This window comes from Girardinichthys multiradiatus, chromosome Y (genome assembly GCF_021462225.1).
Source record: "Girardinichthys multiradiatus isolate DD_20200921_A chromosome Y, DD_fGirMul_XY1, whole genome shotgun sequence".
NCBI classification, from domain to species: Eukaryota; Metazoa; Chordata; class Actinopteri; order Cyprinodontiformes; family Goodeidae; genus Girardinichthys; species Girardinichthys multiradiatus.
This window is the reverse complement of record NC_061818.1, coordinates 6,195,194-6,338,097: the sequence shown is the minus strand read 5'-3', so window position 1 is coordinate 6,338,097 and position 142,904 is coordinate 6,195,194. Positions and strand designations below refer to the sequence as shown.

The 142,904-nt window shown below is 41.5% G+C and overlaps 7 protein-coding genes across 12 annotated transcripts; 4 read left to right on the top strand and 3 right to left on the bottom strand.

Annotated features, from left to right (window-relative positions):
* Positions 1–22,742: 22,742 nt before the first annotated feature.
* LOC124863740 (epidermal growth factor receptor kinase substrate 8-like protein 1) lies at positions 22,743–44,959 on the top strand. 3 transcript variants are annotated; one of them, XM_047358203.1, is made up of 14 exons: positions 22,743–22,965; positions 26,202–26,321; positions 26,469–26,527; positions 27,290–27,422; positions 28,532–28,620; positions 28,709–28,783; positions 28,877–29,025; positions 29,107–29,316; positions 30,155–30,263; positions 30,351–30,491; positions 30,592–30,715; positions 39,585–39,747; positions 41,614–41,746; positions 43,235–44,959. In XM_047358203.1, the coding sequence occupies exons 2-14, from the start codon at positions 26,204–26,206 to the stop codon at positions 43,277–43,279; spliced, it is 1,548 nt and encodes a 515-aa protein (XP_047214159.1). In that variant the 5' UTR covers positions 22,743–22,965; positions 26,202–26,203; the 3' UTR covers positions 43,280–44,959. The 3 variants fall into 3 exon arrangements, with proteins under 3 accessions (XP_047214159.1, XP_047214158.1, XP_047214160.1); XM_047358202.1 differs by having other exon boundaries at positions 30,571–30,715; XM_047358204.1 differs by lacking the exons at positions 26,469–26,527; positions 27,290–27,422 and having other exon boundaries at positions 30,571–30,715.
* Positions 43,572–50,004, bottom strand: LOC124863741 (nucleoside diphosphate kinase A-like). Of its 2 annotated transcripts, none has more exons than XM_047358206.1 (5): positions 49,807–50,004; positions 47,630–47,760; positions 47,446–47,547; positions 47,210–47,322; positions 43,572–45,894 (listed from the first exon to the last, which is right to left on the bottom strand). In XM_047358206.1, the coding sequence occupies exons 1-5, from the start codon at positions 49,943–49,945 to the stop codon at positions 45,774–45,776; spliced, it is 606 nt and encodes a 201-aa protein (XP_047214162.1). In that variant the 5' UTR covers positions 49,946–50,004; the 3' UTR covers positions 43,572–45,773. The 2 variants fall into 2 exon arrangements, with proteins under 2 accessions (XP_047214162.1, XP_047214161.1); XM_047358205.1 differs by having other exon boundaries at positions 47,630–47,763; positions 49,807–50,002.
* Positions 50,005–54,211: 4,207 nt separating this feature from the next.
* LOC124864491 (exportin-6-like) lies at positions 54,212–76,654 on the bottom strand. Its single transcript, XM_047359287.1, has 24 exons — positions 75,897–76,654; positions 75,016–75,106; positions 72,761–72,873; positions 72,317–72,514; positions 71,494–71,653; positions 68,308–68,385; positions 67,622–68,141; positions 66,394–66,520; positions 66,201–66,310; positions 65,975–66,083; positions 65,701–65,793; positions 63,880–63,949; positions 63,630–63,789; positions 63,336–63,428; positions 62,638–62,782; positions 60,880–61,029; positions 60,426–60,615; positions 60,165–60,320; positions 58,264–58,378; positions 57,979–58,150; positions 56,332–56,493; positions 56,110–56,208; positions 55,496–55,726; positions 54,212–54,841 (listed from the first exon to the last, which is right to left on the bottom strand). The coding sequence occupies exons 1-24, from the start codon at positions 75,897–75,899 to the stop codon at positions 54,740–54,742; spliced, it is 3,447 nt and encodes a 1,148-aa protein (XP_047215243.1). The 5' UTR covers positions 75,900–76,654; the 3' UTR covers positions 54,212–54,739.
* A 2,812-nt stretch (positions 76,655–79,466) lies between these two features.
* On the bottom strand, positions 79,467–100,056 carry LOC124863789 (adenine nucleotide translocase lysine N-methyltransferase-like). Its single transcript, XM_047358276.1, has 6 exons — positions 99,870–100,056; positions 82,751–82,914; positions 82,571–82,675; positions 82,353–82,493; positions 81,962–82,012; positions 79,467–81,578 (listed from the first exon to the last, which is right to left on the bottom strand). The coding sequence occupies exons 2-6, from the start codon at positions 82,910–82,912 to the stop codon at positions 81,351–81,353; spliced, it is 687 nt and encodes a 228-aa protein (XP_047214232.1). The 5' UTR covers positions 82,913–82,914; positions 99,870–100,056; the 3' UTR covers positions 79,467–81,350.
* A 1,042-nt stretch (positions 100,057–101,098) lies between these two features.
* Positions 101,099–105,137, top strand: LOC124864361 (RPA-interacting protein A-like). Its single transcript, XM_047359128.1, has 7 exons — positions 101,099–101,284; positions 101,389–101,580; positions 101,651–101,723; positions 102,883–102,994; positions 103,163–103,226; positions 104,715–104,855; positions 105,009–105,137. The coding sequence occupies exons 1-7, from the start codon at positions 101,222–101,224 to the stop codon at positions 105,036–105,038; spliced, it is 675 nt and encodes a 224-aa protein (XP_047215084.1). The 5' UTR covers positions 101,099–101,221; the 3' UTR covers positions 105,039–105,137.
* Positions 105,138–107,234: 2,097 nt separating this feature from the next.
* LOC124864360 (26S proteasome non-ATPase regulatory subunit 11A-like) lies at positions 107,235–117,741 on the top strand. 2 transcript variants are annotated; one of them, XR_007037294.1, is made up of 14 exons: positions 107,235–107,392; positions 108,078–108,179; positions 109,003–109,199; positions 110,975–111,032; positions 111,253–111,447; positions 111,540–111,684; positions 111,829–111,889; positions 112,885–112,947; positions 113,068–113,193; positions 113,301–113,336; positions 113,461–113,512; positions 113,653–113,796; positions 114,975–115,199; positions 116,639–117,741. XR_007037294.1 is itself a non-coding variant. In XM_047359127.1 (13 exons), exons 1-12 carry the CDS (start codon positions 107,302–107,304, stop codon positions 113,793–113,795), a joined length of 1,269 nt encoding a protein of 422 aa, XP_047215083.1. In that variant the 5' UTR covers positions 107,235–107,301; the 3' UTR covers position 113,796; positions 116,639–117,741. The 2 variants fall into 2 exon arrangements, 1 of the variants encoding a protein (XP_047215083.1); XM_047359127.1 differs by lacking the exon at positions 114,975–115,199.
* A 5,582-nt stretch (positions 117,742–123,323) lies between these two features.
* Positions 123,324–137,394, top strand: LOC124863777 (homeobox protein Dlx3b-like). Of its 2 annotated transcripts, none has more exons than XM_047358258.1 (3): positions 123,324–124,384; positions 130,885–131,069; positions 132,898–137,394. In XM_047358258.1, the coding sequence occupies exons 1-3, from the start codon at positions 124,036–124,038 to the stop codon at positions 133,324–133,326; spliced, it is 963 nt and encodes a 320-aa protein (XP_047214214.1). In that variant the 5' UTR covers positions 123,324–124,035; the 3' UTR covers positions 133,327–137,394. The 2 variants fall into 2 exon arrangements, with proteins under 2 accessions (XP_047214214.1, XP_047214213.1); XM_047358257.1 differs by having other exon boundaries at positions 123,327–124,387.
* Positions 137,395–142,904: the final 5,510 nt, after the last annotated feature.

Sequence of the window (142,904 nt, the reverse complement as noted above, 5' to 3'; positions counted from 1 at the left end):
TGCGCCGCACAAAGGCACGGTGGTTTAAACCAAAAATCTCAAACTTGGACTCATCAGACCAAAGCACAGATTTCCACTGGTCTAATGTCCATTCATTGTGTTCTTTAGCCCAAACAAGTCTCGTCTGCTTGTTGCCTGTCCTCAGCAGTGGTTTCCTAGCAGCTATTTTACCATGAAGGCCTGATTCACACAGTCTCCTCTTAATAGCCGTTCTCTAATCTGAGATGCTGTTAACCTGCGATTTCTGAGGCTGGTGACTCGGACGAATTTATTGTCCGCAGCAGAGGTGACTCTTGGTCTTCCTTTCCTAGGGCGGTCCTCATGTGAGCCAGTGTCTTTGTAGGCCTTGATGGTTTTTGCGACTGCACTTGGGGACACTTTCAAAGTTTTCCCAATGGTTCAGACTGACTCACCTTCATTTCTTAAAGTAATGGTGCCACTCGTTTTTCTTTACTTAGTTGCTTTTTTCTTGCCATAGTACAAATTCTAACAGTCTAATCTGTAGGACTATCAGCTGTGTACTGTATCCACCTCCTGCACAACTCAACTGATGGTCCCAACCCCATTTATAAGGCTTGAAATCCCACTTATTAAACCTGACAGGGCCTGTGAAGTGAAAACCATTTCAGGTGACTACCTCTTGAAGAATGCCATCAACAGAATGCCAAGAGTGTGCGGAGCAGTAATCAAAGCAAAAGGTGGCTACTTTGAAGAACCTAGAATATAAGACATATTTTCAGTTGTTTCACACGGTTTTGTTCAGTATATAATTCCACATGTGTTAATTCATAGTTTTGATGCCTTCAGTGTGAAGCTACAATATTCATAGTCATGAAAATAAAGACAACTCTTTGAATGAGAAGGTGTGTCCAAACTTTTGGTCTGTACTGTAATTCCAATTGAGAGCTCCATCACAGAACAAATGAAATTATAAAGTTGAGGTACCACCAGGGCGTTTTTAGGGTGCTGAAACATTGAGGACTTTAGTTCAGGCTGTAAAAAGTTTAATAAAGACAACTCTTTGAATGAGAAGGTGTGTCCAAACCTTTGGTCTGTACTGTATGTGGAACCATTTCCTCATTGAAATGAATTAAAATACAATTAATCTGTTCCAGACCCCTGAAACACCCCAATGAATGAATTTGAAGGTGCTCTAAAATGTACAAAGATTTGTCACTCTGTTAGAAAAAAAATTAAACAAAGTAAACTTTTATAAATTGTTAAACTGATGTGGGAAAAAGAGTAAACACAAAGAAAACAGGAAAGTTAATTAAATTACAGTAAAAGCTTGACCATGCATTTCTAATACAGGAACACCAAATTAGCCTGACTCTTTATACATGATTCAATACATGTAAATGATTCAATAAAAACATGAATAGGCAGAGAGCTTAACTCCCCCCAATGGTAGACCCAAAGTTATGCCCTTGGCCAGCGTTCTGTTTATTGCAAATGAACCATGAAAAAGAATTTAAATCTACCGAGACAAATACTAATTTAGTAAAACAATGAGTGGTGATAATTAATATTCTGTCTACAAAGACAGTCCTCGGAAGATTTAATCTATGCATGTGATTTCCTGTAGATTAAATACTTAGTTTTTAACTTGTAAAAATGTGCTGAAAACCTTTGATGGAAACATTTTTTATTTATTTCAGAATATTTTTCATTTTTTAAGAAATAATTTCTGGTAATTTCTATACACATAACATCATATGGCCCAATTGTTGCAATTTGACTTTGAGCATATCATTATTATGGTTGTTGTAAGTATTATTATTATTATTATTAGTAGCATTAGTATTAGTATTATTATTATTATAACCTTTTTTTAAGTTTTTTTTGCAGCACTAGTGGCCTTTATTTTTCCCAGTATTTTTTGACAGTAGATAGACAGGTAATGGGGACGGAGAGAGAGGGGAAGACATGCGGCAAATGTCGCTGGGGCCGGAACTCAAGCCCCGGACAGCCGCATCAAGGACTAAGGCCTATATGGGTTGTGCGCTTAACCCTCTACACCACCAGCGCTGTGCCCTTAATATAGCCTTTTAAGACAAAGTTTACACAGTGCTTCAGAAGATAAGAAAAAAAGAAACAGTATTATGATTAAAAACACCAAAAGCAAGGAGCTACTAAAAAACTACAATAAAAAAGAAATGTTGAAGAAAAAAACTGTGGTTGTACCTTTTTTTTCATTATTTTTGTGGCATTAGTGGTTTTTATTTTGTAAGTAGGTAGACAAGAAATAGAGAGAAGAGATGGAAAAGACATGATGCTGCACCACTGTGTCTGGGACTCGAACCAGGGGACAGATGTGTCAAGGGCTGAAGCCTCTATACATGGGTCGCGCGCTCCACCGCTGGTTGTACCTTCTTTAGCGCAACACAATCATTTTCCATTTCTGCACAAAAGTTTACATTTACAAGTTCCACATCACAAAATATAAACTGGAATGCCTCCTGAATTTACAATTCTAACAGTGAACGTCAGAGGCTCCAGAGCAGCTTCAAGCTCAAATTCAGTGTGGCTGCTGTGTGAATGGAACATAAGAAGAGTTGCACAAATAAACTTGTTTTCACTTTTGGTTGTCGGTATTTTATTAATCCATGCACTTGTGACTGTGCTCCTTTGGTGTTTGAATCCATAAATGCAAAGAAAACATTGTTGTGGTGTTGTGTTGCCCACATTGTTAGCCTGTTCATTTAGCAATATCAAATCCCTCTGGTTATTCAACCTGCAATGGAAACATGGTGAGGTTGGGTGTGACATCATCATCTGATCCAATTCAACTCGTATTGCAAATGGTACCCGGCTTTAAATCTAAAGGAAGTGGACATAACTTAAAGGTAAATCTCAGTAATGAGCCTTTTAGCTGTAAGGAAGGAATATTTATTATTACAGAATACAGTCAATGCTGTAACTATTTAAAAAAGCATCAAACTAGGATGGCCTTCTGATAATTAAGCAATGCTTGCCAAAATGATCTAAATTGGTTGTTAGTGTTGTGTTCTTTTGATCTCTGTAAATATTTCAACAAAAACAGTCAGTGGCTGTTTGTATTGTTGTTCTGCCAGAGTACTTAAGATTTTACCTCCAAACATGACTTAGTTGTGATACTGGATAACGTCTTTGCTTCTGTACTCTTTGTTTCAGCAAAGAGCCCTTATAGCATGATACAACCACCATTCCATCATCTTTCACTGCAGAAGGTTTTTTTTCCTTGCATGTTTTTTATGTTGCTGTGTGTTGGATGGGTGCAAAAACTTGTTATCACTCATGTAAAAACCTTGTGTTGCAAGGCACCTGCACTATGCCTTCCTCCCTGTGTGTGTGAGATCATTGTTATCTCTGTGTGAACCAGCCTCCTTTCCGTCTCACACACACACACCCTGTCTGAACTGTCTGTTGAACTGTGCATATAAATAAAGAGATAGGGTGTCGAAAACTTTGTAGTTTCACTGCAAAGTGGGCTACCCTTGTCACAAGTAACTCTGACTGTATCGTTCTTACCTCTGAGTTGACTAAATAATACCTAACATTTATTGGTCCTTCGAAGCCGGATTAATTCAATAACCTTATTTCTCTTTGCTTTAACAGTGACTCTGGGATCCGTGGGGGAAGCCTGACGTCGAGCGAAGCACCGCTGCACAGCCTCCTTTAGCCGGAGTGGCTGAAAGTCCCGGTGTGTGTGAATTCACACCTGGCCAGTGGGTTATTGCCTTCCTCTGCACGGGGTGACTCTCACAGGGTCCAAAGAGTCACCAAGAAGTCAACTCCGAGGTGAGACAGTTTTAAAATACAGTTCATAGGAAAAGTACTTAACAGTCGTTGGTAGTGCGTCGCCGGTAAGGACGCTGCATTCGAATGGTTTTATTCCACCGTGAAAGGAATAGTGACAAATTTGGTACAATCCCGCCGTGAAGGGGATTAAAGAAAACGACTGAGGATTATTCCCCTGTGAGGGAATAGAGTAAGCGCTATATAAATAAAAGAAGAAAAGTACTTAAAAGTCGTTGGTAGTGCGTCGCCGGTAAGGACGCTGCATTGGGATGGTTTTATTCCACCGTGAAAGGAATAGTGACAAATTAAGGTAGGGCCCCGCCAAGAAGGGGGCCAAATAAAACGACTAAGGGTTATTCCCCTGCGAGGGAATAGAATAAGCGCTATAAAAGTAAAAAAAACGGAGTAAATTGAGCTCATAAAATAACACCAAGTTAACTTAGAAAAATTACAAGGTACCTGAAACTAACTGTGTGACTGTGTTGTGTGTGTATGGAGGACTAAGCATTTTAATAGAATCATAGCAGGATTCTGCTAGTCCTGTGTTTTCTTTTGCCCAGATTAAAACTACGTACTGGTGACTTTGGAGATTCAGGTCGGATTTCATTCCAGAAAATTAACACCGCTGCGAATTAGTTGCAGTAGAAGGGCGTGTTAATGTCCTCTCCATAAGTCTCATGCCAGTGACCTTTTATCTGGGACATTTATACTATAATTAAACTAACATAAAACATAATGGGGAAGAAACAAAGTAAACTAATTGACTTAGAAGGGGAGGTAAAGTTTATGGAGAACTATGTAAAAGGAGCAGGTATGATCTGTCATAGATGGAATAAAAAATAAAAAACATGGGTTTTTGGGCAAATTAGATACAAAGGATGTCTTAAAATTACAAGGGGATCTAAAATTAGCAATAATGAAAACTAAAAGAGAAAAATAACAAAGAACAATGGGGGAAGAACAGAGAAAAAGCTCTGATTTAACAGAAATATGTGCACGATGGCATAAAAATACGGATTTTCAGGTAACTTAATTATCACTGAAATCCTAAAACTACACGGGGATCTTAAACTGGAGATTATGCATTCAAAAGATTCAAGAGACAATAAAAAACCTTGCCAGGTTATAATTTCAAAGGGGACTTTTCAGTCCCTGAGTGCACACAGTTGATAAACAGATTAAAACAAAAAGATGAATTAAAAAAACAACAATAAGAGCAGCTTTTAACTGACATAGCCATAATACTGATGCTTTAAGAAAAGCACAGAAAAAAAACTTTCAGCTTAACTGAAAACAAATAAAGGGGGGCGGACTGCCACCCATCCCAGGTTAGAATACCAAGGTAGCCCCAAATTATAAAGACTAAGAGGTGGTTTTAGAGGACGTGGTAAAAGAAGTTAAAAGAGGAGGTGACAATGTGGACAACATGGAAACTATCCAACTCGACAACCCAGTGAACAATGACTAGAGTTGTTAAAGAAGTAATCTGAGAGTAAAGGATTTTGTAGGCAAGCATTAGTGAGAAACAGGTGCTTTAAAAATCATTCTATGGTGTTATACTACTAACAATATCATGATAAAATGCAAAAGATTCATTTTACAGGGAAATAATTCCATATTTGGCTCAGATTGTGTGCATTCTTGATTTTTCCTCTTTGAGAGAAGTTAAATTTCAGCTCTGTGAAACGACCTTGACAAAGAGATGCAGCTGCCTGAAAACAAAGATAAAACTAAGCCTGTCTCTGCTGAAAGGTCTGAAAAAAAAAATTGTAACTCTACCCTGCATGTGTCAAACTCAAGGTCCGCGGGCCAAAACCGGACCTCAGAAGTTTAGTGATTCTCTAGAAGTAGAGCCTTTTAATATGGTGATTGTGTGCTTGAATGTTATTTTGTCAATCAATAAGCAGTTTTGTCTACATTCTGCCACAATCTGCCTTTTGAAAATGTTTTGAATCTTGCTCTTTATGTATAAAAAAAAAAAGAAAGAAAAGAAAAATTGGCTAAAGTCTGCAGACACAAAATGAACCTGGATTGACGCTCTAACTAAGTTTATTTAATCTGAGATCTTCTCCAAATGCAACAGTATATGTCAGTCTACATGAGATACTAACAACTTCACCTACTGGTATAATATAAAGATCTGATTGAATATGTGAAACAAACAATGATGAAAGTTTTTCAACAGGTGATGCTCATCCAGGAGGAAGACAGTGTTCCTAGGAAATGCAGCTCATTCATTAACAATCAATTTTTCTCCTATAGGTGGAAGTTTTGCTGACTAATCATAGGCTGGATCTATGAAACATTATGTGCACAGAACAAATGACCAAGGTTCTGACTGACTTATGAACCTCACTGACCTGACAATGATAACATGACACCCAACAGATAACACCTTTAAGGTGGACCCACTAAGACCACCTTATTGATTCTTGGTGAATAAAAAAAAAAAAAGAATTGAAGCGTTCAAAACAGACCTTGTGGAAACAAAAGGGGTTATGAGGAAACAATGTGCATTTTAAGAATAATAGAAGTCAAATTATGTTCAAATCTTTGCAAATAAAAATTACTCTGACAGAGAAATAAGTAAGTAGTGTGTGAATGTGTGTGAATGGGAATGACTGATTTCATTGTAATGCATCTTTGAGGGACCTTAAAAGCGCTAATAAAGGTCTGATGTTCTGATGATCTTTGCCAAATTTATATCTTAATAAGGTTTCCAGAATCTTTTTCGAAAAATCATATAAAGATGGCAAAGGTTCTACCTGTATTGAAAATACTGATAACCATAGGAAAGTTCATAGATCTGTCTTCAATTTTTCACAATTCTTGTACAAACAGGTTATTTAAACTTTCATGTGGCCAAATGTCTGTGTTTGACTTTCCGTTTTTGTGAAATAAATGTCTGTTTCATGTTATGTAAAAATTAGAGTCCTCAACATTACCATAATAATATTAGGTCAGTTCTCTATGGTAAAACAAAAAGATTTTAACAGATGTTTAGACTTTTTCCAGTCAGGTTCAAAATGATTGAATTAGACTCAAACTTAACATAAGATGAAATTAACCTTAACAGAATTATTGGACTGGACTGAAATAGATAAAACTTTAGTTAATTGAAACAAACTTTAGTTACTTGAACTAAATACAAAGCTGACTGAAACTGTATGTTGTATCTATAAAACTGTGTAAAACAAACTAAGATTATAAGATATAATATGCCCTTCATTTTTTGTGTTCATCAGTGAGTGAGTTTTTATTTTTATTCTTAATAAGAACTAAACCAAGCATTATTTATAATAATAGCAACTACCAAAAATAGTGATCTCATTTTGAAATGTAATAAGGACTTACTTTATAAAATATGATAAAAAAGAATAATAAGAATTTGGAAAAACAGAGGCTTTAAACCTCTGCAGGAACAGCACTGACACTGTCAAAAGTGGATCCTAATACAGGAATCTGGAAGCTCATTCTGGCGTGGATAGTCAAAGTCCATCCAAGGACACATTTAGATGAGGCAGAGGGACAAATACAGGGCTTAGCTGAGAGCAAAGAGAGCAACATGCATCCTGCCCTAGCTGCTGTCCCACCTGAACTGTGGTCCCAATCATCAACTGATGTAGGGCTTATAAAGGGGTTCCCACCATACAAGGTTAAACTAATATCTGAAAAAAGGCTATCAGTCCGCCAATACCCCTTAAAGCCAGAAGCTGAAGAAGGTACTAAGCCAGTAATACAAGATATGTTGAAGTCAGAAATATTAAGAGAAGCACCTGACGCTACATGCAAGGCATATCACACTGACATCGCTATTATTATCACAGCCAAACATAACTCTAAAAAGATGTGCTCTTTAAAGCCAAGTACTCTAATACCTACTGCAGAAGATGGAAAACCACATTCTTATAAAGCAAAAGTTGAAGAAGACACAAAACACAGACAAGACATTTCTCAAACCCTTATACCAGATTCATGTGTTGTGTTTGTAGATGGCTCAGCATCTAAAGATGAATATGGAAAGAATAGAGTTGGTTATGCAGTAACAACCATCGATAGGATAATAGAAGCTAAATCTCTACCCAATACATGCTCAGCCCAAACAGCAGAATTATATGCTGTAGTAAGAGCATGTGAATTACATGAGGGACAAATACTTACTATATACACAGACAGCCAATACGTTTTCGGATCAGTACATCACCATGCTAAGATTTGGCAAAATAGAGGTTTTAAAACATCATCAGGGACAGAACTAACTCATTTCAACCTATTAAAGAGAAAATGTCAGATCTGCTATTTATAGACACAGACGTACTGAAAGACGCCCAACAGTCAGCACCCAAGACAGAAATAAAGGCCTGGCTAAAGAGAGGAGCACAGAGAAAAGATGACATCTATCAGATAGAAGATAAACCAATCCTCCCAAAAAAGTTATACAACACAGCGGCTACAGTGACACATTGGGAAGACCCATGTGTCAAGGGGGGAATATGTCACATCTGGTAAAGCATTAATGCTACACTATAAATATTTCTGACTATGCAAATCATTTTTGCAGATCATGCATAATTTGTTTCAAACACGGGGGAATAAATATTGCCTAGTTGTAATAGATGAACCTAGTGACACATTTCTTCCCCACATATGGTATCCCACAGATTATAAGGTCAGATAATGGAACTCATTTTGTAAATAAATTAATAGAACTAAGTTCTAATGCATTAGAGTTTCAGTTAAAGATTAAGGAAAACAATGGAAGAAACAGGGAGGCCATGGCCCGAATGCCTATCCCTGGTTAAATTATGGATGAGAATAACTCCAAATCAAACTGGTCTTGCTCCATTTGCCACCTACTGTACATCATTGTATAACTCCACCCACTATATTCTGAGTCTGAGATCACGTGACACCAAGTTGCTGATGTAAATTTGTATTCTCAAAGAAATAGTACATGGCAGACCGTTTTCTCTGCCCTCTGACATGAATGAAATAGAGAAAGCACAACAGGAACCTTCATTAGCTGAGTGGATGAATAAAATGTTGCAGACAAAAGAAGAACAAATGTCCAGTGGTCTGCCGATAATCTCTGCTCCTATCCCACAGAATGAGGCCTGGAGACCTGGTCCTGATTAAGACACTCCACCGGAAGGATTGGAGCACTCCTTGGTGGAAAGGGCCGTTTCAAATACTCCTGACAACGCCCACAGTTCTGCTCTCTGTAACATGTGGACAGGACTGATAAGCCTGAGCTTAATTCTGGTAGCAGGACTCTTTCTCTATCTAAAGCAGGATCCACAGGAGGTGATACCGAACCAGAAGAGATGGACATCAGACGGGACCCATCTCAGAACACTGACGGAAGAACATGACGCATATCCATTCCTACAGAATTTCTGGTATTGTTCATGGTGGCATATGCAACACTGAACCAGGTAGAAATGCACGAAAATGAAGGGGACGATTATGATGACATGTTGTAAATAAATCACATCAAAAGCCTGAGTGTACTCATACATTGTATTTCATAAAATGACCTTACAGCAGAAAATCGAAAGAAGTTGTTGCTTAAGTGAAATGAGAAAAAGTACAATGATGACATAAACAGGGCAGATTTTTTAATTCTTTTATTTTTATGATTTCAAGTATTATTCTTTTATTTTTATGATTTCAAGTATTATTATTATTCTTTTATTTTTATGATTTCAAGTATTATTCTTTTATTTTTATGATTTCAAGTATTATTCTTTTATTTTTATGATTTCAAGTATTAATCAACATTTAACTTTTAATGGTCGCCGAGGGCGGCGGGGCCGTATGAGTATTTCCCACAAAATATAATCTGTTTACCGTCCGTGGGTTTTCGCTCATACAAAGTATTTTTCTTACTCGTTTTTATATTAAATGTTTTTACTTGTGATAAAAGGAGGGACTGTTGGATGGGTGCAAAAACTTGTTATCACTCATGTAAAAACCTTGGGTTGCAAGGCACCTGCACTATGCCTTCCTCCCTGTGTGTGTGAGATCATTGTTATCTCTGTGTGAACCAGCCTCCTTTCCGTCTCACACACACACACCCTGTCTGAACTGTCTGTTGAACTGTGCATATAAATAAAGAGATAGGGTGTTGAAAACTTTGTAGTTTCACTGCAAAGTGGGCTACCCTTGTCACAAGTAACTCTGACTGTATCGTTCTTACCTCTGAGTTGACTAAATAATACCTAACACTGTGTAAAAGCTGAATGCTTTGCATTTCCAAAAGTGTTTTACTTTCATTTCCTTCCATCTGAGGCTTCTCAGGTTGCAGAATCTGCTCTCATTTCATGGATGGACGTTGGTGAAGTCATGCACACTTTCAGGCTCATAGCAAATGCTTCTCAATAATATAAAGCAACAAGGATAGAGATGTAGGAGATATTAGAGATGGAGAGATCCTGTTTAAGTTTTAATGTAAGGGTTACAAAGTAATTCCTGACCAGATCCCAGAATCTGAAGCAAGGGTTTTGGAGAACTCCACTCCTCCCCTATGCCAAATACTGTAGTGTTAGGGCATATTTATCAAGATTGCAAGAGTCCTCCAAGAAGTATATTAGGGGCATAACCAAGTGCTCAGGCTTAAGTCTTAAAACAGGTGAACAAGCACAAATGTTCTCCCACAAACATCAGTGAGAATGAATTTTCAGCCCATTTCATGGTTAAAAAAGAAAATATCGCATATAATTAATCTCAATGTCTACATAGAAGTACTACTTCAGGTTCATTGTTGGTTCTTAAAGAGAATCTTAAAAGTCTTATCCTAATTTACACTAAAATGTTAAGCAGAGCTGTTGCCCAATTAGGGCAGTGTTTTAGAAGCAATATGTTTCTTTACCATTGTTTTCCGCTCCTTTTTAAAATGCTCTTCTTAATCTTGTAAACTAGTCAGAGAAACTGCACTGCTAAATATTTCAAAGGACCTTACATATATAGATCAGAACAAATGTTTATTATTGTTGGATCTTAATGCAGCTTTTGATACTCTTGACCACACCATCCTATCCATTGGGTGGCGTCATCAGCTGCCATGGTTTGGTTGTGAAGGACCTAAATGCTGAGATAGACTGAGGTAACAGAGTAACCCTAGCCCCCGTACTGGTGGAAGAAATTACATTTTTTTTCTACTTTCATTACTGAAGGTTCCCTTAGTTAAACATAAACATGTTTGGTATCCAAAAAAATGATTATTTTAACAGAGTTTGTAATTTCTGAGAAAAACTAAGAGGTTGATAAAAAAATAAGGAGAACCTACGGGAGACAAAATCACAGGGAAAACAGGCCATGTGACACAAGCAGTGTAATGGAAGAATCCAGCAATGAGTGGAAGAATGGAGAACAGCATTAAATATAGGTGAGTTAAGCAGGCAGTTAGGAACAGCTGTGTAAGAGAGCAAACAGGCATAGTAAGGGGGCTAATTAACACAGATAAAACTAAACTAGACTAAAAGGAAACTACAAACCACAGAGAAGAGCCTAGCCCTGAATACACAGAGGACAGAACACAAGAAATAAACTAAGAAAATAAAACACCAAGAAATTAACAAAGTAAGAGACCATAATGACAATAATAAAGAACTTAAAAGGGATCAGAAATACAGACAAGCCAAAACCCAAACACCAAAGAATCATGACATTAGGAGACTTACCATTAATTTTCATAGCTACGTTGACCACACACAGCTCTATATTGCAGTCTCCTTTATGCTCTTTCTAATTGTATTTTAGATATTAAGTCATAAATGGGACAGAATTGTTGAAGAAAAATTGTATTTTCTAAAGAAAGAGAACGAGGATAACCATTCAATCAGCTTTATTAATTTAGCCTTATAAGGGAGACAGGTCTTTCAGCATCATACGTGTTACTGAGCAGAGCCGAGACCAAATCTGATGAGACAACGACTGAGACCTCCTTATATCAGCTTAGCAAAAAACCCTTGTGGCCTGGCACCCCCTGTAGGAAGAGCAGAGGTGAGAATCAACCTAACTTTCACGAAGACATCTCGACTGCTCTGTGATAAACATTCCCCTTTAGCTTGTAAATGCAGTGGGGATGGCCAACAGGAGGGAGCAGAAAGGAAGGTGGAAGCCACTGTCAGTTCAGACTTGGTCCTCACCTCAGAAGGACAAAAGCAATTTAAATTATTTCATTACAGAATTTCATTCAGCTAAATCTGGACAAAACTGAAGTTTTAGTTATTGGCACAGACAAACAGAGAGAAACTCACAGCCCAACTTCTAACACTGTCAATAAATGTTATGATTTGTGGGTGTTTTGGGATTCTTATTATTGTTATTATTATTATTCTTGATAGGTTTTGAATCATGCTTCTGTTATTTTCCTGGTCATGCTATAGTTTTTGTCTTCTAGTTCATGTTTTGTCAAGTTAGGTTTTTTGGATCTGGTTATGCTTTAGTTTCATGGTTTACTAGTTGTGTTTAAGTTTGTATTCAAGAGTCTCTGTTTTGCTCCAGCCACGTTTTGTTCTCTCCTGTCTTCAATCATCTTCATTCGGTTCACCTGCACCTAGCATTCAGTCTCCTCGTTTCACCTGGTTCTTGCACCATATATACACATCTGTCCTGTTCATTCCTCATGGAAACATTTTGGTTCTGTTAGGTATTATTTAATCAACTCAGAGGTAAGGAACGACACAGAGTCAGATGTACTTGCAGCAAGGATAGCTCACACTTTGCAGTGCAAATCTACAAAGTGTTGGCACCCCTCTTTCTTTATTTATACATGCTGGTTCACACACAGTTCAACAAACATTCAGGGTGTGTGTGTATGTGGGCTCAGAAAGATTAGGGTTCATTTGTCTTGATTATAAACAAACAGAGGAAGTGGGAAGTGGAGACCTGGTGAATAGCCCCCAGATGCTGCTAATAAAAGCATAACTCATTCTTGTCCCCATCTCCCTTCCTGTGACTTGCAAAGAGGGAAAGGGACTTAGAGCAGACATGAGTGATAAACAATACCAAAGATTTCAAACCCTACCAGTCCCCCTTGTTTATCACGAATAAGTCATGATTAAATACATGTAAAAGAAAACACTCTGCGTGAGCACAAACCCACGGACGGAAAGCAGATTATATTGTGGGAAACACTCACACGGTTCCTTCGCCCTAGGCAACCACCAATCATGGCAGAGTGAAACAATATAATAAAACAAAGAAAACAAAATGTAATAAAAAATAAAAGAATTAAAACAAGCCTTGTTCATATCATTATTGCACTTTTTCTCATTTAACTTAAACAGCAACGTCTTTCAATTTTCTGCTATAAGGTCATTTTATGAAGTACAATTATGAATACACTCAGGCATTGAAGATATATTCATTTGCAACATGTCATCATAGTCATCTGTTTTGTTTTTTTTTGGGTCCAGTGTCCATCTTGTCCATCTCTTCTCGTGTGATGTTGCATCCTGTGGATCCTGCCTTAAACAGAGAAAGAGCCCTGCTACCAGGATTAAGCTCAGGCTTATCAGTCCTGTCCACACGTTACAAAAAGCCATGCTAAAATGGGCACAGGTCAGTTGTTTTCTTTGCCGGTTTGAGATGTTGGGCCATATGGGTTTCCAACCCCTCTGTACCCGGTCTTTCCCCTGTTACCCCGTCAGTTGGTTTGGCTCCTATAACGGCAATATTAGCTTACAGTGGCTCTTGTGGATCCAGGATGGTCTCTCTGCGATTTTCAGAGCTGTCGGTGTGGTCAGGAGAACACGATATGGCCCTTTCCAGCAGGGGGTGCTCCAGTCCTTTCTGTGGAATGTCTTTGCCATAGATTGCAAGGGTTGTACAATGGCTGCATAGTCTGGTAGCCATTCTCTGCAAAAGTTACACAGTCCCAGAAAGGACATCATTTGTTGTTTAGTTCATGGTTTTGGGGCTTCCTGTATGGCTGTTTTTCTACTACTTAGGAGGGAATGGCCATGCTGTGATAACATATGTCCCAAATAAATCACTTTCTCCTTGCAAAACTGCAGTTTATCCCTAGAGGCTTTGTGCCCCGTCTGGTGGAGATGTTTCAGAACTGTTATGGTAGCTTCCTCACAGTGTTGTTGAGTGTCTGAAGCTATAAGAATATCATCTACATACAACAGGACTTGGCTATGTTCAGGCACCTCACAGGTGCTCATAGAGTATCTTAAGGCTTGTGTATATACATGTGGGCTTTCACTGAAGCCTTGTGGTAGTCTGGTGTAAGTGTATTTTTTCCCTTTAAACTGAAAACCAAATAAATGCTGTGACTCTTCATGCAGTGGTACTGTAAAAAAAGCATTGCTAAGATCTACCACTGAGAAATATTTTTTATCTGGAGTTAATGAATGCAGTAATGTATGTGGATTCGGGACGTTTGGAGCCATATGTTCCACAATTTTATTTATTGGTCTAAGATCCTGGACCATCCTCCACGTTCCTGTGCTGGCTTTCTGTACTGGAAAGATAGGTGTGTTACATGTAGCATCAGGTGCTTCCCTTAATATTCCTGATTTCAGCATGTCCTGTATTACTGGCTTAATACCCTCTTCAGCTTCTGGCTTCAAGGGGTACTGGCGAACTACTGGCCGTTCTTCAGATATTAATTTAACCTTATATGGTGGAAACCCCTTTACAAGTCCTACATCAGTCGATGATTGGGACCACAGTTCAGGTGGGACAGCAGCTAGGGCAGGGTGCCTGTTGTTCTCTTTGCTTTCAGCTAGGCCCTGTATTTGTCACTTTGCCTCATCCAAATGTGTCTTTGGATGGACTTTGACTATCCACCCTAGAGCGAGTTTCCAGATTCCTGTGTTAGGATCTACTTTCCAGTCAGAGCTTGTTAATGCCTCATATCTCCCTCTTTCAGCACGCTGTATAAAGCTTTCTAATTCTTTCCACTGACCCCCCACGGGTTTAGTTAATGACAGATGAGGTGTACTGCCTTTAAACTGTTGAAGCTGTCTTCCTGACAGTATGATTGAGGTGGAGGATTTCCCTGTTTTGGGGTCAACATACAGGTGCTGTATGGTAACAGTCTGATTGTTTTCTCTGTGAAAAATAGTGTCATATTGATAATCTGGCCCTGCAGTATTTTTATATCTCATGGTTACATGGAGCTCGGTATCTGGCATGTACTGTGCCCCCTGGGAGGTTTGTTTTTCTCTGGTTCTCCTCAGCAGTTCTTGAGCTGTTGATGTGGGGCCTAGATTGAGGGACCAGTAATAATGCGGCTGTGAGAGTTCATTTAGGACTAGGGCTCCTTCTTCCACTACAGCTTTCATACCTGTTTCTGTTGATACTATATTTATATGCAACTTTTGCATAAGATCTCTTCCCAACAGATTTACTTATCAGAACGGGGCCCTGACAAGTAAGTTTTGTCTCAGGTTCTGTTATTGTTACTGGTGCACTTAGGTAATGTACCTCTGATGTGCCAGCTGCTGATCTAACATGCACTGCGGTGTTAGTATATTTTATTCCGGGTGGAGGTTTAGTTAGCACAGTTCTACATGCCCCTGTATCACACAAACAGCTATATGCTTTGCCATTTATTATTATGTTTTTATATGGCAAATCTTGCATCCTTCTTAGTGCTATGAGTTCCAGTGCTGCTTGTATGTCAACTTCCTCCATTTCACTACTGTTTTTCTCTGTTAGTGGGGGAGGAGGTGGGGGCTGTGGCTGTAATTGTCAATTCTGGGTAGGGTTGGGGTTATACACCCGCTTTTCATTACATTCTCTTGCAAAATGTCCTGGCTCATTGCAGATCCAGCAGTTTTCATCTCTTGCGCCAGGGTTTTGTAAAATTGTTCTACATTCTCTAGCATAATGCCCTATTTTTCCACACCGCAGACACGCATTGCTCTGTGTGTAGCTGTGTCGTGGCCCTCCTCCTCCTCCTCTGTGACCTCTAAATCCCCTCCGTCCTCTTTGCCCGCTTGCCCCTGAGCGATGCAAAGCCATTAAACTGTCTTGCATTCCAAACGTATCTGTCTTCCTATCTTGCTGTGTTTTATGGGCGTGCTGCGCATATTCTAAGGCTTGGGTAACAGTTCCTGTATTTTGATGAACCCAGTGTTTATCTATATACCGTCTGAGTTCAATTTTAAGGCCTTGCAAAAAGGCTCTCTTCAACTGTTGCTGATAGGCTCCTGCCTCTGCTTCATCATATGGTATAGCAGAGTTTGCTCTAAAAACACGTCTCATCCTATCCAAGAAATCTTGTGGGTCTTCTTCGTCCTTCTGTTTACATTGTGAGATTTTACCATAATCTGCTGTCTGTATATAAACTCTTTGAATTCTTTCAAAGAGTAAGCGTAAGGCGTCCCTTAAATCCGGTGAATTATGTGCTAATGTGTCACCATTGTCATCGCATCCAGTGAAACCTCCTGCTACTCTACACCAGCGGTGGCCAAACAGCTGGGTAAAACACTGGAGCATTTCTCTGCCATTAAGATGGAAGCTTCCTCTGAGTTCTGTAATAGCTGCTAAAAACTCCTCTACCCCTTCCTGTATCGGTGGGATACCTTTTAAAGCAGCAGTTCTGTCTTCCTGTGTCCATGGCCTATATACTAGAATAGTTGGCGGCTGTTGGTGATTAGCGTCACCTATGTTTGGATTGGCTACCTCAACTAAAGGAAATGTGTCTTCCTCTAAATTTATTTCAGATGGATGAAATTTCTGTTCGTGAGCCATTAAGGCTTCGCCTGGGTATATGCTGGGAATTGTTTTCTTATATTTACTCCTAGTTCGCGCTCCTGTGCACCCCCAGGAATTAGGAGACCAGGACTCACTAGAAGAGCTCTGTTCTTCTGTTTTAAAAGGATTGCTTAATTTTTCTTGCTTACTTTTAGGCGTTTTAGGAACGGCTACAGCTCCTTCTATCTCTCCTCCAATTTGTTGTGCTGCAGCCTCCTGGCCTGCTTCCTGCCCGGCAGGGGGCTGCACTCCTCGCTCTCTGGATGCGACCACTGTTTCCTCATGTGGGCGCACCAAAACCGCAGCTGTCAGCTTCTCCTTTCATTTCTCCTTCTTATCTCGCCTCTGAATGTTTCTTAATTTACTTTGTTCCAGCCATTTGTCTGAGAATTTATACTCGACCTTTCTCTTTTCCTTTTTAGTTGGTTTCTTGGTTTTCATTATTTCTAATTTTAAGTCCCCTTGTAATTATAAGATATCGTTAATATTTAATTTACCCAAGAAACCATGTTTTTCATTCCATCTATGACAGATCATACCTGCTCCTTCTACATAGTTCTCCATAAACTTTACATCCCCTTCTAAGTTAATTAGTTTACTTTGTTTCTTCCCCATGATGTTTAATTTTAATTCACAATACTATAAATGTCCCAGATAGAAGTTCACTGGCATGAGATTCAAGGAGAGGACATTAACACGCCCTTCTACTGCAACTAATCCGCAGCAGTGTTAATTTTCTGGGATTAAACCCGACCTTTATCTCCAAGAATCACCAATACGTCTTTCTATTCTGGGCAAAAGAAAACACAAGACCAGCAGAATCTTGCTAAGATTCTTCCAAAATGCTTAGTCTTCCAAACACACACAACAGCACTCACACAGTTAGTATTTTAACATATTTATGTCCCTTCAGCAATATGTATGGTCGACCTAGCTTAGTTTATGAGCTCCCTTATTTTTCAACATTTAATTTCATTTCCTTCCGGCGAAATGTTACCAACCAAATTATCCAGTTTCATTTATGGTGGAACCACTTAGTTGTTTCTAATCTCCTTACGGCGAAATCATTACCTAAATTTAGCGCTATTTCTTTGCGGTGAAACAAAACCTATCCAATGCAGTGTCCTTACGGCGACACACTACCAACGAGTTTTAAGTACTTTTCTTCTTTTATTTATATAGTGCTTACTCTTATCTCATGTACTGTATTTTAAAGCTATCTCACCTCGGAGTTGACTTCTAGGTGACTCTGTCGGACACCCCAGGGTCACCCGGCGTCGAGCAAGACAATAACCCACCGGCCAGATGCAAATGTCACACATCGGGACTTTCAGCCACCAGGCCTAGGTGCGGCTGTGCGGCAGCGCTTAACTCGACGTCAGGCTGTTCCCGGAGATCCGCCAGTCACTGCAAAGAAAAATAAGATCAGTTTAGTTCTTATAATATCCGGCTCGAAGGACCAAATTAATGTTAGGTATTATTTAGTCAACTCAGAGGTAAGGAACGACACAGAGTCAGATGTACTTGCAGCAAGGGTAGCTCACACTTTGCAGTGCAAATCTACAAAGTGTTGGCACCCCTCTTTCTTTATTTATACATGCTGGTTCACACACAGTTCAACAAACATTCAGGGTGTGTGTGTGTGTGGGCTCAGAAAGATTAGGGTTCATTTGTCTTGATTATAAACAAACAGAGGAAGTGGGAAGTGGAGACCTGGTGAATAGCCCCCAGATGCTGCTAATAAAAGCATAACTCATTCTTGTCCCCATCACCCTTCCTGTGACATGCAAAGAGGGAAAGGCACTTAGAGCAGACATGAGTGATAAACAATATAAAAGTTTTCAAACCCTAACAGGTTCACCGTCTCTGTTCGTGTCTTGTCCTTTGATCATGTCAAGCCTGTGTCGCCAGTCTGCCCATATCTGTTTTTGCCTTCACCGTCTGTAGTAAGTCTTGTTTCATTAAATCATATTACTCACCACCGATGCTTCCTGTCCGTCTGCATTCTGGGGTCCTCCGCCTTACCAAGCCTGACAGAATGTTTCCGCCAAAAATGGACCTAGCGGACAAACGTCAAGCAAGCTCCATGGACCTCTTTACATTCCTGTCTCGGGAGGCAGAGAAGACGCTGCGCCGTTCTGCAGGCCTGTCTGTGCTGCAGTCGGCTTATGATGGATCCAGGTTGGCGATTCCATGTCAGGGGGGAGGTCCCCTTAGTCGCCGTTCATCTTCTCCTCCTCTTCATTCGGCAGCAAAGCCGACATCTTCCTCCCGCCGCAGGAAACGCTGGCGCAGAGCAACTTCCTGTTGTTTGGCCGGTGAGGAGGTGGATCCCATGGCCGCTGACGTGAGGGCTGCAGCGAGTATTCCTGTGTCTTCGTCTGCCAGAGCACTGTCTGCCAGGCTCACTGCACCTCAGCCCAAGCCGTCTTCACACTCTCCAGCCCAAGATTCTGTGGTGACGCCAGATGAGCTGGAGGAGTGTTTAAGGTTTTATGCTCGCCAGATTAAGAGCTTCAGTAGGACCAGTCTCCTATATTCCTCTCCAGAGTATAGGGAGAAAATCAGGTAGATGGAGGAGGATTTTGAGATAGCAGTAAGGCAGTTTTACTGCCACCCACCTCCATTGTCCTCATTCTGGCCTCCGAGGGTCCCCCAGACTCTGCATCTGTCTCTGAGGGTCCCATCGGCTCTGCTTCAGCCTATGAAGGATCACCAGGCTCTGCTTCAGCCTATGAGGAATCGCCAGGCTCTGCTTCAGCCTATGAGGGATCGCTAGGCTCTGCTTCAGCCTATGAGTGATCGCCAGGGTCTGCTTCAGCCTCTGAGTGATCGCCAGGCACCGTGAAGGCCAAGCCTGACTCCAAGCTTGACTCCAAGCCTGACTACAAGCCTCTGGAGTTCCACCGAGTTTCTGGAGGGTCCTCTACGCTCCATGGTCGACCTCCTGATCTGCCGTCCTGAGGGTCCTCTACTCTGCTCGGCCAACCTCCAGACCGTCAGTTCCTTCGTCGCTGGCCGCCAAGGTCCCTGCATCCCTGCTGGCCTCCTTGTCTTTACCTTCCCCGCCGACGCCGGCCTACACAGTCTCTACGTATCAGATGGCCTCCTTGTCTTCGCCCTCCCCGCTGACGCCGGCCTACACGGTCTCTATGATCCTGCCGGCCTCCTTGTCTTTGCCTTCCCCGCCGACGCCGGCCTACACGGTCTCTACGTCCCTGCTGGCCTCCTTGTCTTTGCCTTCCCCGCCGATGCTGGCCTACACGGTCTCTACGTCTCTGGTGGCCTCCTTGTCTTCGCCCTCCCCGCTGACGCCGGCCTACATGGTCTCTACATCTCTGGTGGCCTCCTTGTCTTCGCCCTCCCCACTGACGCCAGCCTACACAGTCTCTACGTCTCTGGTGGCCTCCTTGTCTTTGCCTTTCCCGCTGACGCTGGCCTCCACGGTCACTACGTCTCTGTCAGCCTCCAAGTCTCTGACTTCGCCGCCATCGCCGGCCGCCACGGTCTCTACGTCTCTGCTGGCCTCCTTGTCTTCGCCGCTGCTGTTGGCCGCCACGGTCTCTATGCCTCTGCTGGCCTCCACGCCTTCGCCGCCGACCGTCCAGGACTCTGTGTTGCAGGTCCTGCCGCCCGCCTGAACTTTGTGCCTGCATGGGGCGACGTCCTGGGCGACCGCCTGAACTTTGTGCCTGCGTGGGGCGACGTCCTGGGCGCCCGCCTGAACTTTGTGCCTGCGCGGGGCGACGTCCTGCGGGCCTGCCTGAACTTTGTTTTGGTTTTTGTCTCTGGCCCTCCTGCCGAGACCCCCTCCTGTTCGGGTTGTTTTTGGTTTTGTCTCAACTCTTGTGGGCGTCTGGTATCCACCCTTGAGGGGGGGTTCTGTCATGATTTGTGGGTGTTTTGGGGTTCTTATTATTGTTATTATTATTATTCTTGATAGTTTTTGAATCATGCTTCTGTTATTTTCCTGGTCATGCTTTAGTTTTTGTCTTCCAGTTTATGTTTTGTCAAGTTAGGTTTTTTGGATCTGGTTATGCTTTAGTTTCATGGTTTACTAGTTGTGTTTAAGTTTATATTCAAGAGTCTCTATTTTGCTCCAGCCACGTTTTGTTCTCTCCTATCTTCATTCATCTTCATTCGGTTCACCTGCACCTAGCATTCAGTCTCCTCGTTTCACCTGGTTCTTGCTCCATATACAGGTCCTTCTCAAAATATTAGCATATTGTGATAAAATTCATTATTTTCCATAATGTTGTGATGAAAATGTAACGTTCATATATTTTAGATTCATTGCACACTAACTGAAATATTTCAGGTCTCTTATTGTCTTAATATGGATGATTTTGGCATACAACTCATGAAAACCCAAAATTCCTATCTCACAAAATTAGCATATCATTAAAAGGGTCTCTAAACGTGCTATGAACCTAATCATCTGAATCAACAAGTTAACTCTAAACACCTGCAAAAGATTCCTGAGGCCTTTAAAACTCCCAGCCAGGTTCATCACTCAAAACCCCAATCATGGGTAAGACTGCCGACCTGAGTGCTGTCCAAAAGGCCACTATTGACACCCTCAAGCAAGAGGGTAAGACACAGAAAGAAATTTCTGAACGAATAGGCTGTTCCCTAAAGTGAGCCCAGACACTTTAGGGAGGAAGCTCATTTCAGCAGCTTGTGTCTGGGATTTTATTCTTCCGGTCATGATCCTTGTCTCATCACAATAGGTGAGGGTTGGAATGTAGACAGACCAGAAAACCGATAACCATGGGCTCAGACTTAGATTATCCTGGCTGCTTTGCACTCAGCTGTGAACTGCTCCAGTAAATGCTGATGGCCTGAAGATGTCAGCAGAACATGACATCTATTAAAAAAACATGTGATCTTGAGGTTTCCAAACCAGACAACCTCTATATGGCTCTGTTTGAGATCCACATGTAGACTGCACAACCAAACTTCCCTGACCCTCCAAGCAGTACCAAAAGATCAAAGATCTGGTCTCCTACTAAACATTTTGTATCTCACATCAAATTGTCCACTCCAGGTGCCCTGCCACCATGGAGCTTTGCGACTACCTCCGCAACCACTACCTGTGTTTTACAATAGAAAGATTTATTTTCCTTTCTCATACTTCCTGTTGCTATTGTATAAACAAGCTGATGCTTTGCATTCTCAAGACATTTGACTTCCATTTCTTCTGTCAACAGAACATTACTATAATATGACTGTGACTTAGAGTTAAAAGTGTAAGGGGTGAAAGGTAGACTGAAACTCTTTAGATGTCTTCTGTGTTAATTTAGCACTTTACCAACCTTCACAAACATCCCTCAAATTCTTCTTAAAGTCATTCACCATATTGTCAAGTTACAAGTGCGAGAACAAGTTTTTTTTTTCCTTCGGATGAACTGTTTAGGTTTTTTTTAATTAGGACATTTTTAATTAACTTCGACACTGTGAAAAAGAACCAAAAACAAGCCTTGATTTGCAGGAGAAACATAATTGGTTGAAGAAATCATGTTATTATTTATGTCCATTTTATTCTGCTGTCTGTCTGTAAAATCGAGCAACCATGCAGGCAGTTTAAAGACCCAATCCTGTTATGTAGACACAGCGACCAGCTGGTGTCACTCCTCACCTACAAACCAGTTCACCTCAACATCTCACAAAGTCTGCTGTTCAGTTAAACACCAGGAGTCTGCTCTGTTTGGACTGCAATGATTATGCTTCTGTAATCTTATCACAAACCTTCAGCTTTATCCTGAAAGTCTATAAAGAAGCTTCCAGTCTAATTGTGATAATGCAGATCATATTTTTTATTTTAGAGAAAGAAATTCCTTGTAATCAGTACATACATTGTCAAACTGTATACTTACAGCAACTACTGAACTATGTCCTGCAAATTAACTGTGACAGCGAGACTTCCATATTTGAATTATTTGGATTAGATTGTTGGATGAAATTATTGTTCTTTTTACAGTAAATTGCAAAAATCCCCTTAATGAAGAGAATTCAGCTCTCTAATATTCAATCCTCTCATTTATTTTTTTGAACTTATAGTGACTGTTTTAGTTTTTGTTGTAATAGTTTCGAATGAAACTGCAGGTTGGCAGGGTTTTTAAGCAGAATGAAAACATTCCTGGAATAGCATCTGTTGCACATTTGGCTGACCTCATGGCACAAGCCACAGGCAGGTGACAGAAATACCTGTCAAAAGGAGGAAGAAGCTGACTATCATACAGAGAAAGACAGGGGGGGAGGAAGAATTCAATGCGTATGTAGATCACACAATCAGAGGAGAGCAAAAGCAACACAGAGAGACAGCAGAAGGAAAGCCAGACTTGTTTTTCTTGTTTCTCAGGAAGGTAGGACGTCTTCTTGTAAACACCCAACACTCGGTGCACATACAGTTAAACTGGAGGATTAGTGACTGTGGCTTGGACTTGAAAGCTCACATCTCAGCAAAAGGTACAGTAATTAATCTGGTTTTAATCTAATTTTTTATGAAGGGAATGAGAAATGAAGATGAAAATGCAACTGTCAAATGACCCACAGCTGTTTTGTTCCATTACAAGTATCTTTGGAAATCTGAAACCTTGTGGCATTAGAATAATTCATTTATTTGTATTGCATAGACATTGGTTTTTCTGTGTATTTCATGAAAAATAACAGCTTAAAAAAGTTCAGCAAAAGGAAGGAAGAAAGTTGGAGAAAGTCAAAGTCATACCTTTATACCACCCGTCATTTTTCATTCAACGAGTGAAGTTTCTCTGATGGTTGTGTCAGGACGGCATACGTCATCCTGGTCATGGTGGTTTTTCCTGAATTAACTTCTCCGTAATTTTTTTGTGGATGACGCCCAGGATTTTTCCAGGACAAAACCCTCAAAAAAAGAATTTCTTTGTTAACAACAAACTAAGATAGGGAGATCAACCAATTTTATAATTTAATATTTTGAACACAATGCAAGATGTTAAAATGTAAAAAAAAAAAAAAAAGTGTAATAAAAAAATCGAAAAGTAAATAATTTATGTTAAATTCTGCAGTCCCTGGGAATTAAACAAAACATGACTTGAAACTAATCATTTTCTGTGGGAAATGTGTTTTTAATGCACCTGAACCAAATTATTTCTTAGATGTTTGGAAAAAGTAAGGAATAAAACAAGTCTTCAATAACAAGTCTTTTGAGGAAACTAAAGCGACTTTTCCTGAAAACAGCTGGTGGGACAGGGTGGCTACTACTAACTACTAAAGTTGTTTTACAACTATTTTACACAGAACAAGATACCAGACACCAGATTTTTCTTAAATGTCGTGGTGTTTTAAAGAATTTATGGTGCCATGCACTCTAACAAGATGTCCAGAGCCTTTGGAAGACAAATAAGCCCACATCATCATAGATCCACCTCTGTACTTAAAAGTAGGCATGAGGCACTTTACCAGTTAATTGTTCTTTGCTTCACATCAGACCGATATGGTAATTTGTAGCAGAAAACCCTGATCTTTGTCTCAGTTAACCAAAGAGCACGATTTCAGTTAAACTCCAAAAGCTGTAGCACACTTTACATGTTTATGTTTGTGACGGTAGGACAGAAAACTGCTTGGCAAGTAGAGTGCATCAGATGATTGTTATAGAGACATAGTGACCCCAAGATGCCACCCCTTTTTCCTGTAATTCAACTGTGCACACTGTGTGGTGGTATTTATGAGTCATTATGCAGCCCGGTGGCAAGTGACTAAAAGAAATGGGCATCAGTTACAGTGGTGTGAAAAAATGTTTGCGCCCATCCTGATTTCTTATTTTGTTGCATGTTTGTCACATTTAACTGTTTCAGATCATCAAACAAATTATAATATTAGTCAAAGACAATATAAGTAAACACAAAATGCAGTTTTTAAATGAATGTTTTTATAAGTAAGGGTGAAAGAAAATCCAAACCTACATTGCCCTATGTGAAAAAGTAATAGCCCTCTAAATCTCTTATAACTGCTTGGGCCTCCCTTAGCAGTAACAACTGCAATCAAGCGTTTGTGATTCAATTCAATTCAATTCAATTCAAAGATACTTTATTGATAACTTGCAATGAGTCTTTTCCAGTGCTGAGGAGAAATTTTTGCCCACATATCTTTGCAGAATTGTTATAATTCAGCCACACTGGAGGGTTTTCGAGCATGAGGAGAACTTTGACCAGCCCACTCCAAAGTCTTTATTTTGTTTTTCTTCAGCCATTCAGAGGTGGGCTTTCTGGTATGTTGTGGATCCTGCTGCAGAACCGAAGTTCGTTTCAGCTTGAGGTCACAAACAGATGGCCGGCCATTCTCCTTCAAGATTTTTTGGTAGACAACAGAATTCATGGTCCCATTCATCACAGCAAGTCTTCCAGTTCCTGAAGCAACAAAAGAGCCCCAGACCATCACACTACCACTGCCAAATTTTACTATTGGTGTGATGTTCTTTTTCTCTAATGCAGTGTTACTTTTAGGCCAGATTTAATGGGACGCACACCATCCAAAAAGTTCAACTTTTGTCTCGTTAGTCCGAGTGTTTTCCGAAAAGTCTTGGAGATCAAGATGTCTGGAAAACTGAGACAAACCTAATGTTCTTTTGGCTCAGCAGTGGTTTTCATCTTGAAACTCTGTCATGCAGGCGATTTTGCCCAGTCTCTTTCTTATGGTGGAGACATGAACATGCTGTTCTTTTGATGTTGTTGGGGGGTCTTTTGTGACCTCTTGGATGAGCCATCCCATCTCTCTTAAGGTAATTTTGGTTGCCTGGTCAGTCCTGGGAAGGTTCACCACTGTCCCATGTTTTTGTCATTTGTGGATAATGTCACTCACTGTGGTTCACTGGAGGCCCAAAGCTTTAGAAATGGCTTTATAACCTTTTCCAGGTGGACAGATCTCAATTACTTTCTTTCTCATTTATTCCTGAATTTCTTTAAATCTTGGCATGATGTCTAGCTTTTGAGGATATTTTGGTCTACTTCACTTTGTCAGGCATGTCATATTTATGTGATTTCTTGACTTAGAACAGATGTGGCAGTAATCAGTCCTGTGTTTGGCTAGATAAAGTGAACTCAGGTGTGATAAACCCAAGTTATGTTATGTTTTACCAGAGGGGGCAATCACTTTTTCACACAGGGCTATGTAGGTTTGGATAATTTTTCGCCCTTAATAATAAAAACCTTCATTTAAAAACTGCATTTTGTGTTTATCTGTGTTGTCTTTGACTAATATTATAAATTGTTTGATGATCTGAAACAGTTAAATGTAACATGCAAAAAATAAGAAATCAGCAGAGTGCAAACACTTTTTCCCACCACAGTATGCCATGTTTGTATCCTCAAACTGCATAAATTTAGGGTTATTATTAATGAAAGTTCCTAGATACACTGATCAACCTAAATGTACCATAGTATAAAAGAAGACTTGCTCCATTTACAATTATTTTAGGGCCGCTAATAGTAAATGACAGAACAATCATTTTCCAAGTTGGGATCTTATTTTTTGCCACCACTGAATAAATGTACTAATAAACGTTCAGATTGCTTTACACCTTTTGGGATGTGATTGTGCTACTACAAAACAAAAAACCTTTAACACTAAGGCTTATTACACAGCTTTACCAGAGGAGCCAACTATTGTTGCCAGTCAGTCCTCCTAACTTGTGTTAGAAGATTACTTTTACTCTGCTCCCTTCAAAGAAATGTCGACATCACCTCCTCAAGTGATTCCAAGAAAGCCCTCAGGTATCAAAGTGCTGACTCCACTTCAAGAGCAGTATCGTCCAGGTGTGCTGCCCATCATCACAGATGCTGGCAAAGGTATTTATGGTCACAATGACAATTTATACATTTCTTCCTTCGCATGACCTGAGTTGCTGCATGCAGTAAGCCTGACACATGGGGCAGAGTGCATCTGCAAAGTGTATCACCTTTTGCTTAAATTAGTCTGTTTTTTTGTTTGCTCAGAGAATGGTATCAGTGGGAAGACACGCCACATACTGCTGATGACTGCAGACAGAGAAGTTGTAAGTTTTACTGAAACCTTGGATACTTGTCTCTATTAGGTTAATCTCAATAAACCACCTTTTATCCGCAGATTTAACCTTACAAATCATCAAGACTGTATGAATGAAGTTACAAATTTATTCGCTAATATTGATGAAAAATGGGGCTGCACTTTGGCGCAGTTGGTAGCACTGTTGCCTTGGAGTGAGAAGGCGCTGGGTTCGAATCCCAGCCTGGGGTCTTTCTGCAAGGAGTTTGCATGTTCTCCCTGTGCATGTGTGGGTGCTCTGACTTCTTCCTATCCAAAGACCACCCATCCGTCCAAAAACATGACTGTTAGATTAATTGATCTCTATATTAATTCCCCTTAGGTATGAATGGGTATGTGTGTGGTTTGTTTGTCCTGTGTGTCTCTGTGTTGCCCTGCAATGACTGGTGACCTGTCCAGGGTGTACCCTGCCTCTCGCCCAATTACCGCTGGAGTCAGGCACCAGCTCCACTGTGGCCCTGTACGGAAGAAGTGGATAGAGAAAATGGATGGAATGGAAAGTTCAAAAATGAAATACCAAAATACATGGAAGCAGAGATAAAGCTCAGTTGTAATTTAGAAGAATAGGAAATTTAGTTACAATGTACTTAGCGGACAGGGCAAACTATTATGTGGTAATAGAGCCACATCTAGTAAGAAACGTTTGACATTTAAGATATTATTTTACATGTCATAAGTAATGGTTGCTTATTCTCATGGCTACAACATCTAATACATGACTAATATTTCTCAGGAAATCATGAATCACTGCTTTGACGATATGGAGAGATTCATGACTCGCTTGCAGCAGACAGCAGAAGCCCAAAGCATTCTTAACCAAAGGACCAAAAAGAGTGGCAAAAAAAGCAACAAAAATGAGAAGGGAGGTGAGGTGGTACATGTTAATGAAATGCTGGTGGTCACAAAGCTGGAAAACCTTTTTGTAACATAATCTACTGTATTGAATTAAGACACCTTTGGTCATAACTTCAGGGCTTGATTTGTTAAGGCTGTAGATAAGTTAAGGCAGAGAAAAACTGTTTTAGCATTTTGTTACATACTAAAACAAGCCAGCAGGCAGATTGCTGAAAAACGCTTTAAGGTAATTCAGAAAACTCTTGCATTTGTTGTGATGCCCCTCCTTTTGTCTTGAAGGCAGGACGAACCAATCTTAGTGGACTACTTAATGACTTAATGGGATGGTCAACCTGTACCGTTGCTCACCTTACCCTATAATCATTCACTTATTTCTATTTTGCTTTTTGTTTCTATCTAATACAACTATGTGACACACCTACATTCAGTCCTTAAATCATTATCCATTTTTGCCGGTTTAATGAATCTAATTTCAGCACATAGCTTGCGTAGACGGCTTGTCGCAATCATTAATCCAGTTTGTGTGGCTGGGAAATAAAACAAAGAAGTTGTCTCAGTCATCACAGAAAGGTTAAAGACTCCCTTCATTCTTCTGTGATGACCGAGCAGCTGGAATTTGACACATGTATTGACACAGTACATACAGCAACTAGTAATGTTGGCAGCCCTGGTGTGCAAAACCCTTAAAATAAGTAGGTCAAATGGAGACTTAGTGTGACCAAGAGGCCAATCCTTGGTGTGGTTCACTAGCAGTATGCCTTGGTGATTTTCTTTTTTTTTAACTCCCTTTAATTATTTAATGTTAAACAGTGAGGGGAAAAAAGGGTTATGCATCTTTGTATACACTGTTTTAACCATAAATATATTTAGTGATTTTCTAAAATAGGATATAATAGGATATGGCTGTAAACCTTATGGTGTATAAAATTCTGTGAATAAAGGCTCAGCGTAATAAAATCCCATGTTTTTTTTTACATGCCAGAGGTGAAAAGGAGATTATTAAAATCTCTTAAAGGTGTTTAGTTTGTGGCCTCGCGTTTTTGCTTCGTGTCTGTTTTTAGCTGCATGCTCTGTTCTGCTGTTAGAGTTGTAATTATGATTGCTCTCTCTGGTTCTGCAGACAACCTGTTGACCAAAAAAGCAATCCCTCCATCAGAGCTGGAATTTGTGGACATCTTTCAGAAAATGAAGTACTCCTTCTGTTTACTGGTAATATATATGCATCCACAGACTAGTTCTGGGATGTTAAAAGAGCTGGCAAGTGACCATGTATAAAAGTAATTTCTGTCTGATTTAGGATCGCCTGAAGTCATCTATCTCGCAGCCAGATGCACCAGATCTGCTCCACTACATCTTTGTGCCTCTTAGATTAGTAGGTCCTACTGTTTGTGTGTATTTGATTAAGTGTTTCCCCTCTTGTTTCCTTTTTCTGTAACTGGAGTGGTATCCATTCTCTGTTTTATAGATGGTGAAAACAACTGGAGGGCCAACATTAGGTGCATCTGTGGAGAGTCCAGCTATGACCAGAGGTGCTGTTTCTCTGCTCCAAGCGCACCTGACTGAAGAGGAAAAGGAGCTGTGGAGATCACTAGGACCCAACTGGACCTCTCACAGGTCTGTGTGTTTCTCTTTGTACCAATCTCTGGTTCCATTTACAGCATCACTGTTGTAACAAGACCCTTCTCTTTTCCTAAGTTTGGAGCGGACTGTTTCTGCTCCTCCATATTCACCTGTCTTCCTGGATGGGTGGCAGCCACAGGCTTATGACTCAGCCTCCCAGCTAATAGAAGATCCCATCCAGTTACAGCACAAAGAGGATGATTTCAATGAAAGCAGACAAAAGCAAAGTCAACAGGAACATGCTCATCCTGCAGCCAAGAACCACGGAGAAGGGACAGAAAATGTGTAAGAGTTTAGTCTGGAAAAACATGGCTGATGGAACATGAGAAATTATGACATTTACGCCCAGTGACTCTACAGACCCATTCAATATTAGAATATTATTGAAAAGTTTTCATATTGATTAAGTACACACAGACTAATGTTTTAAAGCCTTGAAAACATTTCAGGCTAGAAAAGTACATCAAATCATAAAATAAATAATACACAAATGTGGGCTTAATAAAAAGTATATCTGATGCTATCTTAAAGGTTTTGACTTTTAAATGATACTTTTAATATGACAACAGAGTCTCATTGGAAAGCATATTCTAATTTATGGAATATGACTCTATGTAGTTATAATAAAAATTCAGTCAGACTATTATAAAAGTCCTCTTCACACCAGATTGGGATCTTCCCATGAACATTTATTGCGAGCTGCTTGATGAAATTCATTTTGCTGCAGCCAGATCAGTGGCAGAAGGAGATGTGCATGACAGCTGCATGGCTAAAGTGGCAAAAGAAAATTACCTGGAGCCCTGCTAGCCAGATGTAGGGTAGGCTGGCATGATGCCATTTTGGCTTATCTTTTCTGAAATTCTCTGATGACCAAGCAACGCAGGTGAGTATGAGTTACATTACAGTGCTGGCAGTGCATGCTCTGTGGACCCCAGAAAACCTCTCTACTACACCACACTGACCTTCCAAATTCAGGCTAATATTAATGACGTGGTTAAGACTCAGCTTGGTGTGAAGGGGGGTAAACAAAAGTAGGTAGTAGAACAAAAATTATTTAGACCTTACCATACTTTAACAAACATTGTCATTGTATGTGTTACATAACTTCTTAATGTAATTTCAGAAATGAAAATAGGCTTCCACCAAACGGCGAGAGAATGTATTACTGTAGTTATGACTTTGTGGCCAGAAACAGCCATGAACTCTCTGTGCTGCATGGAGAAACACTTGAGGTACTGTGCACACCTACACGTGGTCTCAAAGATGATGGACCGACCCGTAGAAGCAGAACTATACTGATTTAACTTAACTTTCTTTAGGTCCTTGACGCATCAAAGCAATGGTGGAAGTGTCAGAATACATATCACGAAATAGGATTTGTTCCCTCTACCATTCTGGAGCCTCTGTCCGCTGTGAATAACACAGAGAGAGACCATCCAGCGCTTCGAACAGAGTCAAAGGTACAAACATGCTTTGTTTGTGTTTCTGAAAGTGCTCTGCAACCTTCGTTTTGAATAACTATTGCTTAATTCTCAACAGAAGGTTGCTCTCATCCCCCAGACAAAGAGTTTCTCCTATGCCGCGTCGAGGACAGATGGGTTTAGCAGGACTGCTACCAGCCCAGCAGATCGAGCTAAGAGCATGATGCTACCATCTAACATTATGTCAAGAGAAAATGACCGAGGTAACCCGCCAGACCATGCAATACAGTAAAATTATAAAGAACAGTTAAACAAAAAAAACATGAGAACCCCCATGCTTCTTCACTGTTCCTTGATGCTAAACATGTAGTTAGGCCCAAAATGATTAGATTTTTATATATAACAACAATAATTAATAACTTTATTTGTAAAGCTAAAGATAAAAACACAATAAAACATCATTCATCATATCATTAGCAAAGCTTCAATATTTACAGTCATTGGTATGTAGAGCCCTATGATTTACTCGTACTCGTACTCGTCGTCTTCCGCTTATCTGGGACCGGGTCGCGGGGTCAGCAGACTCAGCAGAGACGCCCAGACGTCCCTCTCCCCAGACACCTCCTCCAGCTCCTCCGGGGGGAGCCCAAGGCGTTCCCAGGCCAGCCGAGAGACATAGTCCCTCCAGCGTGTCCTGGGCCGTCCCCTGGGCCTCCTCCCGGTGGGACGTGCCTGGAACACCTCCCGAGGGAGGCTTCCAGGAGGCATCGGGTATAGATACCTGAGCCACCTCAACTGGCTCCTCTCGATGTGGAGGAGCAGCAGCTCTACTCCGAGCCCCTCCCGGATGGCCGAGCTCCTCACCCTATCTCTAAGGGAGTGCCCGGCCACCCTATGGAGGAAGCTCATTTTCGCCGCTTGTATCCGGGATCTCCTTCTTTCGGTCATGACCCAAAGTTCGTGGCCATAGGTGAGGGTAGGAACGTAGACCAACCGGTAAATCGAGAGCTTCGCTTTTCGGCTCAGCTCTCTCTTCACCACAATGGACCGGCACAGCGCCCCCATTACTGTGGCAGCCGCACCGATCCGTCTGTCGATCTCCCGCTCCATTCTTCCCTCACTCGTGAACAAGACCCCGAGATACTTAAACTCCTCCACTTGAGGCAGGAACTCCCCTTCAACCGGAAGAGGACAGGCCCCCCTTTTCCGGTCGAGAACCATGGCCTCGGACTTGGAGGAGCTGATCTTCATCCCAGCCACTTCACACTTGGCTGCGAACCGCCACAGCGCATGCTGTAGGTCTTGGCTAGAGGGGGCCAGCAGGACCACGTCATCTGCAAAAAGAAGAGACGAAATCCACTGGTCCCCAAACCAGACCCCCTCCGGCCCTTGGCTGCGTCTAGAAATCCTGTCCATAAAAGTTATGAATCAGAATCAGAAAAGCTTTATTGCCAAGTACGTTTTTGGACATACAAGGAATTTGTTTTGGCGTAGTCAGTGCAATACAATACAAATTAAACAGTATAAACATATCTACAATATAATATAAATATATGTGCACAGTTTTAAGTGAGTGAGTAAGTATAGAGCAGTATACGATGCAAGAGCAATACAACAGTGCAGATGATCAGTGTGCAAGTATGGCAGTGCAAGTAAAGCAGGAGTCCAAGCTGAGCGTTAATGTAACGCATAGAGTTACAGTTTACAGGTGTCCTGTCAGCAAAAAAAAAGGTCAGTGTCAGTGTGGTTTCCAGGCTTTGTTAACAAGGCTGGTGGCAGATGGGAAAAAACTGTTCTTGTGGCGTGAGGTTTTGGTCCGGATGGACCGCAGCCTCCTGCCAGAGGGGAGAGTTTCAAAGAGTCTGTGACCGGGGTGGGAGGGATCAGCCAGAATCTTCCCTGCCTGCTTCAGGGTCCTGGAGGTGTACAGTTCCTGGAGCGACAGTAGACTGCAGCCAATCACCTTCTCAGCAGACCGAATGACATGCTGCAGCCTGCCCTTATCCTTGGCTGTAGCAGCGGCGTACCAGATGGTGATGGAGGAGGTGAGGATGGACTCAATGATGGCTGTGTAGAAGTGCACCATCATAGTCTTTGGCAGGTTGAATTTCTTCAGCTGCCACAGGAAGAACATCCTCTGCTGGGCTTTCTTGATGAGGGAGCTGATGTTTGGCTCCCACTTGAGATCCTGGGAGATGATGGTTCCCAGGAAGCGGAAAGATTCCACAGTGTCAATTGTGGAGTCACAGAGGGTGATGGGGGCAGGTGGGGCTGGGTTCTGCCTGAAGTCCACAACCATCTCCACTGTCTTTAGAGCGTTGAGCTCAAGGTGGTTCTGGCTGCACCAGTCCAACAGATGGTCCACCTCCCATCTTTACGCGGACTCGTCACCATCAGAGATGAGTCTGATCAGGGTGGTGTCGTCCGCAAACTTCAGAAGCTTGACAGACTGGTGACTGGAGGTGCAGCTGTTGGTGTACAGGGAGAAGAGCAGAGGAGAGAGAACACAGCCTTGGGGGGAACCGGTGCTGATGGTCAGGGAGTCAGAGACGTGCTTCCCTAGCCTCACGCGCTGCTTCCTGTCAGACAGGAAGTCAGTTATCCACCTACAGGTGGAGTCGGGCACACTCAGCTGGGAGAGCTTCTCCTGGAGCAGAGCTGGGACGATGGTGTTGAAGGCAGAGCTGAAATCCACAAACAGGATCCTGGCATAGGTTCCTGTGGAGTCCAGGTGCCGGAGGATGAAGTGAAGGGCTAGGTTGACTGCATCATCTACAGACCTGTTGGCTCTGTAGGCAAACTGCAGGGGGTCCAGGAGGGGGTCAGTGATGTCTTTTAGGTGTGAGAGCACAAGGCGCTCAAAGGACTTCATCACCACAGAGGTCAGGGCGACGGGTCTGAAGTTATTAAGCCCTGTGGTCCTTGGCTTCTTGGGAACAGGGACGATGGTGGAGGACTTGAAGCAGGCTGGCACATGACATGTCTCCAGTGAGGTGTTAAAAATGTCTGTGAAGACTGGAGACAGCTGATCAGCGCAGTGCTTCAGGCTGGCTGGTGAGACAGAATCCGGACCAGCAGCTTTCCGGGGGTTCTGTCTCCTGAAGAGTTTGTTTACATCCCTCTCCTGGATGGAAAGAGCCATCCTCGGCGTGGGTAGGGGGCTGGTGGGGGGGAACTTCAGGGTGGGGGTTGGAAGTGCCAAGGCCCCTCTTGAGGTTGGAGAGATGGGGGTGGTGGATTGTGGCTGCAGCTGTTGGGGGGCGTCGTGGGGGATGGTTGCAGGACTGTCCCTTTGTCTTTCAAAGCGGCAGTAGAACTCGTTCAGGTTGTTGGCGAGGCGTCGGTCGTTGATGGAGTGGGGGGCTTTCGGCTTGTAGTTGGTGATTTGCTTGAGCCCTTTCCAGACAGACGCAGAGTCGTTGGCTGAGAACTGGTTTTGGAGCTTCTCAGAGTACAGTCGTTTGGCCTCTTTCACTGCCTTGCCAAACTTGTACTTTGCCTCTCTGTATATGTATTTGTCCCCACTCCTGAAGGCCTTTTCCTTATCCAGTCTTAACCTTCTGAGTTTAGCTGTGAACCAGGGTTTGTCGTTGTTGTAACTCACCCTGGTGCATGATGGTACACAGCTGTCCTCACAGAAGCTGATGTAGGAAGTCACAGCCTCTGTGTACTCGTCCAGACTGTTGGTAGTAGTCCTGAACACATCCCAGTCTGTACAGCCTAAACACGCCTGGAGATTCTCCACAGCCTCACTGCTCCACTTCCTTGTCGTCCTCACAACAGGTTTGCAGAGCTTTAGTTTCTGCCTGTATGCAGGAATCAGGTGGACCATGATGTGGTCGGATTGGCCCAGTGCAGCACGTGGGATGGCGTGATAAGCGTCTCTGATGGTGGTGTAACAGTGATCCAGAATGTTGTCCTCTCTGGTTGGACATTTTATAAACTATCTATATTTGGGGAGTTCGTGGGTCAGATTACCTTTGTTAAAGTCACCAGCGACGATTACTAAGGAGTCCGGGTTGGTCCGCTCCACACTCAGTATCTGGTCGGCGAGCATGCGCTGTGCGACCTGCACGTTAGCTTGCGGCGGGATGTAAACACCGACCAGGATGAACGAAGCGAACTCACGAGGGGAATGGCAAGGCTTACAGTTTATGATGAAGGATTCCAGGTCTGGAGAACAGTGCTGCTGAATCACTGTCACGTCGTTGCACCAACCACTGTTGAGGTAAAAACAGATTCCTCCACCTTTCGCTTTGCCGGAGAGTTCCGTGTCTCTGTCCGCTCTGTAGAGCTGGAATCCTGCCAGCAGCAGCGCAGAGTCCGGTATTAATCCACACAGCCAGGTCTCCGTGAAGCACAAAACTGCCGATGAATAAAAGTCCCTGTTTTTCCCCAACAGCAGTTGTAGTTCCTCAATTTTGTTGGGAAGTGAGCGCACGTTAGAGAGAAATATTCCAGGTAACGGTGTTCGTAGTCCACGCTGGCGAAGTCGTACCAGCACCCCAGCCCGTTTCCCTCTCTTCCGGCGTTTCACCGCGTGAACAAAGGTGAGCGCACCTTTGACCAGAATGTCCAAAAATTCCAGAGCAGTAGGCAGAAAAGTTGGAAATAACTCCTCTGGTGTAGTAGCCCTGATGTTCATGAGTTCTTCTCTGGTGAGAGAGCTCCGGGTACCATCACAGAAGACCGTTTGAAAGCAAAAAACAAAACAAAACAATGCGCACCAACACGCCGAGGCGACCATCTGCGGCACCATCTTGGATAACTCCCAGGACCAGTGACAAAGGGCAGCCCTGCCGGAGTCCAACATGCACCGGGAACATGTCCGACTTAGTGCCGGCAATGCGGACCAAACTCCTGCTCCACTCGTACAGGGACCGGATGGCCCCTAATAAAGGGCCCCCGATTGCATAGTCCTGGAGCACCCCCCACAGGGCTTCACGAGGGACACAGTCGAATGCCTTTTCCAGGTCCACAAAACACATGTGAACCTGTTGGGCAAACTCCCATGAACCCTCGAGCACCTTGTAGAGGGTATAGAGCTGGTCCAGTGTTCCATGGCCAGGACGAAAACCACACTGCTCCTCCTGAAGCAGAGTTTCGACTATCGGCCGGACTCTCCTCTCCAATACCTTGGCATAGGCCTTACCAAGGAGGCTGAGGAGTGTGATCCCCCTGTAGTTGGAACACACCCTCTGGTCCCCCTTCCCATGAAGGGGGACCACCACCCCAGTCTGCCAGTCCAGAGGCACTGTCCCCGACCGCCACGCAATGTTGAAGAGGCGTGTCAACCATGACAGCCCAACAACATCCAGAGATTTGAGGTACTCAGGGCGGATCTCATCCACCCCCGAAGCCTTGCCACCTCGGTGAGTTCAGCCTGGGTGATGAAAGAGTCCAACCCTGAGTCCCCAGCCTCTGTTTCCACCACGGAATACGTGATGGCAGGATTGAGGAGATCCTCGAAGTACTCCTTCCACCGCCTGATAATGTCCTGAGTCGAGGTCAGCAGCATCCCACCCCCACTATAAACAGTGTTGGCGAAGCACTGCTTCCCCCTCCTGAGGCACCGGACGGTTTGCCAGAATCGCTTCGAGGCCAACCGGTAGTCCTTCTCCATGGCCTCACCGAACTCCTCCCAGGCCCGAGTTTTTGCCTCTGCCACAGCCCGGGCCGCAGCACGCTTGGCCTCACGGTACCCGTCAGCTGCCTCAGGAGTCCCACAAGTCAACCACAGCTGACAGGACTCCTTCTTCAGCTTGACAGCATCCCTTACTGCCGGTGTCTACCACCGGGTTCTGGGATTGTTGCCGCGACAGGCACCGCAGACCTTATGGCCGCAGCTACGGGCAGCAGCATCGACAATAGATGCGGAGAACATGGTCCACTCCGACTCTATGTCTCCAACATCCCCCGGGATCTGGTCAAAGCTCTCCCGGAGGTGGGAGTTGAATACATCCCTGGCCGAGGGCTCCGCCAGGCGTTCCCAGCAGACCCTCACTATGCGCTTGGGCCTGCCAAGTCTGTCCGGCTTTCTCCTCCTCCAGCGGATCCAACTCACCACCAGGTGGTGATCAGTGGACAGCTCAGCCCCTCTCTTCACCCTAGTGTGCATAACATGCAGCCGAAGGTCTGATGATACGACAACAAAGTCAATCATCGACCTCCTGCCTAGGGTGTCCTGGTGCCAAGTGCACTGATGGACACCCTTATGTTTGAACACGGTGTTCATTATGGACAATCCGTGACTAGCACAGAAGTCCAATAACAAAACACCGCTCGGATTCAGATTGGGGAGGCCTCTGTACTCTGCACTACCGCTCGGCTGGTAGGCCGAGACGACAGTCAGAGACCTCTCTCCAACCCGAAGGCGCAGGGATACGACCCTCTCATCCGCTGGGGTAAACCCCAACACGAGACGGCTGAGCTGGGGGGCAACAAGAAAACCCACACCAGCCCGCCGCCTCTCCCCGTGGGCCACTCCAGAGTAGAAGAGAGTCCAACCCCTCTCAAGGAGATGGGTTTCAGAGCCCACGCTGTGCGTGGAGGCGAGCCCGACTATTTCTAGGCGATATCTCTCGACCTCCCGCACAAGCTCAGGCTCCTTTCCCCCCAGCGAGGTGACATTCCACGTCCCTAGAGCCAGCCTAAGCATCCGGGGATCGGGCCGCTGAGGTCTCCACCTTCGTCCGCCACCTTCGTCCGCCACCCAAACCTCTTTGCACCGGTCCCTCACGGTTCCCCCTGCAGGTAGTGGGCCCACTGGGGGATTTAAATTAAATTAAATTTAATTGAAATATAACTGAAAACAGTGTAAAAAAAACATAAATGAGATATTTACATTTGGAAATGGGACTCACTGGCAGTTCGAGCCACAACAAGATTTCTTTTTGGGATTAATTAAATATTCCGAAATGAATTAACAAGTGGAGGTGGTAGAGGAGTATAAATACCTCTGTGTTCACCTGGACAACAGACTAGAGTGGAGATGCAACTGTGAAGCCATCTACAAGAAGGGACAGAGCAGACTGTACTTCTTGAAGAAGCTTAGGTCCTTTGGTGTTTGCAGCAAGATGCTGCATATCTTCTATAAGTTTGTTGTGGAGAGTGTGATCTCTTCTGCCATCATCTGCTGGGGAAGCAGCATCAGAGCCAGGGACTTAAAAACCTCAACAAGCTGATAAAAAAGGCTGGCTCTGTTCTGGGGACTCCTCTGGAACCTCTGGAGATCATTGTGCAAAGAAGGATTGTTCAAAAAATAAAGAACATTATGGAGAACCCTGAGCATCCTCTTCATGAGACTGTCCTACAACAACAGAGTGTCTTCAGTCAGAGGCTTCTTCAGATCGGAGCGCTACAGGAGATCCTTCCTGCCCTCAGCCATCAGCATCTACAACAGCTCTTTGAAGAAACCTTCATAATGAGCTACAACAACATTTAATTTCTCTTTGGGATTAATAAAGTATTTTTGAATTGAATTGAATTGAACATAAGGATTGCAGGACCCATAAATTGTTCCACCTGGGCAGTGGATTTCTGCAGCTCATTAAGTTACTATGAATCTCTTGACTGCACTAGACTGCCCAGCCTGTTAGTTTAGAAGAATGCCTTAGCAAGTTTTCTATTGTGCCATACTGTTTCCATTTTGTTTAATGGACTGTATAGTGTTCTCTGTGAAATGTTTAAAGCTTGAGGTATTGTTTCTTGACCCTTCTTTAAACTCCACAACCTTCTCCCTGATCTGTCTGCTATATCCCTTGGTCTTCATGTTCACTAATGTCCCCTAGTAAACCTCAGAGGCTTTCTAAAAAAAGCTCTACTTATGCCGAAGCTAAATTACACTCAGGCAAATTTATAGTGGTTGATTATGGAGGCACAGGATTTTATTTCATGAAATCGGAGTAAGGAGGGGTGAAAAGCACATCACACCTTTCAGATTTTTATTCGTAAAAAATACTGAAACCGTGAATAATTTTCCTCCCTTCCTTGGTTTATCATATAAAATCCAAATAAAATACATTGAAAATTGGGGTCTTCAAATGAAAATATGTGGAAAGGTTCAGGGGCTGTTGGTATTTTATGTGTCACTGTATCTAATGTATAACTAAATAGGACTCTGGGATAAATGGACTCATTTGTGATACTTTGTTGGAACTTTGCTGCAGCCATATTTAGTTGTTTATTTGTGGATCTTTTTTACATTACTTTTACTTCTTAAGCAAATATAATGCTGCCTAAATAACAATGCCTAAAAAAACAGACAGCTCATATCTTTTAATTCAACATCCTTCTTCCCATGATGTTGGAGCTCCTGTAAAGAAGATCTCAAGATATGAAAGAAAAAAGTTAACTTCCTGCAAATCTGGACATCAATATTATCAGGCTCTTGGCATTATGCCTACATTTAATTTATAATTTACTTAATTTTGTGTTGATATACACATATTCCCATACATACACGTAGCTCTTTGTTCTACATCTTCTCCACCAAACACAGCTACTTTAACATTTTCTTTATTTCTAAATCCCACTTTGAAAACAAATCTGCTGTCATTTAAAACAGTAAAACTGTGTTTTTTCCAGTGTATAGCTACCATACTTGTGAGAAGTTTATAACCACATTAAATTCTTTGTTTTTTGCTTACTAGCAGCCACACTTACTGGCACACTCCAGTTCGCCAGGTTTTTTGAAGGGCTTTCAAAGATTTTCTCATGACCTTGGCTGCTTTTTTACTCATTGTCTTTCCTGTTCTTATATCTAAAATGAAAAAATGTTTTATGGGTGAAGTGTCAGGCCTATGACACCAACAGCAATGGATGATAGGATCTTAAAGTACTAGAACAAAATCCAACAAAGACCTCTGAGAAACCTGAAAAATGCAGCATCCATCAGTTTCTTTGCTTTCAGTTGATAGCACTTGAGGAATCAACCTGTTGCAAAATCTTTATAAACCTTCCTTTTGATTTCATTTAAAGTCCGTTCTTTTTTAACAACACATTGTGTCATCACTTAGCTTGGGCCTAAATTATACTAGACAAAAAACAAGAGGAAAAAATCAGTGTACTGTACACCATGAAGACTGGTTCCCTTCCCCATCTGTATGACAATGTTTTTTGCCCTTCAAACAGTCCTGGTTATGAACGATGAGCTTCTGCAGCGGCTGGCTAAAAAAAGGAACTTGATTGATCAGATGGAGGTTCCCTCCACAGCTGGCAACTCGGTCCCCCTGAACTACCACTCCCCAAGTGCTGAGGTGAAGGCCTGGCTCATTGCGAAGGGCTTCAGTCAGAGGTGAGTGTTGAATACAACTTCAGCAAAATTATGCTGTTTTTATTACCCATAACAACATAAAATGTAGAGGATCAACTGGTTTGAAGAATCGTAATGTTTAACAAAGGTTATTTGTAGGGCTGAAACAATTAATCAGATTAATCGATTATTGAAATAATTGACAACTAATTTAGTAATTGAATCTTTAACTGGAGTATACAGACTCTGAAACATGCCTTTGCTGAAAGAACAACCCACTCAGAGCAGTAATTAAGCCATAATTGTAAAAAAAATATATAATATTTTAGATGAAAACCTTCATTGTCTTCGTTGTCTGTAATTATGCTCTATCCAGGACTTCTCAAGTGGCAAAGCTTTAGCTTCACCTAAGCCTAAGCATTGTTCATGTTTTTACAAATGGACTTTGCAAAATGCAATTAAATGCATTGTCACTATTTTTTTAATTTAAAGACTTTATTATTAAAATGTTATGTTCCGGGCATTGACTTGCATTTAAATGTCATTTACAATGCATTTACAACACTTTGAGTGTCTCGTTACTGAAAAGCGCTATATAAATAAACTTACCTTACCTTACCATTTAAAGTGCACAGTAAATGTTTGTTTTTTTAAGGTCAAAAAACTTGTTTATTGAACTATAATAATTTACTAAGAGTATCTCTTGTTAGATTAATTGATTAATCGAAAAAATAATTGCTAGATTAATGGATTACTACACTAATCAATAGCTGCAGCTCCAGTTATCTTTTAGAGCTGATGTGAAACCTTGTTGCTTACAGTATGTTTCAACTAAAATTAGCACAAAGTTGTTGTTGTAACAATGGTTTTTGGTAATAAACCTAATCCATTTGGAAACTCACTTATTTTCCCTTAAATGGTGAGCACAATTGTAAGGAAAATGCATTTGTGAGTTGAGCAGCATAGTTGAGTTCCTGGATTGTGTCAACTATCCAGATCTTCTCTGTCTAACAGTTTTCGGTGCAGGCAGTGTGATGGTGTGGGGTAGTATGTCCTTCAGGCAAAGAACAAGCTTGTAATCATTTCAACGCAGAGTGATGTTAAGGTGAAATTCTGCAAACAGTGGCAATCCCATTTTTCCACTATTAAGGACCGATCCTCATGCTCCAAGATGTCAACGCTCGCTCCCACAGTACGGGGTTTGTCAGAAATTCCTCCAGAATTTGGGAGAGGAGAAGATGGAATCGCTTCCCTGCACTTCTTGGGTCAGAGTGGCCAACACAACTGCATCGGCTGACTTGCTGCAGATGCTGGTTGAAAAATAGGATGCAATCCCACAGCAGTGGGTGACAAAGCTGGAAACAATGATGAGGAGGAGGTGGTGTGGTTGTGGACAGTTCTCCCACATTTTGCTGATTGTTTGGTAAAGGATTACACTTCTAAATTGGTAATATGTTTTGATATCTCAGACTTCAATCAGCCGTTCAAAAGTGACACCAAACACAGGTAAAAAGAAGAAAAAGATGCTTGACATTGCCAGAGACAATTTGGCGAGCTTTCATGGGGGCATACTCAACTTTACTGCTCAGTCCACAAATGCATTTTCTTACAAATGACACAATTTAAAGGATACAGGAAGGTTTTACAACGCTATAAGATTTATTGCCAAAAAGCATTGTTACAGCAAATAAATAATCAATCAAATGCACATTTCATTACTCTAAATACAGAGTTCTCCAAGGTGAATGTGAGAGGTAGATCTTGAATCAGCTTTAGATTCCTCCAGTTTAAACTACTGGCTGCTCTCTCTTAAGCCTCTCTCATTCTGTCTTATATTTTCATATTTAATTTAAATTTGACACAAAGCCAGCAACAAACTAAACCTTCTCTTCGCAATTCTTCTGTCAGGACAGTCCAGAGCCTGGGAGTTTTGAATGGAGCGCAGCTGTTCTCCCTTAAAAATGAGGAGCTCTGCCGTGTGTGCCCCTTAGAAGGAGAAAGTGTTTACATGCAGATCCTGGGACAGAAGTCCCTTCTCGAGGTTTGTACAGTGTTGTTCTGGATGTTCCCATGTGTTTGTCTCTGTGTTTGTACGGTTATGCTCGGGTTAAGGTGGCTCCAGCCGTTTGTTTGCTTGTCCCTGACTGATGCACAGACTTTCATCACTTTGCCAAATTGTTACTAAACTGACCTGCATTCAAAGTGAACAAGAACAACAAAGCAATCAATTCTTTTTGATTTTTCATTAACTAATAACCCACATATAATATGCTATAATTTCACTTATATTGAATATATCCTTAAAACCTTTAAATTTGTAATTTATTCAGCAAGGTAAGACTGATAATGATAGTGTTTGAGCCTCTTTGACCTATAAATAGTGGTATGTCCCTAAATATGCACATGTGAAAAAATGGTTCGGGGTACAAAACAGGACTTCACATCTGTAGTTTTAAAGACCATGATCCACACAAAGTTGAAAATCATTAAAAACCAGTACCACACTGACTAGACATTAACTCTCCGAAATGACAAAAGACATTGTTGGGGAAAGGACTTGTCTGATTTTATGACAAATATCTTTTAATGTAAATATAGTGGACAATAAAGTAAGAACGGTGCGTTTAATTCATATCAGGTTTTAGTTCTCTAAAACCTGATATGAATTAATGAAAGATATATATAATACACAAATAATACAATAATACATTGGACATAAAGAGATACATACCTTCTAGCCCATAGAATTATATCCCAAGTCTGTAGGATCATTTCTGCAAGTGTCAGGCAGCCTGGCGTTGGTATTATTAGTCAGCAGTGGTTTTTGAGTGGATCTCTCCAAGGATGCCACGTTTTTCCAGTCTCTTTTGTGTTGTTTAGTCATTAACCCCAGCCTTAACTAAGGCAACAGAGCTCCGCAGTGCTTTAGATTTTGTATTGGTTCCTTTTATGACTTCCTTGATTGGTCACCAAGGTGTTCCTGGAGTAATTTTGGTTAACCGGCGACTCCTGGAATGGTTCACCCCTGCTCCATGATTTCTTCATGTTTGGTTGATGGCTTCATAACCCTTTCCAGAATGATTGATGTCAATTTTTTTTAAGTTTAACTAGTTTTAGGTTCTCATCTTTTCTTTAATTTTTTTAGATCAGGGAATGGTGTGTTGCATTTTGAAATATTTTGCCTACTTCATGTTATCAGAAAAGTTATTATAAAGTGAGTTCTTGATTCTACAGCTCTAGCATTAATTAGACCAGTGGACCAAAAAAGGTGGCCAATTACAGTTAACTCATTTAATGAGGAGGGAAATTATGTTTTACCATAGGGCCATGTTGGTTTGGATACTTTTTTTTCCTATAATGAATTAAATCATAATTAAAAATGTATTTACATAGGGTATCTTTGTGTAATTTTTTAAAACGATGATCTGAAACATTTATGTGACAAACAAAAAAGCAAAAACAGAAGAACTCTGATAAAAACTCTTATAAAAAAGTGATTTTTTTTTTTGTTCAATATTCTTCTTGCCAGGATGTGCGCAAAGTTTCTGAACTCGAGACGGTGAGGGAGAAGTGAAATGTGATGACTGACCTGGATGAGAAAATAATAAAAGAAGCAGAAATCCACGATGACTTTAAGAGATAGGAGAAGAAATTACTGTACATGAAGGTTACATAAATGTATTAATTAAACAGAGTAATATCTGCACTGCCACGCAAAAGTTTCTTTAATTTTTTTGTGTTTTTCTTATTGTTATTACATGTTTTAAAAGAAATTTTGCTAACGTTGTTCTTACTGTTTTTTGTCCTTTTCTAATATGGTATTAACCAATATGTTTATTACGCCAAAACACATCCTGAAAACAGCAGAACAGAAGTAAGCCTTTATTCATATTGTACATGAAGGTTACATAAATGTTTTAATGAAACAGACTAATAATTGCACTGACATGAAAAAGAAAAAGTAATTTCATGTTTTTTTAAAATAAACTTTCACAATTACAGTTTTGATTCTGTTATAGTTAACGTCTTATTTCATATCCTTTAAGCTAATATGTGGACAATAACAATGCAAAATAAAAAATGAGACAAACAAATGTAAAATGTTTACATTTGTCCGTAAAACACAAAAAAAACGGATAAATCCTCTGGGTTTGCCACAGATTATCCACTTTTCTGTTTGTTTATTTCCCATTTATTTTTATTATGCCACTTTGTACAGCCACATGTTTCAGTCTAAATGTACAAACATATCACATTAAAAAAACATTAGTATTAATTTTCTCTTGTTTTCAAGACAGCAAAAATGATTATTTGCTCCATTTACTATTGTGTACAACATAGAAACATACATAAACTGAATATTTGTATCAGTACCCATCAACAGAGGTAATAAACATATTTGTAATGTTTATTTGAAGAATGGCAAATCTTCTAAATCATTACTTTCTCAAACTAAGTTCAACATGATCTTCCAAGTCATTGGTATAAGTTCTGACAAGGTCTTAAACATGTTTGATCTGAAATAACCGATTCGAGGCGACCCTGCAGATGTCAACACATGCAAAAACACACATTCAGTTACAGAAGAAGGTAAATCAACATGATGTGAACATACTGTTGCTTCACCTGAGTTTTACAAATAACATTCACTAGAGGTCAAATTTTACTGTGTACACAACAAATGACCTTTCAGATTACTCTATCCAGATTGTGTAACCTTGTCCTTATTTGGCGTCTTAATATCATCACAGGTGGAAAGATGCATCTACCTTAAGTATTTATTACTCATTTTAGATATTTTGATGCATAATGTTTACAAATGTGCCGCTGCAGTTATCTATATCAGAGAGGTCATAGAACGACAAGTAAACAAATGCATACAAGAAAAAATGAAGGGGGAGGGGATGTCTTAAGGAGGATTTAAGCTAGTAGGTGACATGGTGAAAAATGAAAATTGGGCCTATAATGGCCATGATTACGGAGAAATGTTCGGCTGACAGCTTGTAACTTTACATATCGCAGATTATTTCATCTAATTGCAACTTTTCAACCTCATCGACCCCTGCTATGCAAAAGTAATTTTTAAGGTTTTATTTGTTTTACTTGCCTTCAGCACTAAATACAACAATTTCTCCACGTCTTATTTTGCAGGGATCAGTATGTGAAAAAATGTCCTGACAACATTTTTGGCAGGAATAAAAAAAAAACACTAGCATGGTTATATTTTTGGATTAATGTGTCCTACCCCCTATAATGAACAAATATGTCACCTTCTAAATGAGAAGACAGAAATAACGAAAAATAAAGCAAAAGGTCAAATGCCTATGGCAGTAGCTTAGACATTCATTTTGTGTGGAAAAAAACTAAAGGAAGAAGATTCTGATCATTGCCGGTAGATATTACAACATACTTCTGGTTTAATTTCAATCCTTTTTTTTTCTCTGTTATTACTAAAGTTTAGTGCATGACATAATGATGGCTTCAAAACAAATCTTGCCAGATGTATAAAAAGTGGTTAAAATGCGACATTCTTGTGACATTAGTGGCATGCTCAAAAAACAAAGCAGTATTGGGCATTTTGTAAGTGGGCTGCAGTTCAATTGCTTTTTCCCAAATAACTTGCCAAATACACATCAACACACTAAATGGGACATAGGGACATAAAAGTTGTAACTTTAGAGTGTGAAAAGATTTGCTTTAACAAAGAGAATTTGTATGATAGAGTGTAGAGGAGAGGTTCAAATATCAACATTTTAAAAAAATATATAATAATATTAACAATAATCATGGTCTTTGTGGTTTACTATTTTACATATTAAACTTTTAAGTAACTCAACCATTAGTTAGAAACATGTTAATTACAAATGATTAAAACACGTGCTGTTCCACGTAAAAAATCTTACACAACATCAACAGTTTAGTTTGAGTGCATTTCTGAGGTAAATCACTGAGATAGATCATTGAATATGGCTCATGTTTTTCAGTCACCTTTGGTCACAATATCTGAAGTGACAGACCACTGAGCAGCAGGAAAAGAGGCAGTAAATCTAACTGTCACTTCCTTCGATTCACAGCTCGCCAGTGCTAATCTGGTCCCAGCAGTTCCAGTCCAAAAGGTCTTTGGCTTGAAACCACAGCTGGATCTCCTTCTCAGCACCCTCCACTGAATCGCTGGCATGGATCACGTTCCTTTAAATGAGCAATGCTTTTAATTACTTGATCTCAAAGACATAACTTGTCTTCTCATAGGCTTAATGTTTAATCATAAAGGGAATTTTCATTAAATTGCAAAAGTATTCATACCCCTTGAATTTTTCACTTTTTCTCCTTATAGTCACAAATTCTTTAGTGGGATATTACTTTTATTAAAAAAAAAAAAAAAAGAAAAGGAAACATATACATGTTGTCCCAAAATTGTACAACTAAAAATCTAAAAAGATTGGCATGTTTTTGTCAAGACGTTGTACAACTATTTTCTGTCGCAATTAAAGCTTCAGGTCATTTGGGTCATTTCTTTGACAGCTTTTCACATCAAGGGATGGAAACTTATACTTCCTCTAAAAAAAAAAGCTCAAGTTCAGTCAGCTTGGATGTAGAACATTTCAAAACATCAGTTTTCAAGCTCTGACACAGATCCTTTATTGTACTCAGGTGTGGACTTTGATTAGGGCATTATAACACGTGAATATGCTTTGATCTAAAAAATTCCATTCAATTACCTGTTTTTGCAGCTCCAAACAGAATTATCCTGTATTTTATTTCTTCCATCTTCCCATCAACTCCAAACAATGTATTCAGGATTACTGTATGTTCAGAGTAGTTTTCTCAAATGGTTTTTAACACTAGACTAAAAAGTTCAGCTTTGGTTACATCTGTGGTTTGTGGAAAACTGCAAATGGGATATTCTTTAATAAACAACTTTCTTCTTCACTCTCTCCCATAATAGCCAGATTCACAGAATGCATGATAAATATCTGTCATGTTGACCAATATTCCCACCTGAGCTGTGAAGCTTTGTGGCTCCTCCAGAGTTACCACAGGTAGAGAAGTGCTTGCACGGTCTTCTTCTTCCCTGGCCAGTCAATTTAGGTGGACAGACTTGTCTTGCTAGGTTTGCAGTTGGGCCAAACTCTTTCATATTCAGATGAGGGATTGAACAGTACTCTGTGAGATGATTAGAGCTTGGCTTTTCTTGGGTTTCAATGTGCTGCTTGTAAAATGCCTTCACAGGACAGCTGTACACTGCTACACTGATATTAAACAATCCACACTTGGACTGGATTTAATTTAGGGGTATCAGAGTAAAGGGGGCTGTGTATACACTGTACACTTTCTTCTTTGGAAAAAAGTTGAAAATCATTAATTTCCCTCCCATTTCCCCATTGCGAACTGCTTGGTGTTGATCTCTCATATAAATAGCCCAAAATCTTAAACAAATACAAATAAATGAAGCTGCAATAATTATTTTGCAAGGTGCTGTAAATATGAAATAACATGAGGCTACCTGCTGACATGAATGCTGAAATCCCCTCTGACAGTCCCTGCCTGGGCCTGAGCTGGATTAGTGTGTCCCACCATAGTCCGCGATGTCTGAACAACATTGTGCCCTTCCCATACCTAAACACAGATAAAGCAACACACATACATTGCAGCGAACTGATAAGCAAGGACGAGATAAAGCAAACGAAATGTAAAAACTGAAAGGAGCCCAAAACCAGCAGAAAAAAGGGAAGCCCTCACCATCACAACCAGAGGTCCTGAGGTCATGTAACGCACTAGACTGTTATAAAAAGGCTTCGTCCTCAGGTTACAGTAGTGCTCAGACAGGACATCCTGAGATGCCTTCACATCAAACAAAGCTACAGTTAGCAATTAAAAAGATGGCGTTCTCTTCACACAGTGTCAATGCACAGAGCTAATGTACCTGCAGCATCTTCAGGCCCACCAACTTGAAACCTCGCTGCTCGAACCGCTGGATTATCTGTCCAACAAGACGACGCTGAACTCCGTCTGGCTTTATGGCAACGAGAGTCCGCTCCCTTACATCTGGGAGACCTGCTGTGACAAGAGAGGGAACGCAGGAGTTAATATACAGCTCAAATGCATACATATTGGTGGAAGTATTGGTTATCCACAGGGAAGACTAATGATTATCGAAACTCAATATCTTGGAGCAAGGAAACACATCTCCTAGTGCAATCTTATAAGCAACCATGGTTGTCACCTTATAACAGTGCACAGCAAGCCATTTAAAATGCATTGCATGGCCTTGTCTTATTCTAGATTTTTTTGTTAAATGATCACTCTGAAGTGCACAAGTAACTTTAACTCCCTTACCTGTTTACAGTGCAGGCATACAATGCTCTAGGCAACAGATAGAGATTTTTGATAGTCTTGCTAAAATAACCAAAGCATCAACTGCCAGGTGGCCAGTGGGGCTACAGAAGCTATGTTGTTGAAAAGTAAGGGTGTCTTCACATATGAAACACTTTCTTCACAAATTAAAAATGTTAAACTATACTGAGAACAAGTAGAACAGTCCTCCTCAAATTCTGCATGTGATTTTTCATTTATTTTATACTGTGTATTTTCTGTAACTATGGTGCATTTCTTTGGCTTTTGTTCTTTGCCACACTTTGATTTTTAGGATTTTCAAAAAAGTTCAATACCAGACAGATAACCTGGGTAAATATAAAATGTGCTTGGAAAAAAAAAACTATCCAAACTGACCTGGCACTATGCGAAAATATAGGCCCCCTACTTGTTAAATCACAAATTAACTGTCATTAACCCATTTTTTTTGGACAGCTGAGTTAAAGTTTACAAGCCACACTCAGGCCTGATTCATGTCTTGCCTGTAGAATCAATATATTGCTTAAACAGAACCTGTATGACAACATGAAGGAGGTTACAAGAAACAGGTGAGAAAAAGTCACTAACATTTTTGTCTGAAAATGGTTACGAAGATATTTCTAAAGCTTTGGGGTTGCTGTGAACCCCAGTGAGACGCACTGTCCACAAATGGAGAAAGTATGGAAAATTGTGAACCTTCTCAGGCTGGCTTATTAATTTTTTTCCAGAGCACTGAAATTGGATTTAGATGCTTGGGGCATGTTCGAAAATCTTCCTCTAAATTCTGCAAAGAAGAGTGGGCCATAAATCCTTCACAGGGTTGCAAAAAATACTCTTTGTTACACAAACACCTGATAGCTGCTGTTTTGTTAAATGGTACTGCAGCCAGTAATTAGGTTCAGGAGGCAATTACTTTTTCAAACATGGTCAGGTTGGTTTGGATAACACTTCAGACATATCTTTGTCTAGTATTAGAATTCGTTTTATGATATGAAACATTTAAATGTGACAAAAAAGAAAACAAAAGAAGAAATCTGTAAGGGAGCAAAACATTTTACACAGTAGCCTATAGATGAAGTCCGATTTTTTCTTTTTTCAGTTAATAAACAATATAAACCGTTCATTCTCCATGCATGTTTACACGTTAGAACATGTTTTAAACCAGTTTAGTTGTACTCCACAACTACTGATAGGGGCCACAACACCAGGAGCGCATGAATGACTGCATGTGATCCATTAAAACACACGAGACCCGCCACGGGAGCAGCTGAGTGGTGGTAGGCCGGCGTCATGCAAGACGTGAACAATGACGTATTAGTGGACTGGTTGCAAGTTCGGGTCCATAAAAGTTCGGGTATAGGCGACGGTGCTCTACATTCGCCAAAAAAACGCAGACGACGTGCAGTTTCAGACGGAAACCGCGCACCTCCGAGCTTTTTGTTGCCACACACGTCCCAGCCATGAACCTTTACGACACTTATGACCCCATGCTTCTGGCGTGCGAGTTTGTTGTCAAATATTTTTCTTTGGGTTTGGGGGGAAACGTTGCGCTTCGGGGTTAAAGTCTCCGACTCCAGTGAACTCTGCCCAGAGATCAGCGTCTTTCATTCAAATGTAAAACCCGATTTCCAGAGCAGAGTTGTTCAGGTAAGCACTGAATGAAAGATTGACTCTAAGCACCACTAATGAGGAAAAAACACGCAGAATACACTTACGGAAATGGACGATTAGTTAAAACTCTTCACTTACTTGATTTGCTCCTGTGCCAGAAGAGCCCGGGTCCCCACCGAAACGCACAGAGGAGCCCGCATGGCAGACTTCTGCGGGTCTCTGGACCCCCTGTGAAAAAGTGTTTAAGAGCTGTGTGGAAAATGCTGCGCTGCAACATGACTGTGCGTTCCACGCGTGTTTTTGTCAGACTCTAGAGTGAAGTCAACCCTCCTCAATAAAAACTCACGAGTCCCCCCCCCCCCTCCGGCTCCACTCATTGACACTCACTCCTGAATATTTAACTCCACTCATGCCAGGTCCCTCTTCCTTCTCAGTTTTGAAGTATTTGCAGAAAATTCGGTATACAGGTCCTTCTCAAAATATTAGCATATTGTGATAAAGTTCATTATTTTCCATAATGTCATGATGAAAATTTAACATTCATATATTTTAGATTCATTGCACACTAACTGAAATATTTCAGGTCTTTCATTGTCTTAATACGGATGATTGTGGCATACAGCTCATGAAAACCCAAAATTCCTATCTCACAAAATTAGCAAATTTCATCCGACCAATAAAAGAAAAGTGTTTTTAATACAAAAGACGTCAACCTTCAAATAATCATGTACAGTTATGCACTCAATACTTGGTCGGGAATCATTTGGCAGAAATGACTGCTTCAATGCGGCGTGGCATGGAGGCAATCAGCCTGTGGCACTGCTGAGGTCTTATGGAGGCCCAGGATGCTTCGATAGCGGCCTTTAGCTCATCCAGAGTGTTGGGTCTTGAGTCTCTCAACATTCTCTTCACAATATCCCACAGATTCTCTATGGGGTTCAGGTCAGGAGAGTTGGCAGGCCAATTGAGCACAGTGATACCACGGTCAGTAAACCATTTACCAGTGGTTTTGGCTCTGTGAGCAGGTGCCAGGTCGTACTGAAAAATGAAATCTTCATCTCCATAAAGCTTTTCAGCAGATGGAAGCATGAAGTGCTCCAAAATCTCCTGATAGCTAGCTGCATTGACCCTGTCCTTGATAAAACACAGTGGACCAACACCAGCAGCTGACATGGCACCCCAGACCATCACTGACTGTGGGTACTTGACACTGGACTTCTGGCATTTTGGCATTTCCTTCTCCCCAGTCTTCCTCCAGACTCTGGCACCTTGATTTCCGAATGACATGCAGAATTTGCTTTCATCCGAAAAAAGTACTTTGGACCACTGAGCAACAGTCCAGTGCTGCTTCTCTGTAGCCCAGGTCAAGCGCTTCTGCCGCTGTTTCTGGTTCAAAAGTGGCTTGGCCTGGGGAATGCGGCACCTGTAGCCCATTTCCTGCACACGCCTGTGCACGGTGGCTCTGGATGTTTCTACTCCAGACTCAGTCCACTGCTTCCGCAGGTCCCCCAAGGTCTGGAATCGGCCCTTCTCCACAATCTTCCTCAGGGTCCGGTCACCTCTTCTCGTTGTGCAGCGTTTTCTGCCACACTTTTCCTTCCCACAGACTTCCCACTGAGGTGCCTTGATACAGCACTCTGGGAACAGCCTATTCGTTCAGAAATGTCTTTCTGTGTCTTACCCTCTTGCTTGAGGGTGTCAATAGTGGCCTTCTGGACAGCAGTCAGGTCGGCAGTCTTACCCATGATTGGGGTTTTGAGTGATGAACCAGGCTGGGAGTTTTAAAGGCCTCAGGAATCTTTTGCAGGTGTTTAGAGTTAACTCGTTGATTCAGATGATTAGGTTCATAGCTCGTTTAGAGACCCTTTTAATGATATGCTAATTTTGTGAGATAGGAATTTTGGGTTTTCATGAGCTGTATGCCAAAATCATCCGTATTAAGACAATAAAAGACCTGAAATATTTCAGTTAGTGTGCAATGAATCTAAAATATATGAATGTTAAATTTTCATCATGACATTATGGAAAATAATGAACTTTATCACAATATGCTAATATTTTGAGAAGGACCTGTATTTTATGAAGTTAAGCGAGAGAAACAGCTTTTTAAAGATTAAAAATCTATTTAAAGTCAATCCAATCTCCGATAACTTTGAATCAATCATTGATCTTGCACTTCAGGAGGCTCCATATGAAGGTCTAGAGCCCTTATGCAAATAAAATCTAATCTGAAAGGGTCCATTTAAAGTAGAATAACCAATCAAGTCACATCTGGAGTTGAGCCCAACATGTTTCACCGTTTTAATAAACCTTGGGTCAGTTAGAACCATAGTCTTTTATAAAGAGGTTGTCACCTGTAGAGACCAATAATCACCTAAAACACCCAGTAGGATTTTCCAGATAAGAGCAGTGGTTCTCTAAATAGGTGATGATATTCAGCAGTTGAATTGAACTACAACCTGATAATTGTTTGTAAAAGATACCTGTGTTATTTTGCCTTTATTTGTAACTAAATTAAGAATTTTAAATTACCCTCATCACACATAAAGCTATTATCTTCACTGCTTCTGCTTATCATGAAGATCCTATCCTCTAAAATTTCACAAGAAATCTTTGTTTTCAAGAGACAATTTTCTTCATTTTTCCAAGAACTTCCTGGTCCAGAACTAAAGGCAGAGTCCGTCCTGTGGAACCAGCTCGCTGCCATTATTCAAAATGTACATTCCTTTTTAATCCAAAACTTAAAACTCAGGTTTGTTTTAAAGACCATCTGTTTAACAATGGTTAATAGTAATCGTTTTTGTTTACATATCTTAACCTTTCTTAAATATACGGTTAATTCTTGTTTGTGTTCTTGTGTTTGTTTTGTATAGCACCTTTAAATGTATTCTTGATTGAAAGCTGCTATATAAATAGAGCTGAGCTGATGTCAGTTTCTCATCACGCACCAAATGTTGAGCAGATTTCCCTAAACAGCAAGTCCTGTCACCCCTAAAGTATGTGAATTGCTTCTCTTTAGTTTTTGTGGGTTGTTTCTGCTGTGCCCCTGTTTTGTATAGTGTGTGTTTGTATTGGGAACAAATTGTTCTACAGCGTCAGGATGGGGGGCGTTACTTTTCCCATTATATCACAGGTTTCCCCATGAAAACTGTCTAGGCTTTGTGTTCTTTGACAAACTGACTTATATGGCTTGCTTTTTGACAATGGGACTGCAGGGGCTTTTTGCTGATATTTAGGGTCGACAGAGGTATCTTTAATTGTTACATTATTCACAGGTAACTAGACCAGAGGTTCCCAACCTTATAGCTTGTGACCACCAAAATAACAGTGCCAAAGACCGGCGACCTTCTAAAAATACCCATTTTTTTTAACTCTATGTATTTACTAAATGTGGACTGAAATTGCTATTAAATTATCTTATGTAAAAAAATGACTTTTTAATTTCATCATATATTATTTAATGAGACATTTCAAAGTAAATTTATTTTTTTCATTTATTTAATTGTGTCCTTTTTGGCCCTCTATACATCTGTACAGCAGCCACATCATGATTTTGAAAATCATCTCGCGACCCCCCGGGGGTCCCAACACCCCCTGCTCTAGACCCTCTTTGATCACCCTGGAGCTGATCATAGTCTGAGTCCAAACCTTTCAGGCTATGTTTCAATACATTCAAATTGGGTTTTCTGTGGTGTTCCACATTTTTCTGGTTTTATTTTGCATTTCATAGTCTTTGAGATTATTTTAGTTCAGAAACCTGTATATTTCTGCACTTCCATGTTTTCCTTTCTCCGATCAACTTTTTAAATCAAGTCTTCTGAACAATATCTGGAACATCCCAGGCCACTGATTTCAAAGGACTGCAATGTAACCAGCCTTTCTCCTGTTTTACAGCAGTTTGTTCATTGAATCAGAGACCTCACAGATGGAAACTCACACAGCTATTAGTCTAAATATGCCCCCCTTTAAATCAGCGATTCAACAGCAAAGAATCAGCAGCATGCATGTCATGTCTGCTGATTTTACACTATCCTACTAGTAAATGATTAGCCATGTGGAAATATAATTTTTACCAAAACAGCCAATGATCTGGTTACTAAAGTTGGATTGCTATTGCTATTTTAAACACAGCTGTATGCTGTCTCACAGCTGAGGTAGAGATAGGGGATGCCAAGTCAGATGTTTGAGAAAGTGGTGCTGTTTTCGCACATCCCCGAGACAGACGGTAGATATGAAAAAGTGTCTCAGAAACTGGTTTTTTATTATTAGCTGAAAAAATGTAAATATTCTATAGTATTGCACTGCTTGAATTTCATCAGTAGTAACATTTCTTAAAAGACTGAGAATCAATTTCATCCAGGTGAGTGTGACAATTCTGCTCCTAATGAGGTTACGTTTTGAGTTCACCTTGGTTTAAAAGTTATCACCTGATAATAGTAATAGTGTATATAATATTGATACTTTGTAAGAAAACTACTATTATTCAGTTTCATAGTAACAGTGCCACTGAAATGTCAAATCACAGCCAAAAAAACCAAAAAAGTAAAAAAAAAGCAATTTATTAAATCAAGCAGTTTTCACGTTTTCAGAATGGAATGATATGAAAGATCTTAAGTTGAATTTTGATCTCCTTTGGAGATGAAAAAAAAAGGCAAAACGAATAAAAGCAGACATTAAAAATAACTCAAAATGAGTTGAAAGTGCTCAGTCCCAGCCCAGCTTTGTTGTGGGAGAACGGGAGAGAAGGCCTGGCTCAGACAGCTCCAGGTCTGGACAGATGCCAACTGCAGACCAGGTATACATTTCCTCACCAAATGTTCATTGGCAAGACACAAGGAGGACACTGCTCTAAAACAAAATACCAATGTGTCAACGTTTTACAGTAGAAACTAAAGAACGTTATCAGCAGCATGCTCACCCTCCCATTACTCTACTAAACTACGTGTGCTGCTCCGTGCCGTTGCTGTGAGTGGAGCGAAGCCGAAGTGAAGGAGTGTTGGGCAGAGTGGTCAGCACAGGCAGTCTTTGAAGATCACAGCTGACTTGTGGAGTGGTTCAAGCTGTCGATTTGCTATAGCTTGATGGTGCCAGTGGGCAAACTACTGTTACACAGTCTATAGTAGCGAAGGTCGTTCACCAGTCTCTGCACGCTTTGAGTGAATGACGGCAGGTCCTGGAATTAAGGTGGGAAACAATAAGTTAATTTATAGATAGAGTCATGTTGAAGTGTTATGGATAATGCTTCTGGGATACAAAGCACATTTATTAAATCAAGTGTTATGTGCTTTACCTTTCAAAAGTGCAATGCAATATTCAACATATCCTTGTGTAAACGAAGAATGAAAAACAATGGCTTTATGTAAATTAGTGTTTTCAATAAGAATCCTGCTGACTGTGAATAACACAGGAGGAGCTACAGACTCAAAAGTGTGAAAATATGATCCCCTGAGGTGACAAAGTGCTATTTAATTAGTGCCTTATTTACTTTGGCTTTATGCAAAGAAAAGCAGCAAAGGTATATAGGTGCAGTTCTCACCTGTACTGCGTTTTAATAACTGACCTTGCTAAACTAAAGCAAGAACAGCAGAAAAAGGTATGAAACAAGATAGAAATCCTAGAAAATGTTTTCTCACCATATGCATTTCATGAATTATTTTCCTGTACAAAATTAAACAAGGTATCCATTGGATGGATGGAGCTAAATTCAGAGCAATATGTTAAACAAGTGATTTTATCTTACACAGAAAGTGTAAAAACAATGTGGGGAAAAAAAAACAACCCAAAAAAAACATCACAGTTACTTGATGGGTCTGGGAAAAAACCTTACCTGCTCTAGCTTGAAGTTGCGCGCGAGAACGTCCCGCTGACTGGTGTCCACACCTTGACAGCCGTTCAGAAACTCTGGCATGAAAACCGAGTAGAAGGCATCGAAGTCAACAGACGCCATGTTGTAAATGGCAAGGGTTATTTCCTCCTGAAGGAGGTCGTGACTTTTGTGCAGAAGGACCTGCAGGAGCACGTTGATGAAGTGGAAGAGCATCGAGGTTCGGAAAAGCTTCTGAAGAATCAGAATAAAAGAAAAAACAAAATACAGTTGGAGGATGAGTTATAACAGACTGCAGCTCACACTGTGTGCATATTATTCCAGTTTTACTTATTTTAGTCAGATTCTAAATGTGCTGAGGCACATTCTTTCTTGTATTACTTAAAAATGCAAAACTTGCTAACCCTTTAATATTTATTGTAGTTGACTGAGAACAGAGGAACAGAGAGAGGGATGAAGGAAAGGAATAATTCAACTCTGAGATCTAATAGCATAGTCAACTCTAAATATTATTCACTCTTACACCCATAATCACTCAAAAGTTGTTTCACCCCTCAAAAAATGTATTAGTTAAAACCTCTAAAATTAAAAGATATTGGAAGAAAAGCTAAACGTACTCTGTGATACAACTTGTGCTTGCTGTTTAGTGACTCCAGATAGGACAGATTCTGCTTGAAGATGTGGAGATCAGTTTGCAGAAAGGACTGCCCAAATGCCTGAAAAAGATATTACAACAAAGAACAGGAAATGAAGCTGAACGAGTGCAAAACGCAAATAACTAAAATGGCATCTATTCTTTTAATCGTTATATTGATAAATATACATGTGAATAAACACACCTGCATGGCTGCTGTGAACTGGGCCTCGTTCTCTATGGTGTCGTCAACGCCTCCTCTTTGGACACTCGTTAAGACCGAGGTTTTGAAGAAGTACCTCCAGTTATGGTGAAGTATTTGGTATAGCAACTCGAACATTTCTGTCTTGACATCCGGTGAGGACCGCTGTTCAAGAGAAATCATTCATGAAATCTGATTATTATACATTTACTTTCATGTCAAGTAAACAACTTTGTACATTCGTCAGGATTTCAAAGAAAATCGACTACGGTGTTGTTGCATTACTTGGTGTAATACAATGTGGCATTTTTTTCTCTTACATTCTGAGTAATTTCAACTAACCAATTGCTTCAGGCTTTCAACCCTGCAACTCTCATTCTGAACCGTTGTGGTTGATATTTTAGGCGTTTTCTTAAAACCGCCCTCTTAAATCCCTTTAATATGGGGATATTTGCAGCATAACACATGGGTAACATAAAACCCAGCAGAGGGAGTCATTTGCAGCCCTAAGAACAACACAACAAAATGCTGCATGCTCAGTCGTACAGTTAACAGTTGTGAACTGCAATAGCAAACAGGTTGTAGCACATAGAATTGATGGATTGATTGATGGATAACAAAAACGCTGAATAATTGAATAATAGATAATTGGAATAAACAAGTTTATTATTTTGATCAATATTTTACAAATTTGATAGGATTAGTTCTAGTCACTTTTGTAGCCAAATCTGATAGAAACAGTAGGCTACCGTCACTAGCAACTTTATTAGATACACCTGTTCAACTGCTTGTTAACAAAAGAAGAGTTAGCCAATCACATGACAGCAAGTTTAAACTGAGCATCAAATGGGAAAGAAGGGGATGTAAGTAACTCTGGAGCTGTTTGATGGAAAAATCATTTCTCAAGATTACAGTGAATGATCCCAAAAAGAGAAAATATCTGGCATGCATGAACAGAAACTGCCTCTTAGATATCAGAGGTAAGAGGAGAATGGGTGGGATGGTCTGAGATGACAGAAAGAAAACAGTTGCCAACTACACCTTACAACCAAGGTGTGCATAACATCATCTCTGGACTCACAACAAATCGAAACATCAAGCAGATAGGTTATGAAAAAGAATTAAGGCAGTTCTAAAGGCAAAATGGGTCCAACCCAGTATTAGCAAGGTGTAGCTAATAAAGAGGCCACTGGGTGTATAATAAAAAATATATTTTACTAATTATTTTACTATTTTAGCTGCTCAAGCTTTATTCTAGTAAAACGTTATAAAACAATCGGAAAGAGGCAGAATTCAGCCTCATTAAGTGTCATGTTTGCCATTATTAAGCCTCCTCTAAAACAAGGTAAAAGTGACGCCCTCTTGTGGTCCTAGTCTTAATTTCGGTCTTAACTCTGCAATATCATGGCTTCACTTTTGGTTGCTAATCATTTAGCCTAGATAAAAGTTTGCTAGTTAACAGTAATGCAGTGTGAATGCATGCAAGCTGTGTGTCTGTGTCATGGCAACCAAACACATGATGTGACTGTTAACACCCTTCCTGCAACGTAAAATGAGACATAACTGTCCAACACTGTTCTATGCAACAAAAAGGAAGAGTAAAAATCAAGAAGGACGTTTTTCAACTATCCTGCATAAACACTAACTGACCTCAGCCACAACTGGGTAGACCTGCTCCATGCACAGTGAGAGGATGCTGGGCAGGAAGGGCTTGAAAGCTTGACCAGGTTCTTGCACCACCACCTGCAGAATTTTCAGGAACTTCTGCACCACCCTGCATCCGGCGCTGCCTTCTTGTAAAATACTGGCAGCCAGCTGCTCCCTGAAACATCACACATTACGCAAAATTTCCTATCAGGACAGGATTGCAGTAACACTCGCTGGCAAAACTGACAAGTGTTCAGAATAGGAAGTAATGTAAAGTTTAATTTTTACCTCGTGAACATGCTGAGGAAAGTGTGAATGATCTGCCCTGTGAAAGCAACACCCATTTGGACTCGCAGTGCTTGGAACAGTGTCAAGAAGAAGGCCAGCATCTCATCTGTCACATCTGCAGCAGAAAAGTAATGATCACAAAAACAGAAATCACAAAGCCTTAGAGGTAAGTACAATTTTTTTTGTAATAAACGTTAGCCAATGATTATTTATATAAGGACTAGTTCATATTTAAACTGAAATAGGTTCATAATCTTCAGGTGAACCATAAACATTAACTCCTTTAAACCTGAGTGAACTTAACGTTGAACCAGCTGTCTGTAAGGGTGATCTGGCACAACACTGCTTATACTTAGCAGACATTTACTTTACACAACGTTGCATGACAGCATTTTTCTGTGAATCTTAACTAAATGTTTACAAATGTCAAAATGTTTCAGCCTAAAAACAAGCCAGTTTAGGCACAGATTAAATAAATCACATAATAAACTGCATCCTGATGAGGAAGAAGCGAAGCATCCACCAGTTGTAAACATATATCACATAGGGTGAGTATGCAGGGGAATTAAAATCCTTGTCAGGCAGATTTTAGAGGTGTTCCTGCTGAAATACATCAGATTCAAATGACTAGGGTAGCATTTAATTTGCAGCTCTATAAACTGAGGTTTTAAATAGTAAACAAAATAACCTCTACTGTGGCCACATTTATAGCTTGAACTGTAAAGACTAGCTAAACTCCAAATCAATTTTTCTTTGCAGATAAACTGTATAAATTGGACCTTAATGGTGCTATCTTTATGTTGCTGTGCAAATTTGTTTCATTCTGCAATAGTTGTCCTAAAATTGTCTTAGTACTGCCCTCTTTGGGTTGAATGGTATGGAATGCCAAAGTGCTCAAAGTTAAATAAATAAATGAAACATTATAAAATAAGTATCTACATCAATAGATAATAAACATATAATGTGAAATAGTGAAATAATTGAATGCATATTAAATTCTCAGCTCATTATAATAAAATATATTTCATTTTCCTTTACTGCTGGAATTATATAAAAATAGCCTCAAAAATAATTTCAGTTATTAGGTAAAAAATTCTATATCTTAATTCTTTTATGTTATAAAGCTGATTTTTAATGGAAAATGAAATATATTTCATAATAATGAGCTGAGAATTTAAGATGCATTCAATGATTTAAAAATTTCATTGTCACATTATATGTTTCTCTATTATTTATTGATGTAGATACTTATTTTCATAATGTTTCATTTATTTATTTAATTTTGAGCACTTTGGGGTTCCGTAAAATGGTGGCTAATGTAGCTTTATTCTCCTATTGGTTCAAACAGTACATCTTGGTACATGTCTACGTCACAGCCTCATGTTTGGGTATAAAACCCTCTCGCTCAGACACACGGCCCCGTAGCAAATCGCGAGTTGGAATTGCGAGCATTGAATGAAAGCGTTTTTCAGGTTGGCATTTTATTTCCTATTAGCTACCATAGCATTTTAATTGATGTATTCAGAAGATTTAGACCCATCAGATTCCATAGTAATTAGCTTTAGTGTTAATGTTTTGTAAACTGATGAGGCTCAGGCCCACTGGGCTCTATAAAGCCTCCCACAACCTCTGGTGACGAAGGGGGTGAAAAGCCTCCACCTCAAAAAATGGATCACTCCTCATGTTTCAAAATGTAAAATTAAGCTAGCTGTTGCCTTCAATCATCCTGACCACACCCCCGCTTAACCCCCTCCACTCATCTCCACACTTGGCCGTGCCCCTCAGTGTCTCCTGTCACCGCCCACCTTGGTGGATTTTGTCAAAACGTGTCTCGGGGCGAGGTTATGCATTCACACCGGGTTTAGTTCTACTTTAAATGAAACTATGTTTAACCAACACACCTGGCTGCTGAATAAAAACAGGGAACAGGTTGAGAGTCACTTGGACAGACTCCTGAAGACTCTGGTAACAGATCTGACGTGATTTGGTGGATTCACTCGAGATGCTGTCGACTGTATCCCTGAGCACAGGCAGAGTCTGCTGTATCACTGCTTTCACTGGAGAGGAGACAAATGTTGGGAGAAAACAGCAAAAAGATGGTTAATTATTGATGATAAAAGCAGGTATCTTATCTAACAAAAGCAACAGAACGTTAAACCGACCATTATCCAGGCCCGGCTGCCGTGGACTGATGTTCACCGTTCCTCTTAAAGTACGATATTCCCGAGTGAGAGCAGCCACTAGGCTGGCATGACTGCTGGAGCGCGTTTGCCATTGCTGCTCACTCTCGGATAAATTTGGCCATGGAAGCAACAGCATGTTGGACAAAGCTCTGCACACAAGAATGTGAGCCTAGACAAAACACAAATAGACAAATTGATTATTTCAGTTACTGAGAAGATTTCTAAATGTTTTACCTTTAAAAGCCCAGAAAAAAAAAAAAAAAAGCAAAAACAATTATGATCTGGAGCCGAATGAGATGGTCAATTTAAAAATTTTCTAAACAATTGCTATAAATAAAAATGAACAGCAAAACCAAAACATCAAAGTAAAGATGTGTCATCAGTAAATGACATTAAAATTACATAAACGCTCTATAAAGCTAACTAGCTTTACCTCTTGGGGAAGTCTGTGGGTCTGATTCTCTGTAGTAATCCGGTTGAAGATGTTCTGGACAGCTGGCAAAGTGACCAAAAACACGGGCCTCACTGTAGCAGTGATGGAAACCAGCAGATGGCTTGCTGAGAGAAGCAGCTTTTCAGGTACCTAAAGTATAAAAAATGATTCAATATCGTGAAAGTTAGAAAAGGAGAAAACCAGCTTCTTTTGAAAACAAAAGCTCCCAGGAATCAGACACCCCAGAGGTTTTTCATAGGAAGTAAGATTATTTCTTTTAAACTGAGGTTGGAGATTAGACCTGCTGATGTGAGTTGCTCTTCCAGCTTCTCAGGCAGCAGTCTAAAAAGCTGGATGTCAAACATCGCTAAGTTTGACAATTTCACACATTCACCCGCAGCTGTGACTGGTTTCACATGTGCCCTGGAACATGATCTCTGCAATGCTGTTATTATCCACTGGGATTGTTTTAAGTCTGGAAATATGCTCTACCACTTCCACTCGTGATCAATAGAGTTACGAATGGCCAACTTTAGGTTATAAGGTTGCCAAAAACAACAACTGAACCTGATTTACAACCTTAAGTTTACAAAACGAATGAGCTAAAGAGGAGAATAAACATGAGATAAGAAGAGAGAAGGTGAATAAAAGACCTAAGAGAGAATTTTTTCAGTGAAGGTCAAAAGCTCAGGTTGCAGTTTTTACATATTACTTCATCGCATATTTTCATTGCAACATGAAACTGTAACTGCTTTTCTAAACAGGTGTCAGTCAGCTTCAGTTATGCATAAAAAAGAAAAGAGATTATCATTTAACTTATAAAATATATTTTTTTCAAATAGATCCAGAAACGTTAGGGCTGACGATGCACATTTTCAATTAAAATCATCTTTTGACTATAATCATGACTAATTAAAAACGTAAATTAAGTTACTAGCACCTGGCTGGCCAGCTGAATGTGTTTCAGTGATAACTAAACTCACCAGTTTCCTCTTCTTTGCTAGCTAAATGTTCACCGCCAGTTAGCTTGCCGATTAAACATCTTTTTATATAACTGGACATTTGAAAACATTTTTTTTGTCACCATTTGCTGTGCACTCTCGGTCAGCTGGCTAAAAGAAGGTTCCTACACTTTTCCCTCGGTTTCAGAACAGTCTGGCCGCTTCTATATTCTGCAGAGGTTTAAAGCTACTAAACTTGGCAGGTATTTATTCTATATTTTTGCTTGAGTCTATTGATCAAAATAACTATAAATTATATTTTACTATATATAATAACTATACAAATAGAGGCAATACTATAATTAAAAACAAAAAACGCTTTAATTTCAGAAAGTGACTGCATTATATACATGTTCCATCCAGCAGAGGAGCCACATAACTGCCCAAAGTTTAAGGTTATCACAAGACAAAAGCCAACAATCAAATGTCTGAAATGTGAATAAAACCCACATTATAGGTCCTTTTTGTTGAATAATTGTCAATTGTTGCAAGGAAAAATGCGAGAAATATTCTAAATAATTATTTTACCCCAGTAAAACTCATCTTTTTAAAACTAGAAAGACAATGAAAACTTGTATTTAAATTTTTATACCCAATTAAACATTTGTAAAACCTGGAGAAACATTTAGGGCATTCCTGACATAGCACTGATAAAGAAATATCTTTACACACTTATAAATCGGAAAGCACGATTAATGCCACGGCTGTCAACAGCATAGAAATACAAAGAAAGCAAGATTCAATTCGAGCCAAGTACCTTAGTTGTGATGAGTGGGCTACCAGCATTTACTGCAGAAGTGATGAGGTTGATGAACTGGCTCTGGTTTTGACTGTGGACTTCACTGTAGAACTGAGCTAGCCAGTGGGAATAGGCTTGCAAAGCAGCAAGAGCCTGCGCATGTCTGTAAATACACAATCCAAATAAAACATGACTCACTTTTGGAAGGGTCACCAATAGGGTCTGACATAATTGACCAACAGTAAATCTTATTGTTTGATCATTAAAGGGGACATATCATGCATAATGCATTTTGTTAGCCCTTAAATACATTTTATTGTGTACTTGGAGTCAATAGGAGTGCAGAAAAGTTGGATTTAGTCCCTCCAGGTGCTGCGTAGATATCTTTAAATTAGATAGACCACAACGCAATGATATATCCCCTTTAAGACAAGATAAAGCACGTGAAGTATGAGTGTGCTAAAGTCTAGGATTGAATGGGCTACATAAGGAACATTCAAGACATTTTAAAACTCAGAACCTGAAATATGATTGCATTATGTAGGAACAGGAACCAACTACTCTGCAAGTTACCGGGGTGGCTTTTCAGCATTTTTATATTCACAGTTTGCAACATTTCAATTTAAACCAGCATCTTTAACTATTTGCAGTCAGCTTCTCGCTGGTTGGAAACGCTGTGTTTTGTAACCCAGCAGCCCAGGACACGTGATACTCACACGTCAGTGAGGTCAGGTTTGAGAACAGAAGGCACAGCTGTCTCCAGGTCATAAAGGCCGGTCTGAGAGCCATAACAAGTTAATTCAACCAACCTAAAGAGGACACAAATGGGCCATTATATGCCACATGTTTCATAAAACCACCAAAAACATTTTTAAAAGAACACACAAACAGTCGCCTCTGTCGGCACAACTGTACCGTGACTTTGGTACATAAAGTAAAAAATGGAAGTTTTATTCGCAATAATAGCACTCTGAGCCCCCCGCCTTAAAAAGATGTAACAAAGCACGGACCTCTCCACCACAGCCAGAGCATCACTGAAACGTGCAGCAAAAACCTCTCCAATAAAGTGCTCAGCTAGGCGTCCTACTGCCTGTAGCAGTGAGCTGAGGTCCCTGAGAGAACAGTGGAGTCGGCGACAGTCATTCTCCGCTGTTATGTTCAGTCTTCGACCTAAAAGAAAAAAAATACACACCACATTTATTAAGTTATCGCTCTCAAGTTCAATCAATAAACATCAGAAAAGCTTCAACCTTTACATACTTGAGCCATTGGAGACGATAAACTGCCGCAGACCCAGGTATACATCCAAATTTTCTTGTAGGACTGGAAACTTGAAACACAGAGAAAGTATGAAAATATAAAATTACCAGTCATGCCAAAATAATTCTTGTTCTTTTAAATAAAATTTAGGGTCTCAACATCTTAGGGTAGATATGCATTGAAACCAGCACTTAACAGATAAGGGCATTTTACAATTGTGAGAAAAGAGCACAGAATAAAGACTCAACAAGTGATTACAAAATTAAGTGTCTCTCAAGAGGAAGTGGGTTAAAAAAGGAAGCATTTTACAGTAAACAATTCAAATTCAGTGTCCTGAGCCAAGTAAATAAACAATGATGATTGAGCAGCCGCACCACAGAACATGCAGCTTTTAAATATGGATTATATGCATACATAATAGCAAGGGACTGCTAAATGCAGCATTTGGTAGGATACATTTCATGTATTAAGCATGAAAATTAAGAAAAGTCTCTGGAAGAAAAATGTATTACAATTGAAATTGTTATTTCAATGTTCAAATAAATGCATTCCTAAAACAACGCAGAACATAGTTCTTGATATATTAGCAATAGCGTATTAGCAAAATGAAACAAAACATGATAAGAAAAATGGTTCAAAGAAAATCTGAAATAAAACTGACAGTCTAACTCACACTACTGCAGATTCACACATTCTAACATCAAGTTGATTTATAGTTAGAGAGCCCACACAATGTGCATTTGCATAAAGTATCAAAGATATCAAAGTTGTTCGCCACAGGACGAAGCAAATGGTCAGCATATTAATATTGTGTTCTTTTCATATTATTCACTTTAAGCAAATTCTCTAAGAGTCACTTACAAATGATAATGTGCCTGCTGGTAAAATTTAAAATTGCCTTAAAAAAAAAAAAGAAAAAAAAAAAAGCTGCAAAAGCTGAATTTGAAATCCAAAGGTTATGATTTACATTAAAAGTTCACTTTGGTCCTAACTGTATTACTACATCCCTTGGTTTGGGGGGGAAAAAAAAAAACAATACATCCTTTATGAGGAGAAATCCAAAAAAAAAATAAAAATGGTTTAAATAATGTAAACCCTAGACTGAAAATCAAAAATACAAAGGAGGAACATTAGAAGCATAGCGGGTAATCCTCTCAGAACAATTGTATCCTGTTTTTTCCTACAGCATCATTATCCATTTCCTCTTGGTCATTACTTCTTTCAGCAAATAGCCGAATGTACACGGGACAAAATGTTCCAGCTGCAGAAGCAACGCACCATTCTTACAGTGGTTTTTAAGAGTACAAATCAACAGTATGCATGCCTAAAGTATACTGAACATTATCATTTCGGAGAATCTCCAAAGTTCCTCAACTTATGCAGGTTCACACATGATTACGTGATTACGATTATTATGCAGATACTCAAGGGAAAAAGCACGGTTTTCCTTTCAAAGTAAAAGCTTATAAAAAAAAAAGCAGCACATTTGATTTTAAGAGCAGAATTAAGATATATTTAGGTGTAATTTAGGACTTTCTATTGACCGTCCCCATAAGACTAAAGATCTTTATTCAAATATAAATACAATGCACAACTCTGAACTGACCCACTGCATTACTAAAGAACATGAATTAATCAAGTGGGTTAGCACAAATGCTGACATGGAGTGAGACGTTTTCGGCTTCAAGATGTTATTAAACATTATTAATAGTGGATTCCTATATCTTAGGAACCTAGGTGCTGAAAGTAATTTAGTTAAATGGGATGCTAAAGTGATAACATGAAATCTAAACCCTGTATAAAGTCCAACTGCTATCTTACCAGGGTAGAAAATGCATGGGATGGGAGCAGTTCCATCACCTTGGCAACCACCTCCAGACTCTGACGCAGGTACCTTTGCCACTCCGTCTGTTGCTATAGTGATGGAATGAAGAAAACCATTTAAGCTTTGAACTAAGGGAGAAATATACTTTTATAACATGTCAAGGAGTTCAAAGATTACCAAGCTAATACTATAGTAATGATATAGTTATTCATTCTAAAGTATCTGTTTGTACAGAATGACAATTTATTTATATTTGTTAAATCTTCTTACATCATCATCCAGAGTCTCATCATCAAGCTCCTCCAACTGAGCCTGGTTGCATCTGAACTGAATGCGATCGAGAACTTCCCTTAGCAGAAGAACTAAGGCATCTTTGTACCTGTCAGATCCCACATGAATGTACTTAATCACATGCAATTAATAGTATTAAAAAGACATGAAAAGATCTGTACACATGGTTGACTCCAATGTACTGTAAGCAGTTAATCACACTTACCTATTAAGTACACTTTCTCTGTCAGCAAGTCTGCTTTTTATTTTGGTTGTCAGAAAATCCAAAAACACACTCCAAATGTCCAGACAAGCAAAGTATCCCTCTTGTGTATGCTGTCAATTTAAGGAGAAGCAGGCCTGTATAAACTCTGCACCAATTAATAAAACATGTAAATTACTGCTAAAACCATCATTACCTGGTTGAAGGTGTACTTGAAAAGCAGACCAAGAAACTCTACAATTGGAAACTGGGGACTTGACTCAATCCTTCTCAGGTGAACACTCACAAACAGGCGCAGAAAATCTGTAAACTTTTCCAAGTAACTGCAAGATTAGAGAGACATCATTAACACAAGACGAAGTCAATACATGAACAGTGCTTCGCAGAAGTAGTCATACCACTTGACGATATTTTGTCAAATCACAACCCTTAATCTTTTAAGTTACCATTTTGTGATAGGCAACACAGTGATAAAAATCTCCACAACTTTATCCCTGGCCTATCTGCTGTGCTCCTCCGAGGCCTTCGGAGAACAGCTGCTTCTATACGGAGATTAAATTACACAGTTAAACTCTATTTACTAATTTGGTAACGTCTGGACGCAATAGGTTGCACTGAATTTTATCTAAGGCAGCTGAAGAGATGTTCAGAATACTGAGAACCATGCTTAATTTTTCTTCCACTTGTTCGCTACTTCCTGCTGGTCTATCACATAAATCCCATTATAGTACAATGATGTTTGTGATGGTAATATGACCAAATGCTAAAAATATGAAGGGGTATGAATGTGTTTGCAAGGCACTTTAGTTTGTGGTTATAAGTTGCTTCACAGTATCATCTAGTTTATGCTAATATAAAGCAATACATTACTGAGAAACCACGTTAAAACCCATATAAATCGGTTTAATAAACAATGCTGAAGAAAAACAAAGATTGTTGATATAAGAGACAGCCAAGTAGGACTACTGAAAGACTGCAGGTAATTACAAGCATATGAAGGTTGCTGATCACATGTTTATTGGTTATTTGACTCAATGTTTGTTTTTACGTTGAACGTATGCATCTCTAATAAAAGGGATTAGGCAACATTAACATTAAATAATGAAATAAAACCAAAATGATCATATTAAAACATACTATGTCCCCAAATTATTCCCCCCAAACTCAGACAAGAAAAAACAAAATGGTGTAAATTAATTGTAATGTTAACGAAGGAAACAGGGCTGTAAAGAATCCACATAGAAAATGACAAGGATAAAGAAAGAAGGGTTTTCATAGATGGACTACCAAGAAATAGGAGTGAAACATAAGTCTTCCAAGTTGGTTTTAGAGTAAAACTAAATATAACCAACTTATCAGTAAAAACACACTAATCTTTTCACGCTTTATGCAAAGACATAAAATGCTTCTGGACTGAGCCATACCTCTCATCGAGCTCCTGTAAGCGGCTCTTGACCGTATGAGCGTTGTTCTCTCGTGTCAGCCTTTGCAGAAGAAAGAACGTCTGCTGGAACATTCGCAGCAGGTACTCCTCAAAGTCCATTGGCACGCAGTTCTTTGACACTAGTTCATTGACACAGGTCATGGCAAACACGCCAAGCCGAGCGCGATCCGCCTTGTTAACCTCACTCTGCTGCCCGTTTCGACCTTCTCCATTTGACGTTGGCACTGCCCCTGGGTTGAGCTGCCCGTTAGAAGTGGAGGAGATGAGAGGTCCCGTCTTGGCCTTTGTCCGTAGATCACAACCAAAACGTGCGAAGTGGAAAATGGATGCCAGCAGCGTGGGTGTAATACTTGTGGAAAGTGGGATCCAGCTGAACAGGTGAGCCAAGCACTCCAAAACAAGACAACAGAGCTGATGACTCTCATTGTCCAATGCAGCCATAGGCTGACAAAGCAGCTTTGAGTATTGGCTGCCCTGAAACAAACTGCCCAGCAATTCCACTGATACATTAAAGAAACAAAAATTGGTAATGTTAACTTACAAACTGCTTGATGAAAGACATGTTACAGCTCAGGTTAAAAGACAAGCAAAAAAAATAAAAAAAATACACTCATAATTGGTGCTAGGCTTTTATATAAAACTAACAAAAAAGGACAATTCACTTACCACCTTCCCTTGAAGTGGGCGATGGAGGTGGCGTAGAAGCAATGATGCTGTGTTTGTCCCAGTAAGTCTCCAAAATACCTGTTGAAATCAAGCAGGTCTTTCATCCAATAAAAGGTTTTTATCAAACATTTATCTGAAAGTACCAGTTGTGCTTTAATATTTGACCAATTTTATCTTTGGGCTATTTAGAGTGCCTCACACAAGTACTCATGAAACTTTAACCTGGTCACATTTTGTCACATCACAAACTTACAGTGGGCTTTTCTGGGATTTTATGTCACACATCAACAGAAAAATATTTGTCAGTGTGCCCCAGGGCAGCTGTGACTACAATGTAGTTTACCACTGTCAATGTGTGTATGACTGTTTCTAATGTAAAGCGCGTTGGGGTCCCTAGGGACTTGATAAAGCGCCTTACAAGTTCAGGCCACAGGTGCTCTTCATATTTTTGGTAAATGAACATTAATTTGCAATTCCTACCACAGATTCTCAGATGGTTTCAGATCTAGACTTTCACAGGGCCATTCCAACATCCCCATGTTTTGATCTTGACAAATCATTTCAACTCTAGCTCTATATTTTGGGTTGATGTCCTGTTAAAACGTGAATCTCTACGCTACAGTCTCTGCAGCATCTAATAAGTTTCCTTCACACTTTTCCTGTATTTACCTCCATCCAACTCCATATCTCTGTCTCCTACATGGTTTGTGGCAAACACAGTGTACGGTTTTCTTCTTGCTACTCTTACCAAAAAAGCCCTGACTTGTGAAGTGCATGACAAGTGAGGACAGATTCCCCCACCTGAGCTGTGGATCTCTGCAGCTCCTCCAGAGACACCATGGGTCTCTTGGCTGCTTCTCTGATTAAAGCTCTCATTGCTCAGCCTGTCAGTTTAGGCAGACAGTTGTGTCATGGTAGGTGTGCAGTTGTTCCATACTATACAGGTCCTTCTCAAAATATTAGCATATTGTGATAAAGTTCATTATTTTCCATAATGTCATGATGAAAATTTAACATTCATATATTTTAGATTCATTGCACACTAACTGAAATATTTCTGGTATTTTATTGTCTTAATACGGATGATTTTGGCATACAGCTCATGAAAACTCAAAATTCCTATCTCACAAAATTAGCATATTTCATCCGACCAATAAAAGAAAAGTGCTTTTAATACAAAAAACGTCAACCTTCAAATAATCATGTACAGTTATGCACTCAATACTTGGTCGGGAATCCTTTGGCAGAAATGACTGCTTCAATGCGGCGTGGCATGGAGGCAATCAGTCTGTGGCACTGCTGAGGTCTTATGGAGGCCCAGGATGCTTCGATAGCGGCCTTTAGCTCATCCAGAGTGTTGGGTCTTGAGTCTCTCAACGTTCTCTTCACAATATCCCACAGATTCTCTATGGGGTTCAGGTCAGGAGAGTTGGCAGGCCAATTGAGCACAGTGATACCATGGTCAGTAAACCATTTACCAGTGGTTTTGGCACTGTGAGCAGGTGCCAGGTCGTGCTGAAAAATGAAATCTTCATCTCCATAAAGCTTTTCAGCAGATGGAAGCATGAAGTGCTCCAAAATCTCCTGATAGCTAGCTGCATTGACCCTGCCCTTGATAAAACACAGTGGACCAACACCAGCAGCTGACACGGCACCCCAGACCATCACTGACTGTGGGTACTTGACACTGGACTTCTGGCATTTCCTTCTCCCCAGTCTTCCTCCAGATTCTGGCACCTTGATTTCTGAATGACATGCAGAATTTGCTTTCATCCGAAAAAAGTACTTTGGACCACTGAGCAACAGTCCAGTGCTGCTTCTCTGTAGCCCAGGTCTGGGGAATGCGGCACCTGTAGCCCATTTCCTGCACACACCTGTGCACGGTGGCTCTGGATGTTTCTACTCCAGACTCAGTCCACTGCTTCCGCAGGTCCCCCAAGGTCTGGAATCGGCCCTTCTCCACAATCTTCCTCAGGGTCCGGTCACCTCTTCTCGTTGTGCAGCGTTTTCTGCCACACTTTTTCCTTCCCACAGACTTCCCACTGAGGTGCCTTGATACAGCACTCTGGGAACAGCCTGTTCGTTCAGAAATTTCTTTCTGTGTCTTACCCTCTTGCTTGAGGGTGTCAATAGTGACCTTCTGGACAGCAGTCAGGTCGGCAGTCTTACCCATGATTGGGGTTTTGAGTGATGAACCAGGCTGGGAGTTTTAAAGGCCTCAGGAATCTTTTGCAGGTGTTCAGAGTTAACTCGTTGATTCAGATGATTAGGTTCATAGCTCGTTTAGAGACCCTTTTAATGATATGCTAATTTTGTGAGATAGGAATTTTGGGTTTTCATGAGCTGTATGCCAAAATCATCCGTATTAAGACAATAAAAGACCTGAAATATTTCAGTTAGTGTGCAATGAATCTAAAATATATGAATGTTACATTTTCATCATGACATTATGGAAAATAATGAACTTTATCACAATATGCTAATATTTTGAGAAGGACCAGTATTTTCAGATGATTGACTGGAGATATTGTTTTATAACCTAACCTGCTTTAAAAATCTCCACAACTTTATTTTCATTTGACCGAGCAGATTTATGGTCTATCACAAAAGAAAAAACACTGACGTTTGTGGTTGCAATGTGAAACAGAAGGTCAGTCAGTCATTTTCTACCGCTTATTCCATAGTGGGTCGCGGGGAGCTGGTGCCTATCTCCAGCAGTCTAAGGGCGAGAGGCAGGGTTCACCCTGGACAGATCGCCAGTCCATCGCAGGGCAACACACAAACAACCATGCACACACTCATTCATACACCTAAGGGCAATTTAGAGAAATTAATTAACCTAACAGGCATGTCTTTCGACTGTGGGAGGAAGCCGGAGTACCCGGTGAGAACCCACGCATGCACAGGGAGAACATGCAAACTCCATGCAGAAAGACCCCCGGCCGGGAGTCGAACCCAGGATCTTCTTGCTGCAAGGCAACAGGGCTACCAACTGTGCCTCTGTGCAGCCCACAGTTAAAAGGTATGAATACTTTTTGCAAGGCACCCTAACATTACCTTTTATAGTGAAACAGGACTCAGTTTATCAAAGAAACATCAAAGAATAATTCTGTGGTTCTTCAGGCCTAATAAGTGCCCGGTCCGTTCACAGCAGCAGCAGCACAAAGTCTCAAACGTAGTTCTTACCAGTCAGCAGTCCAAGCACTGTTGGTACCTGCTCAAGCAGCAGTTTACGCAACTCGTCCTTCCTGGCAACGCTGAGGTCTTCTCGAGGACAAGCGAGTTCCTCTGAGGTGGTTTTCAACATCACCAAACCCAATGGAGCAAGAGCTGGGGTCTGGATCAGCTGGAAGAGTTGAAAGAGATTACCAAATTCTGCTCACCAACTTAAGCGTTTATCACACTTGAACTGTACTTGAAATGTGTTTGGATAGGGTTTCGAAGTAGGTACAACATCTACTACATGTGACTCAGTATTTTAATAGTTTGTTTTTTTTAATCATTTTTTGCTTTGTGCATGCTCAAGTTGGATCCCAAACCACATTCCAATCCCTTTTCTAGCTTTGTGGGTGCATTTCCAACAGAACACCTTCTGTTATGGCTTCAAAAACAGTTCCTAAAGGATACAGCAAACATTTCTGATTCTTGCTATTTGCATTACAATAACATTTGTTGAAGCATTAGAATAAAAAAAAGTAATAAAGAACAAAACAAAGTAAAATAATGTGTTTTTTTAAATACAGGAGCACTGTACGCAGTTGTGCAGTTATGAAAATAATCAGAGAAAAAAAAACATGACACTCTGAACCGATTTTACAAATGCAACTGATAAACATTTCAGCTTTTTGTAACTGTTTATATTACCTGAGACAACATGTTTATTAAAAGAAAAGCTGTGGTTTTGCAGGGATTGTCACTGGACAGCTTGCATCCTTTAAGGGCCATTCAACACACGGTTGCTGACTCTTAAAGCCTTGCATTAGCAGAACAGCCATTGGCCAGGGCTCACCTGAAGTGTGCTTGTGAAGAAATCGTGGTAGAACATGGGCCAGTCTTGACGACCAATGTCCACAATGACTTTGCAGAGTTTGTTACGGATAAAATACGGCACAGACTTATGCTGAGCAAGTAGGAGTTTGGGAAGACAGCTGCGAATCTCCATCTTGTCTTGTGAAGCTAATCCAATCCACATTTTATTCACCAGATTCTGAAAAACAGATGGCAACATTTTTACAAAAACTATTGGAAATCTGTGCAAGAAGCTGAAGCTTCAAGTTGTCAAGTGGATGCAAAGAAACCTAAAGGATTAAAAGAGATCTGGTACAGAAAGGCTGGTCAAAATCCTTTCTGAGATATGTACAAACCGTTTCTTCTTTTTTCTGAAAACCATATCCTTTCCAAAACATTAAAAAGGCAAGTAGACTCTTAATAATCCACCACATGCAGGACTTACTTCAAACACTGTGAGACTGTACATCATCACATACTCATTCCGAGTATTGGAGAGAAAGAACAAGCAGTGGCGCCATGCTCCGGTCTGCTGTGCAAAGTTATTCAGCACCTCTTCTGCAGAAAAAGAAGGAAGTAAACGTGAGATCTTAGAGAGGTACATGACTTTGTAGTGCTTTACTGATAGACAAACTGAAAGTAACATGTTGCAACACAGGAAGCGTAAAATAACACACAGCAAACAGATTACTCAAAAAGTGGTATTTCCGAATCATATGGAGTTCATTTTCTGTATACAGCACATTGTATTTGGGGTTGCAGACTTTTTAATGATAGATTCATGCTGTAGGGAAGAGCATCAGCAATGGCTCTTTGAAGAAACCTGCATAATATGAGCTACAACAACATTTAATTTCCCGTTGGGGTGACTAAAGTATTTTTGAATTTGAATTTTGAATCACTTAGTAAAACCTGATCCATTTGACATTTATATAAACCGAGGATGCATGTTTTAAATAAAGCAATAAAATGACATTTTCAACAGTATTTTTTATATATTTTTTTCCTCAAAAGGGATTTTGGCTTCATTCAACGACAATGATGGAGTTGGCGACAGGAAATGAGTAGGAGGGACCTATAGGCACTAACGGTTCTGATGGCCTACATTTGAACTAGAAGCGACTGACGTTTTAACGTTACTGACGATCTAAACGGGATATACCCTATATACTGGCTTCTTTTATAAAGGCATGTTACTGACTTCATTTACTACACCTCAACTAAGCAAATGCATGACTCTTGATGACATTATGATAAAGCTTTATGGAGATACTAAACATCTTAATACAGTCAATTATTCATTTATTAAATTATTATCATAATGGATACAAGACTAGCATTAAGATTCATCAGATTAAACACTCAAACTTAACAGCGTTTTCAGTTTCTAAAACTAAACATTTTGGTGTCTCTACTATGTCATGTAAAAGCCTTCCAGCCAGTCAAAAACACATGGCAAAATCACGAGTTTTAACTGTAACTAAACGATTACGACCTTGTGTGACAGTAAGATGAAAGGCGGTTTTATGCGCTGTCCATCGATCTCCAATTTGAGCTACAGAGAACTTTATGATATAATTCATCGGTTGGTTTTAAGTTTCACATGCTTAAATCCATAGGACAAGAAGAGTATGAAACTGTTTATATCAAAATCCAGCCATTTTTGGTTTTATTTGCCTATTTTATAATATAAATACAAATGTTTCCAATTGGGAACAAAGAACAGACCTGAACCTGGTGGGCAATTAGCTAAATTAAAAGGTGGATGGAGGAATAGATGATGATTGGACAAACTGATGCATGGAGGAATAATTGGGAGCAATAAAGTATCTTTGAATTGAATTGAATTGATAGTCTGGTAAAAACAAACACTGACCTAAAATTATAACGTACCCATTAACAAATACACCAATGCAGCACATAAAGTTACATTTAGCGTCGAAGTTGGGATGCTAAACAGTACACAATTCAGATCAATTATATTTTAAAATGTCAACAATGGGTTGGCCTCTAATGCATAGTTTATTGGAAAATATGTCATAAGAATTTGGACTTTTCAAGAGAACGATAAATATCAATTAAAGATGTTTGAAAACTTCAATAATTGACGGTGTCAGAATTTTTATTTTTCCCATTTTCTCCAATGTTTGTTCCATCAGTGCATCAATAAATTCAAAAATATGATTGAATCAGTTACTGTGTGCAGTTTAGTGATATAAATTACACTTCTTTATGTAAGTGGTGTTCTTTAGAAGTATATTCAAAAATGTTTTTGTTTTTTTAACAGTAGTATTTGTGTTTGTGGGGCAATGAATGCTTTGACAGGCACAGCAACACAGTTACCTAAAAAAAAAAAGACTGCAAAGAAGTTAGTCTTTTATCATCACTTTTATCAGTATTGCAATAAATCCCATGAAATATCATGATAAAATTGTTATTCCATATTGCCCACCTCTAATGTCAACACAGCATTTGTTGATCAAACCAACAGTGAAAAAATTTTAACAGCAAAAATAACAATCCCAACAATAACAACAGTTTTGGGGGGTTTGAAAAACATCAATTGGTTATTTTTACAGGATTCAATATTCTTAGCACAACACTGATATGATAATTGCCTATCCCTAATAGGAACCCTTTTACTAGACCATGCCCTAATCACTACTTTGTAGATATATTTGTTTATAAATTTGAACTTACCTATTTCCCGTTTCCTCTCATTCGTTGTGCAGCTATGAAAGAACTCTGTCATCAGGTTCTCCAAGGCACGAAGCGATGATTCATCCGAAGCCTGAGTGATGATAAAAGCAAACAGTACATTCAGGCCATAGGGTAGGAATCTGATTAGATTAAGAATAAAGGTATGGCAATATTAAAAATCAAATCTGCCTGCATGCCCAAACCCAGATAAAGCTTCTTCATGGAAGAGTTTTCATGTCCAACAAAACTCCTCAGAGAAAAATGATCAAGATGCTCAACAATACTGAGCATGGCCATTTTGTCTGTTTCTTATTAGGTCATTTGGAGAAGACTCAAATAAAGCGCATATAGCTTAATGTAGCTCAGAGGAGTCATTTAGTAAGCTGGAAACCTCACTTCCTTGCATGTTCAGACTTGCAAACGCAATTGTCTGTCGACTTTATCAGTTTTCATGAATCGTGCGAGGATCCCCCCCCCCCCAACAGTCTTGTTTTTCCAAAATGTAATTTTGCGATCATGCTTTTTTGAAAAGAAGCTGGGCCCTGTCTTGCAAAACCGAGGAGCCTTTAAAGAGCAATTACCGTGGCAGGAAGGTTTGAATTCCTCAAATAAGCCACAACTTGCCGAGGCTAATCAGTAGTCAGAGCAAATATTTTGCTAGATGGGCGTCTTTCACCGTGAAATGGCACGAAAAGCTGTCAGATTTCACGGAAACGCCTGGCCTCAAACCGTTAGATGGCACAACAACAACCGGAGAATTTTGGGACATTCAATCAAGCTGTACGGAAATTATTGACCTACCTAAAGAGTGGTTTCGTTTCAGAGCGAAGACAACAAACAAGACAAAAACAGACAAACAACACGTACAGATCTGTGCTTACCATGTTAGTCTGCCTCAGATGCGTCCTTCAGTTTATTCAGTCGCCGATCAATTGACCGTAATAGGCCAACATTAGTACGTTGCTAGTAAATTCTAGGCTAACAGGCTAAGGTGTTGCTTGCTAACGTAACCGCACACCGTATTAATCATGGTGTACAACTGCTGAATTGGTGCTCTGCACACAGCAAGACCAATATAGTTGGCTTTTATTTAAAATACCTACAGTACGAAAATATATTTACCTCGCAGTAATAAAACCTTACGAGTTAGACAGGCTGGACGTTGAACCGTCTATCTCAAAACTAAAAGTTAGCTGCATTGTCGTATGTCGCCATTTACCGTTAGATTGACATTATCAACTAGCATTTGTCGAAAATAGAGCAAGCGTTGCCTCTTCTGATTCCACTGAAGTTACAAAACATTAATCAGCATTCAAAATCTGCCATTTCGTCGCCTGATCACCCAGTTGCTACCGCTGCAGCGGATGCGGCTAAAGCTAGCTTTTCTAGAAGGCTGAAGGCATAATTTTTGTTAGCTTAAATGTCAACCGCAGACATGCTTCCGTGGCCGCTGCTCACGACCGATGATCTTTACGGTTTATAATTTCGGCTCAAACTTATATTCATATCTGGAATTTGTCTTAAAGTTCTGCAATAATAACCCAAATAATTCTACACACGCCTGTTCCTGTTATTTCCCGTTTCAAAGCTTAGGGCGGCTAGCTTGAGGTCAGGGTCTGCTTCACAACTTCCTCTTTTGACATAACCAACCTACTTAGCTTGCGTCAAGCCAAAAACGGCTCGAAAAACACAATATCCGGTTTTATCTTTAAAACCGTAGTGTATAAACACTAAATGTCACGAGTGCAAAGTTAATTACCGCAAAATTATGAGATAAATTACTTCTTATTAATAATTAAAATAAAGCTATAAAATGTCCCCTCTCGGCTTCTGTAGAGAACAAATTAAGTGTATATATTTAAATTTAATCGATTGATTTAAATTTATAAACTGTTGACTTTTTAATGTTGCAAAGAAAGTAGCACATTTTGCCATTCCTATCCAAATAAGTGGTTCTCTTTGCTGTAATCCCCTACATTTTTATAAATTATAATCCTTACAATGAAACCTAAATTCGTACTTTGTAATTTTGATCAGAGAAATACAGGGGTTGGACAATGAAACTGAAACACCTGGTTTTAGACCACAATAATTTATTAGTATGGTGTAGGGCCTCCTTTTGAAGCCAATACAGCGTCAATTCGTCTTGGGAATGACATATACAAGTCCTACACAGTGGTCAGAGGGATTTTAAGCCATTCTTCTTGCAGGATAGTGGCCAGGTCACTATGTGATACTGGTGGAGGAAAACGTTTCCTGACTCGCTCCTCCAAAACACCCCAAAGTGGCTCAATAATATTTAGATCTCGTGACTGTGCAGGCCATGGGAGATGTTCAACTTCACTTTCATGTTCATCAAACCAATCTTTCACCAGTCTTGCTGTGTGTATTGGTGCATTGTCATCCTGATACACGGCACCGCCTTCAGGATACAATGTTTGAACCATTGGATGCACATGGTCCTCAAGAATGGTTCGGTAGTCCTTGGCAGTGACGCGCCCATCTAGGACAAGTATTGGGCCAATGCCATGATATGGCAGCCCAAACCATCACTGATCCACCCCCATTCACTCTGGGCATGCAACAGTCTGGGTGGTACGCTTCTTTGGGGCTTCTCCACACCGTAACTCTCCCGGATGTGGGGAAAACAGTAAAGGTGGACTCATCAGAGAACAATACATGTTTCACATTGTCCACAGCCCAAGATTTGAGCTCCTTGCACCATTGAAACCGACGTTTGGCATTGGCATGAGTGACCAAAGGTTTAGCTATAGCAGCCCGGCCGTGTATATTGACCCTGTGGAGCTCCTGACGGACAGTTCTGGTGGAAACAGGAGAGTTGAGGTGCACATTTAATTCTGCCGTGATTTGGGGAGACGTGGTTTTATGTTTTTTGGAGACAATCCGGGTTAGCACCAGAACATCCCTTTCAGACAGCTTCCTCTTGCGTCCACAGTTAATCCTGTTGGATGTGGTTCGTCCTTCTTGGTGGTATGCTGACATTACCCTGGATACCGTGGCTCTTGATACATCACAAAGACTTGCTGTCTTGGTCACAGATGCACCAGCAAGACATGCACCAACAATTTGTCCTCTTTTGAACTCTGGTATGTCACCCATAATGTTGTGTGCATTTCAATACTTTGAGCAAAACTGTGCTCTTACCCTGATAATTGAACCTTCACACTCTGCTCTTACTGGTGCAATGTGGAATCAATGAAGACTGGCTACCAGGCTGGTCCAATTTAGCCATGAAACCTCCCACACTAAAATGACAGGTGTTTCAGTTTTATTGTCCAACCCCTGTACATTTAATTTCAATACAATTTCATTCATTGCAATTCAGTTTGATTTGTAAATACTTTTCCAATCACATAGGCAGATTTAGATGCTATAGCATAGTCTAATTCAATCCCAGTTTTTATCCACAATACAATCAATTAGGTTCATTATACAATGCCAATTAGTAAAAAGTTATCTAAGGAAGCCCAGCTAATTGCATCCAGCAACTGACTGTGCAACATCCTGAGCAAGCATATGACAACAGTGGAAAGGAACCTCCAGCAGAAGCAGGGCCAGTATGCATCTGCAGCAGTCATCTGCTGCAACCGACTAGGGTTAGGGATGATAGGGAACACTCTTAAAAAAGTGTCTTTTTAAAAATCTCTTTAATGGATCTGTAATCTGTAAACGTTTGTCATTCTTGCTATTTACTTATCTGCAACAGTTATAGGTGTTTATAAACAAAAATAAAAACATCTTAAATATGGGGAAACTAACAATTTTAACACAAGATTTTAAAAAGCAAAATATTAGATGCTTTAATATAAATATCTTTCTGAATATCAAGTTACCTTATTACATTGACATATCATATATAGACAATTTATGATGGCCTGCACTTGTATAGCCCTTTATCAAGTCTGAGGACCCCAAAACACTTCACACTACAGTCAGTTATCCACCCATTCATACACACATTCACATACTGACAGCTGGGCAGATTGACAGACTCAGGGCTGCCATACAATCGGCGCCACCGGGCCCTCTGACCACCAGTCAGCAGGCAAGGCTGGTGAAGTGTCTTGCCCAAGGACACGACGGCTAAGATGGATGGAACTGGGGTTTGAACCGACAACAGGGTAACAGGTTGAACCCCTACCACCTGAACCACTGTCAGCCCTAACCAAAACATATTTCTTAAAAGTATATTCAAGTAAAAAATTTTGTTATATATATGTTACAGCTTGTTGAAGCTACAGTTCAAATTAAATGAAAAAAATCCACAAAAAACATAATCACTGACTTAAAAAATACCCATGCAGCTTGATGTAAAATGGCTATATTTACTTCAGAAACAAAGACAGTGGTTTAAATAATTTACCTAACCTGTGAATCAGACAAATATACCCATAGCTGATATCAAAATAGATTAAACACTGAGATTTTGCCTTAATGGGTCATTTATTAGCCACAGACAGATAAGAGCGACACTTTTTACTTACAGCTTAGGAAAAATAATTGCATGTAAATATGCCTCACAAATAAGGCTATTTCTGTCAGAAAACAATACATAAAAAACACAAACATACATTAAAACTAAAATGTACTTTTACACTCTGGATCTTATTTGTTCATGAATATGATACATATCCACATCATAAATGATCAGTATCTGGCATACAAGTTAAAAAGCAGAACAAGAACTTGTATAACACAAAGAGTTTGTTATCATGGTGCAGGAAAAAATAAACAAGAGCGAAGATACTATTTCATACCGACATCAGGTTCTTGTTTTAAACTCGTTAAAATATGAAATATGGTAATAAACAAATGAACAATATAAATCCAGGTCCACAGGACAATAAAAGTACTTAAGTTTGCCAGAAGGATCATATCATACAGTCATTCTAAAAAACGAGTACACCCTTTTTTTGGACATACTACAATTACTTACAATAATAAAAGTCAATTTAGCATTCTCTTTAATACACGTTACAATTCAGCAATTCAGATAAAAAAGTAACGCATGATATACGGGTATTGAATTGTGTTACTATTTAATCAACCAATACTAAGATGCAGAAACTGCGTGAACAGTTCCTGTCTGACTGACTGATTCCGTAAAAATCGAGTGGCTAAGTTCCAGCCATGTGCTGCTGATTAAATCCCCTTTTTTAATAGTGATCTCTGACTGCGAGGACCTCTGTGAAATTATGAACTGTTCGCTGGTTTGGAAAATTCAAGTGTCTGTCATCATGCCAAAGAGAACATGAGGTCGGAAAAGCTGTGGTTGCTGTCCATTATCAATCCATAACAAGGGTTATACAGAGAGATAAATCATTCACATGTAAAAAAGAAAATTCTGACAGCTAATTATTTAGAGAAGGTAGCCATGAAAACATCATGGGAAAAAGACATGACATAGTTTGGTTCTTCAACTGAGACAGCAATGATTAAAAAGTGTACAGGTAAATACAAAATATATATTTTTAATGTCAGGATAATATTTTTCTCATCAACATCTGTTTTATACCTTGAATAAGAGACGAATATTCTTTTAAACTGTTCAGAAATGATGGGATGTAGGTTTGTAATTTTCTAAAACAAATAGACTAACACCGATACACAGTTACATGGCAAAAAACCCACAAAACGTCTTAGGTGATGTCGTTTGGTGTCCTAAAATCACAATGAACAAAGCCAAAAAGCCAAAGTGTTTGGAAATAATCCCTAAAACCATATGTGGCAAAACAACAAACAAACACCCGAAACAAAATGTGAAAACTAGCTAGCATGGTGGTGGAGGCTTCATTACTAGAGTGTTTTTTACAACGACAGGAACTGGAAACAATTCCAAACAGTGCAACAACAGTCACCAAGTTACCTAAAGACACCCCGACTGACAGTTAAATCTAAGGCAAGTGTTTCTGAGCATAGCAGCAAATTTAGGTCAAAGCCAAAATACTTGCACAGTGATGCGATGCTATTTCTGCCCACAGTGGATGCACAAGCCATTTAATCACAAGTTTTACTCGGATCGGCCACTGAGTTTAGTTTCTTTTAAATAAACCATTACACAGTGAAATATTTAGTGTGTTGTTGTTCACCTGCAATTATGATTATGCTTAGATAACTTTGGCAACTTTGTAGTGATCAACTCACTTTATGTTTTAGTGACAGTTACCATTTCAGGATATAAAGAGGGTGTACTCACTTTTTTTAATTTAAAAGGAGGTCAAATTAAGTCTTAAAACTTTCCTACTTCAGAATGGTTAACCTTGAGTCTGTCTTTGCCATTCTGAATTGGAGCATCAATTTATCTTCAAAGTGGATCATTTTTCCTGAACCAGTTCATTTTCAGTGTCACTCACTGTTGCACCAAAGTTTTCATTTTTCTGACTGGTGTGCTGTCGTTGTGCTTGCATGCTGTACGCCCAGGCCCTGTCCACACCATGTCCCTCAATCCTGCAGGGGTTCCAGTCTGGGAAGGGGAAACGGCCAGCAACCACTAAGGCATCATCGGGAAGCTCGGCCTGCAACTTTTTCTTTAATAATGAAAGCTACAAACAAGAAAATATGGCATTACCGCTAAACCTACATGTACGTGAAAGTCTGTTTCAACAATGGGTTATGTGATTTCTAATGTCTTTATGTGGTTTCTAACACAGGAAAATGTGAAGGGTTAATCTTTCCAGCAATCCTGTTAAAATCTGTACCTAAATTGGCTAAATAGCTTTAGAAAATGCAGGTAAGAAGCTTCCTATTCATTAACAAAAAGTAGGCCATGGTTCACATATGATGCAACTTAAGTGTTTTAAAAGCATTTTTATAGGTCAACCTGCCTAAGGACTTTCAGTTTTAAGAAATTAGTTTCTGTAATGCCTGCAAGGGATGCACCACACCTTCTCCCAACTAAGAGCTATGTGTTCTGAACAATACATACCACACTGGGAGCCAGAAACACTGTGACATTCTTGCATTTTGACAAGTCAACCTGGGATTGAACACAAAGATTGTAAATAGACCAACAGGTTTAGCAGAAGCAATACAGCAAGAAACACACTCAACACTGAATTGGCTTTATTGTATTCAAAGCTTCTTAAGCTATATACTTACTTATGTGTCACAGATCATAGCAAAGACCTTCAGACTGGCGATGGGTTAAAAAGTTTGTACACATCTGCCCATGAATTCATTTAGTTTGATACTCACTAATATGCAAGTACCATCAACTTTTAGATTTTGTATGGGGGGTGGGGGAGCAAATTGCAAACTTTGTTTATACTTCCAGCTGGCTTCGGTAGAGTTATTAATATGAGTGAAAAGTGTCAAACCTTCCAGAGATCTTCTCGTCTGTATGACACCTTTCCGTGTTGACCTGCTCTCCAGGCATGAAAGCGTGCTAGCTGTACAAGCCAGGGGTTGAGCTCGTAGCCAACAGCAGGATTAAAGCCTTGCTGATAGGCTTCCAAAACCTGAACGGTTAAAGGAAACAACTGAAAACTAATAATCAGTGCGGTGAAATGATTTTTGTTCACATAGTTGTACTTACAATACGACCATCACCAGATCCCAAATCGACCAGACCTCCCGTTCGACCTCTCAACAAAGTCATCACATTTTTCACTTGACCTTTGCTGGCAGGGATGTAGGGGACCTGGAAGAATTTCATGCTCAGAGTCTATACAAACAAATGTCCTGCAGTTGTGAAGTTTAATGATGTACATCAAACCTGTAACTTCAATGGCACTTTTCGGAAGCCAGGCTGAAGGATTCCCACCCACATGGCATAGACAGCAAGCCCAGTGCCAGCAGCTATCTGTGCAACACCCCAACCTCCAATGTGCCTGGTCCTGAGGTCAGGAAACACCTCATCTGGCGTGTCGTCATCCATTTCTACAAGAAATTAGGAGAGACAGCAATTTAGCCACAGCCTGCCGCAGGGTGGCAGGGGATTCCTCGAGGATGCCAGAAAGTACCAGACTGGCCGTAAATGCTTGCCACGGCTGTTGCCGCTGTTTTTGTGGAAGCTGATGCTGATTATCGGCAAACGGGATGTCATTGTTGTTATAGCCTGTTACCTTTAAATAATGATGTCATTATTGATTATTATTTAATAAACAGCTTTAGACCCATAACATAAGGTGATTGTATTTACTTGACATGGAAAATAAATAGCACTATGTGTATGTGTGACGTGTTGAAAGGATGACGAAGATTTATTGCACAAACAGCCGGTTTATTATAGAGCACGAGCGGCTATTCTGAATTATCACTCACAGAAAATTGTAAATAAATGCTTAAAAACACGCTGGATGTCCCAGGCCATAAGGCTGCCATGAGGGCGCCAGAGGATGTCACGGGGGTCACTGTTGTATATTTACTTTGGCTATACTCTTTAGTGTCCACAAAGACTTATTAGTCTAATTAGTTTGTTCTTTACAAAGAATACTTTGTACAGAACAAAGTATTCAATGAGAATATTTCATTCATTCAGATCTAGGATGTGTTATGAGTGTTCCCTTTATTTTTCTGAGCATTGTATATTACATTTTGTGTGTATTACAACTATTTCTTACCTCCCTTGTGTAAACAAGCATCATACCGCATAGTAAGTTTTTACTGAAACTTTAAACAGGATTCAGCATTCAAACATATCTGGCAACCATTTCAAATTGATCCCACCAGCATATCCAGAAATAAAACCTTAACTCATTTGCCAAATAAATGTACTTTATTCTGTCAGTCAAAAAACATCTTTTATCTGTTTCTATGTTTTGCAGTTGCGCTCGCACACCCTAATTTACAGACACCCTACACACTGGCATGGGGGCCGTTGTCTAGGGTGCATCATGTGTTCTTAGTACATTATTAACTGCAGCAAGTTTTTGTAGCCTAGACCAAAAATGACATACAGAAAATGATACTATGATAAGTTTGTATCTTACTGTTAATTAATCCTTTCGTGAACTATGGGGTTATGTTGTATTTCGCGAACTGATCTAAAACTATCATAAAGCATGAATACAAGCAGAGAAGAAGTAATTCAAGTGCCAAAAACAAACTAAGCAGAATGAAACAGAGCTATGGACCATTGAGCAAAAGAGATCAAAAAAGTATGTCAATATTTTTCTATTAAAAATAGAAGTGACTTTCAATTTAGGTTAGAATGTTGGTTAAGAAACAACCAATAACTGCATCATTGTCTGCAGCTAACAACTGAGTAACAGGTTAGAGCTTCGAACAATACATGGAGAATGACCTATCAGTCTTGTCCCTCTGGCATCCTCTGGCACCCTGTGGCATCCCCTGGCACTCTGTGACATCCTCTGGCGCCCTGTGGCATCCTCCGGTACTCTGTGGCATCCCCTGGCACCCTGTGGCATCCCCTGGCACTCTGTGGCATCCTCTGGCACTCTGTGACATCCCCTGGCACTCTGTGACATCCCCTGGCACCCTGTGGCATCCCCTGGCACTCTGTGACATCCCCTGGCACTCTGTGACATCCTCTGGCACCCTGTGGCATCCCCTGGCACCCTGTGGCACCCTCTGGCACCCTGTGGCATCCTCTGGCACCCAGTGACATGCTCTGGCACCCTGTGGCATCCTCTGGCACCCTGTGGCATCCCCTGGCACCCTGTGACATCCTCTGGCACCCTGTGGCACCCTCTGGCACTCTGTGACATCCCCTGGCACTCTGTGGCATCCTCTGGCACCCTGTGACATGCTCTGGCACCCGGTGGCATCCCCTGGCACCCTGTGGCACCCTCTGGCACTCTGTGACATCCCCTGGCACTCTGTGACATCCCCTGGCACTCTGTGGCATCCCCTGGCACCCTGTGGCATCCCCTGGCACCCTGTGACATCCTCTGGCACCCTGTGGCATCCCCTGGCACTCTGTGGCATCCCCTGGCACTCTGTGACATCCCCTGGCACCCTGTGACATCCTCTGGCGCCCTGTGGCATGCTCTGTCACTCTGTGGCATCCATCCCCTGGCACTCTGTGACATCCCCTGGCACCCTGTGACATCCTCTGGCACTCTGTGGCATCCATCCCCTGGCAATCTGCGGCATCCCCTGGCACTCTGAGACATCCCCTGGCACTCTGTGGCATCCTCTGGCACCCTGTGACATGCTCTGTCACTCTGTGGCATCCATCCCCTGGCACCCTGTGACATCCCCTGGCACTCTGTGACATCCTCTGGCACCCTGTGGCATCCCCTGGCACTCTGTGGCATCCTCTGGCACCCGGTGACATGCTCTGGCACTCTGTGACATGCCCTGGCACTCTGTGGCATCCTCTGGCGCCCTGTGACATCCTCTGGCGCCCTGTGGCATCCCCTGGCGCCTTGTGACATCCTCTGGCGCCCTGTGACATCCCCTGGCACTCTGTGACATCCTCTGGCACCCTGTGGCATCCCCTGGCACTCTGTGGCATCCTCTGGCACCCTGTGGCATGCTCTGGCACCCTGTGACATCCTCTGGCGCCCTGTGGCATGCTCTGTCACCCTGTGGCATCCCCTGGCACTGTGTGTCATCCCCTGGCACTCTGTGGCATCCATCCCCTGGCACTCTGTGACATCCCCTGGCACTCTGTGACATCCCCTGGCACTCTGTGGCATCCCCTGGCACTCTGTGACATCCTCTGGCACCCTGTGACATGCTCTGGCACCCGGTGGCATCCTCTGGCACTCTGTGACATCCCCTGGCACTCTGTGGCATCCCCTGGCACTCTGTGACATCCTCTGGCACCCTGTGACTTGCTCTGGCACCCGGTGGCATCCTGTGGCACCCTGTGGCACCCTCTGGCACTCTGTGACATCCCCTGGCACTCTGTGACATCCCCTGGCACTCTGTGGCATCCCCTGGCACCCTGTGACATCCTCTGGCACCCTGTGGCATCCCCTGGCACTCTGTGGCATCCCCTGGCACCCTGTGACATCCTCTGGCACCCTGTGGCATCCTCTGGCACCCTGTGACATCCCCTGGCACTCTGTGACATCCCCTGGCACTCTGTGGCATCCCCTGGCACCCTGTGACATCCTCTGGCACCCTGTGACATCCCCTGGCACTCTGTGGCACCCTGTGGCATCCTCTGGCACCCTGTGACATGCTCTGGCACCCTGTGGCATCCCCTGGCACTCTGTGACATCCCCTGGCACTCTGTGACATCCTCTGGCACCCTGTGGCATCCTCTGGCACCCTGTGACATGCTCTGGCACCCGGTGGCATCCCCTGGCACCCTGTGGCACCCTCTGGCACTCTGTGACATCCTCTGGCACCCTGTGGCATCCTCTGGCACCCTGTGGCATCCCCTGGCACCCTGTGACATCCTCTGGCACCGTGTGGCATCCCCTGGCACTCTGTGGCATCCCCTGGCACTCTGTGACATCCCCTGGCACTCTGTGACATCCCCTGGCACTCTGTGGCATCCCCTGGCACCCTGTGACATCCTCTGGCGCCCTGTGGCATGCTCTGTCACTCTGTGGCATCCATCCCCTGGCACTCTGTGACATCCCCTGGCACCCTGTGACATCCTCTGGCACTCTGTGGCATCCATCCCCTGGCACTCTGCGGCATCCCCTGGCACTCTGAGACATCCCCTGGCACTCTGTGGCATCCTCTGGCACCCTGTGACATGCTCTGTCACTCTGTGGCATCAATCCCCTGGCACCCTGTGACATCCCCTGGCACTCTGTGACATCCTCTGGCACCCTGTGGCATCCCCTGGCACTCTGTGGCATCCTCTGGCACCCGGTGACATGCTCTGGCACTCTGTGACATGCCCTGGCACTCTGTGGCATCCTCTGGCGCCCTGTGACATCCTCTGGCGCCCTGTGGCATCCCCTGGCGCCCTGTGACATCCTCTGGCGCCCTGTGACATCCCCTGGCACCCTGTGGCATCCCCTGGCACTCTGTGGCATCCTCTGGCACCCTGTGGCATCCTCTGGCGCCCTGTGACATCCCCTGGCACTCTGTGACATCCTCTGGCACCCTGTGGCATCCCCTGGCACTCTGTGACATCCTCTGGAGCCCTGTGGCAGGCTCTGTCACCCTGTGGCATCCCCTGGCACCCTGTGGCATCCCCTGGCACTGTGTGTCATCCCCTGGCACTCTGTGGCATCCATCCCCTGGCACTCTGTGACATCCCCTGGCACTCTGTGACATCCCCTGGCACTCTGTGGCATCCCCTGGCACTCTGTGACATCCTCTGGCACCCTGTGACATGCTCTGGCACCCGGTGGCATCCTCTGGCACTCTGTGACATCCCCTGGCACTCTGTGACATCCTCTGGCACCCTGTGACATGCTCTGGCACCCGGTGGCATCCTCTGGCACCCTCTGGCACTCTGTGACATCCCCTGGCACTCTGTGACATCCCCTGGCACTCTGTGGCATCCCCTGGCACCCTGTGACATCCTCTGGCACCCTGTGGCATCCCCTGGCACTCTGTGGCATCCCCTGGCACCCTGTGACATCCTCTGGCACCCTGTGGCATCCTCTGGCACCCTGTGACATCCCCTGGCACTCTGTGACATCCCCTGGCACTCTGTGGCATCCCCTGGCACCCTGTGACATCCTCTGGCACCCTGTGACATCCCCTGGCACTCTGTGGCACCCTGTGGCATCCTCTGGCACCCTGTGACATGCTCTGGCACCCTGTGGCATCCCCTGGCACTCTGTGACATCCCCTGGCACTCTGTGGCATCCTCTGGCACCCTGTGACATCCTCTGGCACCCTGTGGCATCTTCTGGCACCCTGTGACATTCTCTGGCGCCCTGTGGCATGCTCTGGCACCCTGTGACATCCTCTGGCACCCTGTGGCATCCCCTGGCACTCTGTGGCATCCCCTGGCACCCGGTGGCATCCCCTGGCACCCTGTGGCATCCCCTGGCACCCTGTGACATCCTCTGGCACCCTGTGGCATGCTCTGGCACCCTGTGACATCCTCTGGCGCCCTGTGGCATGCTCTGTCACCCTGTGGCATCCCCTGGCACCCTGTGGCATCCCCTGGCACTCTGTGACATCCCCTGGCACCCTGTGACATCCCCTGGCACTCTGTGGCATCCCCTGGCACTCTGTGACATCCTCTGGCACCCTGTGACATGCTCTGGCACCCGGTGGCATCCTCTGGCACTCTGTGACATCCCCTGGCACTCTGTGGCATCCCCTGGCACCCTGTGACATCCTCTGGCACCCTGTGACATGCTCTGGCACCCGGTGGCATCCTCTGGCACCTTGTGGCACCCTCTGGCACTCTGTGACATCCCCTGGCACTCTGTGACATCCCCTGGCACTCTGTGGCATCCCCTGGCACCCTGTGACATCCTCTGGCACCCTGTGGCATCCCCTGGCACTCTGTGGCATCCCCTGGCACCCTGTGACATCCTCTGGCACCCTGTGGCATCCTCTGGCACCCTGTGACATCCCCTGGCACTCTGTGACATCCCCTGGCACTCTGTGGCATCCCCTGGCACCCTGTGACATCCTCTGGCACCCTGTGAAATCCCCTGGCACTCTGTGGCACCCTGTGGCATCCTCTGGCACCCTGTGACATGCTCTGGCACCCTGTGGCATCCCCTGGCACTCTGTGACATCCCCTGGCACTCTGTGGCATCCTCTGGCACCCTGTGACATCCTCTGGCACCCTGTGGCATCTTCTGGCACCCTGTGACATTCTCTGGCGCCCTGTGGCATGCTCTGGCACCCTGTGACATCCTCTGGCACCCTGTGGCATCCCCTGGCACTCTGTGGCAACCCCTGGCACCCGGTGGCATCCCCTGGCACCCTGTGGCATCCCCTGGCACCCTGTGACATCCCCTGGCACTCTGTGACATGCCCTGGAACTCTGTGGCATCCTCTGGCACCCTGTGACATCCTATGGCACCCTGTGGCATGCTCTGGCACCCTGTGACATCCTCTGGCGCCCTGTGGCATGCTCTGTCACCCTGTGGCATCCCCTGGCACCCTGTGGCATCCCCTGGCAACCTGTGGCATCCCCTGGCACTGTGTGACATCCCCTGGCACTCTGTGTCACCCTGTGGCATCCTCTGGCACTCTGTGACATCCCCTGGCATCCTCTGGCACTCTGTGGCATCCTCTGGCACCCTGTGGCATCCTCTGGCACCCTGTGACATGCTCTGGCACCCGGTGGCATCCCCTGGCACTCTGTGACATTCCCTGGCACTCTGTGGCATCCTCTGGCACCCTGTGACATGCTCTGACACCCTGTGGCATCCCCTTGCACTCTGTGACATCCCCTGGCACTCTGTGGCATCCCCTGGCGCCCTGTGACATCCTCTGGCGCCCTGTGACATCCCCTGGCACTCTGTGACATCCTCTGGCACCCTGTGGCATCCCCTGGCACTCTGTGGCATCCTCTGGCACCCTGTGGCATGCTCTGGCACCCTGTGACATCCTCTGGCGCCCTGTGGCATGCTCTGTCACCCTGTGGCATCCCCTGGCACCCTGTGGCATCCCCTGGCACTGTGTGTCATCCCCTGGCACTCTGTGGCATCCATCCCCTGGCACCCTGTGACATCCTCTGGCACCCTGTGGCATCCTCTGGCACCCTGTGGCATCCCCTGGCACTCTGTGGCATCCCCTGGCACCCTGTGACATCCTCTGGCACCCTGTGGCATCCTCTGGCACCCTGTGACATCCCCTGGCACTCTGTGACATCCCCTGGCACTCTGTGGCATCCCCTGGCACCCTGTGACATCCTCTGGCACCCTGTGACATCCCCTGGCACTCTGTGGCACCCTGTGGCATCCTCTGGCACTCTGTGGCATCCTCTGGCACCCTGTGACATCCTCTGGCACCCTGTGACATCCACTGGCACTCTGTGGCACCCTGTGGCATCCTCTGGCACTCTGTGACATGCTCTGGCACCCTGTGGCATCCCCTGGCACTCTGTGACATCCCCTGGCACTCTGTGGCATCCTCTGGCACCCTGTGACATCCTCTGGCACCCTGTGGCATCTTCTGGCACCCTGTGACATTCTCTGGCGCCCTGTGGCATGCTCTGGCACCCTGTGACATCCTCTGGCACCCTGTGGCATCCCCTGGCACTCTGTGGCATCCCCTGGCACCCGGTGGCATCCCCTGGCACCCTGTGGCATCCCCTGGCACCCTGTGACATCCCCTGGCACTCTGTGACATGCCCTGGAACTCTGTGGCATCCTCTGGCACCCTGTGACATCCTATGGCACCCTGTGGCATGCTCTGGCACCCTGTGATATCCTCTGGCGCCCTGTGGCATGCTCTGTCACCCTGTGGCATCCCCTGGCACCCTGTGGCATCCCCTGGCAACCTGTGGCATCCCCTGGCACTGTGTGACATCCCCTGGCACTCTGTGTCACCCTGTGGCATCCTCTGGCACTCTGTGACATCCCCTGGCATCCTCTGGCACTCTGTGGCATCCTCTGGCACCCTGTGGCATCCCCTGGCACTCTGTGACATGCTCTGGCACTCTGTGGCATCCTCTGGCACCCTGTGACATGCTCTGGCACCCGGTGGCATCCCCTGGCACTCTGTGACATTCCCTGGCACTCTGTGGCATCCTCTGGCACCCTGTGGCATCCTCTGGCACCCTGTGGCATCCTCTGGCACTCTGTGGCATCCTCTGGCACCCTGTGACATGCTCTGGCACCCTGTGGCATCCCCTGGCACTCTGTGACATGCCCTGGAACTCTGTGGCATCCTCTGGCACCCTGTGGCATGCTCTGGCACCCTGTGACATCCTCTGGCGCCCTGTGGCATGCTCTGTCACCCTGTGGCATCCCCTGGCACCCTGTGGCATCCCCTGGCAACCTGTGGCATCCCCTGGCACTGTGTGACATCCCCTGGCACTCTGTGTCACCCTGTGGCATCCTCTGGCACTCTGTGACATCCCCTGGCATCCTCTGGCACTCTGTGGCATCCTCTGGCACCCTGTGGCATCCCCTGGCACTCTGTGACATGCTCTGGCACTCTGTGGCATCCTCTGGCACCCTGTGACATGCTCTGGCACCCGGTGGCATCCCCTGGCCCTCTGTGACATTCCCTGGCACTCTGTGGCATCCTCTGGCACCCTGTGACATGCTCTGACACCCTGTGGCATCCCCTTGCACTCTGTGACATCCCCTGGCACTCTGTGGCATCCTCTGGCACCCTGTGGCATCCTCTGGCACCCTGTGACATCCTCTAGCGCCCTGTGGCATGCTCTGGCACCCTGTGACATCCTCTGGCACCCTGTGACATCCTCTGGCACCCTGTGGCATGCTCTGGCACCCTGTGGCATTCTCTGGCACCCTGTGGCATCCCCTGGCACCCTGTGACATCCTCTGGCACCCTGTGGTATGATCTGGCACCCTGTGACATCCTCTGGCGCCCTGTGGCATGCTCTGTCACCCTGTGGCATCCCCTGGCACTCTGTGACATCCCCTGGCACTCTGTGGCATCCATGCCCTGGCACCCTGTGGCATCTTCTGGCACCCTGTGGCATCCTCTGGCACTCTGTAGCAAAAACTTGCTGCAGTTAATAATGTACTAAGAACACATGATGCACCCTAGACAACGGCCCCCATGCCAGTGTGTAGGGTGTCTAGTAAGTCTTTGTGGACACTAAAGAGTATAGCCAAAGTAAATATACAACAGTGACCCGCGTGACATCCTCTGGCACCCTGTGGCAGCCCCTGGCACCCTGTGGCAGCCCCTGGCACCCTGTGGCATCCCCTGGCAACCTGTGGCATCCCCTGGCACTGTGTGACATCCCCTGGCACTCTGTGTCACCCTGTGGCATCCTCTGGCACTCTGTGACATCCCCTGGCATCCTCTGGCACTCTGTGGCATCCTCTGGCACCCTGTGGCATCCCCTGGCACTCTGTGACATGCTCTGGCACTCTGTGGCATCCTCTGGCACCCTGTGACATGCTCTGGCACCCGGTGGCATCCCCTGGCCCTCTGTGACATTCCCTGGCACTCTGTGGCATCCTCTGGCACCCTGTGACATGCTCTGACACCCTGTGGCATCCCCTTGCACTCTGTGACATCCCCTGGCACCCTGTGGCATCCTCTGGCACCCTGTGACATCCTCTAGCGCCCTGTGGCATGCTCTGGCGCCCTGTGGCATGCTCTGTCACCCTGTGGCATCCCCTGGCACCCTGTGGCATCCCCTGGCACTCTGTGACATCCCCTGGCACTCTGTGACATCCCCTGGCACTCTGTGGCATCCCCTGGCACTCTGTGACATCCTCTGGCACCCTGTGACATGCTCTGGCACCCGGTGGCATCCTCTGGCACTCTGTGACATCCCCTGGCACTCTGTGGCATCCCCTGGCACTCTGTGACATCCTCTGGCACCCTGTGACATGCTCTGGCACCCGGTGGCATCCTCTGGCACCTTGTGGCACCCTCTGGCACTCTGTGACATCCCCTGGCACTCTGTGACATCCCCTGGCACTCTGTGACATCCCCTGGCACCCTGTGACATCCTCTGGCACCCTGTGGCATCCCCTGGCACTCTGTGGCATCCCCTGGCACCCTGTGACATCCTCTGGCACCCTGTGGCATCCTCTGGCACCCTGTGGCATCCCCTGGCACTCTGTGACATCCCCTGGCACTCTGTGGCATCCCCTGGCACCCTGTGACATCCTCTGGCACCCTGTGAAATCCCCTGGCACTCTGTGGCACCCTGTGGCATCCTCTGGCACCCTGTGACATGCTCTGGCACCCTGTGGCATCCCCTGGCACTCTGTGACATCCCCTGGCACTCTGTGGCATCCTCTGGCACCCTGTGACATCCTCTGGCACCCTGTGGCATCTTCTGGCACCCTGTGACATTCTCTGGCTCCCTGTGGCATGCTCTGGCACCCTGTGACATCCTCTGGCACCCTGTGGCATCCCCTGGCACTCTGTGGCAACCCCTGGCACCCGGTGGCATCCCCTGGCACCCTGTGGCATCCCCTGGCACCCTGTGACATCCCCTGGCACTCTGTGACATGCCCTGGAACTCTGTGGCATCCTCTGGCACCCTGTGACATCCTATGGCACCCTGTGGCATGCTCTGGCACCCTGTGACATCCTCTGGCGCCCTGTGGCATGCTCTGTCACCCTGTGGCATCCCCTGGCACCCTGTGGCATCCCCTGGCAACCTGTGGCATCCCCTGGCACTGTGTGACATCCCCTGGCACTCTGTGTCACCCTGTGGCATCCTCTGGCACTCTGTGACATCCCCTGGCATCCTCTGGCACTCTGTGGCATCCTCTGGCACCCTGTGGCATCCTCTGGCACCCTGTGACATGCTCTGGCACCCGGTGGCATCCCCTGGCACTCTGTGACATTCCCTGGCACTCTGTGGCATCCTCTGGCACCCTGTGACATGCTCTGACACCCTGTGGCATCCCCTTGCACTCTGTGACATCCCCTGGCACTCTGTGGCATCCCCTGGCGCCCTGTGACATCCTCTGGCGCCCTGTGACATCCCCTGGCACTCTGTGACATCCTCTGGCACCCTGTGGCATCCCCTGGCACTCTGTGGCATCCTCTGGCACCCTGTGGCATGCTCTGGCACCCTGTGACATCCTCTGGCGCCCTGTGGCATGCTCTGTCACCCTGTGGCATCCCCTGGCACCCTGTGGCATCCCCTGGCACTGTGTGTCATCCCCTGGCACTCTGTGGCATCCATCCCCTGGCACCCTGTGACATCCTCTGGCACCCTGTGGCATCCTCTGGCACCCTGTGGCATCCCCTGGCACTCTGTGGCATCCCCTGGCACCCTGTGACATCCTCTGGCACCCTGTGGCATCCTCTGGCACCCTGTGACATCCCCTGGCACTCTGTGACATCCCCTGGCACTCTGTGGCATCCCCTGGCACCCTGTGACATCCTCTGGCACCCTGTGACATCCCCTGGCACTCTGTGGCACCCTGTGGCATCCTCTGGCACTCTGTGGCATCCTCTGGCACCCTGTGACATCCTCTGGCACCCTGTGACATCCCCTGGCACTCTGTGGCACCCTGTGGCATCCTCTGGCACTCTGTGACATGCTCTGGCACCCTGTGGCATCCCCTGGCACTCTGTGACATCCCCTGGCACTCTGTGGCATCCTCTGGCACCCTGTGACATCCTCTGGCACCCTGTGGCATCTTCTGGCACCCTGTGACATTCTCTGGCGCCCTGTGGCATGCTCTGGCACCCTGTGACATCCTCTGGCACCCTGTGGCATCCCCTGGCACTCTGTGGCATCCCCTGGCACCCGGTGGCATCCCCTGGCACCCTGTGGCATCCCCTGGCACCCTGTGACATCCCCTGGCACTCTGTGACATGCCCTGGAACTCTGTGGCATCCTCTGGCACCCTGTGACATCCTATGGCACCCTGTGGCATGCTCTGGCACCCTGTGATATCCTCTGGCGCCCTGTGGCATGCTCTGTCACCCTGTGGCATCCCCTGGCACCCTGTGGCATCCCCTGGCAACCTGTGGCATCCCCTGGCACTGTGTGACATCCCCTGGCACTCTGTGTCACCCTGTGGCATCCTCTGGCACTCTGTGACATCCCCTGGCATCCTCTGGCACTCTGTGGCATCCTCTGGCACCCTGTGGCATCCCCTGGCACTCTGTGACATGCTCTGGCACTCTGTGGCATCCTCTGGCACCCTGTGACATGCTCTGGCACCCGGTGGCATCCCCTGGCACTCTGTGACATTCCCTGGCACTCTGTGGCATCCTCTGGCACCCTGTGGCATCCTCTGGCACCCTGTGGCATCCTCTGGCACTCTGTGGCATCCTCTGGCACCCTGTGACATGCTCTGGCACCCTGTGGCATCCCCTGGCACTCTGTGACATGCCCTGGAACTCTGTGGCATCCTCTGGCACCCTGTGGCATGCTCTGGCACCCTGTGACATCCTCTGGCGCCCTGTGGCATGCTCTGTCACCCTGTGGCATCCCCTGGCACCCTGTGGCATCCCCTGGCAACCTGTGGCATCCCCTGGCACTGTGTGACATCCCCTGGCACTCTGTGTCACCCTGTGGCATCCTCTGGCACTCTGTGACATCCCCTGGCATCCTCTGGCACTCTGTGGCATCCTCTGGCACCCTGTGGCATCCCCTGGCACTCTGTGACATGCTCTGGCACTCTGTGGCATCCTCTGGCACCCTGTGACATGCTCTGGCACCCGGTGGCATCCCCTGGCCCTCTGTGACATTCCCTGGCACTCTGTGGCATCCTCTGGCACCCTGTGACATGCTCTGACACCCTGTGGCATCCCTTGCACTCTGTGACATCCCCTGGCACTCTGTGGCATCCTCTGGCACCCTGTGGCATCCTCTGGCACCCTGTGACATCCTCTGGCACCCTGTGGCATGCTCTGGCACCCTGTGGCATTCTCTGGCACCCTGTGGCATCCCCTGGCACCCTGTGACATCCTCTGGCACCCTGTGGTATGATCTGGCACCCTGTGACATCCTCTGGCGCCCTGTGGCATGCTCTGTCACCCTGTGGCATCCCCTGGCACTCTGTGACATCCCCTGGCACTCTGTGGCATCCATGCCCTGGCACCCTGTGGCATCTTCTGGCACCCTGTGGCATCCTCTGGCACTCTGTAGCAAAAACTTGCTGCAGTTAATAATGTACTAAGAACACATGATGCACCCTAGACAACGGCCCCCATGCCAGTGTGTAGGGTGTCTAGTAAGTCTTTGTGGACACTAAAGAGTATAGCCAAAGTAAATATACAACAGTGACCCGCGTGACATCCTCTGGCACCCTGTGGCAGCCCCTGGCACCCTGTGGCAGCCCCTGGCACCCTGTGGCATCCTCTGGCGCCCTCATGGCATCCTCTGGCGCCCTCATAGCAGCCTTATGGCCTGGGACATCCAGCGTGTTTTTAAGCATTTATTTATAATTTTCTGTGAGTGATAATTCAGAATAGCCGCTCGTGCTCTATAATAAACCGGCTGTTTGTGCAATAAATCTTCGTCATCCTTTCAACACGTCACACATACACATAGTGTATTTATTTTCCATGTCAAGTAAATACAATCACCTTATGTTATGGGTCTAAAGCTGTTTATTAAATAATAATCAATAATGACATCATTATTTAAAGGTAACAGGCTATAACAACAATGACATCCCGTTTGCCGATAATCAGCATTCTCCACTGACGGGCATTTCCAACCCGGCTTATTGTTTTTAGACCATTCTTTGTCAACATGGGAGATGGTGTGAAAATCCCAGTAGATTAGCAGTTTATGAAATACTCAAGACAACAACCGTACTACGTTCAAAGTCAATTAAGTCGTCTGTTTTCTCTCCAACAAAGCTCAATTCTTCTTCTTCTGGTGTTTAATGGCGGTTGGCAAGAAACTGTAGGTGTGCATTACCGCCACCACTAGTATGGAGTGTGCTTCATCATGGATTTGTATATGTTTGCTCCCTATTGTCTTTTGTAATGAAACTATTATACTACACTTTCTTTAATCCTTTCAAATTCTCTCTTCATACCTCTTCTTTCCAGCTCATATTTCTGACACTCTATAAAATTCATCCTTCCCACAGTAGTCACCTTGTCCTGTATTATGTTTATGTATTTTAAAAAGTGTATAATTAAGTCCTGTATGTCCTAATCTTAGTCTTGTCATTACCCTTTCCTCCTTTCTGCTCCTTCTTCCAGATCTTTTTTCACCAACTGCCTTTTTGATCCTATAAAACCATCTTCCTTTTCTTTCTCCATCCCACCTTTTCTGCCATTCTTCCTTCAATTTTTTGTTTGATGCTTTTACTACCTTGTGGCGTTCCATTGTCTACAGCATATTTTGTTGATATTTCTTGACCTATTTTAACTTGAAGAGTTCTATTTGTTAAAAATTTTTGAATCCAGTTAAACACTTTCCCATTGATTTTCATTTTATTTAATTTAATCATTAATCCTTCAACCCACATCATGTCATAAGCCTTCTCTATGTCAAAAAATACAGCAACTACATTTTCTTTATTAACTTGCGCTCTTCTGATTTCATGTTCTAAACACAACGTTGGATCATTAATATTTCTCCCTTTTCTAAAACCACTTTGCACTTTAGTAATGTACCTGTTGCTATTCAAATAATATGTTAATCTATTATGAATCATTTTTTCCATTATTTTGCATATATTTAAAGTTAATGCAGTGGGTCTATAATTTTCTGGTTTTGTATTATCTTTTCTTGGTTTAGTTATTGGTTTGATGATTGACTCCTTCCAGCTCTGAGGCAGCTCCCCTTCCTCCCAGACTTTATTATAAAGCTCTAATATGACGTCTTTGGAGGATTCACTGAGATGTTGTATCATTGTGTAATTAATGTGATCTTTACCAGGTGCCGTATTCTTAATTTTTCTAAGCACAGAGTTCAGTTCTGCTTTTGTAAATGGTTTATTCATCAAGTTATTTGTTCCTTCAGTGTTCTGTAGTAAATATTTGTATTTCAGTTTTGTGGCTTCCCTCCCTTTCCTTCCCTCATCACTAATGTTACTTGAGCTATGAATTTTATTAAATGTTTTAGCTAGTATTTCAGCTTTTTCTTCATCTTTTATTATAGTTGTGTTTTTTACATTTAATATTGGATATCCATATTCTTTCTTAATACCATTCATTCTTTTAATTGTTTTCCATATTTTATCAATTTGTGTTTCTCTCCCTATCGTGCTACAAAAATTCCTCTAATATTCTCTTTTTGCATTCCTAATAATTTTCCTCACCATTGCTTGTTTTCTTTTATATTCAATGAGATTCTGAAATACTGGATTTTTTTTAAGTGCTTTAAATGATTTATTTCTTAATTTTATTACTTCTCTACATTCACTTGTCCACCATGGTACCATTCTCTTATGGTATCTTTCTCCTTTTTTTTATTGAATTTTCTGCAGCTTCTATAATTATCTTACAAACACATTCATTTATATTATTTACATCCATTTTCATATCTATTTTTCCTAGCTTCTTTTCACTGAGATATTGAAATTTAATCCAGTCTGTCTTATTAAAATTCCATTTATTTATTTTTATATTCTTAATGTTTAATGTTAGTTCTGTTCTGATCTTAATGGGATAATGATCACTACCTATTGTTGTATTTTTATCTATATCCCACTCACATACACCAGCTAACGAATTTGATACCAAAGTTAAATCAATTGCTGACTCTGTTCCTGTTCTTACATTAATTCTTGTACCCCTTCCATCATTAAGACATACTCAATTTTTTGTTTCTATTATTTCTTCTATAACTTGTCCGTTTTTATCATTACATTTTCCCCATATTGTGCTATTAGCATTAAAGTCCCCGCAGCATATTACTTTCTCCTCCAGATATTCTAACATCTCCTCCATCCACTCCATTGATAATGTTTTACATGGATTATAAAATTAATTATCTTACATTTTCCTTCTTTTTCCCAAATTTCAACAACTATATACTCTAAATCTTTACTTTTTCCTACTATTTGATATTGTACTCTGTCCTTTATAAATATCGCACACCCTCCTCCATTTCCTTCTGGTTGATCCCTTCTTATACTACCATACCCTTTAATAACAAAATCTAATGTTGGTTTTAACCATGTCTCCTGTACACAAATCACCTCTGGTTTCTCTTCAAGTTTATTAATATATCCTTTCAGTCCCTGTCCATTAGCTATCAGACTTCTTGCATTGTAGTATTATCATATATTATCAGCTGAGGTTCCTGGTCTCCCCTCTGTTTCCAACCTCTTATTGATGTCCTTCCTAAGATCCCTCCTTGAAACCCAGAAATTTTTCTGCTCCTCTCACAATTATTTTAATTTTTTCAGTTTTATGTTTGGCCCTGACAGTGCAATTGATATGTAAGCAATGAATAGTATTAATTTTTCTACCAATAAATTCTCCTCTGTTTGCAGTTTTTGAGGAATTTCTCTCTCTTTTTGTTCCACCTCTCTTGCCCTTTCACACTTTTGACGGCTTCTGCATAACTTGTCTTTTTGCTCACCTTAACTTGTTGGATTTCCTTTGCTGTTTTCCTCACCACACATCCTCCACATGTAACCCTATGTTGACCTCCACAGTTACAACCTTTTTCTTGCACTTCTTTACAGTCTTCTATCTTGTGATCTTCTCCACACCTCTGCTTTCCTTTGCAAACTGCTAGTATGTGTCCATATCTCTGCCATTTATAACGTCTAAATGGTGGAGGGATATATGGTCTTACTTGGAAGCTCAAGAATCCTATTTTTAGGTTTTCTGGCAAGATTGTTTCTGCAAATTCAATCATCACTGACAGACTTCCTACTCTTTCTCCGTTGACAGTTTTTGATCATCTCTTCAGCGAGTTCACATTTGCACCAGTAATGCTTCTTTTTATTTTGTCTAAATCTTCATCCTGAGGGATACCATAAATCACCCCCCGGATTGATTTATTTTCTCCTAAAATCTTTCTCTCTACAACCATTTTCTTTCCAATGCTTTCTACATGTAGAGCCTTCATTTTTTGTTCTTCATATTAACACGTCACTAATAAGTTTCCGTCTCTTAATACTTTCACCATTTCTAAATCTCCTATTTTCTTTTTTATTTCTCTAGAAATCACTATCGGGCTCAGGTTATTGTGTTCCTCCTCATTCCTTAATTTTATTATTATTTTAAATTCTTCCTTCAGTATTTTACTTCTAACTATTCTCTCTTCATCCGAGCTGCTTCCTTCCATCTCTCGCTTGTTACCCTGACTTTCAAACATCCCTCCTTCCTCCTATTCCCACTTCCTCTTCCTCTCCCCCTACCTACCGGTGTCCATCCCTCAAAATCCATATCTTCCCCTTCTCCTGCCTGTACTTCCATCCGAACCATTCACATACCAGTTTATGCCTTATTCCGCCGTTTCCAATATGAAAGCAAGTTTATCCAGTAAGCCAAAAAAAAATTGGTCCCGAGATCAAACTTCTGTCCTAAGAGAGAGCGAAATCCCTCCAAAAACCGATTCCAAAGCTCAGTTAGGACATAGGCTTGTCGTGTTCTTCTTCTTCTTCTTGTATTATTTTTGGCGGTTGGCAAATAACTTTATGGGTGCATTACCGCCACCGACTGATATGTAGTGTGGTTCTTCGTGGTTTTAAATCTTATTTACTTTTACAACAATCAAATTCTATTTATTAATTTGGTTTTTTTGAAAAATGTAACTATGATTTGAATATGTCTGCTACCTAAACTTTTTTGCAAAGTATCTATCAAATTAAAATTTTCTTTAATACCTACAAATTCTCTCCTCAAAATTGTTCTTTCTTTCTTGTTCATATTTCTGACACTTCAATATTACATGTTCTATTGTTTCCTCCTCTCCACAATGATCACATTTTCCTGTATTATGTTTCTTTATTTTAAACAATGTAGAATTAAGTCCTGTATGTCCAAGTCTTAATCTTGTAATTAACCTTTCCTCTGTTCTGCTCCTTCTTCCAGTTCTTACTTCTCCTACTATCTTGTTGATTCTGTAAAACCATCTTCCTTTCCTTTCTTCATCCCACCTTTTTTGCCACTCTTTCCTGATTCTCTGTTTAATTATATTTCTTGCCTCTGAACTACTAATATTAATTATAAAACTAATGTTGTTTTGTGTTGCCTTCTTTGCTATCCTGTCCGCCATCTCATTCCCTCCAACTCCTACATGTGCTGATACCCATAAAAACACTAATATTAATCCCATCCTTTGTATTATAAATAAAGTATGTTTTATTTCCAACAAAATGTCTGGTCTACCCTCTGAATGATTATGTTTTAAACTTAATAATGCTGAACTTGAGTCTGAACAAATTATTGTTTTCAGTGGTTTTATATCCTCCACCTACTGCACTGCTGGCAATATGGCTAATAATTCTCCTGAATATATCGATAATCCATCTGTAAGTTTTTTTCCTACTTTTAATTTAAATTCTGGAATTATAAATGCTGCTCCTATTTTTTCATCTGTTTTTAGGCTTGTTTAGAGCTTTAATTGAGATGCTGCCATGTGATTGGCTGAATAGCGCCGCTGGGAGCGCACACTTCCTTTACGTCTTCCGGCTGGCAGTTTGTGTAAAGAACTACATAACCAATCATGTCTTTAGCGGTAGTGCACATTTACTTCCGGGAAAGGTGGTTAACAAGCTGAAATGTTTGTTTTTTAAGTCAGCGTACTTAAAATGTAGACGTGTGATCTCTAATAAAGCTGTTCATGGACAGACACCGTTCGCTCTACAAAGGAACCACTCCGCCATGGAAGGAAACTTACCGAAAGGTTTGCAGCAAATTCTTAACATTAGCTTCAGTTAGCATAGCTCGTTAGCATGTTGACATGCTGTTTGGGTGAATGTTTTGTAATTTTTTGACTGTTTTTAAAAGCGGTGTGTGGACAGGCTGAAGAACAGCCGCTCCAAGCTGCTGGACAGATACCGGCAGATGGGAGAAGATCAGCCGTGGAGGAGTTCAGGGGCCTCTATCATCGTCCAGGAGGTGATGGAGGAGGAGTGGAGCGTCTTGCAGTCAGAGGATCAGAGTATGCCCTCACTGTGGGGCCCTGACGGCATGGCAGAGGTCGGGCACCGTAACATACTGCTGAACTATCTCTGTAAGAACATCTTCTGATTTCTGTTCTTTCAACCAGATGTTCAGTGTTATGAAGGAGTGTGATGAACTGGCGATGCTGGAGGAAATCCATCAGGAGCTCATGTCTCAAGGTGATCTATCTATGATACACTGTTGAACAATAAGTGTATTAACCTTTTTAATACAGTGTCTAAGAGCAGTATTCAAACCCTTTAAACATTTGCACATTTTGTAACATTACAACCATAGACTATAATGTATTTCATTGGAATTGTATGCAATAGACTAACATGAAGTAGTTCATAATTATGAGATGGAAAAGGATAATAAATGGTTCTGCTGCAGTTGAAGCTGACAGTCTTTTGGGGTGTGTATTTATCAGCTTTGCTGATCTAGAGACTAATAATTTTGCCCTTTCTCTGCAAAGTACCTCAGACTCAAGTCATATTGAATGGAGAGCCTCTGTAAACAAGGATTTTGAAATTTTGCCACAAATTCTTGGTTGGATTTGGATCTGGACTTTAATTGGCCCATTCTACCACATGAATATGCTTTTGATATAGACCATTTCTGCATAATTTTGGCTGTATGTTTAGGGTTGTACTCCAGCTGGAAGGTGAATCTCCGCCTCAGTCTTTAGTAGCTTCTAATAGGTTTTTGACTCCATCCATCTCCCCATCAGCTCAGACCAGCTTCCCTGTCCTTGCTGAAAAGGAAGCATCCCTACAGCATGACGCCATGTTTCAGGGTGGGGGTGATGTGCAGCATTCGTTTTCTGGCCACACAAACAAGACTTTTTAAGGCTATGTTTTAACTAGAACAGTCTGAGCTGTGGAACTCTGCAGCCCATCTAGAGTTACCATGGGCTTCTTGGATGCTTCTCTGATTAATGCCCCCCTTGCCTGTGTTGTCAGGTTTAGCTGACAGCCATGTCTTAGTAGGCTGGCAGTTGTGCCTTACTCTTCCAATATTTGATGGACTGAACAGTGCACTGAATTTCATTATTGGGGTATTGGAGTAAATCGGGTTGAATAGAAACGCAAATCGCACCTTAGATTTTAATCTGAAAAAGATGTTAAACCATGCACCTTTTTTCTTTCCCTCAGAGTTATGAACTACTTTGTGCTGGCCTTAAAATCATCATAAAATACTTGAACGTTTGTAGCTGTAGCAGGACAAAATGTTGTAACGTTCTAGGGGAATGCACACTTTAACAAGTCATCAGAGAGATTGGTAGTTTGGGCCGTCAAAGCCTGATCAAAGCTGTGTGTGCTTTTCTTTCTGCTGCAGAAATGTCTATAATCGAGGAGTATGAGAGGAACCTGCAGTTTGAGCAGCAGTACATATCATCTGTTGTGGAGGGAATGGATGAGATGCATATTATTTGCCCCATATGTCACATGTAGGTCTGAGAGCTTTAAAGGTAGAAAACTGGCAGCACAAGATAGGTGCCTATTTTTGAATGATCCCGTTTTAATGCCAGGCAGTTGGTGTGTGGATTTCAGATATTTTGTTGTTTTTTTCATTGCAGCAAAGGCCTTGGCTCATTTTTAGCTTGTTAATCTTACAGGAACAACTTGACCATCAACAGCTATTTTATCTCCTGCCCTTGTGGACTTTACATCAACACTAAGGTTTGTGCCGCTCACTTTTATGTGTGTATCAACTTATTGCAAAGGAACGTCTGTTTTCTCTTTTTACTAAAATATTTAACAGATTTTATTTATTTTTATTACTTTGCACGGCAACATATCCCCAGCCCACACACCTGATACCAGAGATCTGCAGATAAAAAAGAAAGATAAACGACTATGGGGTTCCAACCACATAAAATAATTCACTGACAGACCCACTCATGTATGACCTGATACCTGATGGAAGGTTACATTTAAGAAACCTCAGATATTTTTGTTCGGCTGATGGCAAGCACCATTTAGCTGGATGTCACTCTATGATCCTGTGGCGACGCCAAGCTCATAACCAAACCTGAGCATGGTTTCAGTGTTCAGAAATGTTATAAAAGGAGGGGAATTGAAAGGAAAACTAAAAAGTCACTTTCTGTTGGAGCTTTATCACCTTAAAAAGGTTTCAAGACTTTTTTGGACAAAAGCATTGATAGAAAAGGTGCAGGAATGGAAAGCATTGGAGCAAAGTTATCACTGATGGGTCCTCCTCCTCATGATTTGGCTCATTTGGAAAATATCATTTGTCTGCAGAACCAAAGGTGAGAGCTACCATTAGTCCTCTCAATCAAATAGTGACCCATCCACATGTGCCCTGTTGCTTCTCAATCAAAGGAGTGAGCTTACTCCAAATTCTGTTAATGAATACTGCTCCGATCAGAGAGTGACATCAAAACATCCTTGAGAACAAGTTCTTCCAACAATCCAGGCACAGTTTGGTAAGGATCTGTGGATTTTTCAACATGATGGAGCAACGTGTCGGAGGGCAAAAATGATGTCCAGAGTTCCTACAGTCTGGGATTTGATCTGAGTATTTTCTAGCAGTGGAAAAGCACGAACAAATGTCAGTCCATTACCAGACTTTATTCCCTGTTCCTTCTGTCCACAAGATGCATCCATGAATCCACCCACTAATTCATCCTTCAGCCTGTCTATTCATCTACCCATCCATCAATTGTCCATTTATTCCTTTATTTTCATATCAATCCTAAAAGTTTGCTAAACATCAGAGTCTCAAAGTATGGAAGTGTGACATGAGAAATGTGCTGAAACCTGGAATAAACTGATTTATAGATATAGGAAATGCCCAAGACTAGGGTTGGTCAGCAACAGTCAAGGTCTGGCCTAGAAGATGATGTCCAGCTTCTCGGAGAGAATAAGCAAAGTTTTGAAGAAGGATTTTTATAGAATGACTCTTGGCAAAAGTTGCCTAAGTTGCCTAAACTTGTGAAATTTATTTCTATGTTTTTTTTTCTTATATCCAGACACACTTAAAAATAAAGCCATTTCTCTCACTGCACAAACCTTCATCTATGACTGTTTATTAAAGCTTCGTGGAATCTGTAGTTTTAAACACTGTTTAGCATGTGATATTGTGACTCCAATGTGGCTAAAGAAATGAACTGTGGATTTTTACTGTCATTTTTCTCTGCTGGTTAGAAGCAGAACATCACTCCAGATGTCCTGCAGGACCTCCTGGAGTCCAGGGTGTCGGAGCACATGGAAGACTGTCTGCACAACCCTGTTTTCTCTGTAGCTCCCAGCACAGAGAGCTCTCCCACCCTGCTGATAAGCTGCGAGGTACGCCACATTCTCCATAAACCTATTTTGACTAAACTGCTGAGAGCTCAAACGATTGTAGTATTTCTGTTTTAAAAAAAGATTGCATAATTTAGATGCGTATAGTTTGTGTTCAAATGTTATTAAAATAATTTCCTTCTGTTCTTCTTTCAGGCTTGTGACTACTTGTCTGTTGTCTTGTAGTTGCAATCTGCTGTCAGGAAAACATTTGTCTAACATATAATTTTTAGCTTATTTTTGTTCTCTGAATTTTTTTTGTGGAATAAAGTCATTTTATATTAAGTGTTGCTGTCCTCTGAAGCTTTGACTAATTTAGTTACCCACACTGCCTTGCAAGTATTCCTTCCCCTTGAACCGTTGCACATTTTGTCACCTTGTAAGAACTTAATGTGAAGTGGAGCGAAAAACTGCAAATTACATAATCAGTGAAGGTTTTTTTTAAATTGATTTATTATAAATTAATCAACTACAAGAAGTCCCTGAACTGCTATAACATGCAGTGAGAGTGGTTATTTCAAATGTCCTATTAGAGATTGTAATTTGGTGGTTATACAGTAAGCAACCTAACACTAACTCCCTGCTGGAATGCTATAGCAGTGTTTTAAAACAATGCCAGCGTCTCTGAGCTGTCAGGGTTAGGAATCTAGAAATATCTGAAGGTTCAACCTGGGACTCCAAGGAGACAAACTGAAAATCTGCTCAGGATGTGTTCCATTTCTAGCTTGACCTGCAGCCATAACAGGAGTAGGTAAATTGGATGATTTCTGCAGCCTTGCTGGTGAGTTTATGGGGTCTGCTGGCCTCTCTGAAAATGTTATTCATCATCCACCACAATTTTTACTGAATACAATGAAGGATTTTAACCTCAGAAAGAAACTGTAGACTGCTTATCCCGTTCTACACAGTATTAGCAAGGGTCTTTCGGTCTAAGCTGATGTTCAGGTGCACACCTGAATATCAGCTCCGCTTCCTCTTCCAAGATTTTAATGGCTGTGGTTGAGATTTATTTTCCCTCCTATAGTATATCCCTCACCTCATTGAGCTTGGTTACATTCAGAAGCTTCCAGAAACTTCAGCACCAGCTGCCTGTACTGTGACCTATGTCCATCTCATATATACCACTGCAGATCCATTAGAGAACCTCTGTAAGTAGCATAACTGAGCGATATTCAAAGGCACAGAAGAAGGAACAGTTCCTTGTGGTGCTGCTGTGTTATGGGTCACATCAGATATGTTGCTCTCCAGCTTCACATTCCACAGTCAAGCTAATCCGCAGTTCAGAAGGCAAACAGAAGCCTGCTCTTTATGTCTGTTTCTTAGAAAAGAAGACTTAATTAGTTGAAAGCCCAGAATTTCTTTTCAAAGCCATTCAATCTGTACCAGTTATCCTGATGCCACAACCATTCCACGTTGAAAGGAACATTAACCATCCTGCACGAAGTATTTACTAAGTCAATCTGGGCAAGTTAGTTTTTTTAGAGAACTAAACTTATTGAGAGCCAGGAATTGCTCTCACCAATGGGATGGCCAGGCCTCTTGTCCCAAGCAGTGAAGAGGGCCGGGTTGTGCCAGTCACTCCCACCATGAGGTAGCAAAGGTCATGTCGTGCCTTCGCAGATAGTCTAGATTTTTATCCCCAGGATTTGTGACCATAATAAAAGGAAGTAGTTTCACAACTAAAGTCAAAGTTTTGAAGCAAACTATCTTTTTACCTTGAGCATAAGATTCTCAGGCTATAAATGCACATCACTGGAATCTAAACTTTCTGACTGTGTTGAAGGTCCACTGCTACAAGGTTAGTCTGTACTGGAAAGATAAAAGTTTGTGTGCTCAGTCCATTGTAAATGTTATCATTCAATTTGCAGATGGAACCACAGTGGTGGGAACAATACCTTTTCCTACCAGCATCCTAATAGTGATAGCAGAGATAACCTCTGCAGAAGTAGAGCACTTAAATAGTTGACATTATTGCTGGTGTTTTAATCCCTGTGTGTGTGTGTTTAAATCATTTCCAAATTCCAGTCCAATCGGTTATTTTTGTCCCCACACTAAGATGTTATATATCCCAGAAAATCATTTTCTTGTTTTATTGTTTGCTATTTAGCATAAAATGAAAAAACAATAAATTGATTTGCTTTGATTAATTCATTTAGACAAATGCTGAATATAAAGTTATGATAAAAAGAAAGTACCCCTCTCCCCCTTACGTTTTATAGTATTTAACAGCTTTCTAGTGTTGACTTTGATTTTTACAAACCTTTATATTTGAATGTATTTTTTAATAAACAATGGCATGTTAAAGTAGCTCGTTTCCTTTCTACCATGACAAGCATCCATGGTTACAATATTCGAAACCACCTCTAGGGGGTAGCATCGTACCGAACATGTGACCGACCGAACCGGAAGATAACCGTGCAGAGAAAGAACAGAGGCTGGTAACGGAGAGATGGCAGCCGCGGCTGTGGCTGAGTTTCAAAGAGCTCGGTCTCTTATTGGAACTGACCGGAACGCTTCCATCGATATTTTACACTCTATAGGTAAATGGAACGGACACTCCCGGGCAGTAGGGATAGATCCATTTGATGTTTCGAAGTTGAATCTATACTTTTGTCCATCTGCCGTAAGCTGTTTGGTTAGCAGCTAAGCTAAACGAGTTACCTCAGTGCAGACCGTCATCCTTTCTGCACCGTTTGGACAGTGAGTCAGCAGCAGCTGGCTACCCGGTTAGCAGCATACCGGCTAGCTTTGTGCAGAAGCTAACGCTAGCTAGCCGGTCTCGTTGAATTGGCTGGAAATTAGCTGGCACCTGGCTAGTTAGGTTAGCTGACAGCTAATGTTGTTTAGCAGCTGGTTCTCCCGTTTCTATCAGATGGCAGGGCCGTCAAGGAAATTACAAACATTCCTCGTCAGCCTTCTAGGATCACATTAACAAGTGACTTTCAAGTTTTGTTTGTGTATAATAGTGTAATGTGTGTGGCTTATTATCTCGTTTCTGGTTACAGTTTTCTTGCCTAATTTGGCTCCTGTGGTACTTCGCAGTTTTGTTAGCCGTCTGGCTCTTTGCCATATATCCCAGTCAGTCCAGAATAGAATGCTTTCATTTTACACTGGTGTATTACAAATCTAACCCGGCGTTGGGACACATTGGTGTTTTATGTTGAAACAGAACACATTATGCCATTGCTGTGTTCATGTATGTTTATGTGTGTGTGTGTGTTTTAGTGAAACGGGACATCCAGGACAGCGATGAGGAAGCGGTTCGTGTTAAGGAGCAGAGCATCTTGGAGCTGGGCGGGCTGCTGGCGAAGACCGGGCAAGCAGCAGGTAACCGGAGCATGCTGGTCATATTCCAAAACACTTTCCTATATAGTCACGCCGAGGAAGTAAGATCAGCATAACGGCTTTGTTAAATACCTGGCTTATTCTGTTTGGCTGTTTTGATTACAGTTCAACCAGAACACCAGGTGTTTAGTTTCAGTTTGCCCAAAACGATTAGAATTCAGCGTTTTAGTTTAGTTACGTCAACACAAATAAACACAATGAGACGAACTCTCAGAATGGTGTAAAAATAGGCGTACATGATTCCAAGAATTTGGCTTTTCAGAGGCATTCTCTGGACGATGTGCCCGTAATGTTACACACTACATAACAGTCGCATTCATTAACTCATCCTTCCACAAAGCAGCCTGGGAAAGTATAGAATTTGTATTCATCCAGTAAGGAAATAGAGAATAGTTTTAAAACATATTTGGATTTGCAGGTGTTGTCCTGTCCCATTATCTACAATTTGTAGTCATTTTTCAGTCAGTTCATCCATCCATGTATCTGTTCATCTTCCATCCATCTGTCAGCCTGTTTGAAATCTATCTGTCAATCTGATCATACACCCATCTGTCCATCTATTTACCAAGTCACCCATTCATCTGTCCGTCTGTCCATTTGTTTGTCATCCATCTGCCCGCCCTTCTGTCTGTCTATCAATTAATTTGTCCATTTGCTTGTTATCCATCCATCCTGACAAGACTTCTGTAAGATTTGCCTAAAAAGAACATAGAACCTGCAAAATATGTGTAGGAACCCATGTAGACATGTAACTCACTAATTACACCATTGTGACAGAGTTTTTCGTTGCTAATTGTCTTTCCAGAGCTCGGAGGCCTCCTGAAGTATGTGCGCCCTTTCCTCAACTCCATCTCCAAGGCAAAAGCAGCCCGGCTGGTCCGCTCCCTGTTGGACTTGTTCCTGGATATGGAAGCAGCCACAGGTCAGGAGGTAGAGCTTTGTCTGGAGTGCATTGAGTGGGCCAAGGCTGAGAAGAGGACCTTCCTCCGACAGGCACTCGAGGTGAGGCTTGGTGCTCTCCTACTCCAGCTGATTTGTTTAGATACATAATTATAGGTCTTTTTATTATGTTCTTGGTCCCTTATTTTACGTGTTGGAATTATGCAAAACCAAAATGTTACAATTGAGCAAACTTCAGGAATGAAATCATCACACAGGTTGCATGTTTTTATTGCTGTTTCAAACATTAATTCTAAAATGTTAGCTCAAAATTTGGAGAAGGCTGTTCTCTAATTTGATTTACTTAGAAAAGGCTCAACTCTGAAAAGTCTTATGCCTACCAGTCTACTTAGTCAAACATTAATCATAAAACTGACATAACAATCACAGCAGCCAGTGACAACCATTTTTAACACTCTGAGGTTGTTTTTATGCCAAACACCTGACATAAAGTGCAACTACCAATAAGATTTCTTTTAAACTCAAATTATGTAGCTTTGGATGAGAATGCTCCCACTGAAACTATAACCAAAAAGGCACCACAGGAAAAACAGCGTTTCTTCAGTCACAGTTTTTTTTATCCACAAACCGAAGAGATCAAAGCATTCAAGTTTACAAAATTACGTTCTCTTCTCACTACCTTTCACTAGATAAATAGTAAAAAGCTTAAGCAGCACTTTGCATTTAACACCGACATCACAAACCTGAATTTGCAGGAATTAACGGGAGATCTGTGCGTGTTTTTTTTCTCCTAATAGGAGCCTCAAAGTCTGGGGTCATAATAGATTAAGCAACCGTTTGATCTATTATATTAAGTTTCTTAGTAGAAAAGGAAGGATTCTCGCTCATCACAGTGCACCTCTAGAACATAAAGAAGTTTACTGTGAATTTTAGCGTACGATTACATGATTGGGCCCACCAGTGATGCTCTTCGTTGCTTGGCAATGAGGATTTCTGTGTTGATTCTGAGCTGGTCACACTTTGTTGCTCAGGGAAATGGTATCTTCTACAGCCTGCGTTTTGTGATGCTTGGTTAGCTTATGCAAACAAACTTTGTGTCCTCTTTTATGGTGTAAAACGATGGGTCCCTGTTCGCATCACGGGGCATCATCGTCACTTACTTTAAGGATTGTTCATAGACAGGACTCCCATGGCTTTTTCTCCTCTATCTTGGATTTTTTTTTTTTTCACAGAGTCCCATAACCCACTATAAAGGGATCTGTGAACCACTTTAGGGTTCACAGATCTACTACTTCAGAAAGATTGCCTTAGGCAACATGATCCTTACCATAACTATGATATTTTAAAAAGGCTGCCAGCATTTCCAAATCCAGCATGTTCCATAACAAACAGATGTCAAATGCTGAAAAGGATAAAACAGAGCAATTATGCTGTAATGTGTTCATCCTTTCTGTTTTCTGGTGAAAGTCCTGATTTTTCTGGGTCTTAATAAACTGCAAACATGTGTCAACAAAATAGTTTCCTTTTAAAATATCTTTGTACATTTCTGAGTTTTAAGCGTCCACTCTGAGGAGTGTTGTTGCTGGTGTGATGTGGTAGCGCTGGTGTGATGCATTCTGGGATCCCAAAGAAAATATGGTTTTTGAGGGCCAGGTTAATGCCAGAATGTACAGTAGTTGTGCATTAATAACTAAAGCGAGTACGTTGTAGCAACAGCATGGTGGTACTACTGTTTACATCTGTGAATTACTCTTTCTACTGTCAGTTTTATTTAAACAGAAGGCATTGAACTGAATTTTCTGAAGACATCACCAAGTTTTAAGGTGACCTCTCAACAAAACACAGATAAAAATTAATTTCATCTCCTCACTCCTCAGGCTCGACTTATCTCTCTCTATTTCGACACAAAGTGCTACCAGGAAGCTCTACAACTTGGTGAGTACCACATCAGTCTGTGTTGTTTGACACCTTTAGTATATATTTAGAGGACAAAGGAAAACCTGTGTATAAAGTTTAAGGCACAAACTTGCTCCTAAGCTTTGAGTCTGAAATTCCGAATCCCTTTTCTGTCAGGTCCTTATTTCAGGAAAGAGTCACTTTAGAAAAGACAAATCTGACCTCCGTGTTTTGCTTCTGGTTCTCTCATGGTCTACAGGCTCCCAGTTGCTACAGGAGCTCAAGAAGATGGATGACAAGGCCCTGCTGGTGGAGGTTCAGCTGCTGGAGAGCAAGACGTACCACGCGCTCAGTAACCTGCCAAAGGCCCGTGCTGCCCTCACCTCTGCCAGGACAACTGCCAATGCCATCTACTGCCCACCCAAACTCCAAGCAGCTTTAGACATGCAGTCAGGTACTCTGTGAAACACCTACAAAGTTTCTAATGGAACAGGCATTTGCTGTCAATTAAATAGCCTAATATGTATATTTTTGTCTTGATTCCAGGGATCATTCATGCAGCAGAGGAGAAAGACTGGAAGACGGCGTATTCGTACTTTTATGAGGCCTTTGAGGGCTACGACTCGATTGACAGCCCCCGAGCCATCACAGCACTCAAATACATGCTGCTCTGCAAAATCATGCTCAATGCGTGAGTGCTACTCCTCATAGCAGAGGGAATATAACTTCCTCAAATATAATGACTTTTCATCTGTTATATAACTCTAATGAAAGCCTGAGACTAGGTTTTACTGGAAAAGAAAATGTATTCTAAATAATGTGTCTTTTCTTTTAGCCCAGAGGACGTCCAGGCCCTTGTCAGTGGCAAGCTGGCTCTGAGGTACGCTGGCAGACAGGTAGGACTCATTTCAAAGAGTTTATTTAACAATTTAAACATTCATAAAAACCTTTTCCCAACTGTTTTTACAGTGTTTGAAGGGGTTTTATGTATGTACACCCTTCCCTTGTAGCACTGGGTGTATCATTATGGTGGTTGTCCTGCTGGAAGGTGAATGCCACCCCAGTTTTAACTCTTTTTCAGCCTCTAAATGGTTTTCTTCCAGCTTTGCCCTGAATTTAGCTCCATTCATTTTCCCCAACATCCTCGACCAGGTTCCGTGTCACTGCTGCAGGAAAAGCATCCCAACAGCATGATGCTGCCACCACCAAGACTGAGAGTGATGTGCAGTGATTAATGTTACACAGTGTGTTGAATGTACGCCAAAAAGCTTAATTCTGGTGTGATCTGACCAGAGCATATTTTTCCAGGACTTTAACAGTGTATTTATTCTCACCGCGCTTCCATGAAGACCAGGTTCATGGCGTGCCTAGCTCATACTTGTCCTGTCAGCAAAGCGGCTCTCTGAGATGTCCATAGTTGATGAATGTTCTCTAGCAAACCTGTTGAGGCTTGACAGACCAGCTTGATTTATACGTAAATGAAACAAGTGAACTCTGCCTTCTGATTAAGTGATTTCTGAAGGGAATCAACTGCGTTGGATTTTATTTCAGGATGTAAGGGTAAAAGATGCTCAGTGCAAATTCATATGGCTTTCAGATTAAAAATGAATATGAATTTCCTTTCACTTCCTAATTTTTACCCAGGTGTGTGTTGGTCTGTCACAAACTCAACAAAACACATTGGAATTAGTGTTTGTTCTGTGACAAAATATGAATATGTTTGGAGAACGATGTAACATGCCTTGATTAAAAGATATTTCACTCATACGTCTTTCTTTCATGGTTTGTTTTGTGAATTCTATCTAGAAGTTGGACTTGCTTTGCTGCGGTGTGTGCTGCTGTTTGTTTTGTTCCAGCTTTGTGTGTAAATTGCTTTCCTTTTTCCCAACAGACAGACTCCCTGAAATGTGTGGCACAAGCCAGTAAGAACCGGTCGCTTGCAGACTTTGAACAGGTTCGTTTTTAGAAGCTTTTCTCAGACTTTCCTGTTTTTTTAACAGTGGAAAAATGGAATCTGAATTGATTATTGCTGTTATGATTCCCCTTGTTTCTGACAATGTTTTTCTCCTTTAAGGCACTAACAGAGTACAAAGCAGAGTTAAGGGATGACCCCATCATCAGCACCCACCTGACAAAGCTGTATGACAACCTGCTCGAGCAGAACCTCATCAGGGTCATTGAGCCTTTCTCCAGGGTGCAGGTACTCATTTCCACCTAAACCAGACGGCACAGTTAAAACATGTATATTTACACCTTCTAATATATTTATTATTGCCAAGCTTCTGAGTTTTGTCTTCTCTCTAACAGATTACACATGTCTCCTCACTTATCAAACTCCCTAAGGTAACCTTTGGTCCTGCTGGCCAGTACTAGTGTTTAGGTTTCCATCTCCAGATATCTGTCTGGTTTATGTAGTTCTTGTGGTTTTGGCTGAGATGTGACTACAATAAGATGGTTTGCCTTGCAGGGAGACGTAGAGAGGAAATTATCTCAGATGATTCTGGATCAGAAGTTTCATGGTATGATTTTCTTCTTCTAATTGAATTATACTCCATGCTCCAAGAAGTTTCAGGCTTTTTCTGTTGCAGAAATTTCTCTCAGGTTTAATGAACCTCCTCTCACTGTTTCCAATCACGCTGTGTTCCCTCCTGCCTGGCAGGTATTTTGGACCAAGGTGAAGGTGTGCTGATCGTCTTCGATGAGCCAGTGGTGGACAAGACATATGAGGCAGCTCTGGAGACCATTCAGAATATGAGCAAAGTGGTCGACTCACTTTACAACAAAGCAAAGAAACTTACATAAGGTCAGCCCCTGGACTCATTGTATCTTTGTGCATGGCAAAAGTATTTACACCCTTTGGACTTCTTTACATTTTGTCATGTTGCAACCCCTACCTATTAAAACGGTTACAGTTAGGAAACTGAAAAGTTTGGCCTTGATAGTATTTAGGCCCCTTTACTTCCTAAAGAAAATCCATCATAACAAATAACCTTCAATTGGTAATTTATGAAAATAATCTTAGTATGAATCCAGTTGTTCTGTGAAGGCATCAGAGGGTTTGTTAGAGACATTAGTGAACAAACAGCATCACGAAGATGACAAAGGAACAAAGCAGACAGGTCAGAAACCTGTAAGAAGTCCTGCTTACAGTTGGCCCTGAGCCATGTAGGAGAGAGACACAGCATGCAGGAGAAGGTGCTCTGGTCAGACGAGACTGAAATTAGATTTTTTTTTCATCTTAATGCAACAAATTGTGACTGAACAAACACTGCCATTCCCAGGGTGAAACATGGTTTTGGCAGCATTATGTTACGGGGAGGCCTTTTTTAAGCAGGGACAGGAAAGCTTTTTAGAGGTAATGGGATCATGGACAGAACGTAATACAGGACAGAAAACATAGAAGAGAGTATGTGGCTATACTTCGAAATATATGTTGCGATATTCAAAGCTCAGCTTCCTAATCTCTGTATTAATGTGCAACCCTATTGTGGTGAACCATGACTCAGACCCTGATCCTTCTTAAAAACAAACCTTAGAGCTGTCCTCCCACGTAATCCAACCAAAGAAGGGACTTTTAGCCTGTCTAGCTCTAAAAGAAAGCTTATGCACTTTGGCTCCTCACTCTGAAAGCCATAGATTAGCCTGGCAAGCAGACCACCGATAAGAAATATTTTGGGAACGATGCCTAGCCATGTGACCTATGATCTGACCACACAGAGAGATACCTATGATAACTGACCAGACCACAGAATTATCAGCTGCTAAACTGCAAAAAACAACTAAACTCACATATGAACTTAAAACGAGACATCAGACCAGTGTTCTCTGAGCAGAGCTTAGAAGAGCTGGTCTTTAAACTGACTTTACGTTACGTTAGTGCAAGAATTATTTACAGACTGGTGTCAACAAATAAATACAGCACAATGTTTCCAGGGAAACAAATCAACAGATATTTATAGCAAATGTATATTCCATTTTCAGGATGATGTCGGCCAAAGCCTAGAAGACAGCCACAAAGAGATCTGAATAGAAGCCATTTATACAAATCAACCAAATTACCGTAAATTCCGGACTAAGGAGCGCACCTGATTAAAGGCCGCATGCTCTAATTTTAGAAAGAAAACCAATTTTGTACTTGTACAGGCCGCACCGATGTTAAGCCGTGGGTGTCCCACGTATTATGATTTGCACAGAAAGATATTACAGGTGAGGATTTTTTTACTTTTAATTTAATCCATATGGTATATAAACAAATGCATATTGCAAATGCTTTTTTTTGAACAGTGGCTGTAACTCGGCCTTTAAATATACGTACGTTATCAGTAACACACAGATTTCGTTGCTAATGCTTTTTTACTGAACAGTGCACGAACAACATTCCAGTATCTCCTAACTGATATACACTGCAGCCTGCCAGGTCAAAAGTCATTGATCGCCTTCTTCATCTTCTTCCTGCGCACTGAAACCATCAAAGTCCTGTTCTTCAGTGTCCGAATTGAAAGAAAGACTTGAACAGCCTCAGGATCTCGTCACTCACTTCAGCCTCTTCGTTGTCGTTCTCACTTGAGCGCACCCGGTTCCCTTAATCACGCAGCAGTCCAGCCTTTCGAAACCCGTTAGTGATTTTCCATGTTGATGAGGGTGAATATAAATTTACAATACCGGTAATTGAATTGTGAAAGTACTCGTGATTTATCGCACAAGTTCATTGGACCTCTTTGAACTACTCATCAATTTGATTGGTCTACTGTTACCAGGCAGACTGTTTTGGGCGGCATGAAAAAAAAACATGCATTAGCCGCACCGTTGTAGAGGCCACAGTGTTCAAAGTGTGTGAAAAAGGTAGCGGCTTATAATCCAGAATTTACGGTACTCCTCCTCTATTGACAGGAGCAGCCATGACAAAGTTCCTTATTGCACCGGTTGTCCGTTATTGATAAAGACCAAAGTAAATATTTTAGAATGCCATGTATCATTTCCTTCAGCTTTTACAGTTACAACCTAATTCATGTTGGTCCGTTGCATATAATTCCAGTAAAATACATTGAACTTTGTGAAATGGTTCAAAATGTGTGTGAACATTTCAAGGTGTATGAATAGTTTTGGAAGACACTTTAAAGAAACACCTACCCGTATGTTGTTGGGAAGAAAGGGTGTTTACTTAGCTAAATATCCTGCCTTTTATTGTCGTTCGGCTCTTAGTAAAGTGACATTAGGAGCCTGCTAGCTTGTTAAGTGCCCTGGTTAAGCAAGTCTGCAGCTGCTTATTCTGCCAACAGACACACCAAGTCTTTCTTTGAAAACATCATGTATCACTTGGTGGATCACATCTGGTATCCATGCTATGTCTGACTGTTTTTTTACTTCGAAATTGTTGGAACGGACAACTTGGTCATCCTACACAGCTGACTGACGGCTCACAACAGCAGCTCCAATGACTTGTTGGAACTAAAGGAAAAAAGTTGATACATTTAAAATATTTTTATCAAGTTTTAATGCTTTAGCTTTTAACACTAGACAGATATATTTAGAAAGCAACTAAAGGTATTGTCACCTTTTAATAAATAAGGATCTTGTTTCATGTACACAATTGGAAGAGTTTTACCAACAATAAATCAATAAATTGCATGTCTTTGTCTCCTCAGTGAGAAGATCTGTCTGTCCTGTCAGGAGTGATTTGGGCCAGTCAGTTCTTCGTTCTCCCACCTCAATCTGGGAGGGACGGCAGGGGGGAGGAGGATGAGAAAATTACTAACATTCAACCTAGCAACCAAACCAACCAGTTGTCCAGATAAAGATAACACCCCCCACACACAGAAGAAGAATCAGACAGGGTGGACTCGGCAACCCTTACTCTTCTATCAGCCCTCTTTTGTCCCTGCTTCTTCTCACTCTCTTCCTTCTTTATCTGATTGGAGTTGATCAGGCACACAGTGCTCCTCCTAGTGGACCACTCGCAGCACTGCATTTTTCTCCTCTCCCACGGCTGGTTTCTACTGTATGTAAAAATTGGACAAGCCTGACTTTTTTCTTTCTACCCCAGTTTATGTCTGTGCTGGCCATCAGGGAATCTTGTAAAATAACAATAGAGGATAAATATACAGTACCTATAAATACATGTATGATAAACAATGAGGAAAAAAAATCAATCTCAGAGTGGGGGAAATGGCACTTGGTTTGTCTGTATCTGTTTTTCTTTGCCGACCGGCGCTGAAACTGAATGTTTGCATTTTTCTATAGTTGTGGAACACCAACTACAGGCCAGCCGATAAGTTTCTGAATCTGCAGGGCATCAGAGCAAACCCCTACCTTTTATTTCAAGAGTCTGACCCCCCCTTCCCTGTACTTATCTGACTGGTGTCGCTCATAATGGGACTGTGGATAACACAGGGAACCGCTCTTCTGTCAACTCAGCACCACAGAACTTCTTCCCCTCCCTTGTAATACCACTACCTGTTTGTATATAAAATTTCCAATTTCCAAGCCCCTCTGTTCACTCTGCCCATCCTTACTTTTTTTGTTTTTTATAATGTGTAAGAACAAAGTGAACCTTGCCGCTTAAAGCTTGGATGCTCCTTCTAAGAATTTGTCTGGTTCTGAGGGAGTCCATTGGGCAGAAAAGGGCAGGCTTTGCTGGTGAAAATTGAGCTGTAAATTTTTTGGGAACTGAATTTTGCAAAGATTTATGGGTTCACCATGTATGACTTAGAAAGAGACAAATGCTAATAAAAAAAAAGGAAACCCGCAAGTTGTGTCAATTTAAGATACTCCAAGGATACTATGTTTTTAACTTGATCTCTAGTTTTAACTACTATTGTTTTGCATCTCGTGTTCTGAGGCGCTAAGAGCCCCGCAGGTACTCATCTTGTTTTCATTTACTAAAGGTGTCTGAATCAGTGATAACTGTAGCTCAACTAATTAAAAAAACTGATTCCAAAGTTAGATGTGGCAAAATGTGTCGGAAAATCCTGAATGTGTTCTACTCTCCATAAATTGATTAAAAAGCACCTGATTCTGGGGATTTTAACTCTTTAACATTTAACTAAAGTTTAACACCTGCAGAGGTGCAGATGGCGTGGCAACCATGGTAACGCTATGTTTACTGTAAGCATCTGTGAGAGGTAGACACTGGAGATGTAAAAACAGAATAAGTAGAATGAAGAAAATCTATATAATATATTACCTACAAAAATCTTGAATTGGTAAAAATGTTCCAGACCAATAAGGGGAAAATTAGACAAAAAAAGCGGTATCATCGGAAGGAAAAAATCCTAAAATTCTATAATAAATAAAAACTCAAGTTTGTTAAACCTTGAACTTAAAAGCATCCAGTTGTTAATCTCCTTAAGCTGCTCACATTTTTGATATTGAAACATAACTAGTACTCTGAACTCGGGACATTTCACCAACAAATAAACCGCCTTTCTTCACACACGACTATAAATCATTTAAACTGCAACAAAACACTAACATTGAAACAACTATGGTAAAACGTAAACACCCAGTGACGGAATATACAGTGGCCCACTTCCATTAACGCAGCCAAATGAAATTTATTTTTAACACATTTCTTTCTGGTTTTTAGTTTTCTAAAGACATTTTTTAAAGCACATTTAACCTTAAACCTAATCTAATCATCATGTTTGGTGTATGAAATTTTAAACGTTCACTGTAGTTTACATGTATGATGAAACTCTTTGGACCCAAAGAGTCTATTATAGTCAGTAATAATGTGACATTAAACCACATTGGCTTAATAAGTTACCAGAATCAACTGAAGCCGACAGTTTAAAAAAAAAGTTCAAATCCTTATTAACCTTTACTTCCATAGACAGAAATGCAGTGAGAACACTGCCTGTTCTATTCCAGATGAAACCATGAAGGACAATGTATCACATTTGTTTTCACTATAGAAGCGAGGAGAAAGGAATATTTTTGCCTGCATTTTACAAATTGTAATGATTGCTGTATATAGTAAAAAAATGCTTGATTCTGCTTTCCTGTGAATAACTAAAGTAGTTGAATAACCACTGCTTCTGAGAACTGCTTTCCATCTGTATTACATGGAGTTGACCAGCTTCTGCCACCTATGAACCGGTGTTCCAGCCCAGGATGGTTCCACAGGCGCAGCTCTTTGTCGTTTCTCAGGAATGGCATGTTTGATGTCAACCCCACAGGTTTTTGGTCCGGGGATTGGTCTGGCCTCTCATTGACGTTAGTCTTGCTGGCCTGGAACCAAGATGTTGCTCTCTTTTGTTTATGCCGTTGTTGTTAGTAACACCCATTTCAGGGGCGTTTCCTCCTTCGTCATAAGATAGCATGACCTCTTCAAGTATTTTGAGGTATTTGAACTGATCCCATGATACCCGATATGTGATAAGTAGGCCTAACACTATATTATAAGAACCCCCCTGTGTCACCAGGTTTTACAGTGTACAGTGGCTGTAGTCGGTGTTTGGATGGAGGAATAACTTCTCCTTTGGCCAGTCACTGTTCTTTGGCACATTCTATGTTCCTCATTGCATATTTCCAACAGCGGGTCTTAGTGGGGTCTTCGTCCTGTAGCTTGCCTGCATATAGACATGTTCTAGTTGTTCCAGCACCCACAGGTAATACTAGACAATCTTACATCACCCTCTTTGCTGTTTTAGCTGCTCTTTGGTTTATTTAAATAGTAAATTTCCATTTTCTGCAACATCTTTCAGGTTTAGATTTCCATTTAAAAGCATTTCATGTTTCAGCTGATCATGTTCTGCACATTATTTTTCCCATTTCTAAACTTTAATCACAGCACGCTGTTCTTCTGAACGTCGGGAACGACTCGGATCTTCGGAGAGGAATGGACTTGTACCATCATGTAGAGCCTTTGCTGCCTTATTCTTTAAATAAAACCACCTGTTTGACACGTTTGTCCACCTCACAGACTCATCACTATGATTTTGAAGACGTCCCCTTCAATTAATGATTCGGTTCCACAGAATGGGCAGCAGATATGTCACGGCTTTCTTTCTATTACTTTACTAGATCTGTTAGTAAATCATTTGAAGAAATACAGTTTCTACCAAAGACAGTGATTTATCCATCAGGGATGATGGGTGACTGTGTAGAACATGGGTCTGCAACCTTTACAATCCAAAGAGCCCGTTCTGCCTTCAGTCCTGCCAAATAAAACTTTAGAATTGCAAATGCTACATGACCTTTTGATAAAAGACAACTCATAATCTTTGATAAATGTCTAATATTGGACATTTGCTGTAAACAATCACAGTTTTAGTTATATTTTTAGGTTTGAATTTCCAGAACAAACCTTAGCAAAAAAAAAAAAGGATGGATTGTGATGCTATTTGTGGGGAGTTATGTAAAAAAACAACACAGTGTCCCAACTTAATGAGAGGAAAAATAATATAAAAAATAACGGCTGTGAGAATTCCATTTTTCTAACTGCTAAAACCAGCATTTGTTATATCTATAATTAAAAACAGTTGTTCTTTTAATCCTTTTTAGCCAAAAGGTATTGAGAGCCACTGTGGGTTGCAGACCCCTGGTGTAGAACCAGAGTGCAGAAAGAGATCATGCAGTACAAGGGGTTGGGTGGGAGAAGCTCTCTGAACAACTGGGTCTTCAAAGGTTTCTTGAAGATGGATAAGGGTACATGTTCTGGTAGCGCTTGGTACGTCATTCCAACATCGTGGAACGACACATGAAAAGAGTCTGGATTGTTTTGTAGGCACTGCTAGCTGGCAATCCATCGGTGACCGGAGTGACTGAGTTGTGCCATAAGTCTTTGCGAGAGCATTCAGGTAGGCTATAACATCAGTGACTTGAATTTGATGTGAGCAGCTATTGTAGAAGATAAGCGAACAGAGGGCTGAGGTCTACTCTTTTAGGCAGATGAACAGCAGATGCACTACCACGTTCTGGACCATCTGCAGAGGTTTCACAGCACCAGTTAGAAGGACGCTGCAGTAGATCACCATAGACTGCAGCAGGAGCTGAGTGGATGTTGTTTATTACATTTTCGAATGGTATTAAATGATCAGCTAATTCATTTCTGCATAGTTGCATTGACAGCAGAGTAAAGCTGCTGAAATCCCTTTAATTAGACTGGCTGCTATATGGGGGACAAGTAGATTTAAAGTTTAGCTATGGTTGCCTCCTAAGGTAAGTGGGCGGATGTACAGGGTTCCTACACAGTCTGAAAAAATATTAATTCCTTCTTCCATCCCATCTTCCTTCCTTGCTTTTTTCATTATTTTACTCTGCCTTTTGCTTGTATCTACTTATTATTTTCTTCTGTTTCTTTCTGTTTTCTTCCATTCTTTCTTTGGTTTGTTCCTTCCTTCCACCCCTCTTGTTTGGTCATCCCTTCCTTCTTCCTCTCCTTTTTACTTCTTTTCTTTTTTCCTATATTCATTCTTTTCTTTGTTTCTTTTTCTTCAGTCCATTTCTTTTTTCCTTCATTTAATCTGTCATTCCTTGCTTTATTTCTTCATTGGATTCTGTCATTTCTTCCTTCTCTCCATTGTTCTGTCCATACTTTTTCCAATTCTTTTTGTTGTCCTATATCTGGTTTTTCTAGGTTCTGCATATAAAGCCTGACCACTGTAGAAACATCAGCCATAAATTCATAATTAGCTTTGTATTTACATGAAAACAGATCAAATGCCTGAGAGCTCTGGGATCTTGAGTCTGGAAAATTAAGGATTTTTAACTTGAAATATATGTAGGAAACCTAGATGTTTAGAATATTTCAAATGAAAAAACTGTTTTGTTTTGATACTCGTGAATGTCTAGGTGAGAAGTTCAGCTTCAGTAAAGACTCCAGGATGTATCTGTAGGATCTACGTCTGCTTATAGATTCATGTTGCCACCAGGCCAATGCCTGCTTAAAATTAGCAGTAGGCAAAAGCAACAACGTTATGACATGAAGGGCAGCAAAGAAGAAATTTCTTTTCACTAATAAAGACTAATGGAGAGAAGAAGAAAAGTAAAGTTATCTTCTTTCCATTTATTTGTGGCATTTAGAAAAACCTTTCATCTGCAGATGAAAAGGTAAGAGCTGCCAGCATTCTACCCAAGAACATTGCTGTGGACAATCCAGGAATCATGGATTGATCCAGAATTATGAGCTCTGTCTAACAAACAACACTGACAAAGCAACTGAAAGGTCAGGACTTTCACATTTTAAACTTCTTGCCATGAAATCATCCCAGACGGTAACAGCGACACCTAGTGGTAGTTTTGCATCATTGAGCTGACAAGCCTCGAGACTTTTACATAGGAGATTGAAGAACTTTCAGAGTTCTCAGTCTTTTATTTAACACATTTTGAAAGAATGTGTTTTTTGAGAAAAAACCTGCAAAAAAAACAGAGACTAATGAAGTCTTTAGATGGACGGATACAGAGTGGAATATCTTTGGTAAATTGGCTTTTCTTTTGTATAAGATGTTTCACCTCTTATCCAAAGTTCTGGATGATTAAGATTAGAATGTGACGGGGGATAAAGTCGGTAGTCAATCGTTTTTGAGACTTTATTTTCCTTTTTCACTTTATCCATTCCTGGAAAACACTCGGGTTCCATTCTGTTTTAGATAGATAGTTATCAGAAAAGGTTTCCTCTGCCTTCTGAGCATATTTTACATTTCACATATTCCCCCCAGCAGTACCTAGTGCTAGTTTTGCATCTGAATGAGAAGCAGCACCTTCAGGCCAGTGTTCAAGAAATCGTTATCCGAACATCATTATGTATGTAAACCTTTGCCTCACTGAAGTTCTTCAAGGCAGGGTTTGAATACACAGTTCCTTGCAAAAGTATTCACACTCAGTGATTTTTCTCACAATGTATTGTCACAAATTTCAATGTATTTTATTTGGACGTCTGTGACAGCCTATAATTGTGAAGGGAAAGACAAATAGGAAGAAATTGGCATTTGGGTTTTGATTTTTTTTTTTTTAACAAAAAAACATCTGTAAAGTGTGGCATTAATTTATCTTCAACCTACTTAGTCAATACTTTGTAGAACCACATTTTACTACAATTATTTTGCAGCAGTAAGCATTCTTCAGCAGGACTGCATGATGTAGCCACCACTGGTTTTAACCATAAGGAGGTGTGTTTAGGGTCATGTGCAGTTTTAGTTTTCCATCACAGATTGCATTTTACATCTCTGCCAAAAAGTTGAAGTTTGGTCTCATCTGACCAGAGCACCTTCCTCCCACACGCTGTGTCCTTCAAACAGCTTGTGGCCATCTAGAAATGGTACTCCTCATAGCTTTCTTTTATCAGTGACTTTCTTCTGGACACTCAACAGTGTCTGCAATTCTGGAGTTAATATGGGTGTTTCTCTGATTAATACTCCCTTTGACCTGTCATTGCAGGTGGATGACCATGTCTTGGTAGGTTTGTGCTTGTGCCATACTTGGGATATTGTTTTATGATCTAATTCTGCTTCAAACCTTTCAATAACCTTGTCCCTGTGTTCCTTGGTCTTCATTGTGAAGTTTGTTCGCTTGTTCTCTCACTAATTATGTTACTTCTAAAGGCAGTTGCATTTTTTAGCATTCAAATTTTTATGCATTAGTAGATGTAAAGATGTAAATGTGGAGAGGTTCAAGCCACGGTGTTTTTGCATGACACTGAATGCCAAAGACGGTAAGAAACTTCTCTGCAAGTCATGAACCAGCGGTTCATGCACCGGCTTCAGGCTCATGAAGAGGCTTATGTACGTTTCTGCGGGGAGGAGAAGGGAGCCAGACAGGCGACAGTGAACACTGTCTTGGCTTTAGGGCACAGGCGCGGGAGCCAATGAGAAGGAGACATCCACTCCTCTCTGTCCTGCCTGGCTTGGCTCAGCTCGGCGCGCCCTGTAATTAGGAGCTCTTGCTGGGTTGGGCGCCGCCCGCCACGGTGGACAGCCTGGCTGGCTGCTGCGTCAAGGGAGTTTGTGAACGCCAGCTCCACACTGACTGAGGGTAGCAGAAGTTTACATCGAGCAGGGCCAAGTCCAAAGCAAACTGAAACAACTAAAGGCATTAGTTTAAAATGAACAGACAATCGTCACCTGTCTTTGAGGAGAAGAAACCTTCCCTGCCCGTAGGTGTGGGGACTTCTGTCTCCACCAGGGACTCCCCTCCGACCCTGCCGGAGTCCACCGCTGACGCGGGCTTCTACAGCGGGCAGAGCGCGCTGCACGGCTCGCAGGACTTTTACGTAGCGCAGCAGCCGTACGGAGCTCCTCACATGAACCCGTACACCTACCACCACTACAACCTGAACGGGATGGCTCCCAGCGGCGCTTACTCAGTGGGCAAGGCGGAATACCCGTACCCGCATGCGGCATACAGAGAGCACGGAGCGTTCGGCAGGGAGATGCAGTCTGCGCTGCAAGAAGGTGGTAAGAAAAAAAAAATAATTAATCTAAAACATCTGCTTCATTACTTCATCATTTTTGGCTTGTTTGACTTAATGTTTCCAATCAGTAGACCCCACTAAATCCACTCAAATCCATTTCCCAAGTCATTTCAAACAGACCCTTATAATCCGAAAATAGTAGACGGACTTACACTATGTTACCCACCGTTTATTTCATCTGGTAAACATCTGTAAAGACAGTGAAAATACAATTACATTTGATTGATTAGAATTTTAAACGGAAAAAATGAATACTTCTTTAACAATAATGCAGCTATATAAAAAAAGATATTACAGTAAATTGGACTTTTCCGTAAGTCACGTATCTTTATTATAGTTTAAACATTTTATTTTATTTCGTGTACCCAAGCTTCAAATCACAAATATGCAGGAGTAATACAATTATAAGTACATCTTTATTACTACTCAAGCATTGTTATTTTTGATTTCTAAAGGTGGTTATTTGTTACCTTTTGTGTCCTGTTCAACACTCTTCACCTACTCTAATAAAAGTTAATTTTCTTCTTAATTTTACTTTTAAGAAGGTAAATGCCACTTAGGCTTATTAATATTGGTTAGTTTTGTTGTAACTTAAAGCAGTGAAGCTTTATGAGATTACAAGTTGTGGTGTAGCACTGCAGCCAGTTCAACAGGTACGGCGGTTCATGATATGTGGTTTACAGAGACAAGGTGAAACAAGATCTTAGCAGAATTCCAAGGAAAACTAAGGATCCTGAGATTTATTTTGTCTTCGCATATAGAAAATGTTGGAGATTATAGAGAACCTGTAGCCAGAGTAAAATAGTGTAGAATGAGTCAATGTGTTCCTGTTTTCATGCTTGTCTAATTCTACAAGTGGTCCTGATGCCAAAAAAAAATGTGTTTTTCTGTCTTTACAAATAAAATAAAAAAAATCATAAATCTCAAACAGTCTCCTAAGGAAGCACTGTTTAGTCTAGAAGTATCCACCTACGGTTTGACCTCTGTTAGTGTTTTAGATTTTGGACCTTTAAGCTGAAGAAATGCAGTCCAGATTCCCAAACAAACAGTTAAAAAGGCCTTCATTTTAGCACTGAGGACGCTCTGAAGCTGATGCTGACTTCAGCACTGTTAATGACCAGACACAGTATTTTTATATCATTTGTAGGTTATTTGTATCTTATCCTTTACTGATACTGTTTCTATTGTCTTCTTCCATGCTTATGTCACCAGCCAGCCCAATGCCTTATCAGTCAGCTCCAATATGCAACCAGAACACAACACAAGAAGTGCTTTTCTTTGTTCTTCAAAATAAGAGTCTAGCTACAGGGCAAGCTGAAAGCTTCATATTCAGGGCTCATAATAAGAGCTTAAAATAAACAGCAGCTATGCAGCACTATGTGTGATGACCTTAACTTTGATGACAAATATTTTGTATTTACCTATCTTGAATTCTCATTCGATGACATCTCGCTCTACAGACTGCAGTTAATATCTTACCACCAGTAGAAACCTTATAATGTTTTCATTCTGCTAAAGCTAACAGCTAGTCAGAGAACCCAATGTGGTTCATGCTAACAGTACTGTACTGGTTTTTACACTGCATTGCATCCAATAGTTACTTCGACTGGACAACTCGTTCGATTCTCTGCACATGTTTCACAGGGAATATTATTAGCAGTACACAAGATCCAATAGCTCCTTTTCAAGTGTAAACAATAATTAGGTTCATAAAAAAAAAAAAACACCGTAATGTCTTTTATTTATTTATTTTTTACAAATTTGAGTTATTTAGGTCCGGTAAAAGCAATTTGTATAAAGTTTAGAATTTACACTGAGTCCCTACATATAATTAAATTCAAACTGAAATTCAAAACTGAAAGTTACATTAATTTACCTCAGGTCCAGTTTAAAAGCTAGTGAGATGTGCTTTCCTCAGTTGCCAGGCTAAAGGCTCATAGCTATACTAGTTGATAATAATGTATTATTCAGTACTTTTTACATACAAAGACAACATATTTGCAATAGGAGGTTGATCTGCTTCATATGTGTGTCTTCTTTGATGATATATCAACTACCAGAAATATAAATAAACTGGTTACTAAAACAGTTATTGCTATGTTTTATATGTGCAGCAGCCATTTTAAATTTTGTACTTGGAAATATTAGGGGGACCTCCAACTCTTAGGTTGGAAATCTGACTTTTATGGAGCCTTTCCAAATGGCTACTCAAAAATGTTGAGTTCTGTGTTTAAATGTATCAATTGTGCTGTGAAAAAAATTACGGCAGTTCTGGTAACAGCAAGGCCCAGAAATGTTCCACTGTAATTGGGTCTGAAATTGTAATACAAAACCTTTTATGCTTAAATGCAATAAATAAACAATTTAATGTATGGTAAAGGTTAATATGCTACTAGAGATCTTGTAATATTAAAATGCCATGGTAGCAGTTATCCAAGTGAATTATTTCCTGTAAAGCTCTATCAGGTCTGTCGACATGTGACTTTTTTTGGTGAATTGAGTTAAAATTTTATTATTGGTGCTGCATATGAAAACATGTTCAGCTGGCACCTTGTATTTATTTTTGAAACTCTTTTTTTGAAGTAGGAAAGGAAGTAGTTCATGGATTGCTCTGCAGTAAAAACACTAGGTTAAAAAAGCTTCGAAGAAACCCTCACTACTTTTAAATTGTTTATCTGGCAGCTCATTGTCTACTCGATAGAAAAAGAAACAATGGCAGAGTTGCAGAACGGATACAAGTGATTTCTAAGCACTGTGATAAGGCTTCTTCTGGCTAACTATTAGCAGCTAACGAAATGCTAAAGTTAACTCCTACTTCATAGTTTCCTAATGACACTAAACTAAAGGGCTATTTCACAGTTTTTACCAGAGCTTGGACTGTTCGACCATGTGTGGTTCAAAAGATAAAATGCTTAGACTGATCAAACAGGGTTTCGATTGTTCTACACTGAACAGAGATGTTTTTAAAACACAGTCTGAGATTTATTCTGTTTCAGAAATGACAAAAAGGAGAATTTTACATTCCTTTTTGGCAGTAGGACCACGTTAAAATTTGTCAAGCATAAAAACTGTAATATTTGGACAAATCAATCATGAACTGTATTTTTTATTTGGTTGTTGTGATTTATAAAACCTTTATTTGTAATAACAGAAAAACAAGGATTCTTAGTTTTCTCAAAAATGTGGTTAAACTCTCGTCTTGGTCTCACAAACCAAATATCATGTATAGTCTGGTCTAGTGAGCTGGATTTATATAACATGTAAATGTTTTGATTGACAACCCACCAATCCTCCCATAATTCTGATAATGGATGGACAAAATCCACATCTGCTAAAATGCATGTTCTGCTCATGAACTAATTAAGCGTTAGTAGTTCATTGTTGATGCTGAGAAATCAGACAATTGGAGGGAAGATGAAAGGCATTTTTACCCAGGGTCACTGTTATGTCATTTATTAAATAAACCATTTTAGACCATTTAGAATTTAGGGGAAGACATCAGTCTGAGGGGTGAGGATGACGTTAACCAAAGATAGGCTTAAACATGTTCCATTTAAACTAAAATATTGCATAAAAATACAAGTGTTGCTCTAACAATTGTGCAACAATTATTGTCAAGACTCTCAGTTTGCCCTCAAAAACTACGTTTATTTGGCTCTTCCTCAAGCTTTGTAGGGCATCCGTACACACCGGAGGGGGGAAAACAAGAGAGACTGGTGTTCTTTTGGCATTCCAGTTGGGAGTTGACTCCTGGAAATGGCCCCAGGGGACTTTGGCCCACTGCCACGATACATCAGGTGTCACGGCATGTCAGCCAGCCTTGGCCTTTGAATCATCCGCCGTTGAAAAGTTCCTTATCACGCAAGGCTCAGAAGTCACGCCCAAACAAATAAATAAACAAACAAGGATGCCAATAAGCGATGTTTTATTTCTCATGTGTGCATTTATTTGGATCTAAAACACGCGTTACAGATTGGTTTGAATGTACAGCATTTTTAATTTCACAGCTTAATCAGTCCACGTTTTAAAATGATTTTTTAAATTTGAAACATGAAGTAAAAATTCAGGTTCCAGAATCCTTCCGTCCTCTCAGAAGTATCCTGTCATACGAAGCTATGCAATCATCTCAAGCCAACCCTCTTTCTTTATCCTTGGCTTCAAAGCATCCAGACTGCTGCTGTATACTGCTGCTGTGGTTTAAACATTCAGTATTTATTCAGGCGTTCTTTAAAGTCTCTTTTTTCACGCTAGTTCTGTTCGGTACCTAATAATTTTTTTTTTGTTGGTTGTTTGTTCAAGTCACTTAACTCTGACTTTAACTTAATTGGGCATAGACATGTTCCAAAACCTTTAACACATAAAACATATCTTAGCAAAGAACACATTTTACTCTACAAGAGTTAAATCAGAACTATCAAAATTGTTGCTAAAATGTGTCTAAAGCAGAGATTTGCCTTGGGTTTGGCTCAGTGGACTGGCCTTAAAACAGGCTAGAAAAACGAAGACAATGTCCAAAGAAAACAATTCTGCCTTTAGTAAACTTTCAGTAATCCTGGCAAATTATAGCTCTAAGATCACTTTAAGGATTTAAAAAAGTTCTTAGATTCTGCAACAGCATTTTTTCTGTTGGCTAGCAGGCTGCTAAACACTGTGTGACTATTCCTTCTGCAGTGTAATATTTCTTATACATGCATGGCACAGAATTAAACTTTTGCTTTCTTACTATTTTCATATTTAAATAAATATACATTTTATACTCCTATTTCTAATTTAACTGGGAATGTTTTTTTCCCTTCTGAGCCAATGGAGCATTTTTCTTGAGAAAACAAAAATCTTTACAGCGATCTAACTGCTTTTATTTGAAAGAAACAATAACTCATACTACTTCTAAAATTTTGCAGTGTATAGATTATTATTTATTTTACATCTACTTATTCTATGTTCACTTATTACACCTCATGTCATCCATATTTATTTATCGTTAATTTAATTTTGATGCACAGATCTCAGCAGAAATGTATTAAAATCATCTACTATATGTAGCAGCAGTTTTCAAGATCTTATGGCACCGAATATTATAATTTTTTTTGTTGTTCTGCTCGTTATAAAGTAACAGCGGCAGTCTAATATTAGCTGGTTAATTAATTGGGCCACCAGCTCATGCTGTCCTTTGCTTGTCAGCAGTATTTTTAAAACAGTGTTACCTCATTAAGAGTGGTGAGTGGCACTCCTGAGGTCACCGCACCATGAATGTCTGTACAGGTGATTTCATCTCACTTTAAGGAGTCAGAGAAAACAGTGGTCCTGCTAACACTTTTACTGAAATCTTATTAAAAGGACTTCATACATTAGGACAGAAACCTGCTTTGACAAAGCTTGCTAACTGTAGTTTTAAGCGGCATTTTGTTTTGTGTTGATTTTTGAGTTCTATACCATTACCATCCACGTTTTGCATGACTGGAAACACTTAACCTAATAACCTAATTAGTCTTACTTTGAAGTGAAAGAAAAGTAAAACACGCAGCAGCAGGTGGGGGAGGGGCAGAGTTGTGTTATGCTCTACACAACCAGAAAACAGCAATGATCCGACACTTTCGTTGACATTTAAAGGAGAAACGCAAAGCTATAGCTGATTGCTAATTGTTGCTAATTGTAGCACCAGCATGACCTTAAAAGGAGAGGTTTCCACAATGTGACTATTTTTAGGTGACAAGGAATGTTAGGGAAAAAAATAAATAAAATACAAATACCAACAACAGCAACAGGTGGAGGAAGGGGCAGCAATGTTACTGTATGCTTTATAGAGTCGGTAAAAAAAATCAGTGATTCTGGCACTTTCTCTGACACATTGTTAACTTTAAACTGAAGGAGCTTTGTGGTGTAAAATTTTAGCAATTGAGAAACAGTAACCTTGATACCAGTAACCCTCTCATGCCTAGTGTCTAGTGTGGGTGACCAGGACCTTATAATGTGGGAATTCCGTTTTTTAAGATTATTCTCTTGAAATCTGTTTTAGAAATATAATAAATGTCATTAACCATTTCTATAACATATAAATGCTTACCATGTCATCAAATGTATTCAGTTCCTTACTAGTAAAGATTTTCTTCTGATTTAGGAATACATATTGTTTTCATTCTGCTGACATTTACTAAACAATTTGTTTTTCAAGCAACATTTCCTGCTAGAATACCAGTGCAACTTGGGAGTGTTCTACCCAAGCAGGCATTTAGGCCACAGCAACAGTACCAATAAATCTCTGTCTCCTTCCCCCAGTTGTGGGAAACTCTGAGACCAAATTATAAGTTCACAGTGCTAGAGGAATTTCTTTGAAAGTTCTATGTTGCATAAGCCGCAGCTATTTTTCTGCTACAACCTCTCAGTTCGGACTTTCCTCCAGAGAGCTCTTATAAAATATTTGTGTGACAAAGCAGGAGAGGGAACAGTATCATTGATTTTTGTCCTTTCTCCTCGGCACAGTGAAAGAGGAACCGGACCTGGAAGTCCGGATGGTCAACGGGAAACCCAAGAAGGTCCGCAAACCCCGGACCATCTATTCCAGTTACCAGCTGGCCGTGCTGCAGAGGAGATTCCAGTCGGCCCAGTACCTGGCTCTGCCGGAGCGGGCTGAGCTGGCTGCGCAGCTGGGCCTCACCCAAACGCAGGTAAGGCTGTAAGGCAACCATCTTGTTCCGTTGATTTCTGTGTAGAAACAAAAGATGTTTCAGAAGAAGTTATGACACATCTGTTAGCTGGAGCTGTTCAGTTCAAATGTCAGGATGTCCAGACAGACTAGAATGTTCAGGCTTAATGTCGGAAATTACATTAAAAAAGGAATAAAAAATACAGGTGTAAGTAATAGAAATACAGGATATTTGCTGAATGGTTTTAAGGAAAAAGACTTCGAACTTAATCTTGGCTTTGAGCTGTTTTAATTCACACATTTTGCTTTTGGTTAAAATGAAAGAATCTGTGGGTAGTTGAGGACTTTAAGCTGTTTTGTATGAGTTGAAAAGATGAAATCTGCAAAAAAATAGTATAGTAGTTAAGATAAAATAAACATGTGAAATCTATTATTTCTAGTATAAATAAAACACATTTATCAAAACCACATATAATAAGCGAGATACAAGATGCAAGGAATGTTTCTCAATAGTTGACAGTTATTGCAGGAAGATTTTGCAGCTTGTTATTTAAAGTCATAATCTTTACACTAATGATTTACTACCAGTCATCTTCACTGGAGTGATAACATTCAAACTTGAGGTATGGTTTGTTTTATTGTGGCTGTTGTAGATCATTATTCAGCGTTATCCTTGAGTGACTCTCACAAGCATATCAAACACCCCCATCTGTTTTATATATGTAGAAAGCCCCATTACATAAGGTACGTGATTTCATTGGTATGATAAGCCAACACACATCGGAATTTAGCTGATTTTCTTTAAAGGACTTGTAGTATATGCTGAAAAAAAGACATAAGTTACCAAGAAAAGTTGTTAGACATTTGCAGAAAAAACATTACCTCCTCTTCTACCTAACAAACATCATTTTTCTCATGCCACTCTTTTTGAGTCTCTAAATGAGTTTTGTAAGGAGTATCAACTTAAATTTTCTTAGTAGAAAAACTGAGAAATCGACAGGTAACTTGAATCGACAGATTTTTAGCTTGTTCTCAGTGCTAAAACTTTTCGGTGTGGAATTTACAACTGTGGGAAGGTGATTAAAAGCTACCTATTCTCAGCATCACTACCATGTTTAAAATTAGGTCAATGAAAGAAGAAAGCTTTAAGAAGCTCCTAAAATTTAAACGGTAAATTTTCTGAATGTTGAAATCAATATCTGGTAAAATTAGAAATCACTAACAAATCCCTGATTGGTTTATTAAGGAAATATTGATCTGTGTTTATCCGAAATGAAGTTACAGAAAAAAGATATCTAAACAAATCTCTACAATTAGTCAATACAAATCTCAGCAATCAACATTTACAGGAAAATGCAAAGAACTTCTATCTCCATCTCTTCCACAAGCAATAAAAGGAAACTATTGATTCTATGTTTTAAACTTGTCAAGCAGATAATTTTAATTATTTTCAATTTTGGCCTGCTTGCAAAATATTATGTGTAGTGGAAAAGTAACACTGCACATGACCCTGAGCACACCATCTCCACAGAGAAACATGGTGGTGGTGGCATCATGCTGTGGGGATGTGTGTCTTCCGCAGGGACAGGGAAGCTAATCAGAGTAGACGGTAAGATGGATGGAGCGAAATACAATTAGCTCTTGCAATAAACGCTGTTAGAAACTGCAAATAACTTGAGACTGGAGTAGAGGTTCAAGTCAAAGTTGCAACTAGAAGAAATGCAGAAAAATGCAGGCGTCATGAAAACAATTGCAGGGCACTATTGGAATTAGTTTGCTTCCTCCTATGAGTTACAGTAAAGTTTGTCAAAAAAGCCTTACAATGTGCTTTTAAATGTTCTTTGTTCTAGGTCAAAATTTGGTTCCAGAATCGACGCTCTAAGTTTAAGAAGCTGTACAAGAACGGAGAGTTTCCTCTTGGGGAAATACCTTGCGAACATAGCCCAGATGCCAGCGATTCTATGGCCTGCAACTCTCCTCCGTCCCCAGCTGTGTGGGACAACACTACCAGCAACAACAATACAAATGGCAGCATAAGCAACATCAACGACACAAATAGCAGTGGCCTCAAGAATAATGCATTGCTGGATCCTGCCAGCAGAGGCCAGGGGCCGTATCAGCCTCCAATCAATTCCTCTCCAGCTTACATGGATGGGTTTGCGCAGCACAACTGGTACCAGCAGCAGGGGGCACATTTAGGTTTGGCACAGTCGGGCCAGATGCACCACACACCACCTACAGGACCATCAGATACACAGAGTATGCGAACCATCTACTGAACCCATGAATCTGGACACTCAACAGCATTTTGCCTGAAGCCCTGTGCTGAAAAACCAGAGGGATATTTTTTTTTCTTTTCAGAGGAATTACAGCTTTGCTGTGACCCAAATTACTTAACAGACAAGAGACACAAGAAATGACTTGTAAAAACTACAAATGGGGGCTGATAAACAGTGTCCACTTCAAATATTTCCTCCACCACTCCCATGTTCTACTCAAAACCTTGTGGGAGATTACATGGATTGAAGTGTTTTGCACTGCTTAAGGTGGAAAGATAAGAGGTGGGGAGATAAGATTATGTGAATTTTTTTTCTATATGAAATGTCTCCATATTTAATGTAGAAACCTTTAATTATTTGGTCATTTATAAATTATGTTCTGAACATGTCCTCCGTCTTTTCCCTACTGAAACAACATGCTACTGAAAATCATTGCAGGACTTTACCAACCAATAAGACTATTGAGGTAAACCCCTTTCCTATCGGTGTAAAACAAGGACTTAGTACAATTTTACTATCTTCGTGTTAAACTAAGCTTAGACTGATGTAACACTCAAATGCTGAATGAGTCTGATACTCCACTCCTCTGTGCTTTGAGCAATGTACAGCAACAACCTAGGCCAAACTGTGGTAAGTTTTAAAAAAAAATTTTATACGTCTCTGGTTCTCCCGTATAGAAATGCACTGCAATCAAAGTTGTGTTGTGGGGAATTGAGGTTGTGTAATTAGGGAAAAGACCGTGCAACTGTGAGGCAATTACTTGTAATTACTACAAAGTTTAATACGAGATGCCGGAGAAATCAGCTACTGACCCATTTTCATCTAGAAACTCTTCATCAGAGACTCAAAAACCCAATCTGTCCTTATCAGAGAATAATCACAACACTCTTTGGTGTGGAGGTTGATACTGAGGGAAGAAGACTTAAAGCTAATAATTTTCAGCATCAGGGAGGTGTTTACATTGACGTCAGAGAGAGCACAACAATGTAAAACTATGTTTTTTCACAACTTGCTGAGACATGTCTGTAGATCATTCAGGCTGGGAGAGAGAGAGAGAGAGACTTCAGCAGACAACAGGAAGGCTGAACTTATTATCAAAGTTGTTCTGTTTTATGTTTTCAGCGCTCCACCTATGTTTGTCATGGAGCATGCTGGAACTGGAAATGCTGGCAGCCTTTTGGAAATCTTAAAGTTTAGGCTCTACATCCTCTACACAGATGTTTTAGGAAGATTAGCTGAGGTTATCACTAAGATAAGATGCTAAATACTGATTAAAATCTAATCTCTGAAATCATTTGGTCTGTTTTAAAATAGCACAACCCTCTTTTACAGCAACAGCTCACTCGCTCATGCTATGTCTTCACCTCTACTTCAGCTTTGCAAAAAACAGACTGTAAATCGCTACAAATCACTGATCAGTGTATCCCGAATTATCATAAACAATGTGAAAATGTTACTTTTAATTTACTACAAAAATGCTTAGTTACGGTACTTTCTTTTTGTTCATTACATAGTTGTAAGCCCTGGATTTGTTTTCCAATTAGGACATTTATCTTCTGGTGTTTTTCAATCTAAGGAATATATATTGCTGTATGAAATCCAGAGGTCAGTGTTCATCCAATTCATCCCAGGAATAATAGATGACAAATACTGATGTGAGGATGCACGGTGGCGGAGTTGGTAGCATTGTTGCCTTGAAGCGAGAAGATCCTGGGTTTGACTCCCGGCCGAGGGTCTTTCTGCATGGAGATTGCATGTTCTTCCCGTGCATGTGTGAGTTCTCAGCGGGTACTCCGGTTTCCTCCCACAGTCCAAAAACATGACTGTCAGGTTAATTGGTCTGTCTAAATTGCCCTTAGGTGTGAATGGATGTCTGCATGGTTGTTTGTCGTGTATGTCTGTATGTTACCCTGTAATGGATTGGGTGTTCCCTGCCTCTCGCTCGTAGACTGCTGGAGATAGGCACCAGCTTCCCCGTGATCCACTATGGAATAAGCGATATAGAAGATGAATAAATGAATGAAAATACTGATGGTAAAAAGCTTTGAATCCATGCTTTCCAGATATTACTCTAATGTCTAACAACATCTCCTTTAGAGACCTCTTTCTGGGCTACATTGATAAAAAAGTTAGCATTGATGAGAAGATTCAAGTCATGGTTAAAATATTTTCATCCATTCTGATTCATTTATAATTATGTAAGTTTTAGCTACTACCTTTTCCTTTTGTCAGTTCAAATTGTTTATATTTGTCAGTGTTAAAATCGAATCGACATTCAGTTGAATTGAGTTATCACTTTCCTTATATGTGATAACTCTGTTAATGTCTTCATTTAAGTTAAATGCAGTCAGTTTGTCCCTCAGATTTTGAAATTTATTTTGTAAGAAAGACTTCTGTCGCAAAAATACCATAGCGGTTCATTCAAACACAGTTTTATAATTTTTTTAACTGATGTGTGACATCTGAATTAATGTATTTTTGTTTTACTTATTTCTTCAAACTTAGCAGTCTGTGCTAAAGTTTGAGGACTTTATTTTGAACTGAAAAGGAAGTAGTTGGTGTGTTGCCCAGTCGTTTTCAACAGAGTCGACTAATAAAGACTACCTGCTGGGCTCACTTGCAACACTCATTCAAGAAAACCTTGACCACTATTAAAACATCTGTGTGGCAACGTCCTGGGTAGTTGGTAGAAAAAGGAAACAGTAACAGAGTGACAGACAAGATATGAAGATTTGTAAGCACTGTGAGAATACAGCGACTGGCTAACCTTTAGCCGCTAATGACATCAGCGTCTTATTTTGAGATAAACTAATGGTTATTTCACACAGGTTTCATATAAATGTTCCTCTACAAATTCTACACTATTCCACACAAATATTCTGAGCTTTCTGGCACTTTTTCATTATTTTTTAACGTTTGAATTCAAAATGATCTAATCTGTAATTAGATCATTCTGCACTTATTACATATTCTGTAAAACAGTTTGTGATTTGTGAAACCTTTACTCTATTTGTAAAAATTAAAGTAGAGATTCTTAGATTCCCCCAAAATATTGCAAAAGACCAGCTTAATTTTTTTCTTGTGAAATCAATGTTGCAAATCGCTGAGCTGGAATATCATAACACTCCTCTTTGAACAGCAATGAAATTGTTGATCTTTGCAAAAATTACATATCTGCATAGTTTCTCTGACCATATCTGTTTATTTCACAGTGCATGTTTGACACGGGAACACAAAAAAGAAAAACATTCATTCCCTGCTTTTTTATACAAGGCAATAACAGTTTTAGACCAGAGTTATTTTAGGATAAAAAAAAAGTCTGAAGCCGACATTTAGCCATTTTTGGATCTGTATGTGATCACAGTATTATCTCCTCAGGATTTAGGAGCAGATAAAACCTAAGATTGTCAGATGTCTCCTACGTACCTTCTGTAAGAAAAATAGTTTTTTACAGTCTACCCTGTTTCTTCATTAACTAATTTTACAACTGAAGAACTTCAAAGGTTTTCATACATACCAAATGCCAAAATGTGCATTTGAGACTTTAAGATGTTGCACCACTAGTAGAATATTTGTGTGACATTAACATCACCAGCAGATTAACAGAACTAGTTATGGCATGCAAAACGATTTATTTTAATTTTGCAGAACTCTTATTTCAGGTGTAAACCTCAACACAGTAGAATGATAATATGTTAATTGCCAATTTGTAACTTCGAAACTGAAATGTATTAGATCACCGTTACCTTGGTGACATCGCATCACATTTTTCTTTTATTTTTTACCTTGGATTAACGACCTCTGGAGAAATCATCCATCATACCACTTTTTCCCCATGCTCAGCATATGCTTATTTCCATGTATTTTATCACCCAATTTGCCCTTATCGGTGCAAATAGACACAGGCTGATCAAAGACAAAATAAAAGCTGGAACCTATTGCTAGAAAATTTTGAAAAACTCAGGTTTTTATTTATACTTTCAATTGTAAATATGAGAAAGTACAATGCTAAGTGCCTTTAAGTATTTTTTGTTTGTTTTTCATTTAATAAAATTAACGTTTAATGTACTTCACTTGTGTTTATTTCTGGATGCATTCACCTGTGAATGCGACACACACACACACACACACTGTGCTGTTGTGCGGGCGGTGCTTTCCCAGCAAATCTGTTGGAGTGAGTCAGACAGCAGACACAGGTTGCACCCAGCTATATATTTTACATTCGCATGCAGAGTTCGTGTAAAGAAGGCTGTGGGAGGTGACGATGCTGCAGACACACCGGAGTCTGGAGATGCTAATAACACACCGCTGACACTGAGAGAGAAGGGTGTTGAATGCTTTCATGTGGGATCCAGTTGGAAAGGAGAGGAGGTTTTGTGTATATAACTTGCAAACACCGACAGAGCCAGGGCGTGACAAGGTAGAAAAATAATAACAATTAAAATAATATTTTTACACAACTTTTCTGAACACATATTTGAATTTTTCAATGTGAAATTACTGTTAGCGAAGTGAAAAGTTTCACCATTAGCTTGGCCAATAAAAAGTGCAAAGCAATGCATATTGGTCACTTTTTTTCATATCAACATTATGAGCACAGTGCATTTTGTTTAAATTTATGTGATAGCCGAACAGCAAGTAGTACATAATTGGGAAGTGAAAGAAAAATGATCTATGTTATAAATCGTGCCATTTATTCCCCCTTTCTTTGAGATCCCTAAATAAAATCCATTGGAATGAGGTGCAATGAAACAAGTCATTTAATTAGTAAATACAGTACGTCTGTTCTGTGAAGGTCTCAGAGGTTTGTTATACAGAACACTAATGCACAAACAGCATCATGAAGCATTTTCAATAACTCAATAATAATGATTCTCAATAAGCAGCAGAGGAATAGTGTCGTTGGCAGAATCTGTTGACAAGACAATTTTACGTTGTGTTCTAGTCTAATCTGGTATTTATGTTGAATGGCAAGAAGGAAGACATTGGTGAGCCTAACCACATAAATAAACGGATGAGGGGTGGGGTACATGCTGGAGAGGTAGCTTGTCCGTTGCAGAACTAACACACAGAGCCAGACAACCATCCACACAAAAATGTGTACTGAAAAGCAATTTAAAGTCAGCAGTACACAGCAAAAAGCACCTCATGAACAAGGACATGCAAATTTTACATAAGGCCCCAGCTAAGATTCAACTAGCAACCTTCTAGGTTTGAAGCAAAAGTGTGCACCATTGCTCATCTGTGAAGCCCTATGCAAGAAGACTACCCCTGTTTTGGAGCAGCAGTACTATTATTTACTGCCTTCATACTTAGAAAATGACAAAAAAAAAGTTCAGAAGACGAGAAAATGCACTGTGCACATCTATTTCATTATGCAATAGTTTACTGGAGCCTTCAAATATGGCCTACAGATCCCCTGAGAAACCACCAATGTGTATTGAGGCTCTTAGCTTCCTGTGCTGATCCCTCAGCTTCCAGGTGTCAGAGAGGAATGTATCTGAACATCACAGGAAGACAGACAGAGAGGGCAAACAAGGACGTGTAGCAACCTGTAACTGGTACTTTGCAGGGAAAACAAGCCATTGTGAGTTTCTGCTTGTCAAGTAACAGTTTTCAGGAACCATCAGTAGCTTGTATTCTCGTAACCAAAAACAAATGTGCCAGGTGGAGTGTAGAGTTCAGGCACATTTGGGTTTATTATTAAATTATTTGATTCAGAGCCCACCGGATTTTTTTTCTTCACCTGAAGATCATAAAAATGGTTTTATGGATCTGCAGGCAAACTTAAGATGTCAAGACAAGGTGATGACATCAGTTCACTGCAAGCAGAGCTGACAGAAAAACTCAGCAGCGGAAAGGTTTCTAACAGTGGCACAAAAATTCGGAACTGACTTGACTTTCCTTTCCCTGCTTGCAGAAATGACCTGTTCAGCCAAGTTGACAGATAGGTTCTCCAACATCAAACACAGCACCTCCAGGGCATGTTGGGCCACGGTCAAATACACTCCTGAACAAAATCTAAAGACATGGAAATAAATTACAGTTATTTCCACTTGCTGCTCGATTGTAATCAGGTTGTAAAAGGAGCTTCAAAATAGAAAAAGAAGAAACACAAGCAAGAAACAAAACAAAAAAGGATGCAAATTATTGAAAATTTCCTTAAGCTGCTGTAGGCAGTTCTAAGAAAACTGTGGACTTAGCCTGAAAATTTGAACAAGCACACCTTATAGGTCCCTCCCCCTTGCTCTCTGCTGTGCTACAGGCCTCCCTCCACAGCTCCTCCCTTAACAGCGGAGACTGCCGTGAACGCGCAGCTTGGTTGAAGACATTGGTCTTCTTCGGTTAACCTGTCTTTGTTTCTTGAGGAGGTGCCCTTCAAGAAATTGGCAGTTTTCCTCTAATGTTAGGTTGTTTCTGCACCACTAGCACAGCTGCAGCATACAGCAATCTCGAACGATGTTATGAGCAGTGCGGGGGAGGGTGTGAGCAGCATGTACACGAGCATGACTGAAACTGCTAAGACGTTCTTCCTGACTCTGATTAGTTGTTTCTGACCAGGTGTGGTGTACCTTTGTGTCCTGAGAAGAACTCAAAGGTACTCTCTTCCTATGTTTCAACCCTTACATATAATGGGATATTGATTATGAATGAACAAATTTCAACCAGATCCAGCTGGTTGAAATGAGCTTCCGCTTTGTAGCTGTTGTCATCCTTAGAGGGAGAGCGCAGAGCTCTATCATCCTGGGGGAATTTGGAACTGCTGCTCTGTCACATTGAAAGGAATAATAGGGAATAACTAGAAGAGGACTTTAGAGGAAACAGAACATGCTGGAGGGACTATATATTCCTGTTGACCTGGGAACACCTTGGATGGATAGATGGATTTATCCGGGTCCTTCTCTCTTTAGGAGGAGCCTCTGGCTCAGATTCCTTTTCTATAGAAGCTCAGAAAGAAAGGTTAAGACAACTTGTCTTAATTATCCGTGTTATTTGCTGGATGCATGGACAGCAGAAGATAAGCTAACTTTTGGTTGTTCTCCGATTGACGGATACACGAACCACGAATCAAATCGTAGTCAACTCCAGATTCAAGGATTCTTCAAAGTAGAGTCCTACTTGGTAGCGAGTTTCAAAGACATTTAGGTGGTCAAGTGCTGCCTCCCCAATGCAGTCAGCTGCACTGCCATGGGTAATGAGAAAGAGGTGTGGCTGGGAGAAGTGTTTGTCAGTGGTTCCATGACAGGATGGACATTCAAGCTGTGACTTCTCCTTCCTGCGCTGTACTAAAACTGGATTAATTCAGTGCATTTATGGAATCTGAGTTTTTAACAGTTTCTTTATGTACAGTTCAGTACATGTTTCATCCCCTGACTGGAACATGATTCCATCAATCTGGACCAGCTACCTTGTCTCTGCTGAAGAAGAAGTATTCCCACAGACTGATACTGTCACCAGAGTGTTTTACAGTGGGGATGGTGTGTTTAGGATGATTTACAGCATTCATTTTCTTTCACGGTTACTATCTTGCAAAAAGTTAAATGTTGACCTTTTTTGTTTGTTGTGTCCCAAATCAAAGTACACAAATACTTAGAAACTTGGTTGAAATGTGAGAAAATGTAACATTTAAAGGAACAGGAAGAGTTTTTTAAAGCACTACTATGGTAGGACATACCTGCAGCAATGATTTATGTTTTTGGTCTCATGTGTTTTATGTGTCTCTGTGTTGCTTTTCTTCTGTTTGTGTTCTCTTAAGCAGGCGTTCTTTGGTGGCCATGTTTACTAAGCCTGTGTCAGACTTTCATTAGTTCATTAGGACTTGAATTTTTCTATAAAACTCTCTGGTGTGAACTCTCCCTGAAGCAACAGGATGCAGCTCCTGGTGGCAGAATAAAAGACCTTTAAAAATTCCACAGTCTCACACCACCTTTTTCCTTTTTAGAAGAGTGCTTTGATCCTTAAAAGAAAACAAGAAAAAACACAGGTAAAAGTGAAATGATGAGTCACTAACACAGCTCAATGTGTGTTAGCCACCCCTTGTTTTGGCTACCTATAGTTCCTCAATGAAAAAGCAACAGTCAACTGTCTTTTCATTTGAGAGGAAGAGGAAGACAATTTATAGGGAGAACTCAATAGAGACATAAAGAGATTTATCGCTATAGAATTTCCTTATGTTCAGATACAATGCTTCTGGTTCACGCTATGCTACTAGGAGACCAGTGTTGGAAAAAATAATCAACTAAGTATGTTTCTGTTCCCTCCTAAATCTAAAATTTTGTAGGATGTTATAAGCATACAGGTCCTTCTCAAAATATTAGCATATTGTGATAAAGTTAATTATTTTCTATAATGTAATGATGAAAATTTAACATTCATATATTTTAGATTCATTGCACACTAACTGAAATATTTCAGGTCTTTTATTGTCTTAATACGGATGATTTTGGCATACAGCTCATGAAAACCCAAAATTCCTATCTCACAAAATTAGCATATTTCATCCGACCAAAAAAAGAAAAGTGTTTTTAATACAAAAAACGTCAACCTTCAAATAATCATGTACAGTTATGCACTCAATACTTGGTCGGGAATCCTTTGGCAGAAATGACTGCTTCAATGCGGCGTGGCATGGAGGCAATCAGCCTGTGGCACTGCTGAGGTCTTATGGAGGCCCAGGATGTTTCGATAGCGGCCTTTAGCTCATCCAGAGTGTTGGTTCTTGAGTCTCTCAACGTTCTCTTCACAATATCCCACAGATTCTCTATGGGGTTCAGGTCAGGAGAGTTGGCAGGCCAATTGAGCACAGTGATACCATGGTCAGTAAACCATTTACCAGTGGTTTTGGCACCGTGAGCAGGTGCCAGGTCGTGCTGAAAAATGAAATCTTCATCTCCATAAAGCTTTTCAGCAGATGGAAGCATGAAGTGCTCCAAAATCTCCTGATAGCTAGCTGCATTGACCCTGCCCTTGATAAAACACAGTGGACCAACACCAGCGGCTGACACGGCACCCCAGACCATCACTGACTGTGGGTACTTGACACTGGACTTCTGGCATTTTGGCATTTCCTTCTCCCCAGTCTTCCTCCAGACTCTGGCACCTTGATTTCCGAATGACATGCAGAATTTGCTTTCATCCAAAAAAAGTACTTTGGACCACTGAGCAACAGTGCAGTGCTGCTTCTCTGTAGCCCAGGTCTGAGGAATGCGGCACCTGTAGCCAATTTCCTGCACACGCCTGTGCACGGTGGCTCTGGATGTTTCTACTCCAGACTCAGTCCACTGCTTCCGCAGGTCCCCCAAGGTCTGGAATCGGCCCTTCTCCACAATCTTCCTCAGGGTCCGGTCACCTCTTCTCGTTGTGCAGCGTTTTCTGCCACACTTTTTCCTTCCCACAGACTTCCCACTGAGGTGCCTTGATACAGCACTCTGGGAACAGCCTATTCGTTCAGAAATTTCTGTCTGTGTCTTACCCTCTTGCTTGAGGGTGTCAATAGTGGCCTTCTGGACAGCAGTCAGGTCGGCAGTCTTACCCATGATTGGGGTTTTGAGTGATGAACCAGGCTGGGAGTTTTAAAG

What these genes read in the sequence shown, in the direction of transcription:
- LOC124863740 (XM_047358202.1), top strand. Translation starts at nt 26,204, where the DNA reads ATGTCGACATCACCTCCTCAAGTGATTCCAAGAAAGCCCTCAGGTATC. An exon ending in GGAGAAGGGACAGAAAATGT is followed by an intron (nt 29,317 to 30,154) that starts GTAAGAGTTTAG and finishes ATGTAATTTCAG; the next exon opens with AAATGAAAATAGGCTTCCAC. An exon ending in GCGAAGGGCTTCAGTCAGAG is followed by an intron (nt 39,748 to 41,613) that starts GTGAGTGTTGAA and finishes TTCTTCTGTCAG; the next exon opens with GACAGTCCAGAGCCTGGGAG.
- LOC124863741 (XM_047358205.1), bottom strand. Translation starts at nt 49,945, where the DNA reads ATGTTGCAGCGCAGCATTTTCCACACAGCTCTTAAACACTTTTTCACA. An exon ending in TGGGCCTGAAGATGCTGCAG is followed by an intron (nt 47,548 to 47,629) that starts GTACATTAGCTC and finishes TTTGATGTGAAG; the next exon opens with GCATCTCAGGATGTCCTGTC. An exon ending in CAGGACCTCTGGTTGTGATG is followed by an intron (nt 47,323 to 47,445) that starts GTGAGGGCTTCC and finishes ATCTGTGTTTAG; the next exon opens with GTATGGGAAGGGCACAATGT.
- LOC124864491 (XM_047359287.1), bottom strand. An exon ending in ATGAGACTCTGGATGATGAT is followed by an intron (nt 65,794 to 65,974) that starts GTAAGAAGATTT and finishes CCATCACTATAG; the next exon opens with CAACAGACGGAGTGGCAAAG. An exon ending in TCTACCCAGTTGTGGCTGAG is followed by an intron (nt 56,494 to 57,978) that starts GTCAGTTAGTGT and finishes TCTCTTGAACAG; the next exon opens with CGGTCCTCACCGGATGTCAA.
- LOC124863789 (XM_047358276.1), bottom strand. Translation starts at nt 82,912, where the DNA reads ATGGATGACGACACGCCAGATGAGGTGTTTCCTGACCTCAGGACCAGG. An exon ending in GATCTGGTGATGGTCGTATT is followed by an intron (nt 82,494 to 82,570) that starts GTAAGTACAACT and finishes TTAACCGTTCAG; the next exon opens with GTTTTGGAAGCCTATCAGCA. An exon ending in TGTTTCTGGCTCCCAGTGTG is followed by an intron (nt 81,579 to 81,961) that starts GTATGTATTGTT and finishes TCTTGTTTGTAG; the next exon opens with CTTTCATTATTAAAGAAAAA.
- LOC124864361 (XM_047359128.1), top strand. Translation starts at nt 101,222, where the DNA reads ATGGACAGACACCGTTCGCTCTACAAAGGAACCACTCCGCCATGGAAG. An exon ending in GGAAGGAAACTTACCGAAAG is followed by an intron (nt 101,285 to 101,388) that starts GTTTGCAGCAAA and finishes TGTTTTTAAAAG; the next exon opens with CGGTGTGTGGACAGGCTGAA. An exon ending in GCCCTGACGGCATGGCAGAG is followed by an intron (nt 101,581 to 101,650) that starts GTCGGGCACCGT and finishes TCTTTCAACCAG; the next exon opens with ATGTTCAGTGTTATGAAGGA.
- LOC124864360 (XM_047359127.1), top strand. Translation starts at nt 107,302, where the DNA reads ATGGCAGCCGCGGCTGTGGCTGAGTTTCAAAGAGCTCGGTCTCTTATT. An exon ending in CGATATTTTACACTCTATAG is followed by an intron (nt 107,393 to 108,077) that starts GTAAATGGAACG and finishes TGTGTGTTTTAG; the next exon opens with TGAAACGGGACATCCAGGAC. An exon ending in GAAGACCGGGCAAGCAGCAG is followed by an intron (nt 108,180 to 109,002) that starts GTAACCGGAGCA and finishes TTGTCTTTCCAG; the next exon opens with AGCTCGGAGGCCTCCTGAAG.
- LOC124863777 (XM_047358257.1), top strand. Translation starts at nt 124,036, where the DNA reads ATGAACAGACAATCGTCACCTGTCTTTGAGGAGAAGAAACCTTCCCTG. An exon ending in GTCTGCGCTGCAAGAAGGTG is followed by an intron (nt 124,388 to 130,884) that starts GTAAGAAAAAAA and finishes TCCTCGGCACAG; the next exon opens with TGAAAGAGGAACCGGACCTG. An exon ending in TGGGCCTCACCCAAACGCAG is followed by an intron (nt 131,070 to 132,897) that starts GTAAGGCTGTAA and finishes TCTTTGTTCTAG; the next exon opens with GTCAAAATTTGGTTCCAGAA.